Source organism: Schistocerca gregaria, chromosome 3, assembly GCF_023897955.1.
Source record: "Schistocerca gregaria isolate iqSchGreg1 chromosome 3, iqSchGreg1.2, whole genome shotgun sequence".
NCBI classification, from domain to species: Eukaryota; Metazoa; Arthropoda; class Insecta; order Orthoptera; family Acrididae; genus Schistocerca; species Schistocerca gregaria.
Window position 1 is genome coordinate 608,233,379 of NC_064922.1, and position 136,692 is coordinate 608,370,070.

The window sequence follows — 136,692 nt, forward strand, 5'->3', positions numbered from 1 at the left end:
GCTTCTATAAAAAAAAAAAAAAAAAAAAAAAAGATTGTACAGAGCTCTGTAATCTTTTCATACAGCTTTTACTGCTAATAAACTGAAGGCCACCGAACGAGTATCAAGCACACGACCGATTTTTAAAATTTCTTGCTCCAAACCTTTAGCAATAACTGCCAGCTCCCTGCTGAGAGAGAAGCTGAAGATATTTGTAACTTTATCTATGAATATTTTAAAGTGATTAATTCCCGCCACTTCTATCGTGTCGCGCGCTGCGTGTTCGAAACAATGATGCAAACAATACCAGATGAATAAGTTTGGAAACATTTCCATTACCTGATTTGCTAGGCAAGACCTTTTTCCTAACATGGCAGAAGTTCCAACGCAAGTCAAAGCGATTAAATGGTCTTTCAAAAAGTCATAGCCTAGGCCTAGTGATTCTAACTGCTTTAAAAGTTTTTTCAAGATGCCAGATGCTGTTCTGTCATTTAGCGTCAAAAACTTGTCATGGGGTTTTCCATTCCTTTTATACAGCGTTTTTGTTTGAAAGAGAAGTGGCTTCATCCAAAAGAAGTGAAAATTTGGAGGTAATCCTTATTAAAATATTTGTTAGATCTGATGTCATCTGGTCAGAAATATGAAGCACTATATTAGAGCACGCAACATTTGAATGTAGTATTCGACCCATATCCAAACCATTTTTAATTTGGAGATCAGTTTCTGTCTCAAACTCTTAAAACGGTCTATTTAACTTTACTTGCTTATAAGCTGTGCGAAATACACGCTCAGTAACAACTTGTTGTTCCTATACCATGGAAGCAACTGAGTTCTGGATGTGATGTTTCTCTGCGTTAGTCTGGATTTTGTTCGCTAAACCGTGAGCTTGAGATGTGCGGTGATCAAATAGTTTTTTCCTGAGAGACGTTAGTTGATCTTTTTTATTTGTCCCATATGAGCTTACAGTTCCTAAAACCCATTGCTCACTCAGTTTTAACCCTTTCGTTTTTTCAGCACCTAGTGTAGATACACTTCTACAAAGTTGGCAACCTAGCCTTTTTCTTAATAATTAACCACGGGTTTTTAGCTTACATTGTTCGATAGACCAACAACCTGTCTTTTCATCATCATTACAATTATCATTACTGTCTATAGATGTTTTGTCCGTATCCATATCCACCAACTTACAGAAATTTTCATTTAGCGACGACGACGTAGGAGAAGGATCGTCTGTTTTGTTGTTTGCATCTTCTTCTCCAGCCACAGTTGAAGTTGTGGATTCTACATCTAAACTGCGGTTTTCATTGCTCTCACTAACTTTTTGTCTTTTAGGTTTAAAGAAGTCACTAATTTTTGTAGAGGTGTACGTAACTATTAAACTCTCGTGTCCACTCACTCACAATGTGTAAATAAACACTAGGAACAAACCGAAACAATGCTGTTAGTTCTGAGCAGAACAAATAAGCCCTCGGTTACAAATATTAAGTCAAAATTGACCAGGTTGCAACCCGTGTTCACTCAGGTACGAGCAGCCCTTAGCGGCTCGCCATCTTATCTTATTTACAACTTTTCAAGACGTCGCCTTTCCGGCTTAGATTTTTTTTAGAATGTAAGTACTGCATCTCTTTCCAGTCAGTACACACTTTAGCTTATTAATGTCTTATATACCTATTATGTTTTAGAACAGTTAGTTTAATTCTGAAGACCACGCTCATAGTAGCGTCGAAACCTGGTGAATTTTGACTTAATATTTGTGATTCAAGGCTTCTTTGTTCTAATATTAAACTATTAGACCAAAATCATTTGATTTAGTAATGAATTGTAGATCTCAAAAAGAACCAAAAAAGTCGGCGAGAGCATATGTTTGTCTATTACAGTTGAGTCACAATCACACTTTTTCTGCGTTATAGGCGCTGAAACATGCGATTTCAGAAGACAAGAATCATCATTATCGTTCAACCGTACTGTTTTATTTAGGTATATCTCTTTTGAGCTCTACATTCTGGTACGGTACTACATAACGTGATGTAGTTCTTATGGACTACGTAACGTATTTCAAGAGAGCACGCTGGAGGACAACATTTTTACATAGCTGATGAAATTTAAACGGCTGAACAGAAATATAGCTAAGAACCGTCCCGATTTAATCAAAACGGCTTTAAAATTTGAACTTTCGTTTGAGATCTATGATGGGGCAGACAGACAGACTTACAGGTCAAACATATACGCCTCCGTTCTGCATTCAAATTATTCCCACAATATCCGGGAAATGCGTTAGATGAGTATGTGCCAAGGAAGATCGTAAGAAATGGAAAAGAGCCACCGTGGTACAATAGCCGAGTTAGAAAACTGCTGCGGAAGCAAAGGGAACTTCACAGCAAACATAAACATAGCCAAAGCCTTGCAAACAAACAAAAAAACGCGAAGCGAAATGTAGTGTGAGGAAGGCTATGGGAGAGGCGTTCAATGAATTCGAAAGTAAAGTTCTATGTACTGACTGGGCAGAAAATCCTAAGAAATTTTGATCTTATGTCAAAGCTGTAGGTGGATCAAAACAAAATGTCCAGACACTCTGTGACCAAAATGGTACTGAAACAGAGGATGACAGACTAAAGGCCGAAATACAAAATGTCTTTTTCCAAAGCTGTTTCACAGCGGAAGACTCCACTGTAGTTCCTTCTCTAGATTGTCGCACAGATCTCAGAATGATAGATATCGAAATAGACGACAGAGAGATAGAGAAACAATTAAAATCGCTTAAAAGAGGAAACGCCGCTGGACCTGATGGGATACCAGTTCGATTTTACACAGAGTACGCGAAGGAACTTGCCCCCCTTCTTGCAGCGGTGTACCGTAGGTCTCTAGAAGAGCGTAGCGTTCCAAAGGATTGGAAAACGGCACAGGTCATCCCCGTTTTCAAGAAGGGACATCGAACAGATCTGCAGAATTATAGACCTATATCTCTAACGTCGATCAGTTGTAGAATTTTGGAACACGTATTATGTTCGAGTATAATGACTTTTCTGGAGACTAGAAATCTAGTCTGTAGGAATCAGCATGGGTTTCGAAAAAGACGGTCGTGTGAAACCCAGCTCGCGCTGTTCCTCCACGAGACTCAGAGGGCCATAGACACGGGTTCACAGGTAGGTGCCGTGTTTCTTGACTTCCGCAAGGCGTTCGATACAGTTCCCCACAGTCGTTTAATGAACAAAGTAAGAGGATACGGGCTATCAGACCAATTGTGTGATTGGATTGAGGAGTTCCTAGATAACAGAACGCAGCATGTCATTCTCAATGGAGAGAAGTCTTCCGAAGTAAGAGTGATTTCAGGTGTGCCGCAGGGGAGTGTCATAGGACCGTTGCTATTCACAATATACATAAATGACCTGGTGGATGACATCGGAAGTTCACTGAGGCTTTTTGCAGATGATGTTGTGGTGAATCGAGAGGCTGTAACAAAGGAAAATTATACTGAAATGCAGGAGGATCTGCAGCGAATTGACGCATGGTGCAGGGAATGGCAATTGAATCTCAATGTGGACAAGTGTAATGTGCTGCGAATACATAGAAAGATAGATCCCTTAACATTTAGCTACAAAATAGCAGGTCAGCAACTGGAAGCAGTTAATTCCATAAATTATCTGGGAGTACGCATTAGGAATGATTTAAAATGGAATGATCATATAAAGTTGATCGTCGGTAACGTTGATGCCAGACTGAGACTCATTGGAAGAATCCTAAGGAAATGCAATCCGAAAACAAAGGAAGTAGGTTACAGTACGCTGTTCGACCACTGCTTGAATACTGCTCGCCGGTGTGGAACCCGCACCAGATAGGGTTGATAGAAGAGATAGACAAGATCCAACAGAGAGCAGCGCGCTTCGTTGCAGGATCATTTAGTAATCGCGAAAGGCGCCTAGAACCGCTCGGCCACACCGGCTGGCCATTATATGTGTGTGTGTTGTTCTGATGTCCAGGGTGATACTGGTTATGATTATTTTTTTCACCTGAAGCAAAACCAGAACCGTTTCGCTGATGATTTTGGTCATTTTGTGGCCTGCAGGAGATGTGGCGCGGCTGCCGCTGTCAGCGTGGTTCTGTCCATTGTTGTGTTGACATGCGGAATTCTGCCTGCTCCCGCCACCGTTGCCATTCAGATGTTTTGCATCTTCTTCAATTAAATCAAGAGAGGCTTTGACTGATAAAAAATTTCCACAGTGTCTTCGGGTGCGTGGGTGACCTTTTCTCGACCACTAATCGTCAATTTCCTTTCTGCACTACTGGCCATTAAAATTGCTACACCAAGAAGAAACGCAGATAATAAACGGGTATTCATTGGACAAATATATTATACTAGAACTGACATGTGATTATATTTTCACGCAATTTGGGTGTATAGATCCTGAGAAATCAGTACCCAGAACAACCACCTCTGGTCGTAATAACGGCCTTGATACGCCAGGGCATTGAGTCACACAGAGCTTGGATGGCGTGTACAGCTTCAACAGCTTCAACAGTATACCACAGTTCATCAAGAGTAGTGATTTGCGTATTGTGACGATCCAGTTGTTCGGCCACCGTTGACCAGACGTTTTCAATTGGTGAGAGATCTGGAGAATGTGCTGGCCAGGACAGTAGTCAAACATTTTCTGTATCCAGAAAGGCCCGTACAGGACTTGCAACATGCGGTCGTGCATTATCCTGCTGAAACGTAGGGTTACGCAGGGATCGAATGAAGGCTAGATCCACAGGTCGTAACACATCTGAAATGTAGCGTCCAATGTTCAAATTGCCATCAATGCGAACAAGAGGTGACCGAGACGTGTAACCAATGGCACCCCATACCATCACGCCGGGTGATACGCCAGTATGGCGATGACGAATACACGCTTCCAATGTGCGTTCACTGCGATGTCAAACACGGATGCGACCATCATGATGCTGTAAACAGAACCTGTATTCATCCGGAAAAATGACGTTTTGTCATTCGTGCACCCAGGTTCGTCGTTGAGTACATCATCGCAGGCGCTCCTGTCTGTGTTGCAGCGTCACGAGTAACCGCAGATGTGGTCTCCGAGCTGATAGTCCATGCTGCTGCAAACGTCGTCGAACTGTTCGTGCAGATGGTTGTTGTCTTGCAAACGTCCCCATCTACTGACTCAGTGGTCGAGACGTTGCTGCACGATCCGTTACAGCCATGAGGATAAGATGCCTGTCACCTCTACTGCTACTGATACGAGGCCGTTGGGATCCAGCACGTCGTTCCGTATTACCCTCCTGAACCCACCGATTCCGTATTCTGCTAACAGTCATTGGATCTCGACCAACGCGACCAGTAATGTCGCGATGCGATAAACCGCAATCGCGATAGGCTACAATCCGACCTTTATCAAAGTCGGAGCATTTGTCCTCCTTACACGAGGCATCACAACGTTTCACCAGGCAACACCGGTCAACTGCGGTTTGCGTATGAGAAATCGGTTGGAAACTTTCCTCATGTCAGCACGTTGTAGGTGTCGCCACCGGCGCCAACCTTGTGTGAATGCTCTGAAAAGTTAATCATTTGCATATCACAGCATCTTCTTCCTGTCAGTTAAATTTCGCGTCTGTAGCACGTCATCTTCGTGGTGCAGCAATTTTAATGACCAGTTGCGTAGTTTCCCAATAGCGTGTTTTTCCTATATATTTTTCGAAGTGTTTTTTGGGACTCCCATGTTTCGTATTATAAGCCTTAGGATAAAATGCTTCTCTCCTCAAACACACACTTGAGCATGAGGCGACTAATATCTGTTCAAGATTGCTTGTTCAATTGTTGAAGAACAGGATGCTGATGTAGCTGCGGCCTGCAGAGCTGATTTTCCCTGCATATATGAGGGTGCGAAATTAGTCCTTTACCTTTCAATCCATGTCTTAGGCAAGATTCCTTTAAAATTGCGAAGCAAAATTACTGTGTACGGGAATTTCTTCTCAGATATACATACTTGGAATTGCCGGTGAATCAGAAGACTCTCTGCCGGAAGTACGGCTGTTAGTGTGGGTGCAGCTGGTGCCCAATCGTGACTACATCCGCCACATTCGCTACTGGGACCTAAATCGTTCAAAATGTGTTGGTTGGACGGTGGAACATTTCCGTAAGTTTGAGTCATGTGTGTCGGCGTGTATGTTGTTTCACACGGCGTACTTATTATTTGCTGGACTTTTTGTTTTAGGTCTGTTAGCCGGGTGTCAACTTCTCTGCGCCACTCAAATAATTCATCTGACAAAATCAGTCTTATTTGACCAAGTTCTGTACGAACGTTTTCGCCGTAAGCTCTTGGCTCTCATACTTCTTCAGCACTCACGGTCTGGGCCGCTGTACGTATCTCTTTTTCCGATTTTCCCATAATTGTGTTTTTCTCAGAAACCACTCAACAAAAATTCTACTAAATTTTTCACCTTGAGCAGTCAGGCTCTGAGATATTGTCTGTCTTTGCTCAAGTGGCAATTTATTGTCTTGATGAATAACATTTGATACATTAGGTACTATTTATGTTTATGTGGTTTTGAACTTTTTCTCTTCATCCGATAACTGATTCACAATACGCGGTATTCTATGGTTTGTGTCAGTTAGATTGGAAATCTCTGTTTTGAGCTTGTCTGTGTCGTAGTTATTTGCGTGTTAATATCTTTTACCACTGCGTTAAATTTGCTGATCTGCTTAACTATTGTTCCTTGAAAAACTGAATAAAATTTTCTTTCATTTTTATCTGACTGTTGTTGGCAGTTTGAGTCAAATTTTGTCTGATTCTTCTTTTGCAGTTGCTTAATTTTGTCGTTTTACAATGAAAGTAAAATTTGCAATTATTCGCATAACTAAGCGCTATTAATGACTGTGCTGGTGGCATAACGTCCGCACAAATTTGCTCTTCTATGTTCGCGTCCTCAAATAAGACTCCTACATTCGGGAAGCCAGATTCTGGCACTTCAGTATCGGAATCTACCGTTTCCTTAGTTGGCTCGACTATATTGCTCCTTCGACTGGAATTTGCTCTCGTGTGTTGGGATCCATCTCCATTTTCTCCAGTTTGTCATATTATTCACACTCTGATCCTGGCGCCCCTAAGCTCATACGGATGCTGGCACCGGATCTGTGAGATCCATTCACTCAAATTAACAATACTTTAAAAATTTCACGTACGGACGAGCTCCAGGATTGTGTAAGGCAGCGTGTGTATTGTTAATAATTTTATTAGAGAATCAAAAAATGGCAAATAAGAGACGTTTTCATGTTTCTTCTGGAAGAGGACCCAATTCACACCCTTCACGGCAAACAAAATCACAGTGTTTAAGGCAAAGATATTGTCTGCACGATTTACACGAAAATTTCGTGAGACTTCTTGTACTAGTTGTGAGGCAGGGTTTGCAACGTTTCTTTCTTCCTTGATTGGCGACGGCATTGTCGGCTCTCTCACCAACAAGACCTAAAAGGTCTGCGATTTTGCAACAGAATTTCAATAATGCGCGTAGTCAGGGCCCGAGGTAGATTGGAAAGCAGGCTTCATTTTACCAACTGATCTTCCATGAGTTTTCATCCGATCTGACGAAGAAACAGCCGTCGGTGGAGACTTTCGTTGCTATTTCCGTGTAAATTATCTGGGAGTTTATACCAGCAACATTCAGTATCGAATAATACAACCATGGACTTTCGCCGTGTACCCCTCTGAACGTTGTAGGTAGAGCACAATTTGTCAACCACATCAACTCCAATTTTGTGTGTGTTACAGTAAGTTATCGTAATAGGTGTTCTTTTATCTCCTGTGTTTGCGTCAATTCCAGCGTCATAATGCATGCTTGAGATCAATAAAAGATTTTTTTAATCTTTGTTTTGTGGGACGTAAGAAACGATCGTACCTTATCCTCTGTAAGCAACTGTGCTAGAATTTGCAGCCCTGGTTTTCACGTCCTTCATTTCTTTGGGAATCTGCCATTTCTTTTTCAGGGTCCAACATATGACCGACGGTTCTTCTCTGACAAATCACGGAGCAGATTTACAGCGCTGAACCAGTTGTCTGCACAGACATTGTTTCCAGAATTAGTGAGAGGGGCCACCAAACGTTCAACCACGTCACTGATTTTATTACTAAGCTGGAAAACGGCCATTTGGCTATCTACCAGCATAGATATCTCTGTTTCAGGTGTAAAACAGTTTGGAATCAACTGTAGCAAATATTTTTATTCAATATTTTGCCGGCTTCGACGGTATATATTGGATAAAAGAGCAACGTCCTCTGGAGGCTTCGAGTCACTGGTGACGTTTTGGCCTACAACGTAACAAGATTGGCAGTTCTTCACAAACTTTTGAAATAAATCTCTAATCGGCTCCAGGGGTCCACTACTCAGCGTTCACTACGTGATTATCTATCATCAAATCGCAGAGCTTGTAACAGAAAACTAAACCTGTACTCACTCATGATCAACCGAAATATCTCGATTCCGAACCCTTTGGATTCCCACAGATCTTGAAGGCTTTTCCTTTCCGCGTTGTGCATTCCAGGTATGTACAGAGGTCCAATGAAGGCTTATATCTCGACTGTGTCCGTTGGGTGAGCGTTTCGTTCTCGCTGGTAATTGCTTCGGATAATTTCAATATATTGGTCCATGTACTTTACTATCATTTCCAGCATTTCCTCTTCAAATAAGCATTCCCATGTTTCTGAAATTCCTTCAGTATTTTTTGCTTCCTCAGTGACACCAGAAAGCCTTATGCGGAGAATGTCGCGTTTTTGGGTTTTCCTACGGCTTGTGTTTTGTGTCTTTTTTCAATCGAATGATTCGATTATTTTCTTTCCTGTCTTCCTATAACAACGATACATATCGCCATCTTCCTCACCTGAACTTACGTCTGTGTCACTCTGTTCGGTCTCTGAGCCGTCTCTTTCTTCTATGCTTTCTGAGGCACCAGCATCGATCTCTTTGTCTCCCAAATAGGAATAGGAGCCCTGCGTGCGGCATGTTCGCCCTCGTCGTCGCTGTCATCAAACAAAATTTGTTGAAAATCTGTAACTTCTGGATTGCGTGAATCCCGAACTTCATTTGAGCCCATGTCCAGACAAATAACAGACCTGTAAACAATGTTAACATTCTATAGCTGCAAAACAAAATAAAATTAAAAGAGTAGTTAAGACCATTGTAAAGGAACGAGAAAGACTAGAACGCAAATGCTGGCGCTGGATCGAAGAGATCCAGTACCTGTTTCTGTAATATAAGTGCACAATAATAATTTCCACTTCACATACAGAATGCTTGAATTTAAAACACAAGGAGACATTACATTGAGGAAAATTCAGTGAATCAGGAATACTTCCGGCGATGGTGGCGTGGTATCTGTGCGATCCGTCGCTCCTCTGTAGCTAAGGTGTTGCTCTTGCAGAAGTAAACACACTGTTGACTGTTGTGAATACCCGAGTCAGAGGGATAGGCGAGAGGGGGTAAATAGCACCGCAGGCGTTGAGACGTAGGTTCAAAATGGCTCTGAGCACTATGGGACTTAACATCTGTGGTCAACAGTCCCCTAGAACTACTTAAACCTAACTAACCTAAGGACATCACACACATCCATGCCCGAGGCAGGATTCGAACCTGCGACCGTAGTAGTCCCGCGGTTCCGGACTGAGCGCCTGAACCGCTAGACCACCGCGGCCGGCGTTGAGACGTAGGGACAGAAACACAGCCTAGTGGATCTGTGTGACCCAGCACCAGCATCGGAGTGTTAAAATGTATCACTGAATTTCAATAGTATTTGCAAAATGAAAAAAGGCTAATGGCTGAATCCACAGTACACTTAAAAGCATACACGCCGCAACAATATTACGTAATCTAATACGACAAGATGGTCGTTCATTTAAAAGACAGAAGAGTGGTTAGCGCTCCACCTTCCAGATGTGTTGCTTTGTAGTGTCCATGTTGGCCAGCTTGAATTTTAACTATGTTTTGAATAACTTACAACTAAAAGGCAATAAACTTGTTTTCGTAATCTTTAAGCTATGAGCCAAACATTATGAAACGTCCCCTTAGAAAAATTATACACAGACTGTGCTTAGACTGACACACAATATTTTTAGCGCAACGCAATATGACTTTCAAAAATCCTTACAAAAGAATGGCCCTGACTAGCATTAACCTATACGTTTCACAAATCACTTACCTCACAAAAATCTTCGTTACTCAAGCTACTGCAATACAGCGAGCACCACTACTGCCAGCTAAATAAAAGATTCAAACTAATGAAGGCACTAACTACTGATAGGCATAGTTAGCAAATGAAAGATTTTAATACAGAACAAACAGTGTATTTACCTTAATAGTCATAATATATATATATATATATATATATATATATATATATATATATATATATATATATATATATCAGTTCGCGACACCAATTATTACAAATTTCAAAACTCCGCCATCTCTCTCCCCAGATCCACCACCGCTGGCGGCTCACCTCCAACTGCGCCACGGTACGCACTGTTAGCATCCAGCTGCCGCTGCCCAACACTACAATGGCAGACAACAATGCAAACCAGCCACAGACTGCACACGGCACAGCCAGTGATTTTTCATACAGAGCGCTACGTGGCATTACGAATAAAAAAACCTAAACAGCCAACTTACATTGCCCCCATGCTCCCCACAAAAAAATTTACAAATTGTTTTGGGCAGTGGCCAATACAGATTTGAAAATTTTTTTCATAATTACAATGACAAAGAAATGAAATGCACACACTTATCGATACAATGTTGGTCAAAAGCTAAAATTTTCTCACAGTCCATAAAGACAGTCCAGATCTTTCATCAAAGTAAAATTGCAGTGTTTTTCTCAAAGTCTGAGTAGTAAAAGAAAATGCACACGGAAGTAGTGGATTTCCATGCAGTCTTGAAGAAGTAGTGTTGTCCTTCCAACGGAAAGACAGTGCTGACTCTTGACATGCAGACAGGTAATGGGCCACAACAGAGCAAACCCACAGCAGAGTCAGTCGAAGTTTTTAAGAATATTGGTAGGTAGGTCATCACAGAGTAGACAACTTGTAGTCCTGGTAGAGATTACGGTATTGGTGGGCCACCAGAGATGCAGATCCACTGTAGACCTTGTAGAAATAATGGTATTGGTGGGTCATCAAAGGTGTAGACCCACTGTAGTCCTTGTAGAGATGGCCAGCAGCCATCTGTTTGACTGTGCAGACGCACAATCACCCTTGAAGAGTCGTGCGGATAATATAGCAAGTCCAAAACCACCACTTGTGAACTCACAAAAATTGTTTTTGAAATGTCCTTACAACCATCAATGCTGTTATCCAGTCCCTTACTGAATTATTAACACACGTGCAAATACTATCAGTCCCTACTTCTCACATATTGTCCATATACTATGACCAACAGAAACGTGTGCAGTGAAATGTAATTTACAAGTTACTTAATATGATGAACTGGTGTCAGTTACAATTTTATAACATAAGAATACAATAACAAAGGTACAAAATACATCTTTAAAGAACATAACAATACAGATAACATTTGCAGTAGTACAGGCTTTACAAAAGAATCGAAATACCAAATACATCAGTGTTAGAAAAATTACGACATAAGTACATACATAAAAGATCAGAATAACTTTTGAAACATCAACTTCACACATGAGCATTAGAACAAAACAGAATAAATAAAGTGTAAACATCTTTACAAAGTAAATAACATGTTATTAATGCAAATTATATTTGAGGATAACAGTATTCCTCATCATAGTGAATGTAGCTTAGTATTAGAAAAATTCTGCAACATAAGTCTTATCAGATAAATGTATAAAGACAGGAAGAACATAAATACACAAGGGTACACAAACACATAGTGGGATAACACAAGGAAAGGGCAGGGTTTGTTTTACTGCAGTATTTTGCAAACAAAACTTTCTTTACTTCTCGGAGATCTCCCTTCGTTCTTCATTATTTCCAAAAAGTCCTATCTATACCTGCTTTCTGTACTTTTCTCATATAACCTGTCAGTGCATTTCTTCAAATCCATCGCAACTCATTCTCTTATATAGGCTACCCCCTCTGAAGCTAACTTAAATCTACTGAACTCAGATACTTAACTAAGGGATGAGGCAATGCAGCAGCACAAAACAATTAATACAAACAGCAATGAAAAAAAAGGTGCAGGTAAGCAAAGCAAGCAGCAATAAATGTAATAACTTATATTTAAACATGACAAACCCACAAGCAGAAAAAATAGTACACTGAAGACAACAACGCAGATAAGGGAAATGTATATTCACATCTTAATGTCTATGTAATTAAAGTGGTGGACCACAACTTATTCTATGAAATAAATTACCAAGTACTTGAAAAGAAAATTATGTATGCAGTTCCTGTTACTAGTCCCTTCTTATTGTTCTTTCCTTTCCAAGTGCTCCTTTTTTTTGAAGAATGTGGATCATAAAATTATTATTTAACAGATCTGTTGACAGAAAGTTTTCCCATTAGCAAATGCATTTACTTTTATTTTATAAAACCAATGCTGCAACACAGCTGGAAAACAGATATCAAATGAAATAAGCAACTATGAAAGGCAAAGCATAAAAATATCATTCAATAGTCATGTGACATTTTATAAGTTAGTAGAATTCTCTCAACTCTCGTAGAAAGACGTTTGTTATAATCAGGTGTCAGATATAAGTATCTTTCTCAGTAATGAGCGTGTCGTATTTCGGTGCTTTCTACAAAGGAATGTCAATAGCGAGGATAATGGCCTCCCTTTTTTTTTTACCTGTGCCTCTGAAAGGCACACACTAATGGCTTTTTTTTTCAGGCGACTGTCGCACAGCTGGGTGCCCACGACGCATTACGTGCAGGTGGTCACTTAATTGTCTTACCGAAATATTTACGACACCAGTTTCTGCTACAGTGGCAGTCTCATACAAAAAAAATTCACAGGTCAAGAATTTGCGTTACAAATCTGTAGAAATAAAATCATTTAAAAATAATAGTGTTCAAAAATTTTCGACAGCATAGTGATACATTCACGCATATACATAGTTTTCATAACTCTTAAAGTACGATTCCTGGTTTCCAACAACCTTTTTCACAAACCAGAGTCCCTAACCACTACTCATTATTCCTTACCTTATTCATCGACACTTCTTCAATATTTCATCATAACAGATATGTAGCATAACCAAATAACTTTATAGCATCCGCTTACACATACCTCAGCAGCATAATACACATCGTCGTCGTACAAATAACATCATAACACCTCAGTCAATTCTCAAAATCGTCGTAGCTTCCTCCAATAATTTCAAAACCTAAAAAAATGCTCTGCTCATGTCAAAAGTGTCATCTACCTCAAACGTACTTTAAACATCATGATCCCATACCAAATACATCATTCAAACCTCTCTTAGTATCACAATGGTTCCGAAAAAATATGAACAGTTCACAAAGTACAGACGAAATAGAATTTCATAAGTGTGAAGTTATCCACCTGCGTAATTGCTTAAATATGTGTCACTGACGTAGTAAAAAGATGTTTGTTTCTCTGTCAAATAATCAGATAGCTGTGTAATTCTGTGTTAGAGAAATATGGTACCGATGTGTAAAGTTGTATAAGCAAATACCATATTAGCTAGGGCTCCTTGTGCTTGCCAAACACATGGTACACAAAGTAAGCGTGTACCCCCCTGAGGATTAATGTAATTATATCCTCAGGTGTTGCAGATTACAGCAATGGAATGAAATGTATCATGGAAAACCTTTGTATCATTGTACTTCAAATATCTTTAAAAATAAATGTTTAAGTACAAAATTAATAACTCAAATACGTATAAGGGTAGCGCTAAACTGTGCCGTCTTGTTGTAAGATAATCTCTGTGGAAGTGTCGTAGTTATCGTCCTCCGAAAACTAAGTTCTGCAGAAGTCAATGTACTTACCTCATGATAAACAAAAGTGAAATGCTTCGCGTATAGATATCGTAGTTACTACGCTTATTGCCGTGATGAAGTAAGTACTGTACTGTAACGTATTGTTGTGCTACAGAAAAGGCTGTCTCATTGTAGCTATACCACAAAAGTTACTAGTAAAACATGTTTTACTTTCCAGAATTATTCAGAAAAATTGCAGATATAAAACAGATACACCGCAAAAGCAACATTGTAAATTGTCACTCATTAGTAGCGTCGTGATATAATCGTGTAGCTGTCACATATACTAACCACTGTGTCATCTGGTATCTCACAGAAAGTACTTTAAATCCAGAATGTATTTGCAAGTAAACCAAAATGTTGCATTAAAATCTCATTAGTAGTACTGTTAAATGTTCTAAGTATGTCAGCCTTATGGTCGTTACATAATCGTGCCACTAACAAGCAAGAATGTACACACACACAATGACACTGTGTCATCTGTTCACTGTAACAATGCATTCGTAATTTCTGTTTAGATAAGTTCTCTTGGTTCTTGATTGCTGCATGTTAAGAGATTATAAGTCTGACAAAGCATACTAGTAATGTGAAGTGAAAAGTTATATGGCAAATACAAAGTTAAAAAGCAGATTATCTTTCAATAAACGGTTTTACATGTGAAATGTGGTGTGAACCTTTACTCTTCCTAGTACGCAGAGTTTCAACTTCAACGCAATTATCATGTGGTATACGTCGGATTCTGTAAGGTCCATTGTAAACTAGAAAGAATTTGTGACTCAAGTGTTTCTTCTTATGTGACAATGGATGAGCTTTAATGACAACTTTCTGACCAATATATAATTTCTTTGCATTTGCTTTACCGTGTAATTTTTTCCTTTTGTCTGCAGCAGAATTTATATTTTTAATAGCCAAATCAATTATGTCTTTGTGTCAAAGTTTACGTGTATTCGGAAAAGGTACAAGCTCTCTGATTCTGTTTGGTGGTTCTTTATTCTTCAGTACAAGAACAGGTGGTAAAGCAGTGGAGTCATGAGGCATTTCATTCAGCACGTTTTGAAATAAGTGTAAATATCTGTCCCAATGCTGATGTTTTCTGTGACAATAAAGTCTGCAAAGCTTATTGATTTCTTTCATAATCCGTTCAGACGGGTTACAATGTGGTGAGTACAATGAAATAAAAACAGATTTGATTTTATGGTTACGAAGCATGCGTGACCAAACAGCAGATCTGAATTGCGGTCCGTTATCTGAAATTACTTTACTAACGTGTCCAACTTCACGTAAGAAATTTCTAACAAAGGCGTTGGATACAGACCGTCCAGTGGCTTTACGTAACGGAGTGAAAGAAACAAATTTTGAAGTAAGTTCAACAGCGACTAGAACGTACGAAAATCCATTAGATATTCTGACAAGCGGTCCCAAGAGATCAACAGCAGCAAATTCTTTTAATTTAGAAGGAATGATAGGAAACAATGGAGCACGATGAGAGACAGTAGATGGTTTCGCCTTTTGACAAAGTTTACAAATAGACAAGACTCTTCGAATTCTCTTTTCCATATTGTTAAAATAACAAGTCGTTCGAAGAATATGATAACATTTTCGTGGACCAAAATGTGCATAGCTGAAATGAATGTACCAAATGAGCTTATTAACAAAATCGTCTGGAATGCAAAGTACCCATAGCTTGTCATCAACAGTGCATCGTTTGAACAGTATGTTGTTTCTAACCAGATAATAATGCCGAATCTGTGTGTGTGTCTTTTCATGCCGTTTGCTTTTGATGTCTTTCCAAATCGGATCTTTATCTTGTTCATGAGCAATGTCCTTTAAAGATGTGGTGATGAAGTTTTCAAAGGCGACTTTCTGGATGTAAAGAATACTGAAATTTCTCTCGAGCTTGCTTTCTGTGTTACTTTTCTCAAGCCCAGCAGGTGCACGTGACAATGCGTCCGCAACAATGTTCTCCTTGCCGGGAATGTAGACTATTGTGAAGTGGAATTCTTGCAGAAACAATGCCCAACATTTTAACCTGTCATGATTTAATTTTGAAGACATAAGAAATTGTAATGCACGATGGTCACTGTATACTTTTACGTGCTTACCATAAAGAAAGAAACGGAATTTGTTAAATGCCCAAACGATAGCTAAAGCTTCTAATTCAGTAACGGAATAATTTTTTTCAGATTTTGTTAGCACTCGGCTAGCAAAAGCAATGGTTTTCTGAACAGTAATGTCATTTTCTGTGGCTTCTTGAAATAAATGGGCACCAAGACCGACTTTAGAAGAATCCGTGCTAAGGCAAAAATCTTGTGAGAGATCTGGATGAGCTAGTATTGGCGCGTTAAGTAACGATTCTTTCAAATATTTGAATTCCAACTGTGCTTGTTCGTCCCAGTTCCAAATAGTATTTTTTCCAGTGAGAGAACAAAGTTTTGGTGTAACTAGAATTTGCATATTCAGAAAACGACGGTAAAAATTTACGAGACCTAGAAAACTGCGGACTTGTTTTTTTGTGGATGGAACTGGAATGGCTCTGATTGCTTCTAACTTTTCAGGATCCGGCTGAATGCCTTCAGAAGAAATAATATGTCCCAAAAACTTCACCTTTGTCCTACCGAATTCAGACTTTTCCAAGTTAACTGTAATTCCAGATTCTGCAAAAATACGTAACACGCTGTTGAGGATGCGATTATGTTGTTCCCATGAGGCTTCTGCTATCAGAATATCGTCCACATATAAGGTGATGTGACGTTTTAAGAACTCAGGTAATATGGAATTTAGCCCGCGAATGAATGCCGCCGAAGAAATGTTCAAGCCAAAAGGAAGTTTCCGAAACTGATAACAAACGCCGAAACAAAGGAAAGCTGTGTATTTTCTACATTCTGGATGAAGTTCGATCTGATAAAAGCTGGATCTGAGATCAATGGAAGACAACACTTTTACACCATTAAAATTTTGAAGAAGTTCTTCCAACGTTTGAGGCCTGTCTGTTTCAGGAATAATGATAGTATTGATTTGTCTCGAATCTAAGACAAGCCTGATCGATCTATTTTTCTTCTCAACAACATGTAATGGATTGTTGTATGAGCTTACTGCAGGCTCAATAATGCCGTCGTCAATCATAGATTGTATTTCTGTTCTAACACGGTCCCTATAATGTGCTGGAATTACGTATGGTCTAACACAAAATTTAGTATGCTCACGAACACGAAATTGGTATTGAAATCCCTTGATTGTTCCTGTTTTGTGAGTAAAAACTGTGGAATGTGCTTGTAAAATCTCAAAAAGGTCCTGCCTATCAGTGTCATTACAATTCTCAATTTTTTGAATTTTATTCTGAATTAACTCATTAGTTTCAAATATGCAGTCGATATCATCCCTGTCAGTACTTGCAGAGTGATTGTTAGTGTCTAGTTCCGTAGAAAATTCCGAACTGTTGTCTAACAGAAGGTAAAGCCGATTAATTTCCTTGTCATGGTTTGAGAGCCAATCTTCAAATTTCAAAGCTATTGACTTACCTTCTTTCTCTAAACTTATTTCAGCATCGTGAAAGTTTAAGATTGCTTTGTATTCATTCAAAAAGTCTACTCCCAGTATAATTTCCGTCGACAATAATGGAACAATAAGAAAATTCATAGAGAAGCTGTGGCTTTGACAAAAGAATTCTAAGTTGGTTTGTTGGCGTACATCTACACTTTTTCCAATGACTGCACCTTGTAATTTAATCTTGCGTAACGGAAGTGTGGGACAATCTTTCGATTTGCTGCATTTACTAAAAGCTGTTTCACTAATTACTGAAATGGGACTGCCTGAGTCAAGTACTGCCGTAAATTTTACGTCATTTACTGTAATGTGAATCACAGGATATGCAATGTTGTTATGTTTTACGTCCTGTTCCTGGAGTAAGATGTCCCTAATGTCTTCCATTTTTACGTAATTACTAGCTACGGCAGCTGCGTCGTCAGTTTCATGCGTACGTTTTGTGGCTGCCAGCGGTGTGAGTCATTGCCTATTGTGTCTTTGTTGGCGCGAGTCGTTAATGGGATTTGGAGACCTAACTTCTACAAATTCACCTTGTCGAGAGGGCCCTGCTCTGTTTGAATCCCGCCAGTTCTGCTGCAGTTCAGGTCTGTCGTTACGATCATATCGTGTGTCGTCATGTCGGTAGATTCCATAGTTTCTTTCTTGTCGGTCACGTGGTGGAGAATTTCTCCCTGAATCGTAACTGCGCGCTGGACAGTTGCGTCTTAAGTTATTCCGTCTCCCTTGATAATAATTATTTTGGTTTCCATATTGTCTGTTTCTCTGATTGTCTCTGTGATAGTCATTACCGCGGAGAGGTGATCTTTCCCTGTAATAATTACTACTCTGCCAACGGTTGTCATACGGGTGGTGTCTGTTTTGGTCACGATTTACGTTGTACGAATAGCCTTGTCGTGTATTATTTCTGTCATCGCGGAATTGTGACAGGTGTGACCTGTAATTGTTGTGCTCCTGTTTTCGCGTTCCGCGATTGTCAGTGTCAATTTCCAGTTCTTGTAACAGTCCCTGAAAAGCTTCAATGTCGTCTTTGCATCGTCCTGCTAAAATAATCTGTCGTAAATGTTCAGGTAATTTGATTAAGCAAATGCGGATGAGTTCTGAGGGGCTGTATGGGTTTGAAAGATACTGATTCTTATGTAACATGTCTTCAAAATATTTGACAAGACTGGAAAATTCAGATTGTTCGAAATGTTTCATCATCATGATGCCATGTTTTACTCGGTCTTGTGTGGCTTGGGACCAATATGCTGAGAGGAAGGCATGGTGAAATTCTCCTTCACTGTGGCAATCGTGAATGACCGATCGCATTCTTACAGCTGGTTCATTCTCTAAGTAGCCACACATAAATTCCAAACTGTGCTCTAGTGACCAGTTGGGAGGAAAACAATGAGAGAATTGATGGAGCCACGCTTGTGGATGAATGTCGTTGCCAGAATTCTTAAATGTTTTGAATTTACGTGTAGTAATGAAGAGCTTATAGTCAAAATCGTTGTGTCGGCGGGTAGCATATCGTTCATTGTTACGTCGTGTCGGCAGTTACATCTCAAAATTCGGTGCACCTTGCCAATTTCTTTCATAATTTTCGAAGTGCCCTGTGTTATTATTTTGTGGCTGTTCCGTATTTCTATGTCCCTCTTCCCGTAATGGAGCGCGAGTGTCCTCTGAAATACCTAATTGTTGTATTACCTGTGACAGCTGATCTTGTACTTCCCGGATTTCTCTTTGGTTTTTGCGTACTAATTTGATTCAGACTTTGTTTGAATTTCCTAATTTGTTCGTACTCTTCTGTGTCATTAAAGACTACCGGTTTTGTGTCATTCAGATTATCATCTACCTTCATAGATAAATTAGTGAACTGATCCGAAAGTTCGGCTACTTTCTCTGATAGTGAACACATTTCCTCAGTGTGTTTTTCTGAACCAAGTTTCAGAGTGTCCATTTGTGTTGAAATCGAATCTACTGTGTCCTTTAAGTTTTCCTGAGTTCTTGCAAGTTGCGTAACCGAATCGGTGGATGCAACTGAGTCCATTTTAGCTTGCAAGGTGTCGTGATTTTCACGAACAGTAGTTTGCAATTCTTTTATGGCTGCTTCGTAATTCTGTAATGCATTTTCATGCCGCGAAAAAATGGGTTGGAAATGCTCACAAATTTGTGTTTTTACGTCATTACAGATTTTTTGACATTTCGATTCAATGTTATGTAACTCAGTAGTTAAATCTTCATGTGTTTGTTCAAGTGTGGTGTCTAACTTCCGAAGATTTTGTTCCATTGTGTCTAACTTTTGAAGATTGTGTCCCATTTGTTTCTGATTTTGTTCAAGCGTTGTGTCTAACTTTTGAAGATTTTGTTCCATTGTGTCTAACTTTTGAAGATTTTGTTCCATTGTGCCTAACTTTTGAAGCTTTTGTTGTGTTTGTCACTGATTTTGTTCCATTGTGTCTAACTTTTGAAGCTTTTGTCCCATTTGTTGCATTAATTGTAATAACAGTGCACTGGTGTCTGAAACATGTTCCTTAGTGCTATTCGGAAATGTATTTGAACCGGCAATATTCGCAGTTTGAAAAAACAGAAAATGTGTTTTGACTTATTTGAGAAACCGGTGAGGACGCAAAACCTGAATCTACAGTATTTGCAAGAATGTGTCCTGTCATTTCGGACTCCTGAGGCGAGCGGTTGCCAACCGATCGATCGATAATGCTTCCCTGTTCACTAATTGTTTCAGTGTCTAAACCATTGTTTGCAGGCCGCTCCATTTCCCTATGTACAATTACCAAATTACTACTTTGAACATTAGTTAATTCATTGCATGGTGGCGCTAACACACTGCTTTCGTCTTCACTGTCATTTCTCAGTTTACTTTGGAGCCTAGTATTACGTTTTTCACACGCCATTATTGTCACAATATTTCACACGACAACACAGAAAAAAAACACAATTTGAAGAGCAAAAATAAGAGAATACATTAATATAGAAAATAATATCTAGTTAATTGCAAGCGCAGCTGCGAAATACTTGGTGCAACTCTACATGCATGCCACAACTGTTTTACTGTACAACAATGAAAGACTGCAACTACAAAGGAAATTCTCTCTGTGATAAGGCGCTAGCAATAAACAAAGGCTACACTAACTACACAAACTACAAGAAAAAATCAGAAGATTCCAGTGAGGTATCCTGGCAGGGTCGCCATATGAAACGTCCCCTTAGAAAAATTATACACAGACTGTGCTTAAACTGACACACAATATTTTTAGCGCAACGCAATCTGACTTTCAAAAATCCTTACAAAAGAATGGCCCTGACTAGCATTAACCTATACTTTTCACAAATCACTTACCTCACAAAAATCTTCGTTACTCAAGCTACTGCAATACAGCGAGCGCCACTACTGCCAGCTAAATAAAAGATTCAAACTAATGAAGGCACTAACTACTGATAGGCATAGTTAGCAAATGAAAGATTTTAATACAGAACAAACAATGTATTTACCTTAATAGTCATTATATATATCAGTTCGTGACACCAATTCTTACAAATTTCAAAACTCCGCCATCTCTCTCCCCACATCCACCACCGCTGGCGGCTCACCTCCAACTGCGCAATGGTACGCGCTGTTAGCATCCAGCTGCCGCTGCCCAACACTACAATGGCAGACAACAATGCAAACCAGCTACAGACTGCACATGGCACAGCCAGTGATTTTTCATACAGAGCGCTACGTGGCGTTACGAATAAAAAAACCTAAACAGCCAACTTACAATTAAATACTCGAATTTTGAGAATTTGTCGAACATGCTAAGGGGAGCTAGCTGTACTGGAGTCCCTTACCTTTTCTTTACAGTTTGTTGTTGTGTTGGCAATAAATTATTCTTCCAGATACGTGTCCGTGTAACATCAATGGACAACAATAACTTCCCATAAGATTTGCCTTCCAGTTGGATGGATACATGAAAATATAAATACAACATACGTTAGACGTACAAAATTTTGTGTCCGACGCCCCACGTTGGGTGCCAGAATGATCTGTTATTGACTCCGGTATTTGAACAAAATCATAGAATTTGTGAAAATCAAATTAGCAAAAGTGTATAGTTACTTTCTCATTGGTTTGTTGTAGGGGGGGGGGGGAGGGGTGAAGTGGACTGTGGTAGTTGTCGTGGGGTTGTGATCCACTAAGGCTGCAGCGGGGCGGAGCCTCTCCGTCGTTTCTAGGTCCCCAGTTAACATACAATACAATGCAGCTTTTATTCCAGTGCTGGGAACAACTACGGATCTTGCCACAGATCCTGCTCCAGATGTTGCGCTGGAAGACTACGGACTTCCATGCCGGTTCAGACATCTGCAGGTTCTGCTGTCCCTCGCCACCCAGCCGAGGCTCTGCACCACTACCCACTGTGTCGCCTGCTGCACCGCCAGCGCCTCCGTCACTGGCCAGCGCTGCAGTGACTCACATGACGCCCAGCACAGCGTCGCCCCTTGCACTAATGACAGGCCTGCCGCCGGCGCGCACATTAGCAGTCTGCACTTGACACATGCACGTCTCGCTGGGACACCACCTACTGCTGCCAAGCTTCGCCGGCCTGTCCACCACTGGTACGCGCTTCACCTGCCTCCCCCTCGCCAGCCAGCTCGCCACCAGGCCTCTCGCTCCCGTCCCCTGCTCCTCAGGCCCAAGCATCAGCCCACTGGTATCGCCGGGTCCGCGCACCCTAGCCGACCGAGGCACATCTTGACACATTTTCCGGCCCCTATGTGGCCAAATGCGCCCGCACGCCGTCTCCTCTACATTCTCCGCGACCGCTCTCGGCGATCCCTGTGCCCAGGACCGTGCCAGCTCCTGTTTTAGTGTTACCAGTTCATCCGACACCATCTGCTTTGTCGCCAGTGGCTCCTCTGGTGCTTCCTGCTCTCGCTGCTGACACTTCTGAGGTTGGCGTTGTTGTCCAACAGTTCCTCGCCAGTCGCTGCCACCGTCCTGTTGGTTTCTCCCAAGGCGTCCTTCATTTTGCTGTTTCCTGTCTCTCCTTGCTCTTTCCTTCCCCAGTGCCGTGGTGCTACTTTTCTGTTCCTTACGTTCCCTCTGCATGGTCCAACACTTTCCTGCACACTCCAGCATGCACTGCCCCTCTGTGTGCCATTATGCACACTCGTGCGCCCACTCCTGGGCGTGCCCCTCTTCTTCTATCGCGCAGTCGCTCGTGAATAATCACTGCTACACTTCTCTGTCTTTTGTGTTCCTTTCCACTTCTCGGCATTTCTCTGTTTTTTTTCCCTCCATCATTGCTGTTTCCAAAGTACTTCCCTGTACTTCTACATTCGGCATATGCTCACAGTTCTATGATCTTTCTGTTCCATTCCAGGAACACAGAGGCTACTCCTGCAGCCGCTGTTCTCAGAGTTTTCGACGGCAGCTGGCTCAGTGAACCACCTCTCATCGCCACACTGGCGTCCACCATGGATTATGCTATGCTCCCATCGCCGGCCAACATCTGGTACCCCAAGGTGCCGTTGTTCCACTCACTGCAGCTTTGCGAGATGTCCAACATCTGTTGGCTGCCCTGCTCCTGCTCATTCCAATGCCGCCCTCGTTCGTCTGAGCCATGGCCAGCCTCTTCCTGTTGGTGGCATTGCTCCAGATCTTCTTCTGCTATGGGACTTCCATTCCATTTCTTGTTGCTCCAGTCCTCATCCATCTTATGGTCATCCGCTCTCTTCCACTTACCCACAACGCTGCTCCTCCTGCTCCATGGTGCAGCCTCATTTCTGAGGGCACTGCGTAGCACCCGACCATGTCCTGGGGGTTACTGACAGCCCACACCAGGCCACTTCCCAAAACATGGTCTCTCCTGCCTCACACTTGTGGTCATACTCTTTCCAACAATACAGCATTAGCTCGTTGGCTGGTGTCTTACATCTCTTGTTTCATGCACCTGTAATGTTTTCAGAGGGAGGGCTCTGCACAATGCCAACCTCCATCTGCAGGTCTCCACCTGACGGCACTCCTCCCTGGTCAGCATCCCCACCTGCCACTGCCACAGTCTTCTCCTCCCGTTGTGTCTAACGCTGCTCTCTCCACTTTGTAAGGCAGTCGTGACCAGACTTCCTGGCAGGCGCACTAAACTGCTCCCTCGCCACAGCATCAGGCAAGGCACTGCCGCGCCCTCGCCTCTGAGCCTTGCTTCTTCGAGGTGGCTCCACCACCTCTCTTTTAATGGGCGCAGGATGCAGAGTTCCAGTGAAATACCCCCGCACAATACTTCTGTACCACAGCACATACAGCTGGCCGTTGTGGCCGAGCGTAGGAGCTTCAGTCCGGAGCTGCGCTGTTGCTATGGTCGCAGGTTCGAATCCTGCCTCGGGCATGAATGTGTGTGATGTCCTTAGGTTAGTTGGGTTTAAGTAATTCTAAATCTAGGGCACTGATGACCTCAGATGTTAAGTCCCATAGTGCTTAGAGCCATTTGAACCACACGGCATACAACATTCTAGTGGCTGTCTCGCCACACCTCAGCCGCTGGAAAACAAACACGAGACTTCACGTCCATAGTTTGTAAACATATGCATAATTACAGGCCGAGTTACAAAAAGCACCACACAACATCTCAGCGCCAGGATCACTTTAGGCAGCGCCACAATCACTGACCTACGTCCTACACTGATCACGTGCTGTCTGAAAACTGTTCGTGTATGGCCACAGCCAATCAATCATTCTGCCAGTTCCAACGCGATCCATTCTGCAGACTTCAACACCAACCGTCTCTGTAAGCAGCAAATCAACAGCACCGCCATTGGTAGCTAGGAAGGAAGTCCAGCGTCTCACGACCACAAGCCTCTACGCTGTCACTGCGGAGCCGCCGCGCACACGCCGACCAGAGCCTCGCTGCACGCCGCCTGCTGTACGCCCTCGACCTGCCGTATGTCCTCGACCTGATCACTTGTCATCAAGTGCTGACTTCACTCAACATGGATCCCTGCAGCTACGAACGCTATAAGAGAATCCTACTTCAGTGATTAAACCTAGACTTTGACTGAACCATCTTACTGGTGGATACAGTATAACCTTATTTCTTGTTCTCTAGAACTGACCCTGTATTTTGTTCTTGTCACCATGCAGTGACTCGTTACTTTCCTACTACTCATGTTGAATGTTTACTGACTTAAGAAAATGTTGTTCGACATTGCCGGTGGCACATCAATAAGTGTACTCCGCCTTGTGGTCACAGATATAAAAGTATACTGTGTACCCAATCAGAGGTTCCCCCTCCTAACAGAAGAAATGAAAGGAAAATATATTTTTACAAAAGTCATTTTATTGTTTCTAAAAATATTCACCTTTAAATTTAATATAGCCTACTTGCAATGGTTTTGACCATTTTTCGAAATATCGGGTGTTCAAAAAGTCTGTATAAATTTGAAAACTGAATAAATCACGGAATAATGTAGATAGAGAGGTAAAAATTGAAACACATGCTTGGAATGACATGGTGTTTTATTAGAACCAAGAAAGTACAAAATTTCAAAAAAATGTCTGACAGATGGCGCTTCATCTGATCAGAATAGCAATAATTAGCATAACAAAGTAAGACAAAGCAAAGATGATGTTTCTTACAGGAAATGCTCAATATGTCCACCATCATTCCTCAACAATAGCTGTAGTCGAGGAATAATGTTGTGAACAGCACTGTAAAGCTTGTCCGGGGTTATGGTGAGGCATTGGCGTCGGATGTTGTCTTTCAGCATCCCTCGAGATGGCGGTCGATCACAATACACTTGCGACTTCAGGTAATCCCAAAGCCAATAATCGCACGGACCGAGGTCTGGGGACCTGGGAGGCCAAGCATGACGAAAGTGGCGGCTGAGCACACGATCGTCACCAAACGACGCGCGCAAGAGATCTTTCACGCGTCAAGCAATACTTCTTTTTGTTGTTGTTCCAATAAAACCCCATGTCATTCTAAGCATGTGTGTCAATTTGCACCTCTATATCTACATTATTCCGTGATTTATTCAGTGTTCAAATTTATATTCACTTTTTGATCACCCAGTATGTTTCCACTCTTACGTTAGTAAATAAAAAATTTTTTGAACGATTTAGCAGCTTCTTAAGGTGCTGAAAGTCATTGTTCACGCATTTTTTATTTTACATTAGGTAATACTGTATAAAAAAGTCGTTAGTCGATAAATGAGGTTAATGAGGTCTATGAGACAATATTTAGATATTTTTCTCCGTCATATAAACAGCTATTTGATATTCTGTGTGACAGCTGGGACTGACACATTGAAGTACATTTTCGAAAGTTTTCCGTTGTTTTTCTTCATTTTGGCCTTGAGATACGAAAAAAATAGCTATACACCATTCAGCATTAATTTATGGTCGCAAGGCATCTAGTGCAACGAAGAAAAGGACCATTATCTTGGAAGTGTTTCGCTATATATCAGGATAGGTAATGATGCAACAACGTGACCGACCTCAGAAAGTTAGACGTATGTTACTGAAATCATTGCAATTTCTTGCTTCCTGAATCAGTTTTGGAGTCTGTGTATTTCATTAAAGGTGTGTAAAGTTTCTTATGTTCTCTTACCAAGCTCTGGTGCAGTGATTTTACTTCCGCGCATAAGAAAGATTCTTCCAACTTCTTATTGTAGCCACAATGTTGTACCTCTCCTCTCTTGACCATGTCGCCTAGATTTTAAAGTAAGAACTTTTCTTCTCAGCTTTGGTTAATGACAAGGGCTAAAAGTAATTTTGTTTCGTTTGCAACTGTATTCTTGCTATAAGTACAGTTGCGATACGTTACATCTGACACATTTATCACTTCCATGATACGAGGGTCGTTCTGTAAGTATTGCTCCACGTTGTTTTCTCAGAACATACTTATTGTTAAGAGTCAGAATTTGGTGGCAATATACATCAGCATGTCTTGTCCATGTCCTATTTTTCTACCTAGTATCCATAATGTTCTATGGCCTTACAGCAAAGTTGTGGGAGAGTATGTATTACCCGCTCGTAAAAACTCTTGTCCTGTAGGCGTAGCCACGTTTTCACTGCACGACTGGCACTCTCGTCATCTTCAGAGTGTGTTGCCCATAGAGCATCGAGATGGAAGTCCGAGGTTGCCAGGTCTGTACTGTAGGGTGGATGGGGCAATGATGTCCAAGCCAATGTGGCGATATGTTCCTGGGTTCTCAGACTTCTGTATGGGCGTGCTTTGTTGTGTTGGAGCACGGTTTCTGCTGAATTCTTGTCCAGTCGAACTCGTCAGAAACGGTTCTTGAGTTTAAATTAGAGTCTTCACGCGTTCCTCTGAACTGATGGTTGACCCTCCTGGCATCACATCCACGAGAATGACGCCATCACAATCCCAGAAGACTGCCACCATGACTTTTCCGGCAGAGGAGGATGTCTTGAATTTCCTCTTTTGTGGTGAATGAAGATTGTGCTACTCCATGGACTGCCATTTTGTTTCCGGCGCAAAGTGGTGCACCCAGCTTTCGTCCCCCGTAACGATCTGTGACAGAAAGGCCTCTCTCAAAACGCTCCAACAATTACAATGAAATGGCCTTTCCATGAATTTTGTGGTCCACTGTGAGCATCTTGTGTTCCTCTGTTTAACCTTTGGTGAGCACCTCTTTGAATAACCGAGAGTCTCGAACATTGCAGACGCACTTCCAACACTGACCTACAACTGTAGAGCCAATTGTCGAGTTGTGATGCGCCAGTGGGCACGAATAACGGCATCCGTACTATTCAGCATGTCTGGAGCAGTGGCTGTGACAGGACGACCCGAGCGTGGCTGATTATGGAGCTCTGTTTCTGCATTTCCTGAGGCTGTAACTTTCTTTACCCATCGCCCAACTGTACTCCCATCAAATGCAGCACTGCCATACACTGCACACAAACGTTTATGGATGTTTACCACGTTTTCTTTTTTTGCGCGCAAGAATTCAGTAACATCACACTGCTTGTATCGTGAGTCGTACGTGGACTTCATTTTGACGCAGTACTACGGCTGTGCCTCCTGACAGAACAGTTCGAAACTTCACCGGCGTACAGAACAAACATCAATATGGAGCACCAATAAGGACTTTGATCTATGTATGTTGAAAGCTTTTTTTTAAAAAAAATATAGGGCATTATTTATTGAACGACCCTCGAACAATAACTTTTGTTTATTATTCAGAAATGACTTTTGGTGTAGCAGCTTCGTTAGTACCCACGAAAAAAACGTCAAATAAGGTAATGTAGAGTTCATAAGTCTTCATTTAATAGCATATCGCGATTTTTATATATGTCTGTTTCGCCATGTTTTCTCCTGTATGTTATTTTCAATCTCTCCCTTTTATGTATTGTCTCTCGACTGAAGAGCGGAGCCTGTGCTGCTGCCTGCCCTCCCCGAATGGGAACTGAAATTCAATATAGAAAAAAAATCATTTAATAACACGTCTTTAATGTGTAATTGTCTACAATGTAGTGTATTGTCTTACAATAATTGTTCTTTGACACGGTATGTTTATGCCGAAGGCACAACGAATTTTATGCTTTATTAAATTAAAAGTTAAAATATTCTTATTTTGTTTTGTTTCTCATTTGGAAGATTTGTAAGGACGAACACATTAATTTTAATCGTCAACCTACAGCAGGGGCCGAAAATTTAAACGATACGTTACACCTCGAACAATTGATTCCGGAATTATTGTTTCCCACTTAGTGATGACATCGTATACGGCTCCTACATTTCCTTGGTCGATAAGTTTCGCACAATTCCATACACCAACTGACAGAAATCTCTTTTTCAGGTTCGGCCAGACTACAATGTCCAACGTGAACGAATCTTTTCCACGCCCAAGTGTTCAAGCAAAATCTAATTTACTGTAGACTTCGATACGCCTGCGGATGTCTTCAGTCGCATGTCGCTCCTCTTCGATGTTGTTGCGAACAGCACCGATGGTTTTCCCGACGAAAACCGTTTAAACTGATCTTCACACAGCTAATCACAGACGGCAGCACGACCACGACAACGCCCTGTATACCGGATTTTCAGCAGTCTCTTCCGAAGCCGATTACCAACACTTTAAAGTGTCATTGTTTTAAGTTAAGCCATTAAAAAACCCGTACCATTTTCGGCCTAGAGAACTTTGGCTTCATATTCACATTTTTTCACAATATTGGTCGTCACACACTGTAAAGAAACTGCTCTATCGATGTCTCAGGAGTCATTTTTAACAATAATACATGACAAATATAAAATAATATTAACGTTTCATCTCAAAAACGACATCCAACGCCCGCTTGTAGAAAATTACAAGCCAACCATCGAGTATAAACCACGCTCTTCTGGGAGGAGCAAACTGTATTCGTATTTTGGAGCACTGGTGGCCTTCGTTCCATGTAACTTCCCAATCTTGTTTCCATGCGTTGCATCCGGGCATAATTAAGTGGCCGCTGAAATTGCGTCTTTTGCGAGAACATCCATGTACTCAATTTGTTGGTGGTCTTGACGAGCAATGGTATCCAGTGAAAGCTTATCGCAGTTCGACATCGCCATAGCTCAGTTTCTGCGTCACTTTTCTGGGGAGGTCAGTATTTTCTTCCGTGTTGCAGGGCAGGGAGCCGACGGTGTACTTGACGAGTCAGACAAGATCGAGGTCTTGTTCAGTCCAACCAGCCTAAACAGCTGCAGAGCTTGCGTGGTGGCCACTTTCTATGTTGTAAACATTGGTGAGCTCTGAGGCAGGGAGTAAGACCGCTCTGTCTGATCATCATGACAAAAAAAGGCCTTCGGTTTTTCCCTTATTTTCGAAACACCATTGTGTGTTTGGAGCATATCAAACAAGTTTATTTGCAATATCATCTTGCGTTCGTCGTCAGTTTACATTTAAAATATCCGGGATGAGAGGCCGTGGTCCAAAGACGGATGTTAATATTCACCACGTCATGGTGACGACAATCGTGAGTTCGTCGTCAGTTTACATTTAAAACATTCGGCATGAGAGGCCTTGGTCCAAACACGGATATTAATATTCGCCACGTCATGGTGAGATACGCAAACCAGCCAAAGATGTATGTATCTTGCGTGAGTCGATAAGACTACCGGCTTGTGATAGCATGGAAACCCGCGTTTTTTACGTCGCCGGATACGTTGTCTGGCAAGGTCATTCAGTGCGATTTAAATGACTGAACGTGTGCAAGTTGCTGCCAGTTGCTCCAGAGGCTATTTCAGAGCCTATGTTGACACTACCGTCGCTATCAAGCGCAAAGCTCTTCAGCTCCTGATACCGCCGTCATATAAGCAGGTGCAGTGCTCTTTGCTTCATTACATCACGTGGAGCTCGTTTATGTGCGCTTACCAAATAAGCTGTCAGACCATTTCGTTACGCTGGTTGTCTGTTTACTGTGTGCTTCCTGAAGGTAGAGAAACAACGCTCATTTCTCAAGATCTCTCAACCGTATACTGTATCCGATGTACGCCTACTATAGTTTCTCTGAAAACGAGTCAGTCGTTAATTTATTCGTAATACCAACCCCTGCCTCTATACTATCGCTCAGTAATCACCTGCGGGAAAGAAGTACTCAGCAATTCTTGAGTGAAGGAAACTGTCGATTTGCTGTTGCTCAGAGGACTTTGTAAGGCCATAACCTAACAAGTGGAATTGCTGTCAATTCACTCCATAGCTCTGTGAAGTTCACTACAGTGTTGTTTTTTATTTGTTCATACAGTGTTCTGCTATTAATGTTTGTGGACGCTAAAAATACTAGATTTGTTATTTTAGCCTAGATCTTCTGTCATAGTTTCTTATAGTACTGTAGTTAGTGCTATAAGCTACATATGAATTTGATAACGCTTTCTGTCACTCCCCTCCTCTGCTTTTTACACGAATAAAGAAGTGCACATTATATTGCAGAGTATCCTTTCCGCAAAGTCATCTTATTCCTTTTCTCTTATACTCACGCATGCTGTGCAGAAACATGGTTGATAGTACAGTTCGGAACACGCCTTTTTCTCTTTAGTTTATGATTACAGTTTCCGTGTGATACATACATTTAACACCACAAAATTTGGCTGTAGAAACCACTACCACTTACTGCGGTCTATGAGTTACTACTACATACGAGACAGTTTTTTAGACTATGTTTGGGGCATTATGAAGTGAGACATTTGCGTCCTATACTGCGTGAAAATGTCCTTTTATTTCCATTGATCGATTAAATTAATTAACGAATGCACTGCCATTATCGAAAGATATAACGCATACTACGAGAGAGAAAACATTTCCTGTGGGCTTTCTAGCTTAAGAGTCGACGATCTGCCATCCTTTGACGATGGTTCCTAGGTGGACTTTAGTTCTTTATTATTTTCTGTTTTTATTTTTTACTTTTGAGGGGTGTTCAAAAAGTCTCTCCGTATTGCCGTATGATTGTTGGCCGCGCGTGCCTATGCCGCAGTGAATATACCGAAATGAAACTCAGTGAAATACATTGAATATTCATTTTTACTTACATATTTTTACATTAAATGTCGAAAGTGTCCCCCCCACCCCCCACCCGCGTTGTTGAATACATAATTCAATTCGTCTAATCACGTTTCCAAACAAGCAGTAACATTTCTTCTGTAACAGAAGCAGTGAAAGTGGATATTGCAGTTTTCAATTCATCGATGCATTTTGGACTGTTTTGATAGTCATTCGCTGCACCCCAGAGGAAAAAGTCAGGTGGTTGTTGTTGTTGTTGTTGTTGTGGTCTTCAGTCCTGAGACTGGTTTGACGCAGCTCTCCATGCTACCCTATCCTTTGCAAGTTTCTTCATCTCCCAGTACCTACTGCAACCTACATCCTTCTGAATCTGCTTAGTCTATTCATCTCTTGGTCTCCCTGTACGATTTTTACCCTCCACGCTGCCCTCCAATGTTAAATTTGTGATCCCTTGATGCCCCAGAACATGTCCTACCAACCGGTCCCTTCTTCTAGTCAAGTTGTGCCACAAACTCCTCTTCTCCCCAATTCTATTCAGTACCTCCTCATTAGTTATGTGATCTACCCATCTAATCTTCAGCATTCTTCTGTAGCACCACATTTCGAAAGCTTCTATTCTCTTCCTGTCCAAACAATTTATCGTCCATGTTTCACTTCCGTACATGGCTTCACTCCATACAAATACTTTCAGAAACGATTTTCTGACACTTAAATCTATACTCTATGTTCACAAATTTCTCTTCTTCAGAAACTCTTTCCTTGCCATTGCCAGTCTACATTTTATATCTTCCCTACTTCGACTATCATCAGTTATTTTGCTCCCCAAATAGCACAACTCCTTTATTACTTTAAGTGTCTCATTTCCTAATCTAATTCCCTCAGCATCGCCCGACTTAATTCGACTACATTCCATGACCCTCATTTTGCTTTTGGCGATGTTCATCTTATATCCTCTTTTCAAGACACTGTCCATTCCATTCAACTGCTTTTCCAAGTCCTTTGCTGTCTCTGACAGAATTACAATGTCATCGGCGAACCTCAAAGTTTTTATTTCTTCTCCATGGATTTTAATACTTACTCCAGATTTTTCTCTTGTTTCCTTTACTGCTTGTTCAATATACAGATTGAATAACATTTGGGATAGGCTATAACCCTGTCTTACTCCCTTCCCAACCACTGCTTCTCTTTCATGTCCCTCGACTCTTATAACTGCCATCTGGTTTCTGTACAAATTGTAAATAGCCTTTCGCTTCCTGTATTTTACCCTTGCCACCTCTAGAATTTGAAAGAGAGTATTCCAGTCAACATTGTCAAAAGCTTTCTCTAAGTCTACAAATGCTAGAAACGTAGGTTTGCCTTTCCTTAATCTTTCTTCTGAGATAAGTCGTAAGGTCAGTATTGCCTCACGTGTTCCATTATTTCTACGGAATCCAAACTGATCTTCCCCGAGGTCGGCTTCTACCTGTTTTTCCATTCGTCTGTAAAGAATTCGCGTTAGTATTTTGCAGTTGTGACTTAATAAACTGATAGTTCGGTAATTTTCACATCTGTCAACACCTGCTTTCTTTGGGATTAGAATTATTATATTCTTCTTGAAGTCTGAGGGTATTTCACCTGTCTCATAAATCTTGCTCACGAGATGGTAGAGTTTTGTCAGGACTGGCACTCCCAAGGCCGTCAGTAGTTCTAATGAAATGTTGCCTTCTCCTGGGGCCTAGTTTCGACTCATGTCTTTCAGTGTTCTGTCAAACTCTACACGCAGTATCGTATCTCCTATTTCATCTTCATCTACATTCTCTTCCATTTCCATAATATTGTCCTCAAGTACATCGCCCTTGTATAGACCCTCTATATACTCCTTCCACCTTTCTGCTTTCCCTTCTTTGGTTAGAACTGGGTTTCCATCTGAGCTCTTGATATTCATACAAGTGGTTCTCTTATCTCCAAAGGTCTCTTCCTGTAGGCAGTATCTATCTTACCCCTAGTGAGATAAGCCTCTACATCCTTACATTTGTCCTCTAGCCATCCCTGCTTAGCCATTTTGCACTTCCTGTCGATCTCATTTTTGAGACGTTTGTATTCCTTTTTGCCGGCTTCATTCACTGCATTTTTATATTTTCTCCTTTCATCAATTAAATTCAATATTTCTTCTGTTACCTAAGGACTTCTACTAGCACTCGTCTTCTTACCTACTTGATCCTCTGCTGCCTTCACTACTTCATCCGTCAGAGCTACCCATTCTTCGCCTACTGTACTTCTTTCTCCCATTGCTGTCAATTGTTCCCTTATTCTCTCCCTGAAACTCTGTACAACATCTGGTTTAGTCAGTTTATCCAGGTCCCATCTCCTTAAATTCCCACCTTTTTGCAGTTTCTTCAATTTAATCTACAGTTCATATCCAATAGTTTGTGGTCAGAGTCCACATCTGCCCCTGGAAATGTCTTACAATTTAATACTTGTTTCCTAAATCTCTGTCTGACCATTATATAATCTATCTGATACCTTTTAGTATCTCCGGGATTCTTCCATGTATACAACCTTCTTTTATGATTCTTGAACCAAGTGTTAGCTATGATTAAGTTATGCTCTGTGCAAAATTCTACCAGACGGCGTCCTCTTTCATTTCTTACCACCAATCCATATTCACCTACTATGTTTCCTTCTCTCCCTTTTCGTACTCTCGAATTACAGTCACCCATGACTATTAAATTTTCGTCTCCCTTCACTACCTGAATAATTTCTTTTATCTAATCATACATTTAATCAATTTCTTCATCGTCTGCAGAGCTAGTTGGCATATAAACTTGTACTACTGTATTAGGCATGGGCTTCATGTCTGTCTTAGAAACAATAATGCGTTCACTGTGCTGTTTGTAGTAGCTTACCCACACTCCTATTGTCTTATTAATTATTAAACCTACTCCTGCATTACCCCTATTTGATTTTGTATTTATAACCCTGTATTCACCTGACCAAAAGGTTTGTTCCTTCTGCCACCGAACTTCACTAATTCCCACTATATCAAACTTTAACCTATCCATTTCCCTTTTTAAATTTTCTAACCTACCTGCCCGATTAAGGTATGTGACATTCCACGCTCTGATCCGTAGAACGCCAGTTTTCTTTCTCCTGATAACGACGTCCTCCTGAGTAGTCCCCCTCGGGGATCCGAATGATGGAGTATTTTACCTCCGGAATATTTGACCCAAGAGGACGCCATCTTCATTTAACCATACAGTAAAGCTGCATGCCCTCGGGAAAAATTACGGCTGTAGTTTCCCGTTGCTTTCATCCGTTCGCAGTACCAGCACAGCAAGGCCGTTTTGGTTATTGTTACAGGGCCAGATCAGTCAATCATCCAGACTGTTCCCCCTGCAACTACTGAAAAGGCTGCTGCCCCTCTTCAGGAACCACACGTTTGTCTGGCCTCTCAACAGACACCCCTCCATCGTGGTTGCACTTACGGTACGGCCATCTGTATTGCTGAGGCACGCAAGCCTCCCCACCAACTGCAAGGTCCATGGTTCAAGGGGGGGGGGGGGGGGGGGAAGGTAAGGCGATCGTGGAGGCCATAGTCCATGTGAAATTATGCGGTCACCAGAAACATCGGCAAGCAGTGACATTGAAACGCGAGCTGTATGCGCGGTTGCACCATCTTGTTGAAAATAACTGTTCAGTAATTCACTTAAGACAACTTCTCCTATGAATGGGTACAGAATATCCACTTGAAGGGAAGTAACCCAGGCAGGCGAACAGTCAAACTTTCACGAGCGGCGAACAAACGGCACCCGTGGTGGAAAATCATGCAACACTGCGGAGAGACTCTTTGAACACCCCGTATAAGAGACACACAAACACATGAAGTTAATTTAACTCTTTAAAGACGATGGTTGTTACCTGCAAGAAAAAATAAATCAATTCCAGTGGCAATTTATAAAAATAACTGACATAAACATACAAATACACTGGCAGCAATTTTTGTTGTTAGCTCGGTAGTTTAGGATGCTTCTGCCTTGTGCAATAAACAGTGATAATAGTCGAAAACGTAAAAGAAATCAATTTCGTCACTTATCAGCTTCTTATACAGTCTACCGACCACCACCAGCAGAAGCGCCGAGGGGCCTGAAAGAGAAATAAAAAAATAGAACTGGCTGACTTTTTTTTTTATCTAGCGAGACTTGACCTAAACTGTTACCACAACGTTCGCATGAGGAGACGAGCGCTGGAGCGCACGGCTAGCCACATGCAACAGTAACAGACTTTGCTGGATACTTGATTAAAACTGAAAGCTCCTAACGTGAAAATAGGAGCAGCTGTAGCTTTCACATGAAAAGATCGTCCTGGATTTTAAAAATTAAATCTGTCGTCAGAGTTACAACTTACATTTGAATTATTCGTAATATTAGCTCCAGTTAAAAGAATATAGGTTGAACGCTCTGCCCCCGTCAGATTTAATGATAAGAGGGCCCAGCGGAGAACCCGTCAGAAACTGAAAACAGGAAGAAGGTGTACCGGAGTGTGAAAAAAAAAAAGCAAAATAGAAACAGCGAACTGTCCAGACAGAAGTGTAATATAGAGCGTGGGGATAGGTGGAGGGAGGGGGGGGGGGGGAGGAAAATGATGTCGCGGTTAAATTGTTCGACTATCAGCCACGCGAGCCGTATTCATACCTCCCTCAAGTCTATTTCTTTCCGCTGTTCGCTTTATTCAAATTTGTGCCTCTGTCGTGGTGTAACGTCCGTTTGCGACAGCGAGGTGTTAGTTAGGTATGTACCTACAATGACAATTGATTCTGCACAACTACTCTATTAACAGCTGAAAGGAAGTGGCTTTCGAATGGGAACCGCAAGCGTTTGATGACAAGGCGACAAGTTAAACGCATCCTCCACCGGGAAACACGTCTGGTGTGTCATAAACGGGTTTTGTAACAGTACATTTGTCATATGATCGGAATCCCCTATCGACGCACCTAATTTCAACGACTGGTAAAGGAGTGAGATATGCCTCCTTGCTCAATATGGGTGTTCGTATAAATGCGAATGTGGTCACTCCCAAGGAAATGATGAAAACATAGGAGTTTGTGACATAACCTGCAACATATGAACGCAACAGTTTCACAATCATACAGTTTCTCTGTGCTCTGCCAAAACAGATTTTTTTACCGTTTTTGAAGTTGCGTTCCATTTTGAAAGTTTTGACTCTTGAATTTCCTTGTTGTAACATAGTTCACACCCGTTTACTTGTTTTCATTTCTGTGAGACATCTACATGGTACCTCGCCCGCTCTCGCTATTCGTCACATTTACTTACGATGGTAAAGTATTCTTATCACATAACTCATATCCTATAACCAGTGTATAGTATGACAACTGTCAAGACTACAGAAAGAGACCAGACGGGCAATCATCTTGGGGTTGAAGATCTTTTCTTCCGTGTTTGCTTTAACAATACGTATGTTTTCGCATAGGTTCCGCTTTTAGCAAAACTCATTTTTTGTTTCTTAGCACAAACATGTTTCACTGAGGTTGCAGCATCTTCAGTGGGCTATTATTTTCCATCTGTTAAAGACAAACAGTCTTCTTTGCTGTTTGCATACATGTAGCTATTAGTTTTTAAATCGTAATTACAGATATTTGAAAAACCGCATAAATTATGAATTCATACCTTTTTACCACGTGGTATGGTTTTTCTGATTTGTTGTGTTTCTACAGTGACCGTTTTTTGCACAGTTTGTCATCTGCAGCCACTTATACCTTAAAGTAGACAAATTGTTTAAGCCAAAATTACGATTTGAAAACTTTTTACTTCTATGTCTGAAATTATTTAATTCAATGTGTGTGTCTATTTACATAATGTTTAACTTACGTTTTCCTTTTAATCATCTTCATAACTCTCGAACACTATATACTGAGTTGTCACTGTCACTGTCACTGTAATTGTTGCACTGATTTACCAGGTGTAAAAAACATGGCGCGCAGTGGAACAATTGAACGTGTAAAAACAAGATGGCTTACAGTGGAACAGTTCAAGGTGTTCCTGGCGGTTGTTCTGAGTCTTTCAGAGGTGTTAGTGATTCTATTTTCCTTTGTGTGTGTGTGTGTGTGTGTGTGTGTGTGTGTGTGTGTGTGTGGTTGTGTGTAGGGGGGGAGGGGATGGTGGGGGCGTGGGTGAGACCTCTATTGATTGGTCTTGTCTACTAATTCCTTGAGGACAGAGAACAGAGTGCTCTTGGAGAGAGCTGTGTATTCATTTATCTCTTCTTTGCCTTCCACTATGGCTTTTTGTATCTGATAGTTTTCTTCAATTATTAGTTTTTTTTGGGGGGGGGGGGGAGGCTGTTGCTGCATTTGAGAATTTTCAAATTCGTATTGATGTTTCTTGGGTTATGTTTCATGTCCACGAAGTGCTCAGCAAATGTGGAATGACAGCTGTTACTTCTTAATGCTCTTCTGTGTTCTGTGTATTTGGTATTAAAGTATCTGCTTGTCTGCCCTATATAAACTGCTTTGCAGTCCTGGTATGTTAATTGGTAAATACCAGATGTGTTGTGTTTGAGCTTGTGTTGGTTGTCCTTAGTTTTCTCTGTGTTGAGCTGGTTGTCCTGTAGGCTATTTTTACCCCTTGTTTTTTGAGTATGTTGCCTATTCTGTTGACTGCTTTGTTGTTGTTGGTGCGAGTGAATCATCTGTTTGTCATTGTGGATGTTTCCTGTTCGTGTGTGCTCATGGTGGTGGTGGTGGTGGTTAGTGTTTAACGTCCCGTCGACAACGAGGTCATTAGAGACGGAGCGCAAGCTAGGGTGAGGGAAGGATTGGGAAGGAAAGCTGCCGTGCCCTTTCAAAGGAACCATCCCGGAATTTGCCTGAAATGAGTTAGGGAAATCACGGAAAACCTAAATCAGGATGGCTGGAGACGGGATTGAACCGTCGTCCTCCCGATTGCGAGTCCAGTGTGCTAATGTGTGCTCATGAATGGGTTCTGTGTGTTTGTAAGTTGATAAGGTGACTTTTGTTTTTGTGTGTTGGGTGTCCTTTTTAATTTTGTGGTTCAGTTTATCTATTATGTTTGTGTCATATTCATTCTCTGCTGCTATTTGTGTGATTGTCTGCAATTCATTCTTGTAGTTGTTTTCAGTGAGTGAGGGTTTTGTTCAATTGGTGTAGCATATATTAGAGGCTGGCTACTTTGTGTGTAATCGGAAGATTACAGTCTTTGTGAATGGCTGTGCTGGTGGTGGTCACTTCCCTGAATATAGAGAATTGGTGTTGGTTGTTGTGTCTGTATAGTGTGAGGTCAAAAAAGTTTAATCTTTTGTCGTGTTCTATTTCTATGGTGAATTTTATTTTTGGGTGTAATTTGTTTATATCATTGCGGAGTTGTTGGATGCGACTTGGTGTTTCATCTATAAAGCATATGATGTCATCTACATAGTGGTACAAATATATTATCTGGTACTATTTGGGTCTTATTATTGTTTCAAATTCTTTATTTTCAATGTGATTCAGAAAAATGTTGGGTAGGAGTCCACTGACTGGTGACCCCATTGGAAGCCCATGTTCTTGTGAGTAGAACTGATTGTCAAATGAGAAATAGTTTTGCTCTGTGATTAGTTTTAGTTTTATGTGGGGTTTGAGAATTTTTGCTTGTTCTTCTAATTGTTGTTTGATGATGATGGTTTCTGTGGTGGGGATATTAGTGTACATGGATGTGATGTCAAATGATGTGAGTGTGGCTGTTGTGGGTACGTTGATGTATTTGATTTGTTGTATCAGCTCTTCAGTGTTGTGTATGCTTCTGTTACTTGTGTATATATTATGTTTCTGTAAGTATGTGTGTATTTCTCTGGCTGAGTGGTATGTGGCTGCACTTCTGAAATTGACTACAGGGTGTATTGTTATGCCATCCTTGTGGAGCTTTAGTAGGCTGTTCAGTGTGGATGCTTGGGGGTTCTTTTGTTTCAACCATTTTGCTTTCTGATTTGTGAATATGTGTGAGATATTTTTTAGGAGTGCTAGTATGTTTTTGTGGTATCTTTGTGTTGGGGCACTGGTTAGCTTTGTTATGTTGTTGTCTTCCAGAAATTTTAAGGTTTTTTCTTTGTCTTCATCCAGTTTTATTATTGTCATGGTGCTGCCCTTGTCTGATCTCGTAATGAGTGCCTCGTTGTTTATGAGTTTGACCTTTATTTTTCTGGAGGCTTTTCTTTTTCAGTTTTTGTTCCTGTCAATATGCTGTTTTTGTTTTCCTTTACAGTGCATCTTATTTCTTCGGCGACTAATTCTCTTGTCAGACCTGCACAGCCATTCCCAAAGGCTCTAATCTTCCGATTACACACAAACTAGCTGGCTTCCAATATATGTCACACACAGACTGATCAAAACGCCACTCACTGAAAACAACTACAAGAATGAATTGCAGACAATCAGACAAATAGCAGGAGAGAATGGATATGACGCAAACGCTATAGGTAAACTGAACCACTAAATGAAAACAAAATTAAAAAGGACACCCAACACACAAAAACAAAAGTCACCATATCAACTTACAAACACACAGAACCCACTCATGAGCACACATGGAAAGGAAACACCCACAATGACAAACAGATGGTTCACTCTCACGTACAACAACAAAGCAGTCAACAGGATAGGCAACATACTCAAAAAACAAGGGGTAAAAATAGCCTACAGGACAGACAACTCAAAACAGAGAAAACTAAGGACAACCAACACAAGCACAGACAAACACAACACATCTGGTATTTACCAATTAACATACCAGGACCGCAAAGCAGTTTATATAGGGCAGACAAGCAGAAACTTTAGTAACATATACACAGAACACAGAAGAGCATTAAAAAATAACAGCTGTCATTCTACATTTTCTGAACGCCTCGTGGACATGAAACATAAGGGATTTGAAAATTCTCAAATGCAGAAACAGCCCCCCCTCCCAAAAAAACCAATAATTGAAGAAAACGATCAGATACAAAAAGCCATAGTAGAAGGCAAAGAAGTGATAAATGAATACACAGCTCTCTCCAATGGCACTATGTTCTCTGTCCTCAAGGAATTATTAGTCAAGACCAACCAATAGAGATCTCACTCATCCCCCACCATCCGCCCCCCCCCACACAAACACACACACACACACACACACACACACACACACACACACACACACACATAAATAAAACAAATCCCTAAACCTACTGTCACCCTCTCTCTCTCTCTCTCTCTCTCTCTCTCTCTCTCTCTCAGTCCCTTTTCACACACATCACAAAGAAAAAAAGAATCAGTAACACCTCTGAAAGATTCAGAACAACCGCCAGGAACACCTTCAACTGTTCCACTGTCAGCCATCTTGTTTTTACACCTTCAATTGTTCCACTGGCTAAATGGTTCAAATGCCTCTGAGCACTATGGGACTCAATTTCTGAGGTCATCAGTCCCCTAGACTTAGAACTACTTAAACCTAAAGACAACACAAATGCCCAAGACAGGATTCGAACCTGTGACCGTAGCATCGGCGCGGCTCTGGACTGGAGCGCCTAGAACCGCTCGGCCACCGCAATTGTTCCACTGCACGCCATGTTTGTTTTTACAGCTGGTAAAGCAGTGAAACAGTTACAGTGACAGTGACAGTGACAACTCAGTATATAGTGTTCGACAGTTATGAAGATGATTAAAAGGAAAACGTACGTGAAACATTATGTAAACAGACACACACATTGAATTAAATAATTTCAGACATAGCAGTAAAAAGTTTTCAAATCGTAATTTTGGCTTCAACAATTTGTCTACTTTATGGTATAAGTGGCTGCAGATGACAAACTGTGCAAAAAAACGGTCACTGTAGAAATACAACAAATCAGAAAAACCACACCATGTGGTAAAAAGGTATGAATTCGTAATTTATGTGGTTTTTTTCAAATATCTGTAATTACGATTTAAAAACTAATAGCTACATGTATACAAACAGCAAAGAACACTCTTTGTCTTTAACAGATGGAAAATAAAAGCCCACTGAAGATGCTGCAACTGTAGTGAAACATGTTTGGGTTAAAAAACAAAAAATGATATTGTTAAAGGCGGACCATATCCAAAAACATACCTAGCACACGGACATTTCATAATGTTGTCGAAAAATAAAATAAAATAAAATACGAGGTGCATTCAAGTTCTAAGGCCTTCGAATTATTTTCTCCGGACTGGAAAGAGATAGAAACATGCGAATTGTTTTAAAATGAGGCCGCGTTCATTGTCAATATGTCCCAGAGATGGCAGCACTATACGGCAGATGGAATTTTACCGCCAACGGCGAGAATGAGAACTGTTTTAAATACTTAAAATGGCGACGTTTTCCATACTTGAACAGCATGCAATCATTCGTTTTCTGAATTTGCGTGGTGTGAAACCAATTGAAATTCATCGGCAGTTGAAGAAGACATGTGGTGATGGAGTTTTGGATGTGTCGAAAGTGCGGTCATGGGTGCGACAGTTAAATGAAGGCAGAACATCGTGTGACAACAAACCAAAACAACCTCGGGATCGCACAAGCCGGTCTGACGACATGATCGAGAAAGTGGAGAGAATTGTTTTGGAGGATCGCCGAATGACTGTTGAACAGATCGCCTCCAGAGTTGGCATTTCTGTGGGTTCTGTGCACACAATCCTGCATGACGACCTAAAAATGCGAAAAGCGTCATACAGGTGGGTGCCACGAATGCTCTTGGACGACCACGTGGCTGCCCGTGTGGCATGTTGCCAAGCAATGTTGACGCGCAAAGACAGCATGAATGGGACTTTCTTTTCGTTGGTTGTGACAAAGGATGAGACGTGGATGCCATTTTTCAATCCACAAACAAAGTGCCAGTCAGCTTAGTGGAAGCACACAGATTCACCACCACCAAAAAGATTTCGAGTAACCGCCAGTGCTGAAAAAATGATGGTGTCCATGTTCTGGAACAGCGAGGGCGTAACATTACCCATTGCGTTCCAAAGGGCAGGAGCATGCTATGAAAATGTTTTGAAGACCAAATTCCTTCCTGCACTGCAACAAAAACGTCCGGGAAAGGCTACGCGTGTGCTGTTTCACCAAGACAATGCACCCCCACGTCGAGCGAACGTTACGCAACAGTTTCTTCGTGATCACAACTTTGAAGTGATTCCTTATGCTCCCTATTCACCTGACCTGGCTCCTAATGACTTTTGGCTTTTTACAAAATGAAAGACACTCTGCGTGGCCGCACATTCACCAGCCATGCTGCTATTGCCTCAGCGATTTTCCAGTGGTCAAAACAGACTCCTAAAGAAGCCTTCGCCATTGCCATGGAATCATGGCGTCAGCGTTGTGAAAAATGTGTACGTCTGCAGGGCGATTACGTTGAGAAGTAACGCCAGTTTCATCGATTTCGGGTGAGTAGTTAATTAGAAAAAAAAAAAAACGGAGGCCTTAGAACTTGAATGCACCTCGTAATGCGAGAGGGTTTTGGTAGTCCAATAACTGATAGTTCAACAAGATGACCACTGAGCCACCAGACAGTTGTTATTGCAGGTCGCTCTTTATTGCATTTCTTGTTTTTGGACCATACACTGTTTCTATTTTGCTTTTGTTCCCTTATTTTCATGCGTCCTGCTTTTATCGGGCGATCCACTGAAGAAAACATAAAAAGGCAGTAAGTGAAACAGACAAAATGAAATACAAACGTCTCAAAAATGAGATCAACAGGAAGTGCAAAATGGCTAAGCAGGGATGGCTAGAGGACAAATGTAAGGATGTAGAGGCTTATCTCACTAAGGGTAAGATAGATACTGCCTACAGGAAAATTAAAGAGACCTTTGGAGAGAAGAGAACCACCTGTATTAATATCAAGACCTCAGACTGAATACCAGTTCTAAGCAAAGAAGGGAAAGAAGAAAGGTGAAAGTAGTATATAGAAGGTCTATACACAGGTGATGTACTTGAGGGCAATATTATGGAAATGGAAGAGGACATAGTTGAAGATGAAATGGGAGATATGATACTGTGCGAAGAGTTTGGCAGAGCACTGAAAGACCTAAGTCGAAACAAGGCCCAGGGAGTAGAGCAAATTCCATCAGAACTACTGATAGCCTTGGGAGAGCCAGCCCGACAAAACTATACCATCTGGTAAGTGAGATGTATGAGACAGGTGAAATACCCTCAGACCTCAAGAAGAATGTAGTAATTCCAATCCCAAAGGAAGCAGGCGTTGACAGGTGCGAAAAGTCCCGGCTTCAAAATACTCACATGAATTCTTTTCAGACGAATGGAGAATCTGGTGGAAGCCGACCTCGGTGAAGATCAGTTTGAATTCCGTAGAAATGTTGGAACACATGAGGAAATGTGGACCCTACGACTTATCTTAGAAGATAGATTAAGAAAAGGCTAACCTACATTTCTAGCATTTGTAAACTTTGAGAAAGCTTTTGACAATGTTGACTGGAATACTCTCTTTCAAATTCTAGAGGTGGAAAGGGTTAAATAAGGAGCGAAAGGCTATTTACAATTTGTACAGAAACGAGATGGCAGTTATAAGAGTCGAGGGGCATGAAAGGGAAGCGGTGGTGGGGAAGGGAGTGAGACAGGGTTGTAGCCTATCCCCGATGTTATTCAATCTGTATATTGAGCAAGCAGTAAAGAACACAAAAGGAAAATTCGGAGTAAGAATTAAAATCCTTGCAGAAGAAATAAAAACTTTGAAATTTGCCGATGACATTGTAATTCTGTCAGAGACAGCAAAGGACTTGGAAAAGCAGTTGAATGGAATGGACAGTGTCTTGAAAAGAGGATATAAGATGAACACCTGGGACAGCAGTTTTTAACACTGGCGTCTGCTACTGCTATACCATAACCTTAATGTTGGAAGCAGATCGTAAAATGGAACTATCTCATTAAAGCAGTTATGGTATAAAGCAACAGAGCAGTGTTACCCTCTGAAAGAAATTTTGTTGTGTTGACCGCGATGTACCTAACGGAGGTGGCTTATCGGAAGTGAAAGTCAGAATTACGTAAATATTTAAACAATAACAAGCAATAATTTACCTATCCACACTGTTCAAAGAACAAAGAAAACGGTCGCCAGCCTAATTAGGCATGAGAATGATTGACATTCTTGTCCAAGAAAATAGGTATGAGCAACTGTAACGGACAAACACAACCTATACTTTGCCACACGAGAGCGCAATGAGCTCTGGGGCCTGCATATGTTAACTTAGGTTGGAGCTGATAGTTAGAGCAGAACAAACTATTTGCATGAATATAACAGATAACGATACACACTACTATCTTCAGGGCTTAGTCAAACTGAATGGTCTCAATAACGTTACTATTAATATCCTCTGTAAAATCGTAAATTGGACATGGGTTCAATATTACTTTTCAAACATATTCCTATCTGACATGAAATATGGATATGGTTCACAGCAAAATTAGTTATTGTGCATAGATTAAGTCTCTCCGTACTAAACACCTTCCTACTTAGAATGAAAATTCAATGGAGTTCACTAACAAATTACTTCTCAGTGCCCTTTGTATAAAGAAGTTACTCTTTTCATAGATAGTAGTCTTTCTATTAGTCGTTATCTAGCATGAGCACAACAGACAAACTGTGGATCCTTTTAAACCATTAATATGCACTTTTAATACACAAGAGGAACCCAATATTGTACATAATTTGACTTGAATAGCAAGAGTAATTGAAACTTTCTATAATTAAGTAGCTTTGTGCGTTTCAACTACTTTCAATGGAGGCGGGCCCTTAATCTTGACCACTGTAGTAGAGCAAACTAAACACATTTTCAGTACGCTAGAGAAACAAGCCCTTAACAAGCATGAACATGTAACTTTCAACAATAATAGTTCTCAACTTTTACTGCAGTAGAAAACAACTTGACGTGGTTACAAGACATAGCTCACCTTTGGCAACAAAATATTAATAAGCAGTTTTAACAGAAAATTTATTTTCAGCGAGAATCATTTACATATTACTCAGTTCTGCTACATTTACTTTAACTTCGTTTCTTCTTACAATCTTCAAGTGCCATTAATTAGTAAAACACTGGGCTTTAATGTTCTTTCAATGACACTCAGCTATCACTTTAGCATGGGAAGGACCCTAAGTGGAAATGTGACAGAGGATAAATCAAGGTAAGTTTTCATAAATAGTCACCTTGTAATTGCAGGCAAATAAATCATCCACATGTGCTGATACTTCACTGTACATTTCTACAATTCCTTGTTCCCTTTTCAGTGATTGCGCAGTGTGGTGGCGAGTGCATGTCGGTGGGTGGATTTGCAGGAACAAATGCTGGACTCTGTCATTTCTTGGTGGCGATGATAGATACCAATTTCAGAATAGTTCCAGCTCTTTATCCATCCACCCATGGCATTAGCACCTTGAAAAATGGCACCAAAAGCCTCTCTCAGCACCAGCACAATACACAACTTGTACATGAGCAGTTGACAGTTTCGTAGCTCGTCCCCGAATGACTCTTGGTTTCACCTTTCTATCCATGCCCGCCACATTTTGCGCTCGCTACATGCTTGCGTTCCCGAGGGGAACCACAGCTCTTTTTATATACAAAATAACTAAGAACCGTAAGTAAAGGTCAGCAGTTTACATAACAGCAAACAATCACTTTAAACAAAACATATCATTTGCACATATTGGTAATTCTACACAAAATTATTTAAATAAAATTATTCAATTTTAAAGACAACCAAAGAGATTATGTGAGAAAGACAAAATATATCATTTGCTCATATTGTGCATATTACAGAGATTACACTTCATTACAGTATCGAATTAATCATACACTAATTACAGAAGTTCAACGATGGGATGTTTAACAAAACAGAAAGCTAAATGAATCAACAAAAGGTATGTAGTGTCTAAGCTATGGTGTTACAAGTTGAACAGAATGGACAGTGTCTTGAAAGGAGGATATACGGTTAACACTTAAATATATACTCGACATTGACAAATTTCTCAGAAACGTTTTCTTCCGAAACCCTTTTCTTCCCATTGCTAGTCTACATTTTATATTCTCCTTACTACATTCCATTATCCTTGTTTTGCTATTGTTGTGTTCTTCTTATATCCTAATTTCAAGACACTGTCCTTTTCCTACTATCGAATTCCAATCCCCCATGACTATTGAATTTCGTCTCCCTTAACTGCCTGAATAATATTTTTTACAAAATCTCCTCCTCATCTGCGAAGCTAGTTGGCATACGAACTTCTATTACTGTAGTGGATGTGGGCTTCGTGTCTGTCTTGGCTACAATAACTTGTTCACTATGCTGTTCATAGTAGCTTATCCGCGTTCCTATTTTTTATTCATTACTAAAACTACTCTTGCATTATTCCTTTTTGATTTTGTATTTATAATCTTGTATTCACCTGACCAGAAGTCCTGTTCCTCCTGTCACCGAACTTCACTAATTCTCAGTGTATCTAACTTTAACCTAATTATTCCCCTTTTTAGATTTTGTGACCTACCTGCCAGATTAAGAGACCTGACATTCCACGCTCCGTTCCGTAGAACGCCAGTTTTGTTTCTCCTGATAACGATGTACTCCTGGGTAATCCCCGCCCGAAGATCCGAATGGGGGGCTATTTTACCTCCGGAATATTTTATTTAAGAGGATGCCATCATCATTTAACCATACAGTAGAGCTGCATGCCCTCGAGTAAAATTACGGCTGAAGTTTCTTTTTGCTTTCAGCCATTCGCAGTACCAGCACAGCAAGGCCGTTTTGGCTGATGTTATAAGGCCAGATCATTTAATCATCCAAACTGTTGCCCCTGCAACTATTGGAAAGGCTGCTGCAGCTCTTCAGGAACCACATGTTGTCTGACCTCTCAACACATACACCTCCGTTGTGGTTGCACTTACGGTCCTGCTATCTGTATCGTTGAGGCACGCAAGCCTCCCCACTAATGGCAAAGTCGATGGTTCATGGGGGAGGAGGATATCGCAATCATCAAACTCGAGAATACCGATCGTTTGTAAAACGCTTCGTCCCGAACTCGTGCCACAACGAGAAAGCCCGAATGATATATTCGTAACATTCCTCATATGTCAGAAAAGGTTTGAGATGTCGAAACAATATTTTGGCAAATGATAGTACGCAAAGAGGAGAATATTTTTTCATATGATTAACAGGCAAAGCTTCCATATCTAACCAATATTCAAGTTACTACAGATTTGTCCAATAACGTCATTTTTAAGGTCCATAGATTAGCTGATGTATCGAGAGGTTTTACAGGTTCCTAGAAATCAGAAGCAGTGTTCCAGACATTGCTCTAACATTCAAAATAAGATTCACAAATGTTGTGAGTATTGCGGAGTCAACTGCTACAGTGCTATAGGGTTGCCACCAGCCACCTACATGCGAACGCATTTTTCTAAATACCGATTTCCCAACTGCAGTCAGTGGTGTTGAGAGAAAACACATTCGTCTAAAATTCTGGTACAGTGTTTTATAGTTACAAAATTTTTCATTCTATTGTAATGTAAGCTATTGCAAATCCTTAGCGGAAATTCGTTATAATCAATGATGGGGAACGTGGAAAAGAAAGGGAAGGTGGTATATCTAATTCTTCTTGTGAATTTTGCTTGATGCAGGAAGGGGAGCTTAACATACTGCCAAACTTTCCACTACATACATCGGTTAGATTGCCTTTTGTATTCACTGGAGATCAGATCTACCCATTGTTGAGGCATTTTATCAGATATTACAGTCAAGGAGTTTTAGATTCATGGAATGAATATTTCAACAAAGCTTTTCGGTATCACAACGAATAACAGAATGTGCTTTTGGAATAATGAGCGCTAAGTCGAGCATATTTTGGGAGCCAATTGAAACTTCACTAGAATTTGCTGACGACACTGTTAAATATACATGTTCTCCACAGCACTGTCATTGACCTAACAGGGTTCCTGAGGGTCGAAGAGCAACATACAATGGACGTCAAGCGCTCTACACAAGGCACGTATAAGACGGGACGAAACTTTAAGAGACGTTCAAACGAAGCTATCCAAATGAGACAGTTTTGAAAACATTTTCTCACATAATAAACGCAATTTTCAGTTATTCTACTTCAGATTTATTATCGCCTCTCGTTTTAAGACAAAGAAAGATATAAGAGGTGTTCTGAACTTAAAGTGTGTAATTCTGATGCCACTTCTCGCGTCCGTCGTAATTTAATATATTATTATTATTATTATTATTATTATTGCCGACTTACGTGGTGGGCCTGAATAAAAATGATATTTCATTCAAATTTGATTTACGATTAAATGCTTTCCTGAAGTTCTCCTTTTTAACAGTATTAATCTTAAATTATTTGTTATGTTAAGGAACGTTAGACTCATGAATCTTAAAACATGAGCATATAAGTTGAACTTATGGAGAAAAATTAATATTATGTTAATAGCGGGCGAGTTTTTCGCTTCCGTTAATTTTTCATAAGTTAATATCGCCACGCAATGGCGTCGTTGGCTGCATCGGCCGCTGCGATTGTTGAACTGTAAATTACTTGAATGCTGGTTAATTCAAGGAAGGCGGACATGAAATCGGGATCACCTCTTACAAATTAAAAGTGCACAATAATATTAAATGAATATATTATATGCTTAACTCATACAAATATGCTTACATTTGCCAGCACTCGCAAGATGTCCGTTTACACACAACCAAGACAATAGAAGAAGTGAAGACAACTAAAAAATTAACAAAAGAGCGTGTCTTGTCCTCTCTTTCGGTCATTTTGTTATATTTCTTTGCACTCGAAACTTACACAGAGAAATTATTACTTTACGGGTACATTATAAAAAAATATGTATCATTCAAGTTTTAAATGTCTCTTCTTTATAAATACTGTTTTTTAAGTGCTATCTTATTATCTCACTGGGGACGCTATATACTTCGTCACATAACTTGTCCAAAATAATCAGTATGCGATAATAGTTGTTTTTCTGGTCCCATAAAGGACCCGAAGTAAATACAGTTGCTATCGAAGCTCCCGCTGACATTACTTTCTCAGCAGTACAACGAATGAAACACAAGCGCCCAGACTTCTACCCGCAGCGACAGTCGAATGCTGCCGGTGTTACCCGACTGCATCCGGAGTCAATCGATCGCACTGGTCTCGGAGCTCACATATCGCTCCTCTGCTCACCTCATCTCACTGTTTTGATGGTGCCGCGCCACTCCACTGTAACCTCAGCCATAAATGAAACATGTACAGAAATCGAAGATTGAAAAGACAAGTGAGATATTATCGATGTTGCTTATCCTTTACAGCATCGCTTTTTATCTTTTTCCCACATAAAGTTCGATAATCGAAGTTTTCAGTGGTTCGAAATGGTCACTCCTGACAATACCCTCCTCTCCGGTGAACAGTCGCCGTCGAGGTCTACGTTCCATCTCCCGTAATGCTGCCAAGTCTCAGCTGCACTAACAGGAAGACTATATTTCTATAGTTGATCATGAGAAAACAAGAGACATGAGAACTCATGTTTCTCTCGCTCGGTATGTAAATAGAACAGGATACCACTGTTGTGAAACTGTGTTTCTCCTGGCGTATAAGCGTTCAAAGAATTTAATTAACAGCAGCCGGGTGACGTCTTTGACAATCGCCGTTAATTGGACTGGTGCACATCCCGTCATTTTCAAGGCACAATTTCAAAGAGAGAGCACTGTGCAAGGATATTAAAAACCTCAGTATGCGAGGCTACGCTGACCGAGGCTACGCTGCTGGCTTACGCAGAAAGATAACGTGCACACTGTTAACAGCTGAAGGCACCTCACAGACGAAAATGACTGACTTCAGGAATTATCAACAGTGCATATTAATTGCTGACAGGTGAGCCAGTAACATTAACCCTGTTTTTTTGACTAGCGAGAGAGTAAGATTCCAATCAGAACTTATAGGAAAACTTCCGTCACTTGCTAATTTAATCCCAACTGCTTTTTTAATAAAGTTATCCCTATAGTTGGAAGTGAAAGCCAGAATCTCTGTGTCATAGTATGATGTATGAGAAACAAAGATTCTGGTGAGCTCTTGCAGCTATTGCGACAGTGTTTTCAAGGAAACGCCAACGCCCCTCGTATATAAACTGAGGTGGCAAAAGTCATGGGATAACTTCGAACCTAGACCTCCTTTTGATCTCTGTAGTGCAGCAGCTCGACGTGGCATGGACTCATCAAGTCGTTGGAAGCCCCCTGCAAAAATATTGAGCCATGCTGCCTTTATAGCAGTCCGTAATTGCGAAAGTGTTGCCAGTACAGGATTCTGTGCACATAATGACCTCTTTGGTTATGTCCTATACATGTTCAATGGGATTCAGATTAGGCGATCTGTGTGGCCAAATCATTCTCTCGAACTGTCCAGTTTGTTCTTCAAACCAGTCGCGAATGATTGTGGCCTCATGGCATGGCGCACTGTCATCCAAAAAATTTGCATGGTTATTTTGGAACATGAACTCCGTGAACGGCAGTTAATGACCTCGAAGTAGCCGCAAAAGACCATTTTCAGTCAATGATCCACGTAAACACTGTCCACGCCATGAAGGAGCCACCACGAGGTTACACAGAGCCTAGTTGACAACTTAAGTCCACGGCTTCGTGGGTCTACACCACACTCGAAACCTACTATCAGCTCTTACCAATTGAAATCGGGATTCATGTGACATGGCCATGGCTTTTCAATCATCTAGGGTCTAACTGATATGGCCACAAGCCCAGGAGAGGCGCTACAAGCGATGTCGTCTGCTGCCATAGCGAATTAACGCCAAATTTCCCCACTCTGTCCTAACCAATACGTTCGTTTGTCGTAAGTCCCACACTGATTTCTGCAGTTATTTCACACAGTGTTGCTTGTCTGTTAGCACTACATAAAAGCCACTGCTCTCGGTCGTTAAGTGAAGGCCGTCGGTCACTGCGTTGTCCGTGGTGAGAGGTAATGCCTGAAATGTGATATTCTCAGTACACTCGATGCGCTGTGGATCTCGAAATATTGAATTTTCTAACGATTTCCGTAATGGAGTGTCTACACCAACTACCATTCCAAGTTAAAAGTCTGTTAATTCCCATCGTGCAGCCACAACCAGGTCAGGAACCTTTCCTGTGTACAAACGACGGCACCGCCTCTACATTCCTCTTTTATACCTTATGTATGCTATACTACCGCCCTCTGACCACATGCCCCTCCATATCGGCATCCGGTGACTGTTACGGGCTGAGGATGACACAGTGGCCAGACGGTACCGTCGGGTCTTCAAGGGCTGTTCGGACGGTGTTTGTTTTGTTTAGGGTGAAACACTCATTCAATGCAGCTCTTCACGCTACTTTATCCTGTGCAAATTTCTCCACCTCTGAATAAGTACTGCACCGCACATCCATTTGAACCTTCATGCTGTACTCGTCTCTTCGTCTCCTCTGGAATTTTCTCCCAAAAATTCCCTCCAATGCTAAACTGAAGATTATTTAATGCCACACAATGTGTCCCATCACCGACTCCTTCTTTTGCACAAGTGACGCCACAAATCTGGTTTCTCTGGAGTTCTGTTCAGTACTTCATTAGTTATCTGACGTACCATCTACTCGTCAGCTCTCTTCTGCTGAACCACATATTAAAAATTTCTGTTCTCTTCTTTTATGAATCACTTATCGTCCACTTTTATTTTAGTACAAGGCTACATTCCAGCTTCTAAACAGATTTCTTAACACTGAAATTTATATTCCATGATAACAAATGTCTGTTGTTCAGAAATGCCTTTCTTGCCATTGGCAGTCTACATTTTATAGACTCTCTACTTCACTCATCAGTCACCTGACTGCCCAAACAGCAGAGTCGATCAACTCTACTTTTAGTGGATTGTTTCGTAATATAATCTTCTCAGCGATGCTGAGTTTAAGTCGACTACATTCCGTTGCCCTTCTTTTACTTTTGTTAATGATCTTACATCCTCGTTTCGCGCCACTGTCCATTGCGCTCAACTGTACTTCTATCTCCTTTGCTGTCTCTGCAGAATTACAATGTCGTCGTAAACCTCGAAGTTTTTATTTCTCCTCTTTTTCTTTTATTTATTTTCCAATTTTTTATGGCTTCCTGTACTGCTTGCTCATTCTACAGATTGAGCAACATCTGAGATACGCTACAAACCATTATTTTGCTTTTAACGACGATGTAGACGTAGACTTCCTTATAGAATTTGGTGCAAGAAACCCCGTTACGTTACACTTTTAATAACTTTACTTATGTCTTGACCACACTTTTACTTTTGCATCAGCCTTCCGCGTTTCGACTCTCCGCCATTGTAAGAGGCATTGCTATGCCATTGCAAACTTGTTTACACTTGTCTCGAGCTCGAGAATATTGACGTAATACAATGTATCTAATGTTTTTATTTGACTGATATAGCAATGCCTTTGAAAATGACGTGAAGTCGGAACACGTAAGGTTGATGGAAAAATAAAAGTGTGGTCAAGACTTAAGTAAAGTTATCGTCTGTTAGCATTTTCATGTAAACTGCAGCAGTTAAGTTGGTCACAGGAAGCAACGCCGCTCTTTCCACTCGGCTCTATTTGTCCGGTTAGCTTTTGAATGATCTCACACGCTCTTCGCTGTCGCTCAGCCAACGCCAGATGTCTTGCTGCATTTGTACTATCGCTGTACGGTATTTTCTTCTCTCTCCCTCTCGTTATCCGACGCTTTTATTTACTTGTGATTTCCATCAGTCAGTTATCAGAGGCATATGTGCCGGATTAATTTTTGTATTCAAGTTCTTTGGAATCCGCCCCCATTGCTACCCATTTCATTTTCATTCAGCATGCTTTATTTTCATGTTGCTTAAAGACAATAATAATAATGGTAATGATAAAAATGCATTTGGGATGAGATAGTGTTATGTTTGCAATTCATAATATAACGGTTCTCAGATTAAGAATCAGATCTCAATTTTTATACCACACTGATATTTTGCCTCATTTTTTTCAGCTACCACTCCTAGTTCACCCTTTTAATATCCCTATCATGTATCACCCTGAACAGTACACTCCGAATGGACGTGTCATTGCCAAGTGACTTACAGGGGGTGTTGGAAATATCCCAGTGACCTAACAGCCAAACCATCATACCATAATACCAACTTAACGTTTATGTGGATTTTTAAGGACTGCCCTGCGGGACCGGTCGTCTCTCAACGAATCCTAATACGCTACACTCGACAGCGGAAGGACTGCCTCTATCACTATAACTTTGACAGTATGGGCAACCTTGTATTGTGTAATACGCATTCTTGCTGCCTATTACGTCATAATGTTGTAGTCCGGCGTATTTGAACGATTCCTGCAGTTGACATTGCGACGTGTGATGTCCAGGCAATTTCAGTTTCAGCTCTAGACTACAAGGCACGGACTTATACACTGGAATGTACTGTGCAGAGTGCCGCATGATGAAACAAGGTCGCTAGCTTAGGTAGCATGTATTTGTGAACATACATTCCACACTTGCTATTTATTTCTCATATGTATGGCAATCTTGTCAGTGGTTTGGTTCCATTGCTTAAAATCATTCTGTGTACGTACAATGAAAAGTAACTGACCACGTCATACTTTCGTGGGCTGCACCATACATTATTTCCGCGTCTGCGGTTCGCTATCCGTTACAAACACATTCTGATTTTTGCAGTCGACAAGTCCTCAATCCAGTTTTCTACTCAACTACACACACCATACATATAGGACCATGACGTGAAGCTTGATCCCGCCCACAACGAGTATTCGAACTGACTGCGTCCTATGTGAGTATCAGCGCATTGCTGACCTTGGCAACGGATTCAGATCTCGTTTGACTGCTGAACTCTTTCACTATATGAATGTCTTTTGGCAACAATGTGACTCTTCTCAAGGAGTTCATATTTATGCTGATTTGCAGTACGCGTTTTGTCGGTATCATCGCTGTTTGCCTTTTCTGTGATCATCAATACGACATTTGATTTTCTGTATTTTGCTGTCATAGATCTGCAAGGAACATTACATTGGAACGTTTTATTTGCAGGTATACGGTTGACATGTCCTCCATGACAACCTTCGCTTCACTGGTCCTGCTGTTGTCTCTGGCAGGCCGAATGACAAACTCAGCCAGGATTCTGGGCATCATCCCCTCGGCCTCCATCAGCCACCAGCTGCCATTCCGACTTATAGCTCTGGAGCTCGTCAGGAGAGGCCACCAGGTCACGCTCATGACCACTGATCCCATAAGAGTAAGTACCTAGTTGACTAATCAGAAGTAGATGATAACACACAAAGCTGTGACAATTAGAGTAGCATCTTCTTTTGACATGGACTGAGGACATTATGCTAGTTACCTAAGTTAACATCGTATAATTGTCTTCATTAAAATCTCTCTTACCATCAGTTGTTTTCTTAATAGGCTTTACTGCAGGTAGCTTTCTCAGTGTAAATTCAATTACCAATGAATTATGCAAAAAATTGAAAAAGACAGATTTTTAACCCCCACGATGAGACACAACTTACAGTGCTACGCCCGCTGATTGCTGCTTCATCGTCCTTCCAAGTATGACCTTCTTGGACGAGGAGGGATACTCCTTGTAGTACATCACTGTTTTGGCTGTTAATTCTATTTTATTTTTTATTAATTTATCAGGTTCCATGGGACAACGTGAGCTGAAATTAGTTGGTCATGGAACATTTCTGTTCACAGCTTACAGACCGCTAATTAGAGAAAGTATAAACAAAAGAAACTGAGCAATTGATAAACCACAAATAAAAAACACGTTACAGAAAAAAATTCTCTCAGAATATAAGAATCGTGGCATAAGAAAGCCTTGAGCTTCGGTTTGGCTTGGGATTTACCACTCAATTTTCTCTTGAAAATGACACCTGCTGAATAATGTACACCTCCTTGAAGAATACTTACAGGAAGAGTTACAAAGTGAAAATCGTTTTTCCATCTAGTGTTTATAGCATGAATGTTACACTTTCTTCTGAATGAGAAATATCGTCAGATTTGTCAACTTTTGAAAGAGGATGTGCTTCTTCTCTTGATCCGCTTCTTCTCTTTAAAGGAGTTCTGCAGTTGTCTTCCCGATCCTGATGGATCCTGCCGAAAGGGTCAGTTGAGATGGTACCTCTGAAATGTTACTGTTTCCATCCCCAGTGGTCTACAGACATGGAAAGCTCCCTGTAAGATTATACAAATCAAGAGAACAGCATCACACAACGAAGAATTGCTTATTAAGTGTAAATTTCTAAAAGTGGCCAATTAGTCATTAAAGTACGCATACGGTGCTCCGCATGGGCATATTAGTAGCAGCATCCATCAAACTACTAAAGGAAATTAATGGTCACTATAACGATAATATTTATTGCAAAAGACGTCAAATTATTTATCTACTCAATCACGAACACAGACAATTAATAAGTTGACAAGGCATTGTAAATATGAACTATAACCATAGGACAGGTGGATAGGTACATAAGGAACGAAACTGTGCTGCAAATATGGAGAACGATTGCAGAAAAGGTTAATGAGTTAGAGAAAGGTTCCAGAAAATTACGAACAAACTCTAGTATCTCTCCAAATGCATGGTGGGTGCAACTAGCTGGCTGTGAAGGTTGGGTCAGCAAAACGGAATCTTTACTTCTCTTACACCTCATCTCGGTGAATGCAAGTCCAGCCCACGCTTACCACCCTACAGATGTCAAAGGGCAGAAGACGTCTGGATCACAGCCTGCCGGCCGGAGTGGCCGAGCGGTTCTAGGCGCTTCAGTCTGGAACCGCGCGACCGCTACGGTAGCAGGTTCGAATCCTGCCTCGGGCATGGATGTGCGTGATGTCCTTAGGTTAGATAGGTTTAAGTAGTTCTAAGTTCTAGGGTACTGATGACCTCAGAAGTTAAGTCCCATAGTGCTCAGAGTCATTTGAACCATCAGAGCCCGATAATTCTAAATTCAGCACGGCCTATGTGCGCTGATATAAGATGGAGACATCTCACCTTGCAGGTCTCTGCAGTACCTTATATGACACACAGGCGACAAGTGTTCTCTTATTTTACTCTCCAAAATGTAGCTGGTTATACCAATCGCACCAGCCAAGAGCAACAGACCTTGCGAGCTCTGAACAATTATAAATTAATAAACTAAGTTAACAATTTCCCATTCTTGCAAATATTTCGTCATGGTTAGTCACTGAGGTGTATTTCTTCCTTCGTGTGGTGAAGAAGGCAGAAAGATTCTCCCACTAAATGACAGATTTTCACTCATAGCCTTTCAGAAGTATGCACGTACATACAGCGTGGACTCTCCCTTTTAACAAAATAATTACTAGGAGCCAACCAGAGAACTCCTTGCTAATATTGGCCTCATCTGGGCTAATGGCTGCTTCCAAGCTTTTGTGGCTTCATGTTCTCGCTTGTCTTTCAGATTCTTATCTTGGTTAAAAAGGATTCCTTTCATTTCAAGCGCACTGCAGCTTTATGGCATAAAGCCGTCTTCATTGCATTGCTATGCTGGGCTAGGCCGCAGACCAATTGCCCCTCCATTGCATCTGCCCGGAGACTGGCTTCCAGCACTAAATATCTTTACGACTAGCGGCTCTGTCAAGTGAATCTTCCCGCATGTGAGCCAGCTAGAATTTCTAAGTTTGCCATAACTACATGACCATTAGTGTACTGGGAGGAAAAGAGATGTTGAATTAATGAGAGTTGCAATCATTGCCAGTTGTTTTTATTATTCTTTCATTTCTCATGCAGCATTAATGATTTGACATGAATTTCTTGTCAGATATGCACATAGAATTAGAGAACAAGTTATTTGACAGTTTTTGGAAAAAGCTGCCATATAAAATTACCCCTACCTCTTTTCCAAAATTGATGCTGATGTAGATGTGTTGAGACACATCTATTGCACAAGTTCATCAAGGAGATTTTTGTGGGGGTATGTGTACTATTTTTAATTTTATTTTGCACAGTCACTGGTTGATGTGTTTCATCTCACATGTTATGGAGGCATAAGCTTCTCTGGTGCCAAGACAACAAACACTAAAATACACACACACACTTACACCCAAGCCCCCTCACATTAATACATGAATGCTGGTGTAATGGTGAATTTATTAGGGATACGTGTAAGAGAACACCAGCTTTAAAAAATTAAACACAAAATTAGTGATTGTTTTTGCAGTATTTACAAGAGAAGTTAATCTCCTGAAAAACTCACATGCATATGGAGGACTTGTGTTCAAAAATACAGATAAATATAGTCAATTTGACAATTACTTATTACAGATTCACACTCACTATATCATAGTTGGAAGTCATTCATCATTTTAGAAAATTGTTTATGACAATAAATTGAACAAATACACGCACAGAAACACACTGGCATATGTAAGCACATAGCATTGACATCCAAACCATTATAAAATCGATCTATACAACACTTGTGTTATTTTATGACCAGATGCAAGTACAAAGTTGTGAACCATCAAACACATTAAAATATAAAGTCATGGCTTCACTTGAATATATATAAGACCCAGTCGTTAAGATTTAAAATAGTAAAAAATATTCACATAATGACACTTTCATCACTATGTAAACAGATCCAAATAAATATTTCTAGATTAGAGTTGTAGTTGTGATATTGAGCTGTACAAGAAATAGCGCTGACAATCTCAACATAAACGAAGATTATTTTCATATTAGGTTACTCACAACAAGATATTATAAAGTTACAAATTTGCTACAGGTAACCAACATCTCTGATGGAACAGGTCAAGATCATTTTACTAATTAGTAATGATCAACTAAATATCATAAAGTTAAAAAAATTTACAAGTTACAACACCGCTGATGGTGTGTGTCAAGATCATTTTATTAATCAGTATTTATGAAAAGACCTACAGCCCATTCTCTGACAACACGTTTGTTTGGTAGTGCATGTACATAAAAGCAATAATAATGAATAACAATGTCCCCGAAAATCCACAAATAAAATACAAAATCAAATAAATACGCTTCACTGTTCTCAGCGAATCACACTGTTCATCACACGAATTCTCTTGACCAATAGGTTGACATATGAAATGACACATTTTCAGAAAAGTTAATATTGAGAGAGATTTTACATCGGAAATGTCAAACGATTTGTAAGTTCAGCCTAAGATTTCCTTTGAGGAATTTGTGGCACACCTCTTCCATAATGAGCGAGCAGGTTAGCATAAATGTTCATACTAATGGCCTGCTCGCAATCAACATTTGGATCACTCTCATTTCTGCCACATCTATCACAATAAATTACAAAATTTGGAGCTCTAATTTATGACCAGTTCTAATAGTTTCAGTGAGTAACATGAAAAAGTTTATGTGCTGGACTCACAAAACTGAGGTGAGTGGAATAGTAACTTTAATACTCACATACCAGTAACAGAAAGAATTTGATGTCATCTGCTCATTCTTTCTTATAATAGCGGTATCACTTTCTCATGGGTTAAGTGTGAACCAGGTAAGAGCTCAAGACAAGTGTCAGCTGAATACTATTCATTGGTGTAGCGTGTCCTTATGTGGGTAATACAATTATTAAGTTCAGTAGCAATTCTCATGCAGACTCCATACACAGGTTCGCTGATGTATCAGGTCGACTTAAAGCCTCCCTGGTATTTAATGTTGTAGATGCGGATAGTTGATCTATGATGCATATATTCTGCTAATACATAGCACATGTAAATACTGTTTCTTCTAGATATTTCTGTCGAGTAATATGGGAATCCTCTCTGCGCTGGCAAACATGCAAACTATGATAGCAGCTGGTGCACCATGCGACTGATTACTGTGCAGGCGGTGTGTACTGATATGCTTCCGTATTTGGTAACAGTTTTTTCTTCTCTTTCACTGCATTCTTATCTTTTAGTTTCCTGCAATTATAAAAACAAGTCGGTCATTTTCATTCTCGGATGACTGCCCTGAAACACACAAGATGCAACAGCACAAAATATGGTAAACTACCCAAAAGAACACAAAATATTCTGTTGTGATATTCAATATAACAACATATATTTACATAGTTTGCTTCCATACCTGAATTCGTGATCTTACCTTCCCTCCATTTTCAAGTTATGTTATTATTTATCAAGTCGTTTCCTCTATGCGCTGTACCCCTCTTTCTCTACGATATTCATATTACAATTAAGGACTTCCTCCTGATGACAATCACTGACCCTGCAAACAGTACAAAAAAACACACAAAAAACTCCCGCAGACTGTGGATGTGAGACATACGCACTTCCTAGTGAATTGTTGCATCTACCATCTCGACTGAAAAATTCTATGCTTGACATGACCTCGCATCTGAGTAAATCTCCTCATCATCGGTAATACTTAACATCGTCCTCGCTTCCAGTAACTTCAATTCCATACGGTACGGTCTTGCTAGCGTAATTCACATTGGCCTTTGGTCATGGCACAGAGGGACCCCGCTTCTGGCCCCCATTGCTTAACATTTCTTGTTGCAGCGCTGCCTCGCATCTGACAAATCATCAAAGACAACAAATCTTCATTGGACAGTGTGACCCCACAGTTTGCTTACTTATGACCCAAATCTCGAAATGCCTCACAAAAAAATTGCTCTGAGCACTATGGGACAACTTCTAAGGTCATCAGTCCCCTAGAACTTAGAACTACTTAAACCTAACTAACGTAAGGATATCACACACATCCATGCCCGAGGCAGGATTCGAACCTGCGACGGTAGCGGTCGCTCGGCTCCGGACTGTAGTGCCTTGAACCGCTCGGCCACCCCGACCGGCAGTGCCTAACATTTCTTATTACATTTCGAGCTTGTTACTGTCTTCTTGTCAGATTTATTGATATGCAAAAATCGCAACTTCCTGCGGCATGTTGTCCAATGTTTCTCTTTTAATTAAGTACAAACTACGTCGTTCATAATTCCATACATGCAAAATATGTAGACCTCCACTATAGCAACACTCTAATTTATCATGGAAGACACCAAAAGTCCTAATGCGGAAACTGTTACATGTCACACACAACTTCTACATCTAATTCACATAACAATATATTCAATACATGCACTATGACAGCACTTGTAACTTACAACGTTTGTACACTATTTCTGTAGTTAACAACAAATGTACTACCCCGAGTATATAGGCTGTCTAAACACTTTGAGTTCATATGCCCCGAAATATGTTCACACATGTCTCTGCCAGCTAATACAATTTCTCTATTCACCCACTGTAGTAGTTTGACAAAAGAAAACCATATGATTTCCCTTACCACAAATGGTTTATCCAACATGTTATTTCTCACAATCATACTTTTAAAATACTCTGCTGAACTGTTACACTCTAAGTATTTCGGTAGCTAAGTAGGTTCGTCTTTTCTTGCTCCTCCAGTATTTGTGGCAGTATTGTTCCGTGTACTCCTGCGTTTTGGAAATTGGAAATTTGTGGTAACGTCTTATGGGACCAAACAGCTAAGGTCATCGGTCCCTACGCTTACGCACTACTTAATCTAACTGAAACGAACTTACGCTAAGGACATCACACACACCCATGCCAGAGTGAGGACTCGAACCTCCGACGGGGGAAGCCGCTCGGCGGGCCGTAACAAGGCGCCCTAGACCGCGCGGCTACTGCGTAATTCGCTGTAACTACGACATGCTTTTACCCTCACTCTCGTAATTGTCGCTGGTTCTCCATGCAGGCGTGCACACACGTAACTAATTCTTTCAGCATGCAATCATGATAGTGACAATACATTGATAAATTCGCTGACCCCAATTTTTGGAAGAAGGTAACCGAGCTGGTTCGAAAAAATACTTATCTTCTGTACGGCTACATTCTCTGTGTACAGCGTCTTCTTAAACATATTCCTGGTTTTACTCATTTGACTCACTTGAGTGCGCAGAGTGATGATTATCATCGCTTTTCTCTTTCATTTCACACGTAATTCAAATGGTTCAAATGGCTCTGAGCACTATGGGACTCAACTGCTGTGGTCATCAGTCCCCTAGAACTTAGAACTACTTAAACCTAACTAACCTAAGGACATCACACACAGCCATGCCCGAGGCAGGATTCGAACCTGCGACCGTAGCAGTCTCACGGAAACACACGTAATTTCTGCCAATTTTTTCGTTACCTTCCCGTCTCAAATCTAATACCATACTGTCCAGAACAGCTATCTCATTGTTCCTCTTGTTGTGACTTTGTTTGATAAGCTTAAGAACTAGTTATGTTTCGCTTGCCACATTCATCAAATTCTCGATTTCGCTCTTCGCTCTATACACTACACTTTATACACTCCTGGAAATTGAAATAAGAACACCGTGAATTCATTGTCCCAGGAAGGGGAAACTTTATTGACACATTCCTGGGGTCAGATACATCACATGATCACACTGACAGAACCACAGGCACATAGACACAGGCAACAGAGCATGCACAATGTCGACACTAGTACAGTGTATATCCACTTTTCGCAGCAATGCAGGCAGCTATTCTCCCATGGAGACGATCGTAGAGATGCTGGATGTAGTCCTGTGGAACGGCTTGCCATGCCATTTCCACCTGGCGCCTCAGTTGGACCAGCGTTCGTGCTGGACGTGCAGACCGTGTGAGACGACGCTTCATCCAGTCCCAAACATGCTCAATGGGGGACAGATCCGGAGATCTTGCTGGCCAGGGTAGTTGACTTACACCTTCTAGAGCACGTTGGGTGGCACGGGATACATGTGGACGTGCATTGTCCTGTTGGAACAGCAAGTTCCCTTGCCGGTCTAGGAATGGTAGAACGATGGGTTCGATGACGGTTTGGATGTACCGTGCACTATTCAGTGTCCCTCGACGATCACCAGAGGTGTACGGCCAGTGTAGGAGATCGCTCCCAACACCATGATACCGGGTGGTGGCCCTGTGTGCCTCGGTCGTATGCAGTCCTGATTGTGGCGCTCACCTGCACGGCGCCAAACACGCATACGACCATCATTGGCACCAAGGTAGAAGCGACTCTCATCGCTGAAGACGACACGTCTCCATTCGTCCCTCCATTCACGCCTGTCGCGACACCACTGGAGGCGAGCTGCACGATGTTGGGGCGTGAGCGGAAGACGGCCTAACGGTGTGCGGGACCGTAGCCCAGCTTCATGGAGACGGTTGCGAATGGTCCTCGCCGATACCCCAGGAGCAACAGTGTCCCTAATTTGCTGGGAAGTGGCGGTGCGGTCCCCTACGGCACTGCGTAGGATCCTACGGTCTTGGCGTGCATCCGTGCGTCGCTGCGGTCCGGTCTCAGGTCGACGGGCACGTGCACCTTCCGCCGACTACTGGCGACAACATCGATGTACTGTGGAGACCTCACGCCCCACGTGTTGAGCAATTCGGCGGTACGTCCACCCGGCCTCCCACATGCCCACTATACGCCCTCGCTCAAAGTCCGTCAACTACACATACGGTTCACGTCCACGCTGTCGCGGCATGCTACCAGTGTTAAAGACTGCGATGGAGCTCTGTATGCCACGGCAAACTGGCTGACACTGACGGCGGCGGTGCACAAATGCTGCGCAGCTAGCGCCATTCGACGGCCAACACCGCGGTTCCTGGTGTGTCCGCTGTGCCGTGCGTGTGATCATTGCTTGTACAGCCCTCTCACAGTGTCCGGAGCAAGTATGGTGGGTCTGACACACCGGTGTCAATGTGTTCTTTTTTCCATTTCCAGGAGTGTAGATCTGTGACGACACTGTGGTGTGATTCCACATCCTGCATCGTGCTCATCTGATCTTGCAAATACTCACTCTTTGATCTGGTGGAATCACCTCGTACTTTCCTTTTCCAATGCAATGCGGTTTCCCTCAGTTACCTTCCTGTGTTTCTCCAAAATTTCCTGGATTTTCGTAAACTGTTCCACGATTTGTGTTTCGAATTAGACATTATGTTTTTTTTTTTCAATGCGGCATACTGCTTTTGTAATGTGATCCACTGCTATTGCGTTGCGCTTAAGAACGAGACATATTTGACATTTCGTGCTTTGTAATGCATCGCTGGTTTCCCCATAGTTCTTTACTCTCCCGGTAGGTTTCTGTGACATACTCTGCAATACTCTTGATACTTTCCGATAAAGTAGCTTGTGTGAACATTTCCAATACCGAGTTGGTGGCAGTTCAGAACTTGTGACTTGTGATACTAACTTACAAGTTGCTGGTGCTGCTGATGTATTTTTAAATGATTTTGTCCGATTTATACACCTGCGACATGCACTTTGTTTTGTTTACACATCCTCGCCCTTCCTCGATTTCGGATGCGTCTTCTCCACACTGATCAGGATCAAAGGACTCCTTTCTTTTTTAGAATATGGCGCTATCGCTTGGTGTTCGTCTGCCTCCAGAAAACTCTGCAATTCCCCTGTCTGCATATTAAGGATAAACTGACATATCCCTACCGGATGATCTTAACCAACTCTCTTTCTAATCGCCTTCTGACCTGAGATGAGTTCGTCTCTTTGTTCGGGTACTCTGCAATTAAACACTTCAAACTTCTGTTCGCATGCCACAAGTTGAATCACGCTGCACTACCGTGGTATAACAGATGAATTAATAATAATACTCCACAAACTAGCGACACCAACGTCGCAAACGATGCGCAAGACCATAAACCGAAACACAGATGTTTTCAGGGAAAAAAAAATCTTCTGACAAACTCAGATTCTAGCACTGGTATCTCTGTTTTATACGTAACAATGTTAAGTTATCACAAAAGTTATTTACCAATAATTTACCGTCAAAGGACTATTTTACTTCATTTTCAGCAATCATCCCCTGTATCCTCGCACAAGTAACCACCGAATCCCTCTACATCTCCTCTTCATACATAGTCAATCGCAGTCTTCATATCCCCTTGCTGTGTGTTCCTAATGCTGCAAGTTTCACAGACTTCCGGTTTTGACTACATACGTCGTGTGTTATGAATAGTTAGACTGCAGTGTGTGCACCTATTAGGACGTAAGTCATCCAACCGTCGCTTACTCCCGTTGAATTGACACAGATTAGGCAGTGCAGTTTCCTGCGTTAACCTAACTTGGGGCTAGTGGATATCGTGACGTATTTCAACTTGCAGTACACGTACTAATGGACATTTGATATCCAACGGAATACCTCTACCAGCTCACTAATCCCACGTACATACGAAAAAACACTTTAATAACCAACCAAACGCACAAACACACTAAAATATAACCCTTCAAAATTCGACGTCTAAATTCAGGACAACAGTTGACCCTAATTACCTGCTTTCTTCTTGCTGTAAGAGTAGCACAAAGCAGTAAAACGCATCACAATTAAATCTAATTTATTTTCTTAAGGTTCGTAATCATTGAAGTGTTTGCGTATCCTTTTCGTATCAAAGACATAATCAGTTAAGCATTTGTTCAATTGTAGGCAACAAATACTTATGTATTGACCTGTAAAAATTACAACGAAAATCAAAGGAAAGCCATGGATCGGAAAATCCTGACCCTGGGTTAATAACTACGTAATTCAGAGGATCGAAAATTTATCTGGACAGGAGTCGCCAAACTCCTACGTAACGTGTCAGTTGAGCTGATTAGCATATCCATGAGATGCCACAACTTTTATCCCCAGTATCCTAGAGAGATGGAAAGCTCCTCATAAAATCATACAAGAGATAAAGGTAACACAGCAGGTAAGTGCTTAATAATGAATATTACTAGGAGTGGCTCAGTTAGGCTTGAAAATATGGGTACTACACCTCAAACAGAAATATTAATAATTGGAGCCATCAGACGGTCTTAATAACAGTTTGATTTTTTGCAAAAGACTTCAAAATACTTGATACCCTGAATCAAGTATGCAGGCATTTAATAAGTGGACAAGGGAGTGCAAATTTGATTTTTTGCAAAATGGATTTTTTGCTTCGTGCACAATGAAAGTGTATGGCGCCAAAGCCTTGCTCACTCCACATCTCCAACGGGCTGGGCTGAAGACCACTCACGTCTGCACTATACCTGCCTGGAGACTGCCTTTCAGCAGAAAACAGCCATTTCCACAAGTGAATCATTCCCTTCACCAACCAGCTAAAAGCTTCAAGGCTACCTAATCACAAGACTGCAGCACCGTACCTAGAGGAAAATAAACGCGGAATGAATGGAGGTTGCAATAATTGACAGTGGTTATAATTATAGTTTCAGTTTTGATGGGCATTAAAGATTTAACATGACTTACTAATCAAATATACACATGGCATTAATAAACATGTTACATGTTACGTTATTGGGAAAATCTGCCACATAACACCACATATTACCATCCCAACGAGGACAAATAGTTGATATTTGCTGGCATCGTCATCAAGCCATCTCATGTTGAAGGAAAATCACTTAAATTTCTACAGTGAAACCACGTAATAGAAATATTCTGAGTTCTGTACCGGGACTTGTCTTTTACAAGCAATTCTGTTACCCTGCAGATTTATGAGTATTAGGAGAAGGACTTAAATTTCAGGAATAAAAAATTAAAACTTTGAGACATTGAAATTGTGTCACAGGTGGAAAAGGACTTAAAAGTGCACTTCAAAACAATGGACAGTGCCTTGAAAGTGGATATAAAATAAGGATTAACAAAAGCAAAACAGGAGTAATGGAAAGTAGTCGAATTAAATCAGGCTATGCCGAGGAAATTAGATTTGGAAATGAGACATTGAAAACAGTTGATGAGTTTCGTTGTTTGGGCTGTAAAATAAATGATGATAGCAAGAGTAGAGAGGATATTAAACGTAGACTTGATATGGCAAGAAAAGTGCACATGAAAAAGAGAAATTTCTTAACACCGAATATAACTTTAAGCGTTAGGAAGTGCTTCCTGAAGGCATTTGTTTAGACTGTGGCCTTGTGCACAAGTGAAATGTGGACGATAGGCAGTTCACACACGGAGGGAATATAAGCTTTCGAAATTTGGTGCTAGTGAAGAACGCCAAAGATTATGTGGGTTGACTGTGTAAATAATGCGGAGCTATTGGATAGAATTAGGGAGAGAAGAAATTTGTGGGATAATTTGACAAGAAGAAGGGATTAGTTGATAGAAACCTTCTGAAAGATAAATGATTGTCAATTTCGTATTGGAGGGAAGTGTGGGGGATGAAACTTGCGGAGGGAGACCAGGAGAATGGTGCAGCAAGCAGGTTCAAAAGGATGTTGGTTGCAGTAGTTATTCAGAGAAGAGCAGACCTGCACACGATAGAGAAGGTTGGAGAGCTGTATCAAACCAATCTTCGGACTGAAGTCTACAACAAGAACAAGATTTTAATGATCCATTTGCCATGAGAAAATTGTGGTTTTGAACACTTATTATTTGTATTTTTTGTTTGTTTACTATAACTTGGGACAGCGAAATGTTTCTAATTTTATCTCACCTTCTAGGCTGAGAGCACTACGTAGCAACCTGTTGTTGTAATGAATGCTCTTGGCTGAATGATTTTTCTGTGAAGAACATGGGTAAACAAAAGAAATAAGATGTACCAGCAACTTTTTACCCTTTTCAGGCCTGAATATCATAGATAACAGACAGCTGAAATTTAATATTGTACAAGATATGGATGAGATCTTCTTTAAAAGTGTTATTCCAATAACCTTTAAAAAGGACAAATACACTTTTGTATTGCAATGGATACAATTGCAAATTATTTTGTACACTCTCAGTAGACGATTCATGCTACGCCTTTCTCAGATTAAAGTTCCAAACGATTTGGAACACTGACAAATGGCACAAAACAGCATGTGCAAATTCATTCAGGAATATGTAAGTTGAAAACTTTCAGAATGGAGGCCTAGTCCGTTGTAAGCAAAGTACAAATAGTCCCAGTAGTGTCTAAGTACACAGCGGCGTAATCAACACAATACTACAATGGCGACTAAAGGAGTGCTTTACGCTAAGGTGAGAAAAACGATGGGACACCGATATGCATATATCCAGAGGGCTGTAGTATCGCGCACACAAGATACAAGAGGGCAGTGCATTGGCGCACCTGTCATTTGTACTCAGGTGGTTCTGTAAAAAGGTTTCCGACGTGATCATCGCCACACGACGAGAATTAAAAGACACTGAACGCGGTATTGTAATGTCAAGAGTACGCTGAGAATTCCACATTTCTAGCATTACCCTCGCCACAGAAAAACGCAGTGGCCAACGGCAATGACTTAACGACCGAGAAGTGGAGTGCTTACGGGGAGTTCTCATTAATGAACGACAAGCAACACTGGATGAAATAGCCGCAGAAATCAGTATGGGACGTACGACAAACGTATCCGTTAGGAGAGTGTTACGAAAACTGGCATTAACTGGCTATGACAGAAGACGACCGACGCATGAGACTTTGCTAACAGCACGACATAGCCTGCAGCGCCTCTCCTGGGCTCGTGACCGTATCTGCTGGAGCCTAGACGAGTAGAAAATCGTGGGCTGGTCAGATGAGTCCCAATTTCAGCTGGTAACAGCTGATCGTAGGGTTCGAGTGTGGCGCAGACCCTACGAAGCCACGAATCCAAGTTGTCAACAAGCCACTGTCCAAGTTGGTGGACGCTCCATAAAGAGATGTGGGCTGTGTTTACGTGGAGTGGATTGTGCCTTTTAGTTCAATTGACCCGATCACTGGAAATGGGTGTGTTAGGCTACTTGGAGACCATTTGCAGCCATTCAGCGATGGAATTTTAATGAATGACAGTGCGCCATGCCATCGGGCCACAACGGTTAGCGGTTGCTTTGAGAACATTCTGGACAATTCGAGCGAATGATCTGGCCATCCAGATCCCCCGGCATGAATCCCAGCAGCATTTATGGGAGATAAACGAGAAGTTAGTTCGTGCACAAAATTCGGGAAAGGCAACAGTTTCGCGACTATGGACGGCTATAGAGGCAGCATGGCTCAATATTTCTGCAGGGGACTACCAAAGACTTCTTGAGTCAATGCCACGTCGAGATGCTGGACTGCACTGGGTAAAAGTAGGTCTGACACGATATTAGGAGGTACCCCATTATAATTACCACCTCAGCGTATATACAGAACTCCAACGGCCTTGCCGCAGTGTTAACAGATCACCGAAGTTAGCGCTGTCGGGCTTGGCTAGCGCTTGGATGGGTCACCATCCGGATCAGCCAAGTGCTGTTGCCAAGTGGGGTGCACTCAGCCCTTCTGAGGCCAATTGCGGAGCTACTTGGTTGAGAAGTAGCGGCGCCGGTCACGAAAACTGACAACGGCCTGGAGAGCGGTGTGCTGGTCACAGGCCTCTCCATATCCTCATCATATGACACCAAAGGGCTGAGGATGACACACGGTCGGTCGGTACCGTTGGGCCTTCTGAGGCCAGTTCGCACGGTGTTTGTATTGTGCGTTTTTTTTTTTTTTTGTATATTCAGAATGCTAATTGGTTTCCTGACCGTAATACACACTTGTTTAAAGCGGTCGCGACAGCAAAGGTTTTGCCTATTTGTCTCACACATTCTGGTGTTCTCCACTGCTGCAAGCCTCTATGTCAGTACTACGTCCGCTACCTCCATAATGTTGTCCACTGGTGGGATATCCCCGTCGGTTCTTGACAGAAATATGATACATAAATTTTAGGTTTTCTAGATTTATAGGAAGCTTTCCACATTGTTAACTGTCATACACTCTCTGAAGGCAGCATGGATAAAATACCGGGAGTGAAATTCATGTATAACTTAGTACAGAAACAAAACTGTACTTCTAACAGTTGAAGGTCAAGAAAGCAAAGCAGTTGTCGAGAAGAGAGGTGAGACAGGGTTGTAACCTATTCCTGATGTTATTCGTCTGTACAGTGAGCAGACTGGGGAAGAAACCAATGAGAAATTTGTACGAGTAAAAGAAATTCATGTTCAGTGAGAGGGAATAAGAATTTTTGGACAGACAAGTACTTGGACGATAAGTTTAATGGCATGGAAACTGTCTTGAAAAGAGAAAAATAAGAATAATGAAATGTACTTGAATTAAATAAGGTGACGCTGAGGGCGTAAGATTAGATAATGAAATACTGAAAGTAATAGACGAGTGTTCATATTTGAGGAAAGAAACACTGGTTATGTTAGAAATCATGAGTATATAAATTGCAGACTTGAAGTAGTGAAAAAAAATTTAACGAAAAAATGGAATACCATGGAACATACATTTAAGTGTAGTTTCTGTAAGTAATTCTCTTGCGTGTAGCGTTATACGAAAGTGAAACGTGAACAAAGTGCGCCAAGACAGAGAGTTCCAAATGTGGAGCTACAAATGCTTGGGATTACATGGGTAGATATGATAACTCATGAAGAGTTGCTGAATGTAGTGTGGCAGAAAGAAATTCGGCAATGCACAGGAAACACCATGAGATTTCAACGAACAGTTAATTTTGTAATGGAAAGAAGTGTTGGGATAAACGCTGTAGCAGCAGACTAAGAGCGGATACAGTAAGTAGGTTGAAAAGAATGTACATTGCAGTAGTTTAAGAGATATCCTCTGGTTAGACTTGAGGGAAGAACTGCATCAAACCAGTTTTCAGACCAAAGACCACAACGTACACAATAACATCCAGAGATTCTCTTTTTTATTGTAATGAATATATTTCCTACATACATTTTAAAACCAAATATTGTTTTCCCACTCAAGTATAAGTCAATGAGATGTATTCCCAAGACACGTATGTCTTACATGTATTTTCTTGTTCTCCCCTTTTCCGTAGAAAAATATCCAGAATTACACAGAAATAGACCTGTCCAACTCATACGACTACGTCAAGTCAGCGTTTGACTTTGTGTCAATGTCAGACGACAGCCCAGTAGAAATGATCAAAATGTGGCCTGGTGCAGGAGAAAAAATGTGTCAAATGCAGATAGAGTCACCACAGGTCCAGACTTTCATTCGGTAAGGATGATGTTCCTAAGGCATTAAATGTAAGCTATTTCATATGTCAGAATAAAAGCAGGTTTGGAAAGACTGTGACTCCTAATTTTATTTTGCAGGTCCCAGCCGTCTTTCGACGTTGTTATCCTGGAAAGGTTAGTGTACCAGTGCTACTACGGTCTGGTTCACCAACTGGGATCCCCACCAATGATAGGCTTCGTATCTCTGAGCGCACCATCTCCAGTACTGTCATCTTTTGGGAATCCCAACAACCCCGCCTATTCCCCTGATTTCATGGTGGGCTACACCGACCACATGTCCTTCTGGGAAAGACTATACAATGCCTACATAATAACACGCCTTCATTACGCATGGAATTGTCAAATACTTCCAACTCAAGAGAAGATGCAAACGAAGTATTTTGGTCTTGGTCATCCGCCTGTGCACGAAACTGAAAGGAATTTCAGCCTCCTCCTCGTAAATAATCATTTCAGTATGAACTATCCGCGACCGCTGCTGCCTAATATCATTGAGCTGACGGGGCTGCATCTAGAGAAACAGCGGCAGCCACTTCCACTGGTAAGTAGTACATCCCGTGTAATTTAATTCATTAAAGGCTGTTGTTTTACATTTTATAATATTACTGTGAAGGTTTCACCGCACAGCATGATTCCGGCGAGTATTTATTCAATGCACGCAAAAGGACTGTCTTCATGATGATTGCACAGTGCACAGTTCTTCGAATTTAGAAAAACTGAGTGGTATCATGACTGATTTTTTGGGTCACAAGTCCCGGAGATGAAACTTAAATTCATCGGTCGGCTCTCGTTTTTGGGTAATGATATATGTATGCATCGTACAAGAAATCACGGAAATAGGTAAAAAAAGATCAAATTCCCTAAGAGCCACCCTTTTCACCATTCAGCAAGCACCACTCAGCATGCCAGCAATCCACTTGCTTCCGTATATTTCCTCCATCAGACGAAAAACTCTGATGAACCCTCTCACCCTGTCCCGCGCTCGCTTCGCCATGGTTCTGAGAGAAGAAATCCGGATACATTTTCAGTTCCACCTCATATTGCAGCTTCTCATACCAGCACATTGGATCAAGCATTATGTAACGTATCGTTTCCGGTGTCTGCTGAACTGTGACTATCCTCCAGCTTGGAGCCAAAGGCCGAGGTTCCCCTCATTCGGATGACGTGAGGTCATCTATCTTGATCTGGCTGTTTTTTAAAAGGCGAATGGTTTCCACCGGATGGCTGGAGTCTCTTAATACCCTTTGGCAACAGCCTATTTGTGTCGTGGGCTTTCCGAACGTAGGCTTTGCGACCCGTAACGCGGTGTTTCCGCGTGGTCTTCCGAGCGTCAAAAGAAACCGCATCATGGGGGAGGCTTTATCGGCCATTTTGTAATAACAACAATCCTTCACAGTTCATCCAGGCTTAGGACTAACTATTTTATTTTACTTTTTTATTTCTATAACATTAATGCATCAATTATTAAACATCTTATTTAATCAATTTTTTTGTGATTCTTGAGTTTCTCCCGGCGTATTTGATAATCAAAATGTCCACGGGTGTACTGCCGGTCTATAGTGTCCAACGGGCACAATATTTCGGCGATCAAACATGTCGCCATCATCAGGTGAACTGACGGACTGAGCTCCTGTGAACGTGCCGGCACGGAGATCCGTACGCTATGGATGCTCAGGGGGAACTGGGTTCCGTCGCGGTGGCGGCCGATTTAAATACCCTCCGCCCGCGGCGCGCTCCCTCCGCCGTCCGCGCCCCGCGCCACGGTAGCGCGGTGGAACAGATTGCGACGGCGTTTGAGATGACGTCGGTGTGATGGCTCTGTCCGCCGTGGTCGTCACAACTATGCGTTTGCTCGATTTACTCTTGATTAACCCAATCGCTGGTTCCCAAGCCTTGCTAAGATTATAGCCACAGTCACGGTTTATGAGGTCGTCATTGGTGCGAATTTCGATGGCCTCTCTAACAACGCTGTCCCAGTATCTCGACGTCTGTACCAGAATCCTCGTGCGGTCATACTCCATAGCGTGATTTTCCGACAAACAATGTTCAGCGACCGCCGACTTGCTCGGATACATCAGTCGAGTGTGCCTCTGGTGTTCACGGCATCGATCCTCGACGTTACGCATCGTCTGACCAATATACGACTTGCCACATTGACACGGAATCTGGTACACGCCGGCCTTCCTCAAACCGAGGTCATCTTTGGCGCTCCCCACCAGTGCACGAGTTTTATTCGGAGGACAAAACACAGTTCCGACCCGGTGTTTCTTCAGAATGCGGGCGATTTTCCCCAAGAGTGCGCCTGTGTATGGAATAAATGCAGTGCCTACCTCCTCCCTCGTGACTTCATCCATCTCAACAGGTTGTGCTGCAGTGGTTGGGCGGAGAGCACGTTGGATCTGCCACTCTGAGTACCCATTCTTTCGAAACACAGTTCTCAGATGTTCCAATTCCTGGGGTAGACTCTCTGTGTCAGAGATAGTGCGCGCCCTATGTACTAGAGTTTTAAGTACCCCATTCCTCTGTGAAGGGTGGTGGCAGCTGTCTGCGTGCAAATACAGATCAGTGTGTGTTGTCTTTCGATACACCCCATGACCTAGGGTGCCGTCAGCCCTTCTCCTGACCAAGACGTCAAGGAAAGGTAATTTACCCTCCGTTTCAGTCTCCATAGTGAATTTGATGTTGGGGTGTATGGAGTTTAGATGTGTAAGGAAGTCAAGAAGTTTATCCATACCATGTGGCCAGATGACGAACGTGTCGTCCACGTAACGAAAAAAGCAAGTAGGTTTCCATTCGGATGACGACAGGGCTTCCTCCTCGAAGTTCTCCATGTACAAATTCGCTACCACCGGTGAGAGTGGGCTGCCCATGGCTACTCCCTCCGTTTGTTCGTAGTATTCTCCATTAAAAAGAAAATACATGGAAGTCAAGACATGCCTAAAAAGTTCAGTGGTATTCTCGTCAAACCTCTGACCAATCAACTCTAGCGACTCTCGCAGGGGTACCCTCGTAAACAAGGAAACGACGTCAAAACTCACCATGATATCTGACTCATCCAACCTGAAGCTATCAAGGCGTTTAACAAAATCCACGGAATTACGGATGTGATGAGAGCATTTACTCACATAAGGACTTAATATTCCCGTCAGGTATTTGGCCAACAAATATGTAGGTGCCCTGATGTTGCTAACAATGGGGCGTAATGGTACCCCCACTTTGTGAACCTTCGGGAGTCCATATAGTCTAGGCGGTACCGGATCTTGGGGTAACAATTTCTTAGCGTCACCCTCCGGCAAATCTGCGTCCTTGGGAAGAACCCTCGTCTTGTTCTCCACCTTCTTTGTAGGGTCAACGCTGATCTTCCGGTAGGAATCGTCATTTAGCAGGCTTTGCATCTTATCAGTGTAGTCCTTATGGGAGACAACAACTGTAGCATTGCCTTTGTCCGCCGGTAAGACAACAATTTCAGAGCGTTCTCTCAGATCACGAATGGCCGCCCTCTCTTTACTGCTGATATTTGACTTCATCGGCTTGGATTTCGTCAACGCACGACAAGTTTCACGACGTATTTCCTCGGCTGAGTCTGGCGGAAGTCGAGCTGCAACCTGTTCAACAGCACTAACAATTTCTGCGACCGGAGTGAACTTGGGGGTGGGAGCGAAGTTGAGACCTTTCTGCAAAACCGAGACCGCATCATCACTCAACACCATGCCACTCAAATTGATGACTGTCTTGCACGGAACCTGCAGAGATGGTTTGTCAAGGAGACGTGAGAACTTAGCTGTCTGACGTCCCGTAGCCTTCTTATGGGCGGAATCAGCTGAGTTTGTGACCGCATTGTCAATATACAAAATTACCGACGTTTCGGTCCCTGTTTCAAGTGACCCACAGTAAACAAAAACACCCTTAGGAAGGTCACTTGCAACAGGGACCGAAATGTCGGTAGTTTTATATTTTGACAATGCGGTCACAATTTCAGAAAAAAATTATTGAATAGTTTAGTCTCCTTTGTCAACCTTCTACAGCATTTGTTAAAAAGTTTCCACATTTCAATCGGTGTACAAAGATTTTCCTTCCATTTCAGTCGGTACTAAGATTATCCTCCATTATCACCGTCGACGCTTCATCATCACTATGATTTAGGGTTTCTGTCATTTCCTTAAATCGCTTCAGGCAAATGCCGGGATGGTTCCTTTGAAGGAGAACGTCCGATTTCCTTCCCCATCCTTACCTAATCCGATGGGATCGGTGACCTCGCTGATTGGTCCCATCCCCCGAATCAACCAACCAACCATCATCACTGTTTGGTGGAGGATGTGTCACTGCAGCAAACATGCGGTAGAACTATCTGACTTCTTCTCTATCCCTGTATTCCTACGTTAGTTCCCGATTTTTTATTTCCTTCCACAGATATATGCAGAAGCGAAAGTCCAGCCGCAAGGAAATGTTTCGGGAAACTCCATTTTTATACTTTTAATTGTAGCCAGTTTTCGGTACCACCCAGGCATCTCATCTCTCAGTTCAGAAAAAGTCCTCCACGTTTCTTCTGACTTGGCTCTGGAAGCAAAGCAAATAAAACAGGAAATCTCTTCGTCTGTGCTTCCGATGTCAACGTATATGGTATACGGTTGTTTGAGCTGTTTCGAACAACTGTAAAATGCTCTATCCATAAGAGCAATTACATATTCACACGAGATCTCCTCCGCTTCTTCACCAGGATTATTTTGTCACCAGCAGACCCAAAGTCAGTTTTGAAAAAAACTTTTACCTTCTGTCTGCTTCAAAATGTCAGCCCTTAGTTAAATCTCGGAACTAGTACTTAGAGTTCTGGGTCGTTGCAGTAGCTTTACTTCTTGCTTTACACAATTCAGTCTTTGAGTTCTCATAGTTTCGCATATTTACGAGGAAATCTAAACTTTTATCGGCTGCTGGTGAACGGCTGGCGTAAACCAGCAGTGAGGAAGATTCTAATCGGAAAACGCACGATGCAAAACTGGTTGCTCGGAAGTCCTACGGTAGCAGCGGCTCCTAAAAATAAAGGTCAGAAAGGCCAGAAAGCCCACGTAGCCACACTACTGAAAGTATCGGCAGGCAGCAGAACTTTGCAGAAGTACCGTGATTCTCAACAGGGACTGGTCATTAAAAGTCTCTACTTGCCTACTTGCCTATTTGTCTGGTGGCTGATTAGCCCAAAGACCTGAGTTTAAAAATTATTTCGTGTAACTGTTGGCAGCTCAGGAAATGGTGGAGTCGGAAGGTTGTCCTGGTAGGGCGTAGGAGGCGAACTGTGCCCTTTAGGGAGGAGGTGGTCTGAGGGTGCGTATTTCGGAAGTTTGTAGTCAGGAATCAGTAGTTGTTCTCCAATGGAAAGTTCAGGAGGTGTTCAGAAGTGTTCCCGGGTTCGATTCCCGGCGAGGTCAGGGATTTTCTCTGCCTCGTGATGACTGGGTGTTGTGTGATGTCGTCCTTAGGTTAGTTAGGTTTAAGTAGTTCTAAGTGCTAGGGGACTGATGACTATAGATATTAAGTCCCATAGTGCTCAGAGCCATTTGAACCATTTTTTTTCAGAAGTGTTTAGGAAGAGGCCACCTAACAGAGTTGTCATAATCTACTAGTTAAGAGATATAATCTTATGTTAAAGATTTAACACAGTATGACAAGTATAACAGTTACAAACTGTGTATACATTTGGGGTAGCGTAACTCACCACACGTAAATTACCCAGTTCACAATATGCAGAAAGGTATAACTTTTTTGAAAGCACGTAATTTTCTCCCATTGCCACACATAAGGTTGAAATTCGGCTCAGAGGTGCCTACAGCCTTCATATGTAATGGCACACAATCGTGGCGCCCTGTGACGTCAGACTAGGCCTTGGCGAAGCCTCAAACAGCAAGTTATGGATACAAGCGAAAAAAAGGCCGCAGCTCGGAAGTTCATGCGACGTACAAGGTGGGTTAATGATGTCACACTGGCACCAAATTTCACCACAATTCTGCCCAACGCTACTATGGACGTGTCACACGATGGGAAGGTCGTCACATCCCCTCTCACCCACCTTTCACCCTTTCTTTTGATGCCTTTGCGATGGAGGACATCTTTGAAATCGCGCGGTTTTCTTATGGGTGGCCTAGAAAAACATTTCAGACACACTGTTACTGAGAAAAGGCTTCAGTTGGTGGCATAAAGGCCGTCCATGGAGCGACCCATTCACTTGTGTCGTTGATTCCTACGCGTTTCGCTGTCGAAAGCGACATTTCACAGTGTGATGAAAAACAGGACGACATTCCTGAGCACGTTCGACACTGCTGACTTCCCACCTGCTCCAGACGATTCAATCACACTGATGTTGTTGGGTTGCAACACCGCTGATCATATTCTGACCCCTTTGGGTGTAGTGATGTGCCCTCTTTGCATGATATACAGGGCTGTTTCACTAGGGACCGTTCCAAACCATTCCACGAAACTTGAATGCCTTCCGAATCAGCAAAGGGTGTTTATGCTTGTTCAGTCCTGTTTCGCGCTGTTCTGTGGCGTGATCATGGACGAGTGCAACATTGACCTGTGCGAAAATAAAACGGTTCAGCGCCTCTGCAAAAGCCCCCAGTTCGGCAACATCTTCGGTGACACCTATGCAACTTTGTTGTGCACTTTACAAAGTACCTGTCATACACTTCGACAGTCATTCAGCTGAGGTGTGGCTCTTGGCTGCTCTAACGCCTGAAGGCAGGCAACCCTTTCGGCACCTCTTAGGCGACAGCCTCCTCACAAAATGAAAGAAAATCAGTTGATCTCTTACTAAATTTTCATTGCTCCTGCAGGAAAACTGCAGCATCCTGCATGACGATGCACACGGTATCCACATACACCACGGAATGTATATGCAATATTATTGCATTTCTACAACACACAGTTCAGAAGATGCGGCACTGTAAACACTGAGATGATGGTAGATCAGCTTTTGCTTAAAATGAAGCATAATTTACCAAACTATATATATTTTTCCAGCGTTTGACAAGCTCCTAGCGACTTCCAAGATACTTATAATTGCAATAATTTCAAACCTTTTCTGAGGTTTTTCTCGTTTACATGCACTTTTGAAGGTGTTATATACACGAGAGTTAGATTCTACAGAGAATGGGGAGTTTAAAGTGGAGAGAAAATTACCCATACTATACTCGTCCAGCATTTCATAATGAGAACACTTTAGCGATTTTCTGCAAAATTCAAGCATAATTTCCAAGCTTTAGTAAAGTTTTCTTCGCTTACATTTTTAGCGTGAAATATTTAACATATGAACTTATTTGTAAATAAATCATACGTTTGAAGCTGTTTATACAAGGGGATTCGATTCTTTAAGGAATCAGGAGTTTAGTAGTGTAGAAGAAGTTACTGCATTATCAGTAGACTTACAAGGCAGCGTCATACGCGTCTGTTAATAGTAGACTGCCAGCCAGAAGTCCATTACAACGCAGCTCTCTTGAATGTGCTACAAAAGCATCAAAACACGACCACCTTATTACGACATTCTAATTTTTTTTCTTTATTGATTTTCAATTCCCCCGGAAGGGGGCAGGCTGGCAGCAGCCTAGTACGCTGCTTTACAGCCTTTTTTAAAAACGGAAGAAGAAAAGAAACAAGAAACACAGGCGATAAAACGGTGACTTAAAGTGTAAAACGGCGGAAAAATGCAGAAAGTTAAAACAGAAAGCAAAAGGGGTTGGCAACGTTAATAAAAGACACAGGAATCAGACAAGTAACATAGTACACACACAATTAAAAAACATGGTGACAGTCTGGTTTCTGTTCGCAAGCGATAAAAAAATCACACCCCACGACAGTATGATGGCCGTTCGCAACACTTCCCAAAAGACACAGTGCAGAACACTCACTGTAAAACACTGCACGAAAATGGCAGCACAAAGATGACACTCCAGAACCAAAGGCAGATGGGGGGGGGGGCTGGAGGAGGGGTAAAAACAAGGAGGGAGGAGGGAAAAAACGAAAGGGGGGAACCAAGGAGGGAGAGGACTCATAAGGGGGGAGAGGGTCAGGGCAGATGGGAGAGGGAATGAGAAGAGGCAGAGGAGGGAAATCCAAAAGGACTCGGGGGAGAGAAGGGGCCAGGGGGAGGGGATGTGGGGCAAAAAGAGGATGGTAGGGGGGGGGGGGGGGAAGAGGGAGCCCGGGAAAAGGACAGAGGAAAGGAGGGCGAGTGAGGATCAGAGTTGGTAGGAGGGATAAATGGAGGGAGAGAGGGCATCATCCGGGAGGGGGAGTTGATGGAAGCCACCTTGGGAAAGGAGATGAAGGGTGTAGAGATGGAGGGTAGGGGGGATACAACAGTGAAGACGTGGCAGGGGGCGGGGATGGGAGAGGAGAGGAGCAACTAGGGGGTGAGGGGGATCAAGGCGGCGGGAGGTGTAGAGGATGCGGATATGTTCGAGGAATAGGAGCAGATGGGGGAAAGGAATGAGATCATAGAGGATCCGCATGGGGGACGGGAGGCGTATACGAAAGGCGAGGCGGAGTGCATGACGCTCAAGGATCTGGAGGGACTTATAGAATTTGGGGAGGGGGGCAGATATCCAGGCGGGACTGTCATAACAGAGGATGGGACGGATTTAGGATTTGTAGGTGTGGAGGATGGTAGAGGGGTGCAACCCCCATGTCTGGCCAGAGAGGAGTTTGAGGAGTCGGAGATGGTTGTGGGCTTTGAATTGGATGGAGCGGAGATGAGGGATCCAGTTGAGGTGACGGTCAATGGTGAGGCCAAGGTAGGTGAGTAGGTCAGGGTGGGGGTGAGGTGGACAGGACGGACGCAGGCAGTAAGGGAGAAATTCAGGTGCCGGAAGGAGCGAGTGGTACGACCTATGATGATTGCCTGGGTCTTGGAAGGATTGATTTTCAGGAGCCACTGGTTACACCATGCAGCAAAAAGGTCAAGGTGGTTCTGGAGAAGGCGTTGGAGGGTAGGAGCGAGGGCGAGGATGCGGTGTCATCATCATATTGCAAGAGGTGTACTGGAGGGGGGGGGGGGGGGGGGTTGGGGCATATCCGCCGTGTACAGGAGGTAGAGGAGAGGGGAGAGGACAGAGCCCTGGGGCACACCTGCAGAGGGGTAGAAGGAGTGGGAATTGGCATTATGGATGGTAACATAGGAGGGACACGACATTCTAAGTACTGGAAACACTTATATGGCCACAACGCTACAGATCGTGTGACGAGAATCTGTAGAGTAATATAGAAAATTTTTAACATCGGTTTAGTATTAAATGGCACCAAATTAATAAGATTTTGCATGTTTCAGTTCAGTGTTATTACTCTCTTACAATGGGTTTCATTTCGAGAAGCTCAGTATTTGATCTTAATTTTCATTATTTTATATTTGGAACGCTCTCATTTGACTGCGTATGCCGCTTACCGAGAAATGTGTACGTAGTCGGAGTGACAGTGGCGTCACTAAGACGATTACGAGAATTGTGCCCAGACAGAGTGTGTGGAATATGAACGGAAAATTTGCTGTAGGTGCCAACTGTAGCGGGAGGAAATGTCGAAATATTGAGTGAGGTTTTCTAAAGGATCCCACAAAGAATTTCTTTTGCATGGATACTAACAGCTGCAATTACCAACATCAACCGTAAAGAAAAATGGATGGCAGCGAGCCGGCCGGAGTGGTCGAGGAGTTCTAGGCACTACAGTCTGGAACCGCGCGACCGCTACGGTCACAGGTTCGAATCCTGCCTCGGGCATGGATGTGTGTGATGTCCTTAGGTTAGTTAGGTTTAAGTAGTTCTAAGTTCTAGAGGACTGATGACCTCAGAAGTTAGGTACCATAGTGGTCAGAGCCATTTGAACAATTTTTTTGACGGCAGCTGAACAGTGGATGAATACCGATCGGTGAAGAGGCAGCAGTTTTATCGGAATTCTTCAGTTACGAACAGAATGAGATGTTTCCGGAATTAATCATTTTACGAATCGCGACTTAGCATTCAAAAAAATTCTCTGCTGCCATTGACATCAAGTATGATGCCACTTGTAAAAACTCTTGGAAAGAGCATGAGTTCGATCGAGGCTTCTGCGATTATCCCGTAGCCTATGACATGATCTATTTTTGTACTCTGAATGAATTATTAGAAGACACGGTGCTATAATACGACCGAGCGACGTGGTGCAATGGTTTGCACACTGGACTCGCATTCGAGAGGACGATGGTCAAATCCCGCCTCTGGCCATCCTGATTTAGGTTTCCCGTGGATTCCATAAATCGCTTCAGGCAAATGCTCGGATGGTTCCTTTGATAGGGCATGGCCGACTTCCTTCCCCATCCTTCCCTAATGCGATGCGACCGGTGACCTCGCTGTTTGGTCTCTTCCCCCGAAATCAACCCAACACAGCCAGAATATGTCGAGCAACTAGTGAACTGAACAAGTTACAGCAAGGAAGAGAAGATGCTCGACTGACTGATTTTTATATCAACCATATACAGGGCTATTACAAATGATTGAAGCGATTTCATAAATTCACTGTAACTCCATTCATTGACATCTGGTCACGACACACTACAGATACATAGAAAAACTCATAAAGTTTTGTTCGGCTGAAGCCGCACTTCAGGTTTCTGCCACCAGAGCGCTCGAGAGCGCAGTGAGACAAAATGGCGACAGGAGCCGAGAAAGCGTATGTCGTGCTTGAAATGCACTCACATCAGTCAGTCATAACAGTGCAACGACACTTCAGGACGCAGTTCAACAAAGATCCACCAACTGCTAACTCCATTCGGCGATGGTATGCGCAGTTTAAAGCCTCTGGATGCCTCTGTAAGGGGAAATCAACGGGTCGGCCTGCAGTGAGCGAAGAAACGGTTGAACGCGTGCGGGCAAGTTTCACGCGTAGCCCTCGGAAGTCGACGAATAAAGCAAGCAGGGAGCTAAACGTACCACAACCGACGGTTTGGAAAATCTTACGGAAAAGGCTCAAGCAGAAGCCTTACCGTGTACAATTGCTACAAGCCCTGACACCCGATGACAAAGTCAAACGCTTTGAATTTTCGGCGCGGTTGCAACAGCTCATGGAAGAGGATGCGTTCAGTGCGAAACTTGTTTTCAGTGATGAAGCAACATTTTTTCTTAATGGTGAAGTGAACAGACACAATGTGCGAATCTGGGTGGTAGAGAATCCTCACGCATTCGTGCAGAAAATTCGCAATTCACCAAAAGTTAACGTGTTTTGTGCAATCTCACGGTTTAAAGTTTAAGGCCCCTTTTTCTTCTGTGAAAAAAACGTTACAGGACACGTGTATCTGGACATGCTGGAAAATTGGCTCATGCCACAACTGGAGACCGACAGCGCCGACTTCATCTTTCAACAGGATGGTGTTCCACCGCAGTTCCATCATAATGTTCGGCATTTCTTAAACAGGAGATTGGAAAACCGATGGATCTGTCATGGTGGAGATCATGATCAGCAATTCATGTCATGGCCTCCACGATCTCCCGACTTAACCCCATGCGATTTCTTTCTGTAGGGTTATGTGAAAGATTCAGTGTTTAAACCTCCTCTACCAAGAAACGTGCCAGAACTGCGAGCTCGCATCAACGATGCTTTCGAACTCATTGATGGGGACATGCTGCGCCGAGTGTGGGAGGAACTTAATTATCGGTTTGATGTCTGTCGAATCACTAATGGGGCACATATCGAACATTTGTGAATGCCTAAAAAAACTTTTTGAGTTTTTGTATGTGTGTGCAAAGCATTGTGAAAGTATCTCAATTAATAAAGTTATTGTAGAACTGTGAAATCGCTTCAATCATTTGTGATAACCCTGTACACCGTCTTGTTCACAAGGCCTCCCTTTTCATAGCAACTGCCTATGTCTCCTCCAGTGAGGTGTCGACAAGGCCAAAGTTAACGTCATCCCACTCTCAGCAACGTTACACCTTGGTTCACCTCAACACTCTACAGGCCTCCTTATGGCATGTGGCAGAGGGGCCGTTGGGTTCCTTAACCGTTTACCCCCTATCCTTTCCCAAGAGCGAATAGAAAGCGGGTAGTGTGATTATCATTAAAAATCTGTATGAGATACGTTTTCCCCATTTACACCATCAGTGCCTTTTTTTAACATACATAATATGTGGATCGACTCATCTTAGGTTACGCGTTCTTGTAAACTTCAACTGTAAACCTCTCCACATTGCACATTGCGCATTTGTACGTGGCGAAACGTGCTGCCTTTTTTTGTTTTTCTTTTTTTCCTACCCTATTTCTCCTCCCTGGTAAGGATTTCACACTGACTACCAGTACTTATGTATCAGCATCAACTTAATACTATCGGAACCCACAGCGGATCAGCCTGGCGTAGTGTGCAGCATGGGACGGGACGACCGCTGACAGAAGAAATGTAAGAAGGAGACTTGTAGTCCAACGTGTTTTTAGTCCAACTGCGCTCGTAGACTTTTCAGCCTTTTAACGTTATGATATAAGTTTTACAATCTGATGATGAGAGCACTGTCTCTCTAAACGTGTTGTTTAATTGAGTGTAAAACAAAAATACACTTGAATGCTATCAATTATTTCTGACATGATATAACAACCGTTACCTCACATTCCTAAAGGGTAATGTTACTCGTACATAAATATTTCCAAATTTACGTTGTCTGTGTATGTTATTAAAATGCATGGGGCTTCCTTACTGATAACATTCAATTCATCTAGAGAAGGCATGACCACGGCATGCGGGACTTCCACGTGTGCAGGCAGCTGGCGGCCCGAAGTCCGGCCTGCCTCGGCTTTGCTCGGTCGTTCTCGGAAGTACTCGGAACAACGCGACATTTCACGGAGTATTGCTGTGTGGCAGTTTTCGGTCGGCACAACTCTCTTCATTTTGGCAGAATCGTGGTGTCTGCGCTGTTTACCCTTTACTATTCGTTCACGGTATGAAGGACGTTCAAAGATCCAGCGACTGTTTGCTCAAAAGCTGGCAGTCTAGCGATCTATCGCCACAAGCCTGGGAATGACAGAAGAGAGGGACGATAATGCTCAATACATACCATGTAGTCGCATAAGCGACGAGTATTGCAAATTTGCTATGAAGCGATATCACAGTACCATGCAGAAAAATTGTGAAGATTTAGTAAGCAATGAAAGAGCAAAAAATTACAACTCTCCACAGATGGAAGTCATTGTTCTGTGCACCAGGAAACTATTTGTGCTAAATTTGCAAGCATGTAGCACGTGAAGAAATTGTTGGAACGAATTGTAAAATTTCTGAAGTCACACGCATTATTCCGCTGTAAGTTGCAACAGTCTTCGATGGAAATGAACGAAGAGTTGGAGACTTTATATATTCCCGTGAAGTACGTTGGTCAAGTCAAGGGACATCCTTTCGACTTAATACTTGCTGTTGTTGAATTTATGGACGAAAAAGAGGTGCAGGCCTCGCATTTTAGGTGGGCTTGACTACACATAGCCCACAGTGTGACACTGCACTGTGAGAAACAACATCTTTCTGGTCTGATGGCGATACATTTAAAAAGAAAACTGCACTGCAGAAGGGACACATTCTGACAACACAATCCATTTCTCTGAGCTCACTGATGTGTAATGAACACGTCAGGTATAAAGAATTTATCGTGGCCTTGAAAGAATTACAAGGATAGTTTCCTTAAGGTTTTGAGAACACTACCAATCAATCTTACATCTGTTTTCGAGTCCACGTGTAGTTTCAGTTGAAAGCGCCCCTGTGCATGTGCAGTTGCAAAAGATTGACCTGCGGAGTAATTCCCGTTTTAAAGCCAAACCCCTTAAATACTAAAACTATCTAGGAGGTCTCCATTGCTTTCCTCAGGTAGAGTTTCCACGTCTCCATACTGAGTTTACAAAAGTTCTACAATATTTCGATCAACATATGTGTGTGAAAGACTTTTTCCGATTATGAAACTATATGAATTACGATTATGGGAACTTGAATGCGAAAAATCTGAGAAATTGTCTACGCCTGTCCATATGCGAATAGGACTCATACAGTGAGGATTCCGTATAAACTGAATTATGTATATAGATATCTCATCAATAGGTTTTCAAGAGTGAATTTGTATCAAAATATGCGACATAAATGACCTATCTTTTGATCGCAATCACTTAATAGCTGTAACCACCAAGAGCCTGGGGGATTGGGGGGGGGGGGGGGGGGGAGGCATGTGCCAGCCAGGCTTAGAGCTATGGCACTTGTGCCAGGGCACGGTTCATTAACCGAATTCTTAGCTACCCCTGATCTTGAGCAATACTGCAGATCTAATTCACAGTCTAAAATACACTGAGAAGTTGCGAAGTAAACAACGTCAGTATCGCGAAAACCAGTTCACCACACGAATCAAGGCATAGCAGTATAATCAGAATTCCCACTACTAGCACAGTAGAAAATGTTCTGATGTTATGCAGTGGAAAACTGTATTCCATCTGTAATATATATTGTAATATTGTTTCCTGATCAAAGTGAGGATTACAGAGAGAGAAAATTTGCTGTGGGGAATAAATCACAGAGCTCTTGATGATGAGGTATAAAAGGAAATATTTTATCTGATGTCATACGTAGGTATGTATAATGAATATTAGTGATGACGAAGTACAGTAGATGAGGAAGATGTGGAAATATCTCACCATAATTACCGTGCATACCATTACGTGGAGAGTAAAAATAGGAGTTTAAGTGATACATCTTTTTTTTGTAAGAAAAACACCTTCTTCCTTCCTCCCTAGAATGGGGTTTGTGTGCGTGTTTGTTTTGTGAAGTTTTTATTAGATGTTGACATAGCTGATTAGTCTTAGACAGCTATGGTTCCGATTGCAGCTATTACTTGCAACTAGGTTCAATCATTTGTAATACTCTCCAATCAATATCATTAATAATTTTTTGTAGTTACATATTTTCTTCGCCCGCAAATCTAAATTGGGAGAGGAATTTTTCTGGAAGAAAATGTTAGGTGATGGCGGTACATAGCATCAGACTGAAGACCCTTTAAGTATTAAAATATGATTGCAGCCCTTAAATATTTAATTTGAGAGTTTTGCGCTATTTGTTTGTGTGCTTGCCTAGGATTTCATCCTGGTGAGGTTAGTTTCGATCTTTTAGGCCTTACTTTGATTATCAAAGGCCTGTTTTTGTTTTTTAAGGTTTTGCATCTCAAAAAAGGTTCTAATGGTTCTGAGCATTATGGGACTTAGAAGGGTCATCAGTCCCCTAGAACTTAGAACTACTTAAACCTAACTAACCTAAGGACAGCACACACATCCATGCCCGAGGCAGGATTCGAACCTGCGACCGTAGCGGTCGCGCGGTTCCAGGTTGTAGCGCCTAGAACCGCTCGGCCACGCCGGCCGGCTTTTGCATCTCAACAGGTAAAAACGGAACCCTTGTAGGAGCACTTTGTTGTCCACCTGTCTGTCTGCCCACCAGTTAAGACATCTTTAGATGTGCAGTCTCTTGGAGGCGTAAAAGGTTAAAGCTACTAAGTTACTGCAATCAAAAATAGGTCATGTATGTCACATATTTTGTTACATATTCACTCTTGAAAATCTTTGGATGAGCTATTTTAATACATAACTCAGTTTATAGGCAATCCTCACCGTGCGACTCCTATTCACATTTCTCCGGTTTTTCTTAAACCACATGTGTTTACGCACTGAAATAGCACTGAGACAATTTTAGAGTCCACAGTGATGTTTTTCGGTTCTTGCTTAATATTTTACCCAACCTATCTTCAGGAGTTACAATATTGGTCATTCTGGTTTCGATCTTCTACGTCTAATTTGGAATGTCAGTGACCTGTTGTTTTTAGGCGTGAAAACAGCACTGAAACACTTAATTTAGAATTACACAGTCATGTTTCAGGCATCAATTTGACGAATGTGTGTGTAAACTACCATCATGGTACTTGATATAACCACTGTGATATTCGATATGGCAGTTTTTTTGAGATGATTATGTTTGTTTTGCCGATAATTTAGAATACAGTGACATTTGACAAACAATGTAGACAGTAGGGAAACCTAACATTGTCAGGAAGGAGACGGCGGTCTTAACATTCTTTACTGAATAATAAGAAGTAATATAAAAAACCTTTTACTGCGTAGACCGCGATTTACATTATACGATTAAAACGTGATGACTAGTTCCGTCTGCGTACAACAACCATCTTCAGGTCGGTCAAGTAGCAGGAACGAGTTGAATATTCCCTGAAAAGCACCATCTTTTGCAACAGTTATGCAGTGACATGCATTCGTGTAACAAGGTCAGCAAGACTAGGACACTGCGCTGTTAAAAGCATCATCGTAAGCGAGCCAAGTACTCAACCATAATCTCACAAGATGCAGGTAATAAAGGAGGAAAATGGCCAGTTTTTACTTACGCAACTTTCTTATCTGCAGTTTGCGAGATTATGGTTTACAACCTTACTCGCAATGATCCTTTTAACAGCATATTGTCCCAGTCTTGTTGGCCCGTAATACGATTGCAAGTCATTACATGGCTGTTGTTAACGGTAAGGTCTTCCAATGCATCTTCAACTCGGTTTTTTTATCATTTGAACAGTACGAATATGGTCGGTTTATGCAAACGAAAGTAGTCATCACTTTTTAATTGTACAACTTAAGTTGCGGTTTAGGTGGTAAAATCTTTTTATATTAAAAATTTTTATTCAGCAACATAGATGTGTTAAAAATTAATCTGAGCCTGTGCTATGCCTCGCGCTATGGTACAGCAATTGGACTGTGAATGTTTCAGCAGTGCAACCACCTGTTGGTGAAGACAGGCAGCAGAGGACATAAATCGCCATTGATGTTATTTCTCAGTTTTGACATTTTGCAGAATATTATGTAAAGAAAAACTTATGTCGACAACTGTAATACTAATTCTTTAATTACATTGCAAAAGCAAACATTTCTTTTTAACTTTTTATGGAGAGTACCTCTAAATACAATTTAATATTCCACAACGAATTATATATAGCTTCCAATGAAATTCACAGATTCGATCGTCCTTCACTGCTGATGATCAGCTCCTGAACCTCGCCCATCTCCTATTGAAACATCCCAACAACTGTAAATCCGTCATCTTTGCTTCCCTTGACCTAGGGAAAGCATATGACCGTATATGTCATTCCGGTCTCCTTTTCAAACTCCAGATGTACGCACTTCCAGTCAACTATGGCCGCCTTCTTGCAGCCTTCCTCTCCAATCACCCATCCTATGTCATTGTTAACAACACCAATACCTGTATCTTCCACTCCCCTGCAGGAGTCCCTCAAGGTTCCATTCTCTCCCATCTTCTTTACGTCTTAGACACTGCTGATATGACCAAACCACCTCCTCCCATCCACCTCTTTCAGTATCTTAATGACACCGCTTTCTTCTATCTCTGTCCTATGCTCCAGAAATCCCAACAATCCCTCCTAATTCTCATCAGAGGACACGTCATGCACACCTTTTGTCTCCACGACTTCTACTTCACTGTTTATGACCATCTCATCCTGCTAACAAACGCACTAAATTACCTTGGACTAACCTTCGACTGGCAACTAATATGGAACTCTCACCTACTAACCTTCCAATGGAAAGCTCACAATGGACTAACTGGCAGAACATGGGACTCCACCCCTCCACTGTTCTTTACACATACATATCCCTGATCTCCCCCATCCTTTCCTGTGCAAATTTTGCATAGATATTCACCCAACTCAAGTTCTATAAGTCCCTCCAGATCCTTGAAAGCCATGCTTTCTGCCTTGGTTTCCAGATCTGCTTATCTTTCCCCACAAGGATCCTTTACCAATTCATCAATTCCCCCCCCCCCCCCCAAATCACTCTCTTTGATTACCTCCAAATAACCTACACCATCTGTAAATTTGACTCCTAAAAGTATATTGTGCCACACTCCTTTTCAATTCTAGTGTACTGGCGCACCTCTATCTGCACATCCTACTCACCCTTCACCTGCACACTCTTCATGCCCTCTTCCAAAGAAATTTGAATCCCTTCCCTCTCCCAGACCACAAACTCTATGCTAACAAATAGCCACCTGCCAGCTCTGTGTCCACCCCACCCAATCCACCGTCCCCCAAATTGCTCCCTCCTCATCCTCTCCCCATACCACACCTCATCCTTTTCCCCTTCCCTGTCGCTCCCACCCCGTTTTCTTCTCAAATTGATAAATCCTAATTCCAGCCATCCCTCTGTCCTTGTACCCCACAGGTTTAGTCTTCACCCCCACCACTCCCTTACCTCTCTTTTAGAATTTGCACCTCTGCCATCGTCGATTTTTTTTCACTTATGGCATTTTTTTAAAAATTAGCAACTCCTACCATCTTGATTTTTAAATTTCACGACAACTTTTAAACTTCTTGCCATCTTAAACATAGGAAATTAGCCTATTTAAATTTCCTGCCAAGTTTTGAATTTCCTTCCATTGTATACGGAAGGCAATTGGCCTACTTTGAATTTCCGACCAGCCTCCATCTCATATTTTTAATTTCCCCCTACAAGCAATCTGTGGCGCCAACTAGCGGCAGAAACTTGATCTATGCACGGAAAATTTAATAAATAGACAACTCTGCTCCATCCAGTAGTTAACTGCGAATCGTGAAATCGAATAATAATGGGTCTTTCTGCTTATTTATGTGAAGTTCGTTTCATTGGTTACGCTACTCCTTGCGATAACTGAAAATAACAGATAAACTCAGACACTTTGCTAGCGTTCTGCTGAGTCTAGTCAATGATTCTGTGCTGTGTTTTCGCAAGGAGAGTCCCTAGTCACGAAGACACCGTAAGAGGCCCCAGTGCACCAGCACATCCTTAGCAGTCACCTGTAGATTGTAGAAAGCCTCATTGCTGAATATCCAATGAACAATGAACGATCCTGGCAGACATAATTGTTTGCCAGAAAAGTTTCCCCTGGCATATTTGGAGGCATTACAACAGCTATGGAGAATATCATACATGATGTACTTGACAATATTTTGGCAAGAATAGTGGTTCATTTATGCTGGAGCTCAGCTGATGGCACCTCACTGCTCACTGGTCACACAGGCATCTTGTTCTTCAGCTGTTCGCATTTCTAGCTCAATGGATTACTTGCAGTGTGTGGAGCTAGAACAGTGTTCTACACAACGACTGACACCAGTAATAGTGATTCATGCACCAAAAAAAAAATGTTGTTGTTGACAGGTAGAAAGAAGAAGAGAAATGGATGCACCCTTTGAATGTAGACGACCCACAATGCAGGTACTTTCATCTGGTCTAACAGCAGCTGAAAAGTTATACAGAGAACTTTTACAAACCATTAAGAATGTCGTAACAAGATGTCCAGTTTATTTTAAATCACATCAAACAAGAATAGTTTAAGATAATGTAATAGCTGACGGATTTGGGATGCAGGGGAGCACCGTGCATCGTGAACCCAACAGCGTCAGATTGTAAATTGATTTATTATGGCTCCCTGACACGGCTCAATACAGGAAGCGGCAGTGTGGCTCAGGCATGTAGCACCCCTGACATTCTGACAGCGCACATCATTGTCTGGGCAGTGGCTCGTGACGTAACTGCCTCTGCCAGCAGTGACTTCGGGTCAGGGCCGTCTCGGCTAGCTGTGGCTGCGTGTGTTGTCCACTGTTAAGCAGGCAGCACGCAGGTGACGTAATGGCAGTAGCCGACTGCCCCCACTGATGGCTGGCTAGCTGCTTCCCAGGACCAATGCTGGTCACTGGCCTGATGTGACGATGGCTCCGGGACTGTGGTTAAAGCATAGACTGCCGTGATGTTTCCAGCCTCTTCCACTTAGGTACTGCTGTTCACCTGTTCCCACACCTGCCGAGGCCGGACCTTTGTTCTATTTCATAAAGCATAAAGACTGTGCCTGCCTGGGCTGGTGTTACTGCAAACCACCTCTACTTGGTGGAATACATTACCTTCTCTTTAACAAAACCAGTCCCTCAGGTTGCTTTAAACTACATTATCCATATGAAAACTAGGGTGATATGTTCCTTGGCGATTAGCCCAGTCGCCGGCCGGTGTGGCCGTGTGTTTCTAGGCGCTTCAGTCTGGAAGCGCTTGAACGCTACGGTCGCTGGTTCGAATCCTGCCTCGGGCATGGACGTTGTGATGTCCTTAAGATAGTTAGGTTTAAGTAGTTCTAAGTTCTAGGGTACTGATCACCACTGATGTTAAGTCCCATAGTGCTCAGAGCCATTTGAACCATTTTTTTGATTAGTCCAGTCAGCTTTAGTCCACTCTTTACTCAAAACTGCTCTACTACTACGTCTACTCACGCACTACTTTTCCTAAACTACGTTAGTTCATTTTTAGCTTAACTTAACTTTCAGTTATAATTCCTGTTACTGCCTCTTAGGCTCTGGGAATCCAATCCACTAGGATGTGACTAGTGCCTGGGTCTGAACTTTGTCTTGTGTTTCACTCCTAGGACATGTAAACAAGGCCTACACTCGTCAGAGTAAAAGGTGCTGCCATACTTGGTATAACAATGGTCTAGATTGTTTCTCTGTTGTACTGGTTCTCTTTGTGCTGATCCACATGCTGCATGAATATCTCCATAGGATTCGGCCCTCCTGCTCGTTAACGAGCTGTCTATGAACTGGTTCAACATTGTCAGATTCGTAGTGGTAATACTTCCATAGAGTCCTCTGGCCAATGCAACTGAGGCTGTGAAAAGTCCAGATAGGTTATTCCCGAAACTGTTGCATGCAGATAGAAAGCAGGCTTTACTGTTTCGCATGATGTCCCATTTATTAGGAACCGACTTCCTTGTAACTCTAGACTTTTTGCTGCTATAACCTTCTTCTTTCCATAGCAACTGGCTACTAATATCACAGGTTGAGTACAACAAATGTGCCTCAACCTGCTGGAAGTACAGCAGTTGCAATCCTATCCCATTTCTGACCTAACTGTAACTTTGCAGGAATGCTGACTCTCGCCCACTACTCTGGTTGAACAGAATGTAACTTCACTCCAGAAACACCTCTGTAATTCTGCTTCTTCAATTTCAACTTGCCTGCTCTTGTCCTTTGCAATCAGTAACAACTGCTGCACTCTTACCCTGACAAACTTCTTCAGCATCCACCACATGACAGGATATGCATGGACTGTGTAACATTGGAACCATGCCTGTTTCCATGCTACAGGAACGGAAAGTGAAATGAACACCTTTGTTTAATCGATCCTTGCTTCAGCAGTGGCTAGATTAAGAATAGAAAGGCAAGTTTGTATGGTAGGCTCGATGACCGACTTTAATTCAGGTGGTAGTGCTTTTTACACTTTTCCTAGTCTCTCCAGGTACTGATCTGCTGACAGCAAGTTTCATAGATTCACGCAATTTCGATACCTCGGAGGTTGGCCTATGACACTTGTAACGTTACCACCTCATTGACCTCCTGACCCTAGGGCGACGGTTACAATATCTGCATGCTGGGGCGAAAGATAATTGTTTGGACACTTTAAAATTATACAGAAGACTCGTAAACGAAGCTCAATTGGCAAGGAGGTGATTTGACAGTATCTCCTTGAGTGGAATTCGGAAATTTCTTGAGGATGAATACACAATATTCCGAAATACTTCTACAGGCGGTTGAGGGATGCATTTCGAAATATGATGACAGTTTCAGACTGCTTATCTCTGCTTCCCTCAGAATAGCAATCGCAATTCATATTCTTAATTTACTGCAAATTCTTCCAAGAATGGGCTGCTATTTAGTCGACTTTGAAGTATCGTAATAAATACGGCCAACAACTAAAAGGTAAACACCTCATCCTCAGGCTGTGATGTGAGTGTTACAGCTTGAAAGAATCAAATATTATTAACCAATAGTTAACCTGCAATGGTCTGAGAACCGTTGCATACCGAAACCACATGCTAAACCCAAATATAGGGTCTCTTATTTTTTATGTTACAAGTAAGACGTTTTCCGAAAAACTACTTCAGCAGCTTTGCTTCGTGTACATACAGTACGTTCTTCCAGCAGCGCAGCAGATGCCTCAGCTTGCTAAACATGTAGATCATGGGTGTATTTTCCTTACTTTTTCTCAATTTGTACTACCTTAGACAGTGTCCGATACATACTGAATTATTCACACAAACATACAGCCATGTTTTGCGTACAGTATTTCCGCTGTTTGTAAGCCTGTTACTTACATCACACTCTGTTCACATCATTGCCATGAGATTTCACTCCAAACTCTGCTTCAGCGTGAAACACATACCACCCATGCTTCGAAACAACTTTCCTGGAGTGCTGTGATAGCATCGTGAAAGTAAGACATGAAAAAATTATAGGCATTTATTGCTAGTGGACATTGATTTAAATGGGAAAGGTTTGATAAAAGATTGTGGCAGATGCGTTGACCACTGCGCCGTGTGGAGCTGTGGTCATCACCGCTGCAAGGACTACTCGAACACGCGAGCCGTCAGACAAATTCTCAACCATTCCATACACTTCGAATGTAGCGCCCCTCGCCCATTATCATCACTCGCGGCATTTCGCCGATTCCCATAAGAGTTCGGGCCTTGTGCGCATCCACTCTGAAGAGATCATTGGCCGTCCTCTCCCCAGTTATGCACATGTGGCGTCTTTTCTTTTGGACATGTGCGAAAGAACAGGCACCGCACACATATACACTCCAAGAAATGGAAAAATGAACACATTGACACCGGTGTGTCAGACCCACCATACTTGCTTCGGACACTGCGAGTGGGCTGTACAAGCAATGATCACACGCACGGCACAGCGGACACACCAGGAACCGCGGTGTTGGCTGTCGAATGGCGCTAGCTGCACAGCATTTGTGCACCGCCGCCGTCAGTGTCAGCCAGTTTGCCGTGGCATACGGAGCTCCATCGCGGTCTTTAACACTGGTAGCATGCCGGTGACAGCGTGGACGTGAACCGTATGTGCAGTTGACGGGCTTTGAGCGAGGGCGTATAGTGGGCATGCGGGAGACCGGGTGGACGTACCGCCGAATTGCTCAACACGTGGGGCGTGAGGTCTCCACAGTACATCGATGTTGTCGCCAGTGGTCGGCGGAAGGTGCACGTGCCCGTCGACCTGGGACCGGACCGCAGCGACGCACGGATGCACGCCAAGACCATTGGATCCTACGCAGTGCCGTAGGGGACCGCACCGCCACTTCCCAGCAAATTAGGGACACTGTTGCTCCTGGGGTAAGACGAGGACCATTCGCAACCGTCTCCATGAAGCTGGGCTACGGTCCCGCACACCGTTATGCCGTCTTCCGCTCACGCCCCAACATCGTGCAGCCCGCCTCCAGTGGTGTCGCGACAGGCGTGAATCGAGGGACGAATGGAGACGTGTCGTCTTCAGCGATGAGAGTCGCTTCTGCCTTGGTGCCAATGATGGTCGTATGCGTATTTGGCGCCGTGCAGGTGAGCGCCACAATCAGGACTGCATACGACCGAGGCACACAGGGCCAACACCCGGCATCATGGTGTGGGGAGCGATCTCCTACACTGGCCGTACACCTCTGGTGATCGTCGAGGGGACACTGAATAGTGCACGGTACATCCAAACCGTCATCGAACCCATCGTTCTACCATTCCTAGACCGGCAAGGGAACTTGCTGTTTCAACAGGACAATGCACGTCCGCATGTATCCCGTGCCACCCAACGTGCTCTAGAAGGTGTAAGTCAACTACCCTGGCCAGCAAGATCTCCGGATCTGTCCCCCATTGAGCATGTTTGGGACTGGATGAAGCGTCGTCTCACGCGGTCTGCACGTCCAGCACGAACGCTGGTCCAACTGAGGCACCAGGTGGAAATGGCATGGCAAGCCGTTCCACAAGACTACATCCAGCATCTCTACGATCGTCTCCATGGGAGAATAGCAGCCTGCATTGCTGCGAAAGGTGGATATACACTGTACTAGTGCCGACATTGTGCATGCTCTGTTGCCTGTGTCTATGTGCCTGTGGTTCTGTCAGTGTGATCATGTGATGTATCTGACCCCAGGAATGTGTCAATAAAGTTTCCCCTTCCTGGGACAATGAATTCACGGTGTTCATATTTCAATTTCCAGGAGTGTATTATATGAGGGTGATGATGACATTCAGCTTCTTTATCTTGTTCTCTGAATTTTATTGTACTCAATGGCCCACGAATGAAATACTGTACAGGAGATAAGTCGTCTAGTATACTATAAAACGTGAGCAAAGAGTTTATTGTTTTGGATAGAATGAAACGTTATACCTCGGAAGGCATACTGTGCACTTGGTAATAAGTTAATAATCATTTCTTTTTGTAGGATATCAAGAATTTCCTTGACGGTGCAACAGATGGTGTGATTTACTTCAGCTTCGGCAGCAATGTGAAGGGCAGCACGTTGCCAGAGGACAAAAGACGGGCGTTCCTCGAAGCCTTCGCACAGCTGCCTCAGCGGGTGCTCTGGAAGTGGGAGGTGGACAGCCTGCCTGGACAGCCGGAGAACGTCATGATAGCCAAGTGGCTGCCCCAGCAGGACGTCTTGGGTAAGCTTCTGTACAGTGCAACAGTTCTTTTAGGTACAGCGTTGTAAAAGACACGTGTCCTACTTCCATTTTCGCTTTTCCAGCACATCCAAACATTCGTCTGTTCATTACTCAGGGAGGACTCCAGAGCATGAATGAAGCAAGTTACTTCGCAGTGCCTCTCATTGGCATTCCTTTCTTTGCTGATCAGCACCACAATGTGGCTAAGATGGTGCATGCTGGTATAGGCTACCGCCTGCTGTTCAGAGATGTCACTACCGATACTGTTCTGAAAGCCATTCACACAGTTCTTGGCAATGAAAGGTAAGGTTACTTGTCAACGTTTTAGAACGAAAAATTAATGTTTCACATACATCCACGAACTAACGTTTTTGTTAAATCAAACAGAAACATTTGTATACAGATCATGCTGTTTGTACCTCGCTATGTTCAACTCTAAATTGATTCTAAACTCTAAGTTGATTCTAAACTGGTTGAAATTAAAATATCAGCAATCACTTTTTTTAACTGTTGTAACTTCCTATCTTTTGTGCACCATAATTAATTGTGTCGGTTTCAATGTTATTTATCTCCTTTGCATCACATAAACACATCTGAACCTAAAATAATGGACTGCGTATGGGACGCTATTAACTAAGATGTCTAACGTAATAACTAGTTTGACGTGCTACAAAATGGGCTCTAAGCGGCTCGATTTGAAATATAACGATCAGCATACAAACATCTTTTGATGTACGATGAATAGTTTGATATTAATCCGTAATGTCTTGCATACTAAAAATAGTAAGTTTTCTTTAACCTCAGTCATAGCTATAAGAAAAATACCACCTGCAATACATTCGCATTTCGCTAATTTGCATCCATACGTTAAGTCTGTTATCCGCGTTCGAGGTAGCCTGTGGTGGAGGGATAGCGTCTTTGACAAACAGCCAAGCATTATGGGTCCGCATTACAGCCCAGCTATTGTCCAAATTTTGGCATCAGCAATGGCGACTGGGGACTCCCGCTCTAAGGAGTAACCCTCGTTCTTCCAACGACCTTGTCTAAGAGGGCCAGATACTGGATTAGTTGACCATTCGGATCTGCAAGAGTGGACTGTGAAGTGAGAGGTAAGAGTAAGAAAAAGATTGAACATTCAACAAAAGCGTAACTTCCGATGAGTCGGAGTGCTAGGAAAACTAGAACATCTGAAATAGATATGTATTGACTCAGTCTAGTTATAGTGGGGTAACTGAAGTGAAATGGAAACAAGGTTTCCTAGTCAGACGAATATAGCATAATATCTACAGCAGCAGAAATTGCTGGACGAGTAGGATTCGTTATGAATAAGAAGCTAGGACAGAGAGTGAGTTATTGTGAACAGTTCAGTAATAGTTCTCATCGAAGTCGACTGCAAAGTGCAAACCAGTGCCAACACCAATAGTTTAGGTACATATGCCGAAGAAGAAGAGATAGAAATTATATGATACAGAATGGGTATTTTAGAATGTAAAAAAATGATAATCTTATGATCATGGGCTGTTGTAACGTAGTAGAGGGGGAAGCAATAGAAAAAAGAATTCGGGACAGTACAGACTTGGTAATAGGAACGAGGAAGGAAGAAAACTAATTGAGTCTTCTGGTGAATTTCAGCAATGTAGTAAAATTAATTCACGAGATATACTTTACCTATTTTATGAACAGACTTCTTTCTGATAATTCTAATTTCTTTTGAACGTTTTATTCCCATATTTCAGTGGTATCTGTTCCTCGTCTTATGATGACGAAAATTGTTTCTAAAATAATCAGCTCGACTTTTCTATGTGTCATTAACATTCTAACTGATTAAACGTATTTTTCTATAAATTTCCATTCTCTACCTGTGAAATTTGCATCTATTCTGGTTCCTTTGCGTGCAGGAACTTCGAATATTATTTGCTCATGATACTATTTATTTCCTTATTCCACAGCTACCAGGAGAACATGAAGCGGTTCTCAGCGGTATTCCGCGAGCACCAGGAGAGGTCCCTGGACACTGCCGTGTGGTGGGTGGAGTACGTGATACGTCACAAGGGAGCTCCCCACCTGCGCAGCGCAGCCCTCGACCTCAGCTGGTGGCAGCTGCTTCTGCTCGACGTCATCGCATTCGTGGTTGCAGCGGCGTCCACTGCGGTTTACCTGCTGTACAAGGCAGCATGCTACTGCAGAACTTCAGCACGGGGTTTTCTCAAGCAGAAGACGTTGTGATGGGCAAAATTTTCCCATCATGGACATAAGAAATAATATTTCTTAGCACCTCATATAAACGCACCTGGACGTTAAAAATCGCCGGGGCTATTTGTGGATCCTGGCATGTGATATCTTGTCTTTACAGAATGTAACAGAAATTTATTCCTGTTGTGCAGGTTGCCTAAATATAATTTGTATTTATTTATTTCTTAAAATAATGGAACTGACAGTGTTTTCCTTCTAGTACAAAACGTACTTCATTTCATTTATATTAAACCACTTATGTAATAAACTTAATACTGTATTTCAACGATAATTAATAACTACTCCTGTTACAACAGGCGTAGGCTACATCTGACAAAATCGTTTCACAATTCGCTATCTCTTCGCCCATTTGGAATTGTGTCCCGCTATAACAGCTACTGAAATAAATTTACAAATTGCATAACGTACACTAAGCATAAAAGAGAAAAGCAGTCCTACCAAGATCAAAACAAACTATCTGTATATAGTGTAAGAGGTCCATGATTAAGGAATTTGTTGCTAGCGCACTCGAGCAGATGTAATTTCGATGGATTGCTCACGCGCTGCCTGCGATATGTAAGCTATAAGAGAATCTGAAACCAAAGACAGTGTTGACTGCAGTAGGAACTAAGTAGCAGTTGGAGTAAGTAGTTGCTAGCAAGCAGTCGTGTGTGCTGGAGTTGGCTGGGCTGGTCGTGGGAGCGATGGCGGTCAAGTTTATTTGATTCCGATGTAGTGACCAACAGTGCACATCCGACTGGCAAACCTTTTTGTGAATCAGACAATGGCCTAATGGTTACCGGTACCCAAAACGTGATACACGTATATACACCATCACACAGCACAGAGAATAAAGCAGCCAATTTTGGCATGGATCGAGTTATGGCATTATTGCTACAACTTAATGAAAAACACGACAACAATTTCAAACAACTTAATGAAAGTTTCAAACAGTCGAATTAAAAACACGACAGGTCGGTCAAACAAATTAATGAAAAACTTGACACCTCTATTGAACAGCTTACTGAACATATTACAGATCTAATAGAGGTTTTTGTTACATCTTTGTCGTTGTTGAACTCACTTCGAAATTTGTAACCTTCACTCCGTTACGCAAAGCTACTGCTAAATCTATTTCGAATGCATTTGTGAAACAATTTTTATTTCATGTAGGGCACGTATTGAAAATAATTTCCGACAATGGACCACAATTTCGATCTGCGATATGGACACGTATGTTACGAGCTAGAAACATTTCTCCTATCTACATATCCAAGTACCACGCTTCTTCGAACCCTTCTGAACTACTGATGAAAGAAATTGGTAAACTATGTAGAATTTACTGCCATAAAAAGCATATTGATTGGGATACACACATACTCTCATTCCAGGATGTAATTAACTCCATACCAAATGAATCTACTATGCTATCTCCGACTGTTATATTGAAAAATGTTGAACCACCTAACAAAATTAAAGAATTAGTATCCTTTCCTACATCTCGTCGACTACGCCACCATGAAATGATTGAGATTGCGCTGAACAACGTGCCGCAGAGCTCCGTAGAAGACAGCAAAAACAGGTTGGTACACGCCGTGAATTTCACATAGGACAGAAGATATTAGTACGCACACACTATTTATCCAACAGAGGAAAGAGTAGATGCAGTAAATTTGAGCTTCTACACGCAGGTTCATATAGAATTCGCAGCATTCCTCACCCCAATGTAGTACATGTCGAAATTTTGAGAACCAGAAAAAGCAAAGGCAATCACCATATTTCCAATATTAAACCCTTTATTGAATAAACATACTTTATGACTTATCACAGTGTAATACCGTTTCCAGATATTTATATGATGATTATATTGTTTCTTGGCAAGTGCCCGGCAAGGTAAGGTTAGCAGGTCGCTCTTCTTGTCGTTATATATCAGGCCGTGCATATTTTCCATTTTTTGTTGTTGTGTATGTATGATTGTTTTCCTATCATAAGTAGAATTTTTCTCTGTATGCACCATGACATCTTTAAGACGTAACGAACAGCGGTTGACTTTAATATTTTTGCCTTATGATATCTTAATATGTTGACTGTTCTACTTTTTTTTTTTGCTGCTATATTATGATTCTGTGTGTACATATTTTGCACTTGAAAACTGTCGATGTTTTTGACCTAATACGTTTTCTGTCATGCTATGCTGTATGCTTAGTTGTATCACTAGAAACAAGTTTTTATTTAATGAGTATATGATTTAAATGCAAGATATTAAACCTTATTCATCATTTTCAGAAAGCAATACCGTGTAAAAGAAATAAATTAAACTAACGCAGTGGTTTACTATGAAATGGAAATTTTACCATCAGAATGAAGGAAAGAAAATGCAATATCTTGTCATGAAGAGTAAATGGATCAGAATTAACAAGCATTAACCAGAATATACTATACACATCGTATGATAGCAGTCTTCACTAATTATTTTTCTTTCAGAATACGAGGCGATTATTGCAGGCCGTCAGACAGAACTACACATGTTAATTTTAGTGATGAAATATGCTAGAAGTAAGAAACTCTATACTACATATAATAATGAATGATAATGAATAGTTGTATGAAGTAAATGGTAATATGAATATGAATAATGAAGTGTCTATTTTTGCAGATGATAATAAATGATGATGAACAGTTATATGAAGAATATGCTAATATGAATAATGAAGTTTTTCTTTGCAGAGGATGATAATGATGACGTTTATACATTTACTGTTAGTGAAGAAATGCTATGTAGTTATTTAAGTATGTGTTGCAGTTCCTTTTGACAGCATGTCTTATGTCACATAGTATAATGACTGAAAGTTTTGGGAAAGACAGATGGAGTACATACATATTAAGTACACGTTTCAGTACCTGTTAGTTCAAAGTTTACTACTTTTCAGCACAATATACATTTTTTCTTTCAGGTCAATAACCAATTTTTTATTTTTTCCAGAGGAAGTTTATCATGATATTAATATGCTATAAGCAGTTAGTTATTAAACTTGTTCTAGTACTTGCATTTTTTACCCAGTTGTGTCTATCATTTATGAATGTGATCACATATACTCTACTTGTTTCGTAATCTTGCTACAGCTGACTCATGACGAATGACGTTACTAATCCTTATTTCCAGCAATAAGTCAAAAGAAAATATATTCATGCCCCAGCAATTAATTATCGATCCCAACGCAATGCATTGCTAGAAAAAAAATTTATTACCAGTCCCAGCTATTACCAGTATATAATTAAATAATGCTACCAATTTAAGATATATTTCTAGTCCTAAATATAATGCAGATTTTTATGATGTATTGATTCCATTATGTCTATGTATTAGTGGACTACAGATCTTGAGTAATAGTTACAGTGTGTTACATTTTAAATATGTCCTATGTCACTTGAATGATGAGTTCTGAGTAATACTGAATGATGTTTTGTAATAATGCATAAATGCTATGCCAATGATTACTGTTATAAGATGACTTATGCATAAATGCAATGTCAATGATTACTGTAATGAGATGACACAGTGCGAATAATTACTGTAACGAGATGACTTATGATTCCAATGATTACTGTAATATGATGATCTATGTATAAATGCTATGCCAATAATTAACCCATTTTGCATGATGACTTCTGAATAATGCATAAAAAATACTTTGTAACTGGCCAATGAGTACCAATAATTACTGTATTGAGATGACTTATGATTAATGTTCTGTAATACTCCATACATACTACTTAAATGCCGTGTAAATAGCCAATGAATGCCAGTAATTGTTCAGATCGGTTGATACACTATGATGACTAACATAAGACTCAATGTCATTCAGCTTCTGACCTAATTAGTACAATATCCGTTTTTCCTGTCCATCCTCATGATCATGGACCACTATATTTGGTTTTTGCACTAATTCTACGTTGATGTAAGAGAATAGATTCTACAAGAATGTGGTGTTGACATATCAAGCTGTCCACAACCTTGAACGATGGAGATGTCTTTATGGTCCTACTGTTTGGTGTACCTAATGTACTACCAAAATGATAACATACAATATTAATACAATATTTCAGTGTCTTGGCTTCACTGAAGAATACTTCACGGAAGAGAACTTCAGAGTGGCTCACTTGGTGTTGTGCTTCTGTAGGAAGATATGGACTTTCAGTGCAGCTATGTGCAACCTACTGTGCTACAACCATGATGCAATCCTTCCCATTCCTTTCCTAGTTCTTGTAAAATGGTAAAGACTTATACAGTGCCTTTAAATTCTTGTAAAATGATAAAGACATATACAGTGCGTGTGCACTTCATTTCATTTGTTAATAATATCAGTTGTCCTAAATATGCTAAAGACTTCTACAGTGCGTGTGCACTTTATTTCTTTTCTTAATGTATCCAGTTCTTGTAAAATGCTAAAGACTTTTACACTGTGTGTGCACTTTATTTCATTTGATAATGTATTCAGTTCTTGTAAAAGATGTTAAGGACTTATACAGTGCGTGTGCACTTCATTTCATTTGTTAATATGATCAGTTGTCCAAAATATGCTAAAGACTTTTACAGTGTGTGTGCACTTTATTTCATTTCTTAACGTATTCAGTTCTTGTACAAAAATGCTAAAGACTTATAAAGTGCGTGTGCACTTTATCTCATTTGTTAATATATTTTGTTCTCATTGCGTATACGTTATTTCATTTCTTAATGTTCTGTACTCATTGCGTATACATTTTGTCATTTCTTGATATGTTCTGTACTTAGTGCGTGTGCACTCTATTTCATTTGTTAATACGTTCTGCACTTATCAATAATGTATATACTCTGTGACTGTATACTTAGTAACTAAATAGACTATAGAAAAATTTGTTGCTCATGGCAAGTCCAATTGACTCACCGTCAGTGCAAATTTTTGCGCCCCCAGTGGAGGATTATGCAAGAGGTCCACGATTAAGGAATTTGTTGCTAGCGCACTCGAGCAGATGTAATTTCGATGGATTGCTCACGCGCTGCCTGCGATATGTAAGCTATAAGAGAATCTGAAACCAAAGACAGTGTTGACTGCAGTAGGAACTAAGTAGCAGTTGGAGTAAGTAGTTGCTAGCGAGCAGTTGTGTGTGCTGGAGTTGGCTGGGCTGGTCGTGGGAGCGATGGCGGTGCCTGAGCGTTGTAGTATAGGGTAAAAGCAGCCTCGCGCATATGTAGTATTGTTATATCAAGTCCCACGTAAATGTTTAAAAAAAAATCTCTTAATAATAATCTTTCTCATAAAAAGTAATTTTTGACAATCATTCATTTCAATTTAAAGAATTTACTAATTTCTCCAATCTTTGGTCATCCCGATTTTTGAAAAGAAAAATCAGTTGTTTCTTTTTATACATGACAAATCTTATCGGCCAGCATTGCACTGAGCTGCGCCAGAAAAATTTCTTATCGGAGCAAACATATACGCGTTATCCGGCGACCTTATTGAGGTAAGAATTTTCTATTTATTCAGAATGATCTTTCAGGGCCATGACGCAGCACTGCTGACGTCCAAAATTCACCAGTTTAAATTCACAGTCATTATTGAAAGGTTATAAGTGAGCGACAATTTTTTATTGAGAGATTAGTCACATTTTATTATTGTTAGGTTACGAAATTTTACTGTTAGTAGGTTTTGGAGTGTATCTGTTGGAAGGTTACGCTGAATGTGAATTATATAAGTAATTACATTTTACTGTTGGTAGGGTTCGGAATTTTTTGTTGGGAGGTTACACTGAATGTGAAAATTATTCATATTATTTTATTGTGGGGAGGTTACAATAAGAGATGGTTACATAAGTGTTATCACACTTGATCATGCAAGAAAAGTTACATATGAATCTGTACCAGTCATGGCTGCAACAAATATGACTGAGAACAGTGACCTAATACCTCATCGAGTGTAGCACTGGAAATAAATTACTCCAACTTATCTAAACAGTTAATAACAAAGGTTTGAAAGATATGAACACACAGTCATATTTTATCACGGTATCTGCAATTATTTATAGGATAAAATACCTAAGAACAAAAGTTAAAGCAGTTTTATTTATTTATTGTTTAGAATACTTTATTTCAAACAAAATTATTGCTCTTCAGTAATAGGAAATCAATTACTGACCAACAATTCACAATTTCATACAAATAATTGCACAAAACAATCTGTTGAATGTGTGCAGAAAGTTACAAACCAAATACTTGAGACATTATATTCAGTTCCTCATCTTAAGCACATAAGCCTTTTTCGTACCATCGGACTACATTTATTCATTCATTCCTCCAAGATACAGATCAAGCTACTAGTTACATAGAAACAGTCTCAGTTCTAAATTACTTTAATTTTAAGTTAAAGTGAACTCACATTCCCTTTAGAAAACTGTAGGTAATACTAAAATAGAACTTTAAAAAGAAAATATTAGTACATTCGTTAGTTATGTATTTTATTTCATTTATTGCACATAAAAAAGTTACAAAGCCATAAAACTGGGCAATAACGATAACAGAACATGGCTCTATTTCTATATTATAAGCAATGTTTCATACTATACCTTCCAGTCGAATTTCCTTTGGCTTTTGTAACTTGAATTTGTATAGAATTATGAATGCAGTTGACTAATTATTATAAAATTTGCAGTTTTTTCATACCCTTTATCTGTATTCCTTGTTTATTAAGCAACACTTCTCATCTAGTTCATTTTTTATAGGAGTTACTTTCTTTCCTTGATAACAGGGGTACGTTTCTTTGCACTTCTATAAAGTACTCATCACAGTTTCATTTCTTCTCCTGATGTGTTAAACCACATAGAGTACCTCACATTTCATAAATCTATTTTCACACCACACTGCACTCACTGTTTGTCTCAGCGCTCTACACTGAAGAGCCAAAGAAACTGGTACACCTCCCTATTATCGTGTAGGGGTCCTGCGAAAACGCAGATCTGCCGCAACGCGACGTGACATGGGCTCGACTAATGTCTGAAGTAGTGCTAGAGGGAACTGATAACATGAATCCTGCAGGCCTGTCCATTAATCCGTAAGAGTACGAGGGATGGAGATCGTTTCTGAACAGCATGTTGCAAGGCAAATCAGATATACTCGGTAATGTTCATGTCTGGGGAGTATGGTGGTCAGCAGAAGTGTTTAAACTCAGAAGAGTGTTTCTGGAGCCACTCTGTAGCAATTCTGGAATTGTGGGGTGTCGCATTGTCCTACTGGTATTGCCAAAGTCCGTCAGAATGCACAGTGGTCATGAACAGATGTAGGTGATCAGATAGGATGTGTACGTACGTGTCACATGTCAGAGTCATATGTAGACGTATCTGGGGTCCCATATCACTCCAACTGCACATGCCCCACACCATTACAGAGCCTCCGCCAGCTTGAACAGTCCCCTGCTGACATTCAGGGACTATTGATTCATGACTCGTCTCCATACTCGTGCTATCTGCCACGATAGCTGAGTGGTCAGCGCGGCGGTCTGTCACACAAAGGGACACGAGTTCAATTCACAGCTGGGCCGGAGATTTTCTTCACTCAGGGACTGGGTGTTTGTTGTCCTCATTATCATTTCTTCATCATCAGTGGAAGGCAACGGGATACCACCACAGGAATCACTTCCCTAGACGCTCATGCGGTGGACCTCTCTGACGAGGTTTCCCCCTTGACAAGACCTGCCGTAAAGCAGAACACGGTGTTTTTTCCATACCCGTGCACGTACATCCATACATTCAGGGTCCATGGATTCATGAGTTGTCCAAATACCTGTACACGTCCATCCATACATTCTGAAACAATACTCATCCTACCAGGCAACATGTTTCCAGTCATCAACAGTCAAATGCCGGTGCTGATGAGCTCAGGCGAGGCGTAAAGCTTTGTGTTGTGCAGACATCAAGGGTACACGAGGTGGGCCTTCGGCTCCGAAAGCCCATATGGATGATTTTTTTTTCTTGAATGGTTCGCCCGCTGACATTTGTTGATGGCCCAGAATTAAAATTTCAACCAATTTGCGGAAGGGTTGAACGTCTGTCACTTTGAACGAGTCTCTTCAGTCGTCTTTGGTCCCGTTCTAGCAGAATCTTTTTCCGGCCTCAGGTATGTACGCGATTTGATGTTCTGCAGGATTTCTGACATTCACAGTACACTCTTGAAATGGTCGTACGAGAAAACCCCCGCTTCAGTGCTACCAGAGAGATGCTGTGTCTCATAGTTCGTGCACCAACTAAAATGTCACGTTCAATCTCACATAGATCTTCATAATCTACCATTGTATCATGTGATGATCCTACCCCATAGGACAAATAATTATCAAAATCTGAACTGGGAAGTCACCCAAAATTGTAGTTGGAAAAGCATACAATTTGTTATGTTTCTCAATTGGTCACAATCCCACTTTATTTACGAACTGAAAAACTGATTGTTTACGAGAAACCGCTCTGAAAATAACCTGAGTCAACAAAATTCTATATATACGCTCCGAAACTTTAGAAACATCAAAGACAATATCTAACAGAATTTAGAAAAGATGACAAAACTACGTGAATCACATACAAAAATGTTAATAATTACTTGAACAGGGGGGGGGGGGGGGAGTCACCATACATCTACCCACTTTTGAGTATAACCACCATCTCTCAGTCCTACGACTCGTAGCAATACGATATCAAAGCTTTTAATACTGTGTAAATATTCCCCACGAGTTTTGACATCCGGCATATATGATTCGCGCTCACGGCAGGAAATGCACCAGTAGCGAAATAGCTGCTATTATGTCATTGGTCGGATCTCAAGCAATTATGGCGGCAGCCGTAATTCACGCGCGCAGCCGTATTTTACGACAAAATACTATTATTAGTCACTATCACATTGCTGTGCTCATTGCAATACATAAAATATTGTCCTCATTTTCATTTCTTCATCATCAGTGGATGGCAACGGGAAACCACCACAGGAATCACTTCCCTAGACGCAATAATTTTGACATGCAAGAAGAAATAGTTCTAATGAGAGGAAGGAGTTTATATTTACTGGTGTATCAAAAATGACTATTGTGCAACTATTAGTTCACTAATGGTACTTTCTTTTTCGATAGCAGAAAGTAAACATAAACAAGCAAAGAACTGATTTGAGTAGAGTCCATAATTCTATGACTTTTAATAGAAAAAAGAAGTTTCTAAGTCAGGGTACAGCGTTCGGCGAAATATTTTAACTTTTTCGTTGCATATGAAGCGTTGCGCCGGGTAGCACGACGTCGGCGGGCTGCGATGCTGTGAGCAGGATGCAGGCGGTGTTTATCTTCTCCAGGAAAACGAGAACAATGTTTCTGAACAGCTGCATCAGAAATCCAGTGGCGATTAACAAACCACAAGACGCAAAGCTCATTACGTATGCAGCGTTCGTTTGTACACTTTGTGCACTGTCTGTGACGCTTTCGTCCATAACTACACAGTTCGTCACATTATATAGCCGTAGCCACAAATACACAGCTCTCCCACTTCAAACTTCTGTAACGTCACTGAAAGTCAGATATACTGTACAGTTGATTGAAGTCTCCACTTTCATAGCTTGACAGGACGCGAAAGACAACAGTCCCACTCCCCGACCATCAATGCCAACAAAGTTCATTCGCAAAAGCACTGTTAGAGTCGGTCACAACAAAGTCTTGGTAGCGGCACTTCCACAGTCCGGCTTATTTGCTCCCAAGTCCACCGGCGATGGCATTACATACCGCACACAATCATGAACAGTTAACATTCTTTAAAACAAACATGATATCGGACAGTTAGTGATGACGGTAGCCCAACAAACTCTAATGTTCAACCATGTGGCTGGCTCCCCACGGACGAAAGATACATAAACCATGAAAATTTTACGAGAAGGCGAAGCTATTAATATTTAGGAAAGTAAAAGCTTATACAGGCACAGCTGAAGGCAAACAGACATTCATACAGGAGCGAGTGCTCACTTCTTATCAACACTTTTGTGTGGCGCTCTTCCAGCGGATCCAAGTCTGCTATAGAAATTTTCTAAAAGAAAAATCTGCCAAAGTTTTGAATTCCTTGCTGCGACAAGGCAAAGCAGTATTTCAGAGTTTAAAAGCGAGACCAAAAGCTAACAGCTCTCCTCTCGACAAGTAACAACGCTCCACGCGGTCAGTCTAACTCACCCTTCTTCGACTGGAGCACAGCTGTGGACGCTTCCCGTACCTGCGGGAGACTGCCTCCCTTTTTCTTCTCCAGCTTCTTCCACGCTCTGCGTAGCACGGAAAACCCAAAGATGCCATTTCCGCCACCAACCTAACGCAGGTGGATTTCTCACAAGCAGCGCAAATCTCTTTGCCTAGTTGACCACTACAAGAGTTGGTTATTCTGTACAACTGCTGCTGAATCTGTATGACTATCGCAGACTTTCTGCAGCAGACTACGCCACCGTCTAGTAACCACATTCATTCAATCACACCAGTATGAGACTTATGAGAAAAGAGAAACAAGGAAAATAAAGAGAAATGGTAGTGAAAATGGGCTACCGGACTAATGAAAGAGGGCTACAGGACTCTTTCAAAGTGCTTTGTTATGCGAAAAAGCTGAAGAGCTGGGGTTGTCGACTCTGTATCACACTGACGAGCCTGCCCCAAGTGTAACATGCTATCAACTTGCACTCGACAATGTAGAACATTTGCCCGTGAAAGGTCCCTAGTCCGAGTCTCGGTCTGACACTCACTTTTTATCTGCCAGAAGTTTAGTATCAGCGCTGCCTCCGCTACAGAGTGAAACTTTCATTCTTGAAACAACTTCTAGGTTTTGACTAAGCCATGTCTCCGCAATATCCTTTCTTTCAGAACTGCTAGTCTTGCAAGTTTCGCGGGAGAACTTCTGTGTTTGGAGGGTAGGAGGCGAGGTACTGGATGAAGTAAAACTATATGGACAGGTTGTGAATCGTTCTTGGGTAACTCGGTAGAGCACTTTCCCCGAGATTGAGTCTCGGTTTGGCGAACAGTTTTAATCTGCCAGGAAGTATCATATCAGCGTACTCTCCGCTGCAGAGAGAAAATTTCATTCTGCTTGCTATGCGTGTTTTATCCATTGGGGTTCGTCTTTCTTTATACTGGGCCACAGACACCTCTCTATCAACATTTTAATGCTGTTTCTGAGCTAGGATGGACTAGGCTATGACTACTATAAAAAACAACATTGTGTAACTTTTCCAGAACAAAATTTCTGGGGCTGCTTTTAGTCTTACTTGTTGAAGGTATAGCCCTATTGAACAGCTTTGTAAATATTCCTGCAGATTTCTATCTGTAGCCTGTGCTGCACTGATTTGCTTGTAGTCAACTGTGCACACGATGGCTTCGACTCACGTGAAGAAATCAGCTATTACATTAACTGCCCCTTTTATGTGCCTTATGCATGTGCTGAACTGGCCGATAAACTCAAGCTGAAAAGGACTACATTTTGCTGCGTAGCTTTTACATTTTTTAAGGCTCATTGCATTCCTGGTGTCCATGATAGAATGTCGTTACCTGACACCACTGCCGTCAGTGATGCTTGAAATTCTTCGACTCCCGTTAGGTGTCGACGGTAAAAGTTCACTACTCACAGGAATCCTTTTAACTGTTGATCGTCCCTAGGGCGTAATAAGGCATTGATGACATCAGTGTTGTCTTTTAATGGAGAAATTCTGGCCATCGAAACTGCATTCCTGAACAGTGTCATTTCCTTCAGCCGCAGAGCTCACTTTGCTTTGAAAACTGTCATATCATATTTGCGTATTTTGCCAGACACTGTTCTGAGGTGTTTCTCATGTAGTGCTGTCATCTCTGAAAATACCAGAATATCATCAAGACATACAAAGCAGAAACTGAGTCCTTTGAATACTTAATCTATTAAACAATGTCATGACTCTGCAGCATTCTTCAAGCCCAATCGCAGACACAAATGTTTGAAAAGACCAAACAGGGCTACCACCAGTCTTGGGTATTTCTCCTTCCACTGCCAGTATCTGAGTGTAAGAATTCATAAAAGCAGTCATGCTGAAGACTGTGGCACACAGCAGTACATTTTTGAAATCCCTTACATTTAGTACTATTACTGGATAGCAGTCTGAAAATGTACATGCCATCTTTCTTCTTGATAACATGCAAAGGTGAAGCCCTCGGGCTGTACAATCTGCACCATTTGCAGCCGAATGGTGGGGTACCAGTCTTCTCAGACACTGAAAGATAGGCTAGCCAAGTGACATGTTAATGTGATGGACTGTGTTATGGAGCACTTTTCATATCTGGTCCCTGTCTTCCTGTCTGTTCACCTATATAATTGAAATGTTGGGTGGGTACATGGTGTCTGTAGTGCCTCATCCTACAGAAGCTGTTATGACTTCCCTGTCAATTTTAATTTGCGCCTTTCAGAGACTTATCTCCAGTCCTTGCTGAATAACAAAATCTGCACATAATATTGGCCCCACCACATCCGTCATAATGATTATCCTCTTCTTGCCGAAGCCCAAATCTACTTCTACTTTACAGTTTCCATACGTCGTTATTGGCGAACTGTTGGCTGCTGTAAGATGCATGGGGGCGGCAGTCCTTGCATTCTTGTCTTGGCCGACCGGTAACATGCTCACGTCCAACCCCAAATCGACTCTGCAGCAACGGTTTGCTTTTCTGTCTCTTATGTACTACCGTCGCGACATCACATGTAAGCTTGATTGTCTCTATGTGCATAGGGGACCTAGAGGTCTGACTGAACCAATTTTCAACACAGCATTCTGTTGAAATTCGTTCGAATGATTGTTGACTTTTTCAGGAATCGTGTCGCTTTCTACTTTCTGAAACTTCTGTGATATATAGACATTGTATTTTGTCGACTCGCTAATGTCACTTGTTCAAAAGTTTGATTTTTCTGAAACGGTGCCTTCCTGTATGCTTCGTTCCACCTGGGTGGGGTCCTCTTGCCGACAGTCAGTGCCGCCGCTTGATTTTGCAGGGAGTCTATTTGGCTTTCCAGACAGCTTCCCTGCTTACTGATGTCTATTTGTGGCTCCTTCCGAATAGCAGCAGCTTCTCCTGAGTCGATTCCGTCGGTTACATTCATCATCATCGATGCGCTTGCTTAGTCTTTTGTTGCATACGTATTATACGCTAATGCGATTACAAAATTAACATGAGTTCTATCGCATGTCACTACAGCTGCCTTCATTGCTACTGGGAGCTGCTCTAACCACACATGCCGTAACATTTCGTCAGATGTTACATCGCATCACCAGTTTGTAGATATGTTCCATTACGTCCTGCGTTATTGACGTACTGAATCAACAGTTTTGAATTCGAGGTATTTCTATCAAGCACGATTAATTGATCACTATTAAGTATCAAAAAATCATAGAAATGTAGAAACTACTAAGTCTAAGAGTAAACGATATGTGTCTGCTGTCCAAGCAACTACCAATTACACTTTGCACGATATTCTGGAGCTGGTGCTTCCTGCAAATCTTTACGAAAACCAAAAATATCAGCCAACGACAACTTCACGTGAAAATACATTTTTTCAGAATGCTCTTTCTTTAGTTGCACAATGGATGCAAATTACTCAGCCAACAACAAATGACAAGTATTAAAATAATAATATTTTCACACCTCTGTAATATAACGTAGCGGCCGCTTGTACAAACTTATAAGCTGATCCTTGAGAGTAAACTACGGTCTTCTGGCAGAAACATGACATACTTTATAATATTGACGGCTTTCCTACCGTTTTTCTTCCCACTCTTATTTTCACACGTTGCGTGCCCTCGCATCATGTTCATGGATGCCGTGGGATACATTAAAATCGCAGATAATAAAGGCCCACTGATCGTAGCGTCTTCCGTTCAGCGAGAAGGGCCACCTACTCATTTTTTGCAGGTCTTCAGGTCTATTGTTTGTGACTCCGCTTCAAAAAAAATTATTTTTTGTTTTTTGTCTTCAAACGATGATTAAAGTTTTTTTTGAACGAAACGGTAGGTGAGAGTACTGAATTCGACATCTCAAAGAGGATCTCTCGGTGTGTGGCCAACGCTTTCACCTGTCAAATGTTGTCATTAGACTTCTATTGGAAAAAAATATACTATACAAGTGTTTCTCTAGCTGGCAGTCCTGTTAGAAGATACGCTTTTCGATGGTCTTATGTTTTCTCTCTTATATCATTGATTTTCGTGGGTTATTTCACTTATGAAGATGTCTGTAGTTAGAGGTTTTGCTATTTTGTCATTCTCGAAACTTATTTTCCGTCCAAAAGGTGTTTTGTTACTGGTGTGGAGGTCTAGAGTTGCTGCGAATGTCTTCTAGGTCCAGTATGAGGCAACAATCCATGGTGGCAGTTAATTCCATGACAGTGACCAAAACTGAAAATTGGGTCCATGAGGCAACTAAAGAGACCAGAATAACAAGGAGAAAGGAAAGCAAGATAAAAGAGGAGGAACATATACGCCAAGAAGATTATGCAGATGGAATGTATTAGGAACAACAGAGGTGTTCCACAGATAAACATAAATCTGAAATGAATATCCTGGGAATTAACTTTTCTGACATGTTTATTTTATGCACAAAAAAAATCTACTTGAGATAGGCTTTGAAGTTTTTTTATACATTTCAGGGTATTATTCCGAATGAAATGGACTACAGACATTAACGTACAGTCAACAAGAAGAAGAATACGTATTGATTAGCTATACAAACGTAACCTTGATTTTGACTATCAGATGTAAATATCTCTAGAATAAAAACTTACCACTGAAATGAAGTGATTGTAGTCTACTTTCAGATGGACATGTCGTTACTGTGTATGTGAAGTGTAAAGCACTCAGGTAAGTTAGTCAGTACACAGATTGACCGCTAGATGGAACTGTAATTGATTGATTTTCACACAAAAATTGTAATGAGGTCAATATAAGAATCAATGTGATTAACTGTATACCAAAATGTTCAGCAAGAAGAACTTAAACTATTCTACAATTTTCATCCCACTAAGAGTTCATCTGTTTTAGTTAGAGTCACGCAAACGTTATGAAAATTGGCAGTATTTTTGCAGGCGTTCACAGGCAAGTTACCTTAAAGTGTAACTGTATCCACAGGTAGTTTACTAGAGTACCACACTGCTATAGCTCAGTTGCCCCCTGCGTAATGTTCTTGCAGTGATGTTGTTGTCGTCCCTATTGCAGAGGATTTAAGAGCCAACACCGCACCTGTGTGGAGGAAAGCTTAACTGAGGACCTTGCAGAAAGTATAAGGGAAGCTAGAAGCACACAAGACACAATCATTGTGACAAAGGGGCACTTTTTAGGTTAGATTCAGTTTACAGACAGAGAGTACTGGAAGAAATTATAGCAGCAGGGGACTATAAAACATGTAACAGTTTCCAAAACAATAAAATTAATTTATTTCATCAGAACATTAGAGGTTTGAAAAAAATATAGATGAGGTTATTCTGTGTCCAGAAGATGTGGAAAACTCTAAACTGATAGATGTTCTGTGTCTCTCTGAACACCTTGTACCCACAGGAATGGAGAAGTTAAATATGAAGCACTGCACTTGCACCATTTTTGTGTAGAGTTAACATGGAAAAAGGAGTTGTGACATATGTAAGACTTGGACACAAATTCAGAAACATGGAAACAAATAGTTTTTACATTGATTAAGAACTTACAAGTGTGTGCTAGTGAGCTGTTATTGTAGAATATTTCTGTGATAACTGTAACAGTAATACTTCTTTGATAATTGTAACAGTCTACAGATCCCTTCTAGGAAACTTTCAGCTATTTATAAGAAATCTAGATGCGTTATTGAGCTACTTTTCAGACAATAAGAAACAGTTAGTAGTTTGCGGAGATTTCAATGAATATTCCTCAAAAAATATAGACAGGAAAAGGGAATAGAATTATTATTCTGGTGTCTTAATCCAATCTCAGCAGTCCGTTTTCCAACTCTTGTGCAGTAAAATAGGTGGACTCTTACTGATAACAATTTTATAGACAGAGTTCAGGATGAAGTAATTAATGTGGATCCAATTGCAAATAAACAGTGTGCCACCTTACAATCTGGATGTAGGTTCATATAAACCACTGAAGCTTATTAATGAGAACAGGATGCAGTGTTTTGAAAGTAAGCAAAGAGGTATGGCATGGGATGACGTATATGTAGAAAAAGATGCAAATGTCAAATTCGATTTATTCCATAGGCATTTATGTCAATATTTGAAAGATGTTTTGTAAAACATTATCCAAAATCTCTATGAAAATAACTAGTAAACCATGAATAACTAAGGGAATTAGGGTCTCGTGTAAGAGGAAGAGGGAAATTCATGTAAAGGCCAGAGTAAGACAAACTGTCCAGACCTGTGCATGTTCTGACAGAAATAAATAAAGGAGGAAATAAGATTAAAACAATATGGGATATTGTCAAATGGGAGACATGATAGTCAGTCAGTGTACAAGATTCCATAACTGTTAAAATAAATGACAATTTGTGACTGATAATTCACAAATCGCAAGTACTTCTAACAATCACTTTCTAAATATAGCAACAAGTATAGGGTTAAATGGTTCAGTTGAAGAAGCAAGAGAATATAGTAAAAACGCTATTCCACAACACTTTATGCAACTAGAAGTAACACCATCATCCTTCACTGAAATTAATACAATTATAAAAATTCTAAGAAATAAAAACTGACGTGCAATTGATGGCATTTCAAACAGAAATTGTTCCAAGTTAATAAGAAATGTCTTTCACAATACATGCAACGCATCAGTGGCACAGGAGATTTTCCCAAACAAGTTGTTGTTGTTGTTGTAGTCTTCAGTCCAGAGGCTGGTTTGATGCAGCCCTCCATGCTACTCTATCCTGTGCAAGCTTCTTCATCTCCAAGTAACTACTGCAACCTACATCCTTCTGAATCTGTTGGTCTCCCTCTACGATTTTTGCACACCACGCTGCCCTCCAATACTAAAATGGTGATCCTGTGATGCCTCTGAAGAAGTCCTACCAACCGATTCCTTCTTCTAGTCACGTTGTGCCACAAATTCCTCTTCTCCCCAATTCTATTCAGTACCTCCTCATTAGTTACGTGATCTACCCATCTAATCTTCAGGATTCTTCTGTAGCGCCACATTTCGAAAGCTTCTATTCTCTTCTTGTCTAAACCATTTATCGACCATGTTTCATTTCCATACCTGGCTACACTCCATACAAATACTTTCATAAAAGACTTCCTGACACTTAAATATATACTCAATGTTGACGAATTTCTTCTCTTCAGAAACGTTTTACTTGCCATTGCCAGTCTACATTTTACATCCTCTCTACTTCTACCATTATCAGTTATTTTACTCCCCAAATAGCAAAACTCATCAACTACTTCAAGTGTCTCATTCCATAATTTGATTCCCTCAGCATCAACTTTTTAGTCTGCAGAACGTGGTCTAGGGGCTAGCATTGCTGCCTCTGGATCACAGGGTCCCGGGTTCAATTCCAGGCTGGGGTGGGGATTGTCTCTGCCTGGGGACTGTGTTGTCATTATCATCATCATTTGTGAGAGAGCCTAGATTGGACTGTGAAAAGAAAATGGACCCTGTAAAAACTGGGACTTTCTATGGGCGCTGATGATCGCACAGTTGAGTGCTCCACAAACCAGACATAATCACCATCACCTATTTCATTCGACTACATTCCGTTATCCTTGTTTTGCTTTTGTTGATGTTCACCTTATATCCTGGTTTCAAGACACTATCCATTCTGTTCTACTGCTCTTCCAGCCGGTCAGAGTGGCCGTGCGGTTCTAGGCGCTACAGTCTGGAACCGCGTGACCACAGCAGTTAAGTCCCATAGTGTTCAGAGCCATTTGAACCAATCAACTGCTCTTCCAGATCCTTTGCTATATCAGAAGTACAATGTCAGCGACAAACATCAAAATTTTTATTCCTTCTCCATGGATTTTAATTACCACTCGTAATTTTTCTTATGTTTCCTTTACTGATTGCTCAATGTACAGATTGAATAACATTGGGGATAGGCTACAACCCTGTCTCACTCCCTTCTCAATCACTGCTTCCCTTTCATGTCTCTTGACTTGTATAACTGCCATCTGATTTCTATACAAATTGTAAATAGTCTTTTGTTCCTTTTATTTACCCCTGCCACCTTCCCAATTTGAAAGAGAGTATTCCTGTCAACATTGTCAAAAGCTTCCTCTAAGTCCACAAATGTTAGAAACGTAGGTTTGCCTTTCCTTAACCTATGTTCTAAGATACGTCATAGGGTCAGCATCGCCTCGCGTGTTCCAACATTTCTACGAAATTCAAACTGATCTTCCCCAAGGTTGGGTTCTACCAGTTTTCCTATTCATCTGTAAAGAATTCATGTTATTATTTTGCAACGGTGACTTTTTAAACTTAGAGTTCGGTAATTTTCGCACCTGTCAACACTTGATTTTTTTGGGATTGGAATTACTATATTCTTCTTTAAGTCTGAGGGTACTTCGCCTGTCTCATACATCTTGTTCACCAGATGATAGAGTTTTGTCAGGGCTGGCTCTCCCAAGGCTATCAGTAGTTCTGATGGAATGTAGACTCTCGAGGCCTTGTTTCTACTTAGGTCTTTCAGTGTTCTGTCAAACTCTTCACGCAGTATCATATCTCCCATATCACCTTCATCTACGTCCTCTTCCATTTCCATAATATTGCCCTCAAGTACATCAGCCTTGTATAGACCCTCTATATACTCCTTCCACCTTTCTGCTTACCCTTCTTTGTTTAGAACTGGTTTTCCATCTGGGCTCTTGATATTCATACAAGTGGTTCTCGTTTCTCCAAAGGTCTCTGTAATTTTCCTGTAGGCAGCATCTATCTTACCCCTAGCTATATGGAGGGTTTACTTCAATAGTGGTACAAGTCCATTTTTGTTCATTTTAAGGTACAGAGTCCTAAAGTCAAACGAGAGCTGAAAAATTTGCAGTTGAGATACCAGAAACATTTAAGCATACGGCTTCTTGCTAGAGATGAACTTTTCTTTCTGTTTATTTGGGTAATTAATGTCAGAAGCGAAGGACTATAATCAGAAAAGTGGAGGTAATGGACTTGTACCACTATTGAAGTAAGCCCTTCCTATATGCCTCTACATCCTTACATTTGTCCTCTAGCCATCCCGGCTTAGCCACTTTGCACTTCCTGTCGTTATCATTTCTGAGACGTTTGTATTCCTTTTTGTCTGTTTCATTTACTGAATTTTTATATTTTTTATTTCGTCAGTTAAATTCAATATCTCATCTGTTACTCAAGAATTTCTACTAGCCCTCGTCTTTTTACCTACTTGATCCTCTGCTGCCTTCACCATTTCATCTCTTAAAGCTACCCGTTCTTCTTCTACGGTATTTATTTCCCCCATCATTGTGAATTGTTCCCTAATGCGCTTTCTGAAACTCTCTGCAACCTCTTTCAGTTCATCCAGGTCTCATCTCCTTCAATTCCCACCTTTTTGTAGTTTCTTCAGTTTTAATCCACACTTCATAACCAATAGATTGTGGTCAGAGTCCACATCTGCCCTGTAAATGTCTTACAATTTAAAACCTCGTTCCTTAATCTGTGTCTTATCATTATATAATCTGACTGAAGCCTTCCAGCGTCTGCAGGCCGCTTCCACGTGTAAAACCTTATTTCATGATTCATAAAACAACTGTTAGCTATGGTTAAGTTACGCTCTGTGAAAATTTCTACCAGACGGCTTCCTCGTTCATTCTTTACCCTCATTCCATACTCACCTATTACTTTTCCTTCTCTTCCCGTTCCTACTATCGAATTCCAGCCCTCCATGACTATTAAATTTTCGTCTCCCTTCACTATCCGAAAAATTTCTTTTATCTCAACCTACATTTCTCCAATCTCTTCATCATCTGCGGAGTTAGCATACAAACTTATACTACTGTGGTGGGCGTGGGCTTCGTGTCTCTCTAGACTAAAATAAAGTGTTCATTATGCTGTTTGTAGTAACTTATCCGCGCTCCTATTTCTTTATTCATTATTAAACCTACACCTGCTTTACCCCTATTTAATTTTGTATTTATGACCCTATATTCACTTGACCAGAAGTCTTGTTCCTCCTGTCACCGAACTTCACTAATTCCCACTATATCTAACTTATAAATTTTCTAATCTACCTGTCCCATTAAGTGATCTAATATTCCACACTCCAATCTGTAGAACGCCACTTTTGTTTCTCCTATTACGACGCCCTCCTGAGTAGACCCCTCTCAGAGATCCGAATGGGGGACTATTTTACCTCCGGAATATTTTACCCAAGGGGATGCCATCATCATTTAACCATACAGTAGAGCTGCATGCACCCGGGAAAAATTACAGCTGTAGTTTCCTCTTGCCTTCAGTCGTTTGCACCAATGCTACAAGGCCAGATCAGTCAACCATCCATACTCTTGCCTCTGTAAATACTGAAAAAGCTGCTGCACCTCTTCAGGAACAACACGTTTGTCTGGCCTCTCAATAGATACCCCTCCGTTGTGTTTGCACCTATAATATGGCTGTCTGCATTGCGGAGGCACACCAGCCTCCCCACCAACGACAAGGTCCAAGGTTCATGGGAGGCCAAACAGGTTACAACATGCAATTGTTAAGCCACTTCATAAGAAGGGAGACAAGGCAGTCTTAAAGATTTATTGCCCAATTTCCTTACTGACATCTTTTTCCAAAATATTCGCAAAAAAATGTATCCACGAGTAGTTGTACACTTGATGGAAACAATTCACTTAGCACATCACAGTTTGGATTCCCGTAGAGTTTATGGACTGAGAATGCTATTTATACATACACTCATGGAATAGTAGAATCCTTAAGAAATAATATATCGCCAGATAGCATTTTCCTAATCTTTCTCAGGCGTTTGACTGTGGAAATCATTTTACTCCCTTAGAAAAACTCAGGTTTTGTGGAACTGATGGCTTTAAGCGCAGCTGGTTTGAATCATACATTACAAACAGAATGAAAAAAGTCATGCTGAATAATTCAGACAACGTATTAAAGATAGAAAATTTTAGTGACTGTGAAAGAAATATCTGAAAGGTACTCCCACAGGCTGCTATTTTGTGTCCACACTTGTTACTTATGTACACTCCTGGAAATTGAAATAAGAACACCGTGAATTCATTGTCCCAGGAAGGGGAAACTTTATTGACACATTCCTGGGGTCAGATACATCACATGATCACACTGACAGAACCACAGGCACATAGACACAGGCAACAGAGCATGCACAATGTCGGCACTAGTACAGTGCATATCCACCTTTCTCAGCAATGCAGGCTGCTATTCTCCCATGGAGACGATCGTAGAGATGCTGGATGTAGTCCTGTGGAACGGCTTGCCATGCCATTTCCACCTGGCGCCTCACTTGGACCAGCGTTCGTGCTGGACGTGCAGACCGCGTGAGACGACGCTTCATCCAGTCCCAAACATGCTCAATGGGGGACAGATCCGGAGATCTTGCTGGCCAGGGTAGTTGACTTACACCTTCTAGAGCACGTTGGGTGGCACGGGATACATGCAGACGTGCATTGTCCTGTTGGAACAGCAAGTTCCCTTGCCGGTCTAGGAATGGTAGAACGATGGGTTCGATGACGGTTTGGATGTACCGTGCACTATTCAGTGTCCCCTCGACGATCACCAGAGGTGTACGGCCAGTGTAGGAGATCGCTCCCCACACCATGATGCCGGGTGTTGGCCCTGTGTGCATCGGTCGTAAGCAGTCCTGATTGTGGCGCTCACCTGCACGGCGCCAAACACGCATACGACCATCATTGGTACCAAGGCAGAAGCGACTCTCATCGCTGAAGACGACACGTCTCCATTCGTCCCTCGATTCACGCCTGTCACGACACCACTGGAGGCGGGCTGCACGATGTTGGGGCGTGAGCGGAAGACGGCCTAACGGTGTGCGGGACCGTAGCCCAGGTTCATGGAGACGGTTGCGAATGGTCCTCGCCGATACCCCAGGAGAAACAGTGTCTCTAATTTGCTGGGAAGTGGCGGTGCGGTCCCCTACGGCACTGCGTAGGATCCTACGGTCTTGGCGTGCGTCCGTGCGTCCGTGCGTCCGTGCGTCGCTGCGGTCCGGTCCCAGGTCGACGGGCACGTGCACCTTCCGCCGACCACTGGCGACAACATCGATGTACTGTGGAGACCTCACGCCCCACGTGTTGAGCAATTCGGCGGTACGTCCACCCGGCCTCCCGCATGCCCACTATACGCCCTCGCTCAAAGTCCGTCAACTGCACATACGCTTCACGTCCACGCTGTCGCGGCATGCTACCAGTGTTAAAGACTGCGATGGAGCTGCGTATGCCACGGCAAACTGGCTGACACTGACGGCGGCGGTGCACAAATGCCGCGCAGCTAGCGCCATTCGACGGCCAACACCGTGGTTCCTGGTGTGTCCGCTGTGCCGTGCGTGTGATCATTGCTTGTACAGCCCTCTCGCAGTGTCCGGAGCAAGTATGGTGGGTCTGACACACCGGTGTCAATGTGTTCTTTTTACCATTTCCAGGAGTGTATAAATTACCTAGTAGATAGTGTCGGAAGTTCCATGCGGCTTTTGCGGATGATGCTGTAGTATACAGAGAAGTTGCAACATTAGAAAATTGTAGCGAAATGCAGGAAGATCTGCAGCGGATAGGCACTTGGTGCAGGGAGTGGCAGCTGACCCTTAACATAGACAAATGTAATGTATTGCGAATACATATTATTGTATGATTATATGATAGCGGAACAAACACTGGTAGCAGTTACTTCTGTATAATATCTGGGAGTATGCGTGCGGAACGATTTGAAGTGGAATGATCATATAAAATTAATTGTTGATAAGGCGGGTACCAGGTTGGGATTCATTGGGAGAGTCCTTAGAAAATGTAGTTCATCAACAAAGGAGGTGGCTTACAAAACACTCGTTCGACCTATACTTGAGTATTGCTCATCAGTGTGGGATCCGTACCAGATCGGGTTGACGAAGGAGATAGAGAAGATCCGAAGAAGAGCGGCGCGTTTCGTCACAGGGTTATTTGGTAACAGTGATAGCGTTACGGAGATGTTTAACAAACTCAAGTGGCAAACTCTGCAAGAGAGGCGCTCTGCATCGCGGTGTAGCTTGCTCGCCAGGATTCGAGAGGGTGCGTTTCTGGATGAAGTATCGAATATATTGCTTCCCCCTACGTATACCTCCAGAGGAGATCATGAATGTAAAATTAGAGAGATTAGAGCGCGCACGGATGCTTTCAGACAGTCGTTCTTCCCGCGAACCATACGAGACTGGAACAAGAAAGGGAGGTAATGACAGTGGCACGTGAAGTGCCCTCCGCCACACACCGTTGGGTGGCTTGCGGAGTATAAATGTAGATGTAGATGTAGATTCCTCAAGGGTTTTGGGGCTTCTACAGGTTTGTTACTTGTTGGCAACCTGATGTTTCTACATCTACATCTACATGTACAAGATTACTCTGCAATTCACACTTAAGTCCCTAGAAGAGGGTTCATCGAAACATTTTCGTACTACTTCTCTACCATTCCACTCTAGAATGGCGCGTGGGAAAAAGGAATACCTAAATCTTACCGTTCGAGCTCTGACCCTACGTAGGTGGGTGTCAACAAAATATTTTCGCATTCGGAAGAGAAAGTTGGCGATTGAAATTTCGTAAACAGACCACGTGGCAAAGAATACCGCCTTTGTTTCAGTGACTGCCACCCCAACTCGCGCATCACATCAGTGACACTGTCATCCCTATTGCGTGATAAAACGAAACGATCTGCACTTCTTTGCACTTTTTCGACGTCCTCCGTCAATCCTACCTGGTAAGGATCGTACACCGCGCAGCAATATTCCAGCAGAGGACGCACAAGTATAATGTAGGCTGTCTCTTTAGTGGGTTTGTAGTATCTTCGAAGTGTTCTGCCAACAAAATGCAGTCTTTGTTTCTCCTTCCCCACAATATTATCTATGTGGTCTTTCAAATTTAAGTTGTTCGTAATTGTAGTTCCTAGGTATTTACTCGCATTGACTGCCCTTAGATTTGTTCGATTTATCGTATACCCAACATTTATCGGATTTCTTTTAGTACCCATGTGAATGACCTCGCACTTTTCTTTGTTTAGCGCCAATTGCCACTTTTCGCATCCCACCGAAATTCTCTCTACATCATTTTGTAATTGGAATTGATCGTCTGATGGTTTTACTAGACGGAAAATTACAGCGCCATCTTTAAACAATCTAAGGGAACTGCTCCGATTGTCACCTAGATCATTTATGTAAATCAGGAACAGCAGAGGGCCTATGACACTACCTTGCGGAACGCCAGGTGTCACTTCAGTTCTACTCGATGATTTACCGTCTACTACTACGAACTGTGACCTCTCTGAAAGGAAATCACAAATCCAGTCACACAACTCCATATACACGCAGTTTGATTAATAGTCACTTGTGAGGAACGGTATCAAAAGCCTTCTGGGAATCAAGGAATATGGAATCGATCTAAGATCCCTTGTCGACAGCACTTATTACTTCATTGGAATAAAGAGCTAGCTGTGTTGCACAAGAACGATTCTTTCTGAATCTGTGTTGGTTATATATCAATAAGTCATTTTCCTCAAGGTGATTCATAATGTTCGAGTACAGTATATACTCCTAAATCCTACTGCAAATTGAGGTTAGTTTGGTTCAAATGGCTTTGAGCATTATGGGACTTAACTGCTGAGGTCATCAGTCTCCTAGAACTTAGAACTACTTAAACCTAACTAACCTAAGGACATCACACACATCCATGCCCGAGGCAGGATTCGAACCTGCGACCGTAGCGGTCTCGTGGTTACAGACTGTAGCGCCTAGAACCGCTCGGCTACTATGGCCGGCTGTTAGTGATATGGGTCTGTAATTCAAAGGGTTACTCCTATTTCCTTTCTTGAATATTGATGTGACCTGTGCTACTTTCCAACCTTTAGGAGGAGACCTTTCGTCAAGTGACCGGTTGTATATGATTGCTAAGAAAGGCGCTATTGTGCCTGCATACTCTGAAAGGAACCTACCCGATTGTTATACCATCTGGACCGGAAGGCTTGTGTTTCTTAACTGATTTGAGTTGTTTCGCAACACCTAAGATATCTACTTTTATGTCACTCATGCTAACAGCTGTTCTGGTTTAGAATTCTGGAACATTTATTCGTCTTCTTTCGTGAAGAAATCACGGAAAACTGCATTTAGTAACTCCTCTTTAGTGGTACCATAATCGGTAACATTTCCATCGCTATCGCGCAGTGACGGTATTAACAGTTTTTTGCCACTGGTGTACTTTACATACGATCAGAATCTCTCTGGGTTTTCTACCATGTTTTGAGACAATGTTTCATTGTGGAAACTATTAAAAGCGTCTCGCATTGACATCCGCACTAAATTTAGAGCTTCCGTGAAACTTAGCCAGTCTTGGGGATTTTGCCCTCTCTTCAATGTGGCACGTTATTTTCGTTGCTTCTGCAACAGTGATCGTGACGTGTTTTGTGTACCATGGTGAATCAGTCCTGTTTCTTATTAACTTATGCAGTATGACTCTATCGATTGCCTCCGATACAGTATCTTTGAATTTGAGCAATATATTGTCTACACTTACATAATTAGCTTGGAAGGAATGAAGACTCTCTCTTAGGAAGGCATCACACGATTGTTATCTGCTGTATTAAATAGATATATTTGGCGTTAATTTTTAGTGGTTTTGGTTTATATGGTTTTGAGCCTCGCCTCAATGACCATGTGTTCACTAATCCCTGTATCCGTCAAGACGCTCTCTATTAGATCAGTATTATTTGTGGCTAAGAGGTCTAGTGTGTTTTCGCAACCATTTACAATTCGTGTGGGCTCATGAACTAATTGTTCAAAGTAATTCTCAGAGAAAGCATTTAGTACAATTTCGGTAGATGTTTTCTGTCTACCACCGGATTTGAACGTGTATTTTCTCCAACAAATCGAGAGTAGATTGAAGTCTCCACCAATTATAACTGTATGAGTGGGGTATTTATTTGTAATGAGATTCACGTTTTCTTTGAACCGTTCAGCTATTATATCATCTGAGTCGGGGGGGGGGGGGGGGGGGGGGAATCGGTAGAAGGAGCCAATTATTATTTTAGTACGGCTGTTGAGTATATTCTCTACTCATAGTAATTCGCATGAACTATCTATTTCAACTTCACTACAAGATAAACTACTAACAACAGACAGCCCGCATCTCGTGGTCGTGCGGTAGCGTTCTCGCTTCCCACACCCGGGTTCCCGGGTTCGATTCCCAGCGGGGTCAGGGATTTTCTCTGCCTCGTGATGGCTGGGTGTTGTGTGATGTCCTTAGGGTAGTTAGGTTTAAGTAGTTCTAAGTTCTAGGGGACTGATGACCTAAGATGTTAAGTCTCATAGTGCTAAGAGCCATTTTTTAACAACAGACACAAACACAACACCATCTACTTTATTTAATCTATCCTTTCTGAACACGGTTTGCCCCTCTGCAAAAATTTCAGCTGAATTTATCTCCGGCTTTAGCCAGCTTTCTCTTTCTATAATGATTTCAGCTTCAGTGCTTTCTATCAGAGCTTGAAGCTCTGGTCCTTGTCCAACATAGCTACGACAATTTACAACTAGAATACCGACTGTTCTTTAGTCGATTCTCATAGTTTCTTTGCCCTGTACCCTTTGAGACTGGAGCACTTTTTGATCTTTCCCGAGACTGTCTAACCTAAAAACAACCGCCCAGTCCACGCCACACAACCCCTGATACCCGTGTAGCCGCCTCCTGTGTGGACACCTGACCTATTCAGCGGAACCCGAAACCCAACCACCCTTTGGCGTAAATTGAGGAATCTGCAGCCTACACAGTCGATGAACAGTCTAAGCCTCTGATTCAGACCCTCCATTCGGCAAGGTGCTGCAGATGGTGAGCTCTGCCTTCATCTCGCTAGCAAGACTGGCAGGCTTCACCAACTCAGATAGCCGCCGGAAACCAGAGAGAATCTATTCCGATCCATAGCGACACACGTCATTAGTGCCGACATGAGCCACCACCTGCAGTTGGCTGCACCCTGTACCCTTCATGGCATCCGAGAGGACCCTTTCCACATCTTGGATGACTCCCCCCGGTATGCACACGGAGTGTACATTGCCTTTCTTCCCGTCCTTAGCTGCCATATCCCTAAGGGACTCCATCACCTGCGTAACACTGGAGCTCCCAGTAACTAGCAATCCCACCCACTGCGCTTGTCCGGACCTCTCAGGAAGACCGGCCACTGCCGCAAAAGCGAGGCCGCCTCTCTGGCTCAGAAATACTTTCAGCAGTGGGCAGTACCTCAAACCTGTTACGGAGGTGTAAGTGTACAGCGCTGCGGCCAGCACCAACTTTCGCCTTCCGCCCAGGGAGTCGCGACCCCGCCACGGTTCGCTAATCACCGCCAGGCAAGTGTCGACCGGCAGGGACGTCCGAATCCGAGGGCGCAGTGTCATCAGAGATCCCAGGGGATGCTACAGGTTCCAGAGGCGCTAAAGCTCTCGCCTCGGGTGTCCCATTGTCACCGCGGCCCATGGCAACAGCCTGCAGCCTGTCGACCGTGGCCAACAAAGCTTCCAGCTGTTTACAGACGGTGGCCAATTCCCCCTGAATCCATACGCAACTGGCGCAGTCCCTATCCATCCCTAACAATTTTTCCCTCTCTTTTATTTCACAAGCCGTTCAAAGCAAACAGATGAGTGACGACTACGTGAATTTACACTATACGGGTACTAAAACGCGATGCTACAACTCTCAAATACTGTAATGCCCCTGACACTTTTGAACTAAACTATGCAAGTACCCAAAAACACGCAAAGAAATTAAGAATTAAACTATAAAACAAATAAGTGAACTAAGAGTGCGACTTGCTGCTGGCTATTGCTTATCCAACGGCAGCAGGGAGTGTCCCATTTGGTAATCGATTAACTGATTTTAAAGTACCTGCAAACTCCTCTAAACCCACTTGTATGTAACAAGGTGACACCTTTTCAAAACTCCCCGTTAAAACACACTCCGGCTGGCAGCATGCATTCTATTACTAAACCTGCTTGAATCCTTTAATATCCCTGAGTCTGGAGGACTGGCCATACTGCTCTCTTATATGACTGGGTGTTAGTACCTATCAGTGACCTACCCATTCCCATGAGAGATGCAAGAGAAGACTTCTAAGGATCCATCTCAGTCCCATGAGCATCTAAGCAAATAAAAATCCACCTAGACAGAGACCCACATGCCTATGCAAGCCTTAGAGATGTGGCGGGATCCCCAGAGGCTGCCAACTAGCGACTGTTAAAATTCAACAGCCATGCATCTAATCAGTACACAGCACACGTTGAAACTTTTTTTTTAGGGAGGTTTTTACCACCCTCTCGAATTGGACGGGCAAGCCATGATCCCCATTCCCTGTGACGCATGCTGTTCCACTGCCGTGCCTTACGATGGTCGCTGAGCATACCCAGATCTTATGATGACAGAGGACTGGCGGCGCTTACCAGCCCCAGTTCTTGAACCACGGGGTCGCCATACGCCATACCAATACTGAGCCCCTGAGGGCTTGTGTAGTCATCACCATGACTGAGTGGATAAAGTATCCTCGTCACAAGATCCTTGTAGTAACCGTCTGGTCCAGCAATGATTCTGGAAACGAGAAGAAGAAGCGGAGAATTTTGCTACTTTGAGATAATATCTGTACTTTGACTGTTAGACTTTCTGATTGCAGGAAGACTAATCTTTTTGCCACACGATTAACACATTTTGAGAGAATTTACTTTTAAATTGAGTAAAGGTCGATACAGACAAAATTTGCAGGAAATTCTTCTTAAAAAGTAATGTACTAATACACAACGATATTAGTATTCTGCAGCCTATGGATTAATTTGTACATCCGTCATACACCCTTTGTCAGGGTGTGACGCACATGCGTCTGTACACTGACAGAAAAATCGTGGCAATCAATGTTAAGTTAATGGAACTGGAAAGTGTTGTGGAGACAGTAGCTAGAAAAGGTGAAAAGCTGAATGACAAAATTGAATAAGTCAACCAAGAGTAACGTATATGATCAGTTTTATTTAGGCAATAGGTACCAAAGTTGTATCCCATCACCACCAGCAGTTTCAGAGTATGCCATCTCGAAAATTGGTTAGTATACGTTATGTCGATGACAAAGTGTAAAGTTATTTAGACATGAAAGGCTATTCGACGATAAACACAATTGCTAAAATTGGGACAGCTGAAACGTGGATAATCTTTCTCAGAAACATTTTAACCGGTAACTGAAAATCTGAGAAGGCTCTCAGAAGTTACGAGTATAGGCAGAAGAGTAAACGAAGAAGAAAAAGAAGAAAATAAGAAGAATGAAACACATTAAGGGACACAGCGATAGAGAGTTATGCACCATCTATGAGGTCAGCAAGGTTGAGCCATATATGCTAGATACCCACGCTACACAGTCGAAAGTGGTTATAACGATGTCGAAGGGACCGACGATTTACTCTCATTACAGCCGATAGTCCAGGAATCGCATCTGTAAATTTTAAGCTACTGCAGAGTTAAAATTTCTTGAAGTAGCAGAAGTATAGCACACCTACACGATAATACAGTAATTGTGGAGAGGTACTGAACAGGAATTTTTCTTACGTTAATGCAGTACATACAGCAATAACACGCAAGCAAAAATTAAATACCTTTAATAGGTGAAGAAAGAAGTCGCAACAATATAAACTGTTCAATAATGTCGAACACAGTCTTGATGATGAATGAGATAAAATGTTGAGCATGTTTAAAACTTACTGTAACTGCTGTATAGTACAATAGCCATGAAAGACCTAATCAACAGGAAAAGACAGTATTCCACTACCTGTAACATGTTAATCACATGAACTTTCCTGTAATGGATTTTTAGAAATTTTATAACATCCTGGTCACAAAGTTGTAGAATTGAAGTGACGTATGGAGGTAAAAACAAAGCATTATGCACTGCTGACTGTCGACTAGTAAGTGAACGGGGTATTTATCGACAAGGAGAATAATTTTTCGTTTCTTCGATTTCAGCTGATAGTTCCAGTTGCGCAGTCACTTTACAGAAACATCAAGTGTCCTTCCAGAGTTTGTATTGCCTTAATCGCTACAGGTATGGAGGGAATGTTTTAAAAAATCTAGGTTTTCTCGATATTACGATCACTGAAGAGTTTTCTTTACATGATCTTGTTATATTTGGAGCAACCATAACTGTGAGTTTTGTCTTAGGTATTTTCCCAACCAATCACACCTTCAAAATTCAATGTGGTACCTGGGATCACAATGTAAAAGAAATCAGTCTCATCTGCACTGAATGTATCATCTGCATTGTAACCTACACACAAAACAAGCCACTTGTTAGATAGCCATTCATTTTTTTTATGACTTCAGGTACACCGGCAGCTCCGCCATTTTCCTGGCTATAATATCATGGCGAGCTCGTAAACGTTCTACACACATCAAAAGAAGTTTTGCATCACCTCGGTTCCCAGAGTTCCGGAACCTGTACAGGAAATTGGAATAGAGATCAACATAAACATCATTTCCACCCATGAAAACCACTCATTGCATCTTGTACCACCATACAGCGAGACCTTCAGAGGTGGTGGTCCACATTGCTGTACACACCAGTAGCTCTTAATACCCGGTAGCACATCCTCTTGTATTGATGCATGCCTGTATTCGTCGTGGCATACTATCCACAAGTTCATCAAGGCACTGTTGGTCCAGACTGTCCCACTCCTCAACGTCGACTCGACGTAAGTCCCTCAGAGTGGCTGGTGGGTCACGTCGTCCATAAACAACGCTTTTCAATCTATCCCAGGCATGTTCGATACGGTTCGTGTCTGAAGAACATGCTGGCCACTCTAGTCGAGCGATGTCGTCATCCTGAAGGAAGTCATTCACAAGATGTGCACGATGGGGGTGCGAATTGTCGTCCATGAAGACGAATGCGTCGCCAATATGCTGCCGATATGGCTGCACTATCGGTCAGAGGATGGCATTCACGTATCGTGCAGCTGTTACGGAGTCTTCTATGACCACCAGCGGTGTACGTCGGCCCCACATAATGCCAGCAGGGAACCTCCACCTTGCTGCACTCGCTGGACAGTGTGTCTAAGGCGCTCAGCCTGACTGGGTTGCCTCTAAGCACGTCTCCGACGATTGTCTGGTTGAAGGCATATGCGACACTCATCGGTGAAGAGAACGTGATGCCAGTCCTGAGCGGTCCATTCGATACGTTGTTGGGCCCATCTGTACTGCGCTGCGTGATGTGGTTGCAAAGATGGTCCTCGCCGTGGTCGTTGGGAGTGAAGTTGCGCACCATGCAGCCTTCTTATTATTAAAATAGGATAATTATTCTACATTAATTCTACATTATTCTACATTAATAATAAGAAGGCGATCGAAAGAGTAAATTCATGCATATACAAGCGCTTGATTTACCTGCAATACCCCAAGCTCATGTGAGCATACAAGCAGTTACCGCAGCCGCTGGTATCAGCATTGCATCTGTATGGCGAATAGTACATGGATAAAAGTTTCTCTAGTATCACCTGTCAGTGACACAAGGGTTCATGGGAATGATTTCAATTGTAGAGTTACCTTCTGTGACTTAGCCTTGAATAGTTCCGCTCCGGACGCCTGACAAACTGATGTTGTCTGATGAATCCACGTTCACAAATTATAGTGCAGTGAAACACTACAATCTGAAGAATTGGGCCACAGAAAGTCCAAGGTGTGAACTTCATACTTATCATCAAAGCAGGTGGTACAGTAATGTGTTCTGTTTAATCGTTGGAGATGACATCGTGGGTTCGCACTAATTCACAGGTTCTCTGGCAGGTGAAAGCTTTTATTGTCGACTACCTAGGTGATCCCCGTGAAAATGTTGCTCTATATGTTGGAGATCTGTGTGAATGCAGTACAATGGTCATTCAGCCCGTTCTGCGTGTAATGTTGTTCAACAAGTTGATAACAGATTTCCTGGAAGTGGAAGATAGTTAGGATTCCGTGGTCGTCACAAATCATCCACATGGTCACCCAGTTCACACTAGTAGTTCTTTTTATGGGGATACCTTGAGAATCGTGTTTGTCACCATATCCGCAACCCCAAGTGGCTTCCAACAGGGCATCGAGGAAGTTTGTCGCTCGATGACACTAGCAGTTCGTTTTTTTATAGATGTCAAGTGCAGCATGATCCGTAGCATATTGATATGTCCAGACTTTTTACAAGAGCGAATGACAGAACAAAAATACTTACACTTTTTTTGAAAATTCGTTTGTTGAGTACCTTGTGGATGTTCCTTTGGCCAGGCGGACTGCACTATACTTCTACTGTAGCATGACGGAGCGAGCCCCTCCACATTTTACCAGATGAGTGAAGGAACATCTCAGCCGCTCTTACCCTAGTCGCTGGATTGGTTGTGGTGTAAGTAGGCTGTTAAGGTTTTCTTATTGGTAACGCCACATAGCGCTCTGTATGAAAAATCACTGGCTGTGCTGTGCGCAGTCTGTGGCTAGTTTGCATTGTTATCTGCCATTGTAGTGTCGGGCAGCGGCAGCTGGATGCTAACAGGGCGTAGCGTTGAGCAGTTGGAGGTGAGCTGCCAGCAGTGGTGGACGTGGGGAGAGAGATGGCAGAGTTTTGAAATTTGTAAGAATTGGTGTCATGAACTGATATATATATTATGACTATTAAGGTAAATACATTGTTTGTTCTCTATTAGAATCTTTCATTTGCTAACTGTGCCTCAGTAGTTAGTGACTTCTATAGTTTGAATCTTTTAGGTAGCTGGCGGTAGTGGCGCTCGCTGTATTGCAGTAGTTCGAGTAACGAAGATTTTTGTGAGGTAAGTGATTTGTGAAACATATAGGTTAATGTTAGTCAGGGCCATTCTTTCGTAGGGATATTTGGAAGTCAGATTGCGTTGCGCTAAAAATATTGTGTGTCAGTTTAAGCACAGTCAGGTATAATTTTTCTAAGGGGACGTTTCATATGGCGACCCTGCCAGGATACCTCACTGGTATCTTCTGATTTTTTCTTGTAGTTTGTGTAATTAGTGTAGCTTTTGTTTATTGCTAGGGCGTAATCATAGAGAGAATTTCCTTCGTAGTTGCAGTCTTTCATTTTTGTACAGTAAAACAGTTTTGGCATGCATGTAGTTTTGCACAAAGTATTTCGCAGCTGCACTTGCAATTAAATAGATATTATTTTCAGTGCTATGTTAATGTGCTTTCTTATTTTTGCTCTTCAAATTGTGCTTTTCTGTGTTATCGTGTGAAATATTGTGACAATAATGGCGTGTGAAAAACGTAACACTAGGCTCCAAAGTAAACTGAGAAATAATAGTGACGACGAGCGTCGCTTATCAGCACCACTGTGTAGTGAATTAACAGACATTCGAAGTAGTAATTTGGTAATTGTGCATAGGGAAATGGAATGGGCGGCAAATAATGGTGTAGACAATGAAACAAGTAGTGAACAGGGAACAATTATCTATGGATCAGTCGGCAACAGCTCGCCTCAGGAATCCAAAATGACAGAACACAATATTGCAAATACTGTAGACATTGTTTTCTCAAATGAGTCAAGACACATTTTCTGCCTGTCAAAATGTAAATGTTGCCGGTGAAAATGCACTGCCAAAAAGCATAGAAAAACAGATTCCAGACACTAATACACTATTATTGCAATTAATGCAACAAATGGAACAAAATCAGAGACAAACACAGCAAAAACTTCAAAAGTTAGACACAATGGAACAAAATCTGAGACAAACACAGCAAAAGTTAGACGCAATGGAGCAAAAGCTTCAAAAGTTAGACTCAGTGGAACATACGCTTGAACAAACACGTGAAGATTTAACTACTGAATTACATAAAATCGAATCGAAATGTCAAAAAGTCTGTAATGACGTAAAAACACAAATTTGTGAGCATTTCCAACCTATTTTTTCGCGGCATGAAAATGCATTACAGAATCACGAAGCAGCCATAAAAGAACTGCAAACAATTGTTCATGAAAATCATGAGACCTTGCAAGCTAAAATTGACTCAGTTGCATCTACCGATTCAGTTACGCAACTTGCAAAAACTCAAGAAAACTTAAAAAACACAGTAGATACTCTGAAAATTGGTTCAGAAAGACACATGGAGGACATTAGTTCATTATCAGAGAAAGTAGTTGAACTTTCGGATCAGCTAAATAATTTATCTACGAAGGTAGATGATAATTTGAATGACACAAAACCGGTAGTGTTTAATGACACAGAAGAGTTCGAACAAATTAGGAAATTCAAACAAAATCAAAATCAAATTAATACGCAACACCAAAGAGAAATCCGGGAAGTACAAGATCAGCTGACACAGGTAATACAAGAATTACGTATTTCAGAGGACTCTCGCACACCAATACGGGAAGAGGGACAAAAAAATACGGAACTGCCACAAAATAATAACACAGGGCACTTTGGAGATTATGAAAGAAATTGGCAAAGTACAGCGAATTTTGAGATGGAACCGCCGAAACGACGTAACAATGACCGACATGCGACTCGCCGACATGATGATTTTGACTATAAGCTGTTCATTACTGCACGTAAATTCAAAACATTTAAGAATTCTGGCAACGACAGTCATCCACAAGCATGGCTCCATCAATTCTCTCATTGTTTTCCCCCCAACTGGTCGTTAGAACACAGATTAGAATTTATGTGTGGCTACTTGGAGGATGAACCAGCTGTAAGAATGCGATCGGTCATTCACGATTGCCACAGCGAAGGAGAATTTTATCATGCCTTCCTCTCTGCATATTGGTCTCAAGCTACACAAGACCGAGTAAAACATGGCATCATAATGATGAAACATTTCGAAAAATCTGAATTTTCCAGTCTTGTGAAATATTTTGAAGACATGTTGCACAAGAATCAGTACTGTCAAACCCCTACAGCCCCTCAGAACTCATCCGCATTTGCTTAATCAAATTGCCTGAACATTTACGGCATATTATTTTGGCAAGCCGTTGCAAAGACGACATTGAAGCTTTTCAGGGACTCTTACAAGAATTAGAAATTGGCACTGACAATCGCGGAACGCGAAAACAGGAACACAACAATTACAGGTCACATCCGTCGCAATTCCGCGATGAAAGAAATAATAACTGGACACGACAAGGCTATTCTCACAACACAAATCGTGACCAAAACAGACACCACCCGTATGACAACGGTTGGCTGAGTAGTAATAATTACAGGGAAAGGTCGTCTCTCCGCTGTAATGACTATCACAGAGACAATCAGAGACACAGACAATATGGCAGCCAGAACTATTATCATCACGGGAGACGGAATAACTTCAGACGCAACGGTCCAGCGCGCAGTTACGATTCAGGGAGAAATTCTCCACCACGTGACCGACAAGAAATTAATTATTGAAATTACCGACATGACGACAGACGATATGATCGTAACGACAGACCTGAATTGCATCAGAACTGGCGGGATTCAAACAGAGCAGGGCCCTCTCGGCAAGGTGAATTTGTAGAAGTTAGATCTCCTAATCCCAATAAGGACGCGCGCCAACAAAGAAACAGACAATGACTCGCACCGGAGGCAGCCGCGTGCGCCGGCTGGCTCAGAGAAAAATAACATAAGCTAACCTTGAGCAAAATTCCAGTGTTCTTTACTGGCGTATACCACATGATGATTGACTTCAAGTTGATTTGCTGCATACTGAGGAAGAGTAAAGGTTTACACCACATTTCACATGTAAAACCGTTTATTGAAATATAATCTGCTTTTTAACTTAGTCCTTGCTATAAAACTTTTCACTTTACATTACTAGTACGCTTTGTCAGACTTGAAACTGTTAACATGCAACAATGTTTGTAGTTAAATATCCAGTCTAGAACCTAGGGTACATTTTTAAACAGAAATTACGAATGCATTGTTATAGTGAACAGACGACACTGTTGTTATTTGTACATTCTTCCTTGTTAGTTGCACGATTACGTAACGACTATAAGGCTTACATACTTAGAACATATACTGTTAATGAGATTTTAATGCAACATTTTGGTTTACTTGAAAATACATTCTTTATTTGAAGTACATTCGGTGAGACTAAAGGTGACTTAGCATTTGGTTTCTCTGATAGCTACACGATTATATCACGACACTACTAATATGTGACACGATTTACATTGTTGCTTTTGCGGTGTATCTGTTTTATATCTGCACAGTTTTTCTGTATTATTCTGGAAAGTAAAACATGTTTTAGTAGTAACTTTGTGGTATAGCTACAATGAGACAGCCTTTTCTGTAGCACAACAATACGTTACAGCACAGTACTTTCTTGATCACGGCAATAAGCGTAATAACTAAGATATTTATACGCAAAGCAATTCACTTCGTTTATTACGAGGTAAGTACATTGACTTCAGCAGAACTTTGCTTACAGAGGACGATAACTACGACACTTCCACATAATTATCTTACAACAAGACGCACAGTTTATCGCTACAGTACACGTATTTGAGTGGTTAATTTTGTACTTAAAACATTTATTTTTAAAGATATTTGAAGTACAATGATACAAAGGTTTTCCGTGATACATTGCATTCCATTGCTGTAATCTGTAACACCTGAGGATATAATTACATTAATCCTCAGGGGGGTACACGCTTACTTTGTGTACAATTTGTGTGGCAAGCACAAGGAGCCCTAGCTAATATGGTATTTGCTTATACAACTTTACACATCGGTACCATATTTCTCTAACACATAAATTACACAGCTATCTGATCATTTAATTGAGAGAGACAAACATTTATTTTACTACATCAGTGACAGATGTTTACACTATTACACAGTTGAATAATTTCACACTTATGAAATTGTATTTTGTCTGTACTTTGTGAACAGTTCATATTTTTTCGGAACCATTGTGATACTACGAGAGCTTTGAATGATGTATTTGGTATGGGATCATGATTTTTAAAGTACGTTTGAGGTAGATGACACTATTGAAATGAGCAGAGAATTTTTCTTATGTTTTGACAATATTGCAGAAAGCTACGACGTTTTTTAGATTTGACTGAGGTGTTATGATGTTATTTTTACGACGACGAAGTGTATTATGCTGGTGAGGTATGTTTATGATCAATAAGCTGATGCTATATGAGGAATTTGATTATGCTACATATTTATAATGATGAAATATTGAAGAATGTCGACGAATAAGGTAAGGAATAATGAGTAGTGGTTACGAACTCTGGTTTGTGAAAAAGGTTGTTGGAAACCAAGAATCGTACTTTAAGAGTTATGAAATGTATGTAAATGCGTGAATGTATTACAATGCCGATGAAAATTTTTTGACACTATTATATTTAAAGGATTTTGTTTCTACAGATTTGTAACGCAAATTCGCAACCTGTGAAAATATTTTTATATGTGACTGTCACTGTAGCGGAAACTGATGTCGTAAATTTTTCAGTAAGAAAGGTAAGTGACCACCTGCACGTAATGCATCGTGGGCACCCAGCTGCGCGACAGGCGCCTGGAAAAAAAGCCATTAGTGTGTGCCTGTCAGAGGCACAGGTGAAAAAAAAAAAGAGGCCATTATCCTCGCTATTGACATTCATTCCTTTGTAGAAAGCATCGCAAATACGACACGCTCAAACTTGAAAACATATGATTATACTGTGGAGCTCTTAATTTATGATATTTACTAAAATGCCTAATGAAACGATGAGAAACATTACACGGCTATTGTCTTGCTAGTTGAGAGAAATGCCATATGGATTGCTTTATATATTTATTTACTCATTTTGTTTAATATATAGTTTCTATCTGCACTGCAGCATTGGTTAAAATACAATTTAATAGATGTACTGATATAGTTATTTTATGCCTACAGATGCAGTAAATAATAACTTTACAATGTACTTAAAAAAACGAAGGAGCACCAAAAAGACTTCCCTTCACAGGAACTGCATACATAATTTTCTTTTCAAGTACTTGGTAATTTTTGTGGTAGGATAACTTCTTGTGGTGCACCACTTTAATGACATTGATATTAGTATGTGAATAGACATTTCCCTTTTCTGCATTGTTGTCTTTACTGTAATATTTTTTCTGCTTGAACTTTGTCATGTTTAGTTATAAGCTATTGCATTTGCTGCTGCTGTGTGCCAGGCGTAATGTTACAGAATTTGACTTTGTATTACTCTGTTAAGCCAGTTTTACTAGGGATTTGTTTTTGTTGTTTGCTGCACAGCGCCTTATATTAGTTGTAATATTGCAATTGCTTTACCAATTTCCATTTTTTTGGGATATTGCTGTTTGTATTAATTTGTTTTGTGCTGCTGCTTTGCCTCGTCCCTTAGTTTAGCATCTGAACTCAGTAGATTTAAGTTAGCTTAAGAGGGGGTAGACTATATAAGAATCTAACTATGATGAATTGGAAGAAAAGCATTGAGAAGCTATAAGAAAATGATTTGGCCAAAAAAGTAGTGTACAGTGGAGAAAAACTATTTTTGAAAGAGGATATCAACAAAATACAGAAATCATGCTTGGATAGGATATTTTTGGTGGACACAAATGTTGAGATATGACGAAAGATCTACAAAATGAAGTTTTGGGTTGGACTGCAGTACCAAATGTCACACTGAAAACAAACCCTGTCCTGTATTTTGTGTTATTACGCTATGTGAATCTGTGTTTGTCCTGTCTTTATGTGTTTACGTAATAAGATTTCTGTTATAGAATTTTTCTGATAATATGTTATTTTCTTTGTAAAGATGTTTAGACATTATTTATTCTGTTCTGTTTTAATGCTCATGTGTGAAGTTGATGTTTCAAAAGTTATTCTGATCTTTTATGTATGTACTTATGTCATAATTTTTGTAACACTGATGTATTTGTTATTTCGATTCTTTTGTAAAGCCTGTATTACTGCAAATATTATCTGTACTATTATGTTCTTCAATGGTGTTTTTTGTACCTTTGTTATTGTATTCTCATGTTATAAAATTGTAATTGACACCTGTTCATCAAATTAAGTAACTTGTAAGTTGCATTTTACTGCACACATTTCTGTTGGTCATAGTATATGGAAAATATGTGAGAAGTAGGGACTGATAGTGTTTGCACGTGTGTTAATAATTCAGTAAGGGACTGGATAACAGCATTGCTGGTTGTAAGGACATCTCAAAAACAATTTTTGTGAGTGCACAAGTGGTGGTTATGGACTTGCTATATTATCCGCAAGACTCTTCAATGGTGATTGTACGCCTGCACAGTCAAACAGATGGCTGCTGGCCATCTCTACAAGGAATACAGTGGGTCTACACCTTTGATGACCCACCAATACCATTATTTCTACAAGGACTGCAGTGGGTCTGCACCTCTGGTGGCCCACCAATAGTAATCTCTACCAGGACTACAGTGGGTCTGCTCTGTGATGACCTACCTACCGATAGTCTTCAATGTCAATTGACTCTGCTGTGGCCCATTACCTGTCAGCATGTCAAGAGTCAGCACTGTCTTTTCGTTGGAAGGACACTACTTCTTCAAGACTGCATGGAAATCCACTACTTCCGTGTGCACTTTCTTTTGCTGCTCAGACTTTGAGAAAAAAAAAACACTGCTATTTTACTGTGATGAACGATCAGGACTCTCTTTATGGACTGTGAGAAAATTTAGTTTTCGACCAACATTGTATCAATAAGTGTGTGCATTTGATATCTTTGTTACAGTAATTATGAAAAATTTTATCAAATCATTATTGGCCA

At 41.6% G+C, this 136,692-nt stretch overlaps 1 protein-coding gene across 1 annotated transcript; it reads left to right on the forward strand.

Moving 5' to 3' along the window:
- Positions 1-29,686: 29,686 nt before the first annotated feature.
- On the forward strand, positions 29,687-97,683 carry LOC126354860 (UDP-glycosyltransferase UGT5-like). Its single transcript, XM_050004849.1, has 7 exons — positions 29,687-29,774; positions 54,042-54,246; positions 69,766-69,947; positions 70,046-70,505; positions 94,283-94,505; positions 94,589-94,808; positions 96,455-97,683. The coding sequence occupies exons 2-7, from the start codon at positions 54,055-54,057 to the stop codon at positions 96,729-96,731; spliced, it is 1,554 nt and encodes a 517-aa protein (XP_049860806.1). The 5' UTR covers positions 29,687-29,774; positions 54,042-54,054; the 3' UTR covers positions 96,732-97,683.
- Positions 97,684-136,692: the final 39,009 nt, after the last annotated feature.

Excerpts from the sequence above, each read along its gene's own strand:
- LOC126354860 (XM_050004849.1), top strand. The coding sequence starts at position 54,055 with ATGTCCTCCATGACAACCTTCGCTTCACTGGTCCTGCTGTTGTCTCTG. Across the intron at positions 69,948-70,045 it reads CAGGTCCAGACTTTCATTCG|GTCCCAGCCGTCTTTCGACG; the intron begins GTAAGGATGATG and ends TTTATTTTGCAG. Across the intron at positions 94,506-94,588 it reads GCCCCAGCAGGACGTCTTGG|CACATCCAAACATTCGTCTG; the intron begins GTAAGCTTCTGT and ends TCGCTTTTCCAG.